The 144,179-nt window shown below is 42.7% G+C and overlaps 1 protein-coding gene across 4 annotated transcripts; it reads right to left on the bottom strand.

The window, feature by feature from the left end:
• Positions 1 to 66,320: 66,320 nt before the first annotated feature.
• On the bottom strand, positions 66,321 to 127,618 carry GPAM (glycerol-3-phosphate acyltransferase, mitochondrial). Of its 4 annotated transcripts, none has more exons than XM_019725134.2 (21): positions 127,401 to 127,618; positions 96,911 to 97,041; positions 95,634 to 95,756; positions 93,482 to 93,555; positions 90,787 to 90,900; positions 89,058 to 89,204; positions 88,373 to 88,469; positions 87,596 to 87,732; positions 84,899 to 84,998; positions 84,385 to 84,597; positions 82,321 to 82,434; positions 80,813 to 80,898; positions 79,669 to 79,784; positions 77,658 to 77,728; positions 76,377 to 76,641; positions 75,662 to 75,804; positions 74,418 to 74,495; positions 73,643 to 73,783; positions 72,086 to 72,275; positions 70,802 to 70,860; positions 66,321 to 70,119 (listed from the first exon to the last, which is right to left on the bottom strand). In XM_019725134.2, exons 2-21 carry the CDS (start codon positions 97,010 to 97,012, stop codon positions 70,003 to 70,005), a joined length of 2,487 nt encoding a protein of 828 aa, XP_019580693.2. In that variant the 5' UTR covers positions 97,013 to 97,041; positions 127,401 to 127,618; the 3' UTR covers positions 66,321 to 70,002. The 4 variants fall into 4 exon arrangements, with proteins under 4 accessions (XP_019580693.2, XP_019580694.2, XP_019580692.2 ...); XM_019725135.2 differs by lacking the exon at positions 127,401 to 127,618 and adding an exon at positions 98,902 to 99,058; XM_019725133.2 differs by lacking the exon at positions 127,401 to 127,618 and adding an exon at positions 98,506 to 99,030.
• Positions 127,619 to 144,179: the final 16,561 nt, after the last annotated feature.

Below are 144,179 nucleotides of genomic sequence, written 5' to 3'. Positions count from 1 at the left end.
GCACCCCAGCATCAGTATTCTTTCTAGTGCTCCAAACCCAGAGGTTTGGCTTCCAGGACTTTCCCTCTTGTTGGCAAATTATCTCCTTAGTACCAGAAGACAACATAAGAAACTAGATGGCAGGTCAGTTTTGACACATGTTATTTCCCTTAGGAACACCAAGCCTCTAGGATCCAGTTATCCATTAAGTGCCTGCAAAGGGTCAGGTATTTTTCTAGGCTCTGGGCTTCCAGCAGAAAAAAAAGACAAATTCCTCCCCTAATGGCATTTCTATTCTAGAAAGCAAAAACCCCTTTTTGATGGACCTAATAGAGGGGCAGGTTCATAATGTCAGGACTAAGAGCATATCTGCGATCATTTTATTTATTTAATATACACTAACTTATATAGCAATTTCTTTGTGCTGTGTGCTGTTTAGAAGCACTTCACAAATAATAGTCTGTTTAAGTAATGTAACAACCCAATGAGCTAGATGCTGTTGTTATCTCCATTTTAGAGATGAGGCGACTGAAGTGTAGAGCAGTGAAGTAACTCACCCCGAATGCACAGCTCTAAGGGGCAGAACCAGGCTTCTAACCCAGATAGTCTGGCTCCAGAAGCCATGCGCTAACTGCTTTGCTTTGCAGCCTGTAATGACTCAGGGTTGACCAGAAAGCATTCTGCAAAGCACGACTTCAAAGTAGCATCCCTGCCAATCACCACAGTTCCCATCATCAGAATTTGAACATGCAGAGCACTTTACGTCATTTGATGTGATGGGGAGTCCCTGCCATGGGTGGTATTGCCCATGCTTATGGCCAACAGTTCATCTTACTTTGCACTTGCTAAAAGTCAGGTGCTGTACCAAGGAACTCCAATTTAATACTCACAACAGCCACCCTCTGAAGTGGACTAGCGTCATCGCCATTTGAAATATGGGGAAACCAGGATTTAGGGAGCTGGGGTACAGATTGCTTGTTACCCTCTCATCCCCCCACCCAACACACACACCCCAAATCCCTTTCTTCTTTTCTAGGGGTATTTGTTTGGCTGGATACATGGCCTCCATTGCAGCACTCACGACCTGTGAATAGATTCTAGATGATGATGTGTGAGCAGAAATGATGATGCGACTTCCAGATAATAAAATAAAGCAAGTGTGCCCTTCACCCTCTCTTTCCCTCTGACTTGGCTGAAATGTGAACACAGTGGCTGACCATCTTTGACCACGCAGACAAAAACCATGCTGACCGAGGAAGAAGATGGAAGAAAGCAGTTCCTTCTCTAATGTTGTCAAGCCACAATCCCAACCCTGGACTCCCCACCCAGACTGTTATGCAGGGGACAATTCTAATGCCCACCTTATTTAAGCCACTGTACTTGGGACCTCTGGTCCCAGCAGCCTAACTTGTGTTTTCAAAATTGTGCCCAAGGTCAGTCAGCCGCAAGCAACAGAGCTAGGACTTAGACTCAGGCTGTCTCACATGTACCTTGCTGTCCCTCACAGCTATATCACACTGGATAGTTAGTTGTGCTGGCAAGGTCAAAGTTATAGTCCTGGCATGACTCATACCTCAGAGAGGAGGGGCACACAGATTGCATGACGCAGCATCTTTCATTTCTAGCCTCAGTACTCTCCCTCCTTTCTACCCTTGGCTCTCCCGTGCCCTGTCCTTACCATCTGCTGTGCTGGGAAAGGAGCAGTCCTCTAAGGCAAGCTGAGTCTAACTAGCCAGGGTTCCTGGCATCTGTAAAGGGTTAAGGGCCTCTAGTAGGCTTGATTTCAAACACCACTAAATGTGTTACAGGTTCTTCAAGAACCTGGAATTTCCCAAACTTTGGGTGAGATATTTCGCATAGATCTTCAAAGAAATTTGCAGGTTTTAATTCTGAGTTTGAACCTCACTTCTCATTAAGATGCAAACAATCTAAAATACAAAAAGCTGTATACATACAGCCACCACAACATATAATTCAAATTTTTAAAAATGATAAACAAAGACTGATAAATGAATGAGAAAACACTTGAGATATGAGTGAAGAGAACAAAGGAACATTGTGGCAGTGGCACAGAGAACCCAAAATTGTTGAGAGTGATGATTTAGTTTCAGAGAACCAACATCACCCGACATATTAAATACAAATAAAATTGTAAACTCCATAAAATTCAAATAAAATAAAATGCAGTTATTTAATGTGTAAATGTTATAGGGTTCCATAGCTCTCTAGTAGCTATAAAAGGGCTTATACAAAGTTTTATGTGTACATGTCTTGAAGTAACTTTATAATAAAAAATAATGAAGTCAGCTTTGGCCATCATCAAGTTTGAGAAATCTAATATTTCAGGTAAACCATATAACACAGCAGCTGTGATCATTCTCATCGTTGCCTTGGAAATGTCTATATCACATGACCTTGAAACATCAATAGCCTACCCTTGGAGACACTAGGCAGACATATCCTGCCTTATTGTTAAACAGACGGATTCAAGTTACTCCTGTTGGACCACACAGGGGCAGTGCCCATCTGTGGCTTTCCCAGATTTGCTCGTTTCAAGGAATTTCACATGAGCAACAACATCTTGTTTCATCCTTTTCAGTTAGGTATGAAATTGTTTCCTCTGGTAATTAACACGTGGGACAGACATAAAAGGAAATTAACCGATGACTCTAAAACATCCATTCACCGCATTAAAGCAATCTTCCTACAAGAAAGGAAGCCATTGCCATTAACTTGGGACTCATTTTTGCTGGTGCTCAGTGACTGTGTTTGAATGGATTAGGCCAATTACACAGATTCAAGAACACAATCCCACCAAGCCTACAAATCTATGGTAATCAAATTGAAGTCAGATTGTTTTCCGTGGCCCAAAACAAATAAGAAGTAGGTGGAGCAAGCACTAAAATTGATACAGAAGTGGCTAGCAGCTAAGATGAATCTGAAAGAGACATGCCGACCTCCTTCTTAGGAGAATGTCTCATGTTTACACAAACTACAACTTAACTTTCTAGATCTTCTCGATCTAACAGACACTGGCATCCTTACCGTCCTCTTCCCATCCCTCCCCAGTATCCCTACTTCCTTTCAAGGGCGGTTCCACATGGCTGGTATTGTCCATGAAAGCTGATCTCAGCAAATCTCCCCAACACTGGCATTGTCCCTCAGAGGCCCCCAGCCAACCTCACCAATCCCACCAGATTCTCCGGATTTCACTTTTCACATCCTGCCAAAGCTCTTCTTGCCCCAGTCCTCCACTAGACTGTAAATTCCGTGCAAGACTGGACTCTGTCTGGTTCAGCACTGTATACCAACGCAATAGGTGCTGGTTAAGTGTTGGCTGAGTTCTCATAGGCTGCTCCATCTTGGAACCACCTGCCAAAAGTGGGCTCTGTCTCATGTCTGCGGAGGCCCGGGAAGGCAGAGTTCCTCCTACTAGTTGTATAGGTTGGCCTTTCTTATAGAAAAGCAGCTTTAAATGATACAAAATAGGATGCTGCTATGTTTTGACTATATTATGTATTTAAGTATTTTTGTAAGCTAGACCTGGAATCTAACCACCCTTTATAACATTCATTCTATGGAAAACTAGGTTCCAAAAGATAATCAGGTATATATGTATTAGTTTCCTAGAGCTGCTGTAACAAAATACCACAAACTAAGTGGCTTTTAAAAAAATGATTCTCTCACAATTCTGGAGGCCACCTTCCCTCAAAAGGCTCTAGGGGAGAATCTTCCTTGCCTCTTCCAGTGTCTGGTGGCTCCTGGCATTCCTTGATTTGTGACAACATAACTCTAATGTCTGCCTCTGTTGTCACATAACCTTCTTCACTCTGGCTCTGAGTCCAATCTCCTTCGCCTTTCTCTTATAAAGACACGAGTGATCTAGGGCTCACCCTGATCCACTGTGACTTATCTTACCTTAGTTACACTGGCAAAACCCTTTTTCTAAATAAAGTCCCATTCACAGGTACCAAGATTTAAGATTGAATATTTTGGGGGGAGAAGGGAGAATGCAATTCAACCCACTACAGTAAAATAGTGACAGCATCTTAGTATTGTCACACTGAATATTAAATGAGCTGTTCTGGGCTAATCTGGGAATCTAAACATTGTTCATAACTGAAACTTGGAACACATTTGCCGTTAGTATAAACTTACTATCTGACTTTTAAAATATAACATGTCAAATATTTAAGGATGTATAGTAGGATATTCAGCTGATCATCATTTGTAATAGTAAAAAAAATTGAAAGAAAAAAACAAACAAACACTCAACAATATAGGCTTCATTACGTTATAGCTATACTATTGTATAGCTGTGCTATATATATTGTTATGATACATTGTATAGCTATGTTATAGCTATACTATTGATTACTATGCAACCAATAATATGATATGGTAAAGTATATTTGATATGAGAAAATGTTCATGATATTTTGCCATACAAAACCATACACATATACATATATACAGAGCGTGCGAAAAAAATGTATACGTATTTTAAGGAAAAAAAAAACGGTATTAAAATTGTAATACTCAATATATACCAATAACAAAAGATGAATACAGGTCACATTTGACTTCTTCAATTACAAGAGGTGCTCAAAGTGGTTACCATCAGCGTCACTTTAATACAGTTTTTTCCTTTCTTAAAATATGTATACATTTTTTTGGTACCTTTTGTATAAACACATAAATGTAGGGATTTTAAAACATATTTAGACAGCTAAGTATATGGCTATATAATATATGTATATAATGCCCTTAATATATTTCTGTATAGACAGTTCCCAATTGGCAAGCTGCTTTCAATTATAGTATCTATAAAGTTTTATATAAAAGTAAACTGGTTGCTTTAAAAGCAATATAAGTTCATTACAAAAAATAAGCAAAAATAGAAAAGCAAAATATTAAATTTTTGAAGTACCCATGATTTTAACTATCCACAGCAAATAGCTACAAGCCTTGCAGTGTCTATAAGTACCCAAAATGAGGAAATGGCCTGGAAAAATATACCCCAGAGCATGCGTTGGTGTGTCTACTGGTAGAGGAAGCCAGAGGACTGGAAACGGAGTAGTCACCCCAATCAGTTTTACTCAAGGACCCGGGAGGGAGGGATATTAAGTAATTTACTTTAAAGCATGATGCTTACATTGAAACAAATATAGGTTTATAATAAGAAGTGGAATGCATTTCTAAGGGAACAAATTCATTCAGTAAGAATAAAAAGTTTGACACGCACTACACTGTCTTAACACGAGTGGGAAAATTGTAGGTATTTTATAGTCTCTTCTTTGGGTTTCTTTGGGTTTGCTGATTTCTTTTGCCTGACATGAGTCAGTACCACATTTATAGAGAAAATAATAAAATAATAACTATCAAAAGTAAAATGAATGACCCTGCCTCTCCTCCTAATCCCTGTTTGCAGACTGGGACCAGCGCATGGTGAGGACAGTTGGCAGCCAGGATTCACCAGGAACCTGATCCTTGCTCTCCACAGTCCACCCGCTGTCCCCAGGCAGCATTTCTGGGACCCGTGGGTCCCCTTTCACCTGCACCAGGAATCTGGCAGGGCCGGCACAGCCTCTGAGGCCCACCTGTCCACCCAAACGCCATCAGCCTTGGCCCACAGAATCCCATCAGACTGTGTCAGGAAATACAGTAAAAAGGGGGCTGTTCACCACAAATCATATCACTGTAACTATATTTTGGCTTAGAGATTGGCCAAGCCCCTGAGAAGAGAAAGACATTTACTGAATGTGTATTATGTGTTCTATTACTTCCTCATTTCATTCTCACGACAAACGTGGTACATGTGTCCCATTGTTCAGATGGGGAAATTAAAACTCAGAGATGTTAAGAAACTTGCCCACAGTCACACAGCTAAGGAACAGGAGGGACAAGATTCACATCCAGGTCTGTTTGACTCTAGACCTAGGGTCTCTGTGCTACACCCACTGGAGAGCCTTGTGCTGGAGATGAATGTTTCCCCATCTGTCTTCTTCTTCCTCACCTGTCCTCTCTTTCCTGTTCATTCTAATAAGTGGCTTGCCCTTGCCTGTCTTCCTAAGATGTTTTTTGCCAACATCGTTTAGGCAAGTATGGTTATTGGCAAAGATTTCCTACATCTGTGAAGTAAGGAGGCAACTTCTCACCCTTCACTACTCTGATTTCAAATACAGGCTTCTAGTTTAGTCAAGACAAGACACAAGGAAGAGACACCCGTCTACAATGCATGGCCTGTAAACCTTACAAGTTCAGCCCAGGTAATCACCTCACCACTGGGGGCTTTTCTACCCAACAATGACACATTAACGGGCATTTTACTTTTCAGATCCCATTCTAGTTCAGTTCATTATTTTTCCTTTGCCTCCTGCTAGCTTCAGAATTTGCCTCCCACCCATTTAATTGCCTTAAAAAAAATGGTTCGTATTTTTATCTGCTCTGTAACTGTCCTCTGAAGATAGCAACCAATAATTGCATTCTTTCGTTAAATGAAATTTGCTGTTTAAAATAAGATTCTGATCAGACAGTTGCCTTAGAAGATGATAACATCAACAGACAATGTAATAGAAAAAATAGCGATGCTCTCATTTCTAAATGCTGTTTTATTAATAGGATTCACATCTCGAGTCCATAATATTCGCAGCTTTACTTTGCAGACTACACAACTAAAATTCTAAATTGTATTGAGGAAGGGAACAGCTCTGAAAATCAGAGTCTGCTGAAAACAGGAGACCCTCATCAGGCAGCCCGTGATCCTGGTACATGACATTTCACTTCCTTTCTTTATTTTCATTTTTTAAATGTAAGTACAGTTGGTATACAATATTATATTCACAAGGCATGGGTTTGCACTATTAGGAAAATCCCATAGGGTATTTGTTCTTCCTTGAAGGAAAAATAAAACCAATGTCTTCTTTCTAACTTGATGCATATGGAAATAACAGAAAAAAAAAAAAAAACAAGCACAAAAAAATATCTCTTGTCTAAACAGAAAGCAAGATTTTTGTTCTAGATCTTTCTTAATTTTTTTTTTTTTTTAATCAGAGGTAAAAGAAAAAAAAATACTACAAAAGGGGAGTGTAGGGAAAGGGAAAGTGGCCTGTGCTTCAAAGGTAGAGAAAGTAAATTCAGGGCTTAGGAGGAAGCGTTCATGCTGATACTGGCCCCGTCACCTGGAAATCACCTGTAATCCTCATACTCTCCCTTCCAGGTACCTTAGGAGCTGACCACTTCATGGTTAGTCCAGCATGCCTCTTTCCAGGGCTGTGCTTACAGCCACCTTGTACTGGTTCCTAGAGCCAAATGTTCAATATTTAGGAATTTGGGGAATTGGCTGACATCACATAGGTAGCTTGAAATCAGTCATGGTGAAACTATTTACTAAAGAAAGTAGCAAATGCAACAAGTCGGGACTTTTCTTCTGTCCCAGAGAGGCAGTTGTTAACACTCACCGGCACACCACATCTCTTTCTCAGTCTTCCTGTGGCCACTTGACAAGATGTCCAGGCCTGCCAAGCATCACCAAAGCACTTTTACAATGAAAGAAAAAAAGCAGCTGCTACCTTCCAGAAGCTTTCCACTAAACACCAGGGCCACACCTAAATGCTTCCTGGAGAGCTCAGACCCACCCGGCAGACTATTCCTGGGACCCAGGGTTTCCTAATTGCTCAGCTGTTGTCCTTCCCACCCTACCCTGAAGCATAAGTGTTGGCTGTCAACAGAGGCAGCATGTGCTGAGGTCCCAAAGCATCCCTCTCACCCACCCTTGAGTTTCTCGCAGGCCCCACTCCCGAGAGCCCTGGTTTCCCTGCCAAGTCCTGCTCTTCTCTGCACGCCCTGCAAAGCAGGCTCTGGCCTCCTCGGGCCACTCACCAACCCTCTCGGTCACATGAGTGTGTCCCTCAGGACACACCCAGAGGAGCAGCCCCAACTACAGAAGTGAGCAGCAGGGACCCAGCCTTGTTGTCTACCACTGTGGGCCCAATGCCTAGCACAGTCCTGGGTATTGAGCAGGTGCACAATAAATACTTGCTGAATGACAGAAGGAACTCAATGGCAAGTCTCTGCTCATCTCCTCATTGCTGGCATCAGAACACCTTGGTTGGAGACAATAATTTAAGACAATCAAGACAAGACATCAAGAAACCTGGACTCTACAGCAATTTTGACAATTAACTCGCTTGTCCCTTTGGATTTCCACCTCTTCATCTAGCAAACAGCACCTGGCATCTAGCATTTTTACACTGGCTCTACCACTTAATAGCTGACTGATCTTGGCAAATTGTTTAATCTTCCTGAGCCTCAATTTCCTCATCTTTAAATGATGATAGCACAACTTACATCCTTTTAAACTTTCATTGTGGGGTTTAAAATACACGTGAAGCATCTAGAATGTAGAATGAATATATAGAATGAGTGTGTAGCTGCCCTTTCTCTCTTCTAGGCTGAACAGTTCGTGATTCCACTAGACCCAGTCAGATATCGCTCTGTAAATAAACAGGACAGGGGCTGGCTTCAAAATGTTTCCCCAGACAGTGGCTTAGGACAGGCTGACATAGAAACTTATTTCTGTATTCTGCTTTTATTCTACTATTACCGGTGAGAACATAAGTGTCTTCCTCTATATTTAAAAAGAAATTAAACTCAAGTTCAAACTCTAGATCCCCACCTGACAGCCTCTCATATCAATTAGGATGTCTTCCGCTACAAATAACAGAAAACCCACATGGACATTGCTAAAACAATAAAGGGGTGAACTCACTCCCTAATACATTTCCAATGCTACGCCACCACAGAGGTGGGTCATTTAGCAGATAACACCACCATGGAATACCCAGGTTCTCCTGGAGACAGACTTGGGAGCAATTTCAATTCTGGTGCATGAGAATGGCTGCAGTTTCACCCATCTTGTATAGGTAACATCCAGTACAAGAAAAAGAACCATTTCTTCTGTACACATCCCTTTTGAAGAGCAAATAAATTTCCCCCAAAAGTCTCCCAGCAAAATTCCCCTAGCAAAATTCTTTTGTCTCAAAGAACAGAATGGGGTCACAATGCCCACCTTTAAACCAATAATTGTCAAGAAAATTAGACCATTATTATTGGCTTAGACCAATCCAAATGTGTCCAAGGCACTTCCAGAAGGATGGAACAAGAGGTGTTGGATAGGCAACCCATATCATCTGGTGAACCCTCCCCACTTCTCACCACCCTCACTAACAACACACACACACACACACACACACACACACACACACACACACACAGCTATAGTAAAAAAGATCCAAATCATGTGGTAATCTGACCTGGTGTTATTGTTACTAACAAAAGCAGAGGTGAAAGTGGTGTTTATTAAGCATCTACTACATGCTGACCAATATGCTAAAGCAATTTACAAACCTAATTTTCATGGAACTCTATGAGACAGGATTTATACCCATTTTATGGATGACAAAACTGAGTCATAGAGTGGCCAAAGCAGGGAGCCAGTGAATAGTAGAACTGAATCCAAATTCAGATTTGACTGACTCCAAGTATCATAATCTTGGATATCTCATGAACGAGCAACTAGAAATGACAAGTACATTTTCTTTGGACTAACTTCTAAAGAAAAGGCAAGTGCTCAACCCATAGGCTCCCTTGCCCTAGGCTCACTCTGAATCCTGCCAATATATTGAGCTATTTTTACAGCAAAGAATAAAGAGCCCTGCAAGCCACACATCACTTCTGCCCATTCTTCTCTGGTTGCTATTTTGGAGTTTTCTTCCATCCATGCCATTTTCAATGTATTCTTCTGCCTTGCTAATGATAGGAAACTTGGTGTTCCATGGTTCCATAAAACATTATCTCATCTCATTTTGCCTCTCACTGTAAAGTACTTTGTACATTGAAAGTGGCATATGAAAAAATTAATTTCATTAAATTAATGATGGGTGTCATGACTGCTCAGTTATGACTCAGATGCACTTGTAGAGGGGGTTGTATACATCAAAGCGTGTCCTTTATTTTGCCATTTTTCCTTCCACCATCCTTCCCCCCACCACCCTTCCCCAGAAAGGATGAAGTAACTCTAAATAGCATGCTTTAAAGCAATATTGCCCTCAGCAACCTGGAAAATCCCCAATGTAAAATATGACTTTTATGGCCGATCAACAAATTGCAGAGCCAATCCAGTTATCTCCACCATCTTCCTAAGAGATACAAATGTCACTGCTGAATACATCATGTTGTAATTCATGGCAGGCCATAAGATTGCCCATGTAAATAATCAGCTCTCTCCTAGTCCTCAGTATACATAAAAAAATACATGTTTTCTGAAGTTGTTAACCCTTCCAAAGTGTTCACTTCCCCTTTGCCTCAAAGTCTACTCATTCTTCCAGGTCTTTCTCAGGTGCCACCTTTTATAAAACGTCTTCTCCACTGATTTGAGCTCACAGCACACGCCTACCTCTAAATTCATTTATTCACTGGTTCACCAAATATTTATTGAGCAATGAGCTATGTTCTAGGCAGTCAAAGTACATTGTAGAAAAAGACAGGCTGGTCAGCTCCCCTCCTGGATCACATTGTATCTATATCACCCAGTTCACCCCCCAACTAATGGCTACACACACACACACACACACACACACACACACACAAAATAATTTTTAAAATTAATAATAATAATAATAATAACAATAGAATCTCTCCTGAGAAACAAGCTGCTTCTCAGCCAGTTTAACATAGTCTAAGACTTATAATACTCATTTTAGCTTCTATAAATGAAATCAATATTCCCACATTAGGTAATGTAGGTACTCCAATAAGGCTGCCCTACGTATTTGCTCTCCATTTTGGAATTCCTCCACATGACCTTCCATTTGCTCACTTGGTTAGTTCTCGGTCTCAGCTTTCCTGGATCCCCCAGTTCTCTGCTTTGGCTTCAAACTCAACTCCAACTCAGGTCAAATATCCATTGAGTACCTGCTATGCCTCAGGCATTGTGCTTCGTGTTCTATACACCGTGTTTCCCTGAAAATAAGACCTAACCAGAAAATAAGCACTAACATGATTTTTTCAGGATGACATCCCCTGAACGTAAGTCCTAATGCATCTTTTGGAGCAAAAATTAATATAAGACCCAGTCTTATTTTTAGGGAAACACAGTACACAATGCCTAGTTTTCACAACAACTTACAAAGGTGATGATGCTATCTCTGTTTTATAGAGGAGGAAATTGAGGCTCATCAAATTAAGGAACTTATCCCCAGGTCAGCCCACTCATAGATGGCAACACTGGGATTTGAACCCATGTCTGTGATGCTGGCATTCTATTATACCATGTAACTTCAATCTCTGCTACTTCATCACATGCAAAACAAGAAAAGTAATCCCCATATAACCTCCTCATAAGGTTGTTGTGATTATCAAATGAGATTGTTGACTATAAGGGGTGCTAATATCTCATCTCTCCTGCCTTCTGAGTTCTAACCAGTGGAGACCAGTGGATCAAAGCCAAACAGAGATCAGTGGATCAGCTTTGTTGACAATCATCTAATAAGGGTCTCCTAGCAAAGAGGCATCACAGAATGTTATTTGGACCCAAGGCCAACTAACATTGGGGCGGGGGGTTCTTACTAATGTCCCTCCCCAAATCTACGCTACGGGTCTGCCTGTGGCCAAGTCTGCAAATATACTCTCAGTTCACGTCAAAGGCCAGATCAGCCTTTCTCTAAAACCCAGACCCAGCAGGCTGAGAACCTGAGAGAACTGGAGATGGACCTTTTTACCTTTTCAATGCAGTGACTATGCACTTTGAGGGGAAAATGTGATCCAACAGAAACGAAGCTCCTTAGAATCAAGTGGAAAGTCATTCTCCTTTCAGGAAAGTGAATAGGGAACGGAGAAAATGTCCCCTGCAGCTTTTCCTGTCATTGGGAGGGAACCAGAAGTCTCCCTCACAATGAAGCTATGACATGGAGGGTGCCACACAAAGGTTTAAGTTGTCATTTTCATATCACCTTTTCAATGCTGTTCCTATAGTACGCTCTATACACTTTTACATTATATTGCTAGGTTAGTTATTTTTATCAGACTGAATTTCTTCATTAAAAAAATCAGTTTTAATTTAACCTGAAATACTCATGTCTAGTACTATGTATATTGCACAGTAGGCCTGAAATAAACATCTGTTCAGTCAATAAAAGAATGGATTCAATTGGTATATTGACATCAAAAATCCAGGGAATGGATGGTCTTCTGATTCCAAAGTATATTCATATTAATGCATCATTTTACATTTTTTCATCTTCTCTGTTTACCTGTCTGCTAACAGGTTAAACTAGATCCATACTGTGTCTTTTCTTTAATTTTTATAAAATTTATTGTGGTGACATTGGTTAGTGCAATTATATAAGTTGCAAGTATATAATTCTATAATACTTGTACATCAACTATATATCACATCGTGTGCTCACCACCCAAAGTCAGTTCTCCTTCCATCACCATATATTTGACCTCCTCCCCTTTCCCCTCTGGTAACCACTAAACTATTGTCTGTGTCTATGAGTTTTTGTTTGTCTTATTCATTTCTCACTTTCAGTTTTGTGTCTCACATATGAGTAAAGTCATATGGTTCTTGACTTTTTCTATCTGACTTGTTTTGCTTAGCAAGATAATCTCAAGATCTATCCATGCAAATGGCAGTATTTCATCTTTTCTTATGGCAGAGTAATAGTCCATTGTATATATGTACCACATCTTCTTTATCCAATCATCTATCAAAGGACACTTTGGTTGTTTCCATGTCTTGGCCACCACGAAAAATGCTGCAATGAACATTGGGGTAACATATATCTTTATGCATAATTGTGTCTTTAAATCATTTTTTAATTCCCTATCAATGTGATGGGTTCATGTTTCACAAAACTGGGTTCATAAATTTGCTATTTATTTAATTATGCCCTTATTCAAAAAAAGAAAAAAGAATTTAAGAGAGCACACCAAATAGTAAAATAAAAATCTATTTAAAAATAAATAAGAAAAATGAGGCAAAGCCACCAATAAATTTTTACTTTTCTTATAATAGTCTTATCAGGAGTGCTCATCTGTCTACCTTAGTGTCAAGATAGCACAGCGAACAACTTTTCAAGAAGAACATTTCACAATATATTCATAAACAGCCCAATAACTTCTCAGCATAAGCTCAATGTTGACAGAAGCTGGTAGAAAGTAAAGTAACATAATTCAGCCTTGGTAGCTATTAGCAAGTCTAGCAGACTTTGCAGGAATTCTCTGAAGACACCAGACAGAGATGTACTTAAACATAAAACAGCTTTTAGTCTGAAAGCACTTAAAAAAAAAAAAAAAAAAAAAGAGGAGGAGCCAAAGGTTAAGGCTGCAGTGGGTCGATAAAGCACTGCTCCCTTGAAGATACCCTCCTCCCTCAAGAGTCACACCCTGCTTCATATTTCCACTGTAGAACAGATGTCTTGGCAGTTATTAATGGGCTAAGAGAGTCTGTGTTCTTTCACTTACATGCCCAGAATTGGAACTCATGATGATGCTGTTTTGATCACACCCCATGGGCAATCCCAGTTGAGAAATCCAGAAACATTGGAGAAGCCAGATGAGGCATTGAACTCAAAGAGGGGCCTGAGTACATATGTACTAGTGTTTGCTATAGGTTGCTTTCATAATAAATGAAGGAGGGAGCAGAAAGAAATCAAATGTAATCTTTTCAACTTATTCCCCAAAGTTGATAGGACAAGGTATTGTTGGGGCATAGAAAAAAACAGGAAATTTTGGGAATTTGCTTGCTTATACCAGTATTCTTTGGAAAATAAGAGAAGGCAATCCAACTGTAACCAGGACAATGCAAGAAGCCCTGACTTGTGGACTGCCTTTTGAAACACTAAGTAACACATTTCTATTCAAGGGAGCAAGGCAGGTAAATTATACTGATTGTCTTCTGCTCAGGGAGCACTGCCTTATCCAGCTTCAATACTTCTTTACAACAATCAGGCAGCATCTAAAATCCATTCAACTAATTAGATCGGTGACCTTAACCAAAACAATAACCCAAGCACTGCAATGGAAAATTCATTGAACCTGGAGCGAAAAGTCCTGAGTTCTAGTTCACTTACTAATGTAGCTCTTGACAGTTCACTTAATATCTTAGAGTCTAGCTTCCTCATCTTTTAAATCAAATAAACATTTCTACCTACCTCCAAAACCATTGAGAAGGAAAAATAAGATGATGTATGACAATGGTTCTTAACTCGGCTACCTTGCCCATCAGTGGACATTTGGTAATGTCTGGAGACATTTTTGGTTGTCACAACTGCTGGGTGGAGAGGCCAGAGATGCTGCTAAACCTCCTTCAATACACAGAACAGCCCCAACCACAAAGAATTATTCAGCCCCAAAATGTCAATAAGTATCATAATTGAAAAAACCCCAATGTCTAGAACTACAAAGGCATAATGATTTTACTGATTAGGATTCCATTAAGCTGAAAGTAATAGAAGAGGATTAAATAGTAAAGGATTTGTTTTCATCACATAATAAGTAGTTAGGATGTAAGCAGGTCAAGACTCATGCAGCTGTTCAAGTGAGTCATCAAAGAGTCAAGTTATCTGTACATACCTGTTCCACTACCTTAGCACCTGGCTTTTGCCCATGTGGTTGTGAGATGGCTGTTACTGCTCAATCATTACATCCACATTCAAGACAGGAATAGGAGTCAGGGAGTTGCTTGAAAAATCAGTGCCAGTACTGGGAAATCAGCAAGGGCCTTCAGCTCATATCTCATTGGCCAGAATTGTATAACATGGCCACCCTTTGGTGCAAGGGAGTCTGCATAAGTCTTTTAGCTGGGTGAATTGCCTACTCAAACAAAATCTATTGGGAATGGAGAAAGCAAGATTAGCTATTGGTAGACAACTAAAAATGTCTGCCACAGAAATGATAATCTCCATCTTCGTCAACATAATGGAGAAGGAGGTTAATGAAGTGGTTAAAAGAGTAGAATCTGGTCAGGAAGCTATAGATTCATTATCTGTAGCCCTACAGTTCCCTCTCTGTATACTAATGAGTTGCTTAATTTCCAAGCCCTGGTTGCTACTTCTAGAAAACAGAGGTAATAAAAATGAATACATGAATGGAGCGTTTTGAGATTTAATGAATAATATAAAATGTTTTCATTCACCAAGTGTTGAGCATTGATAAATGGTATATCTTCATCATTATCATTTAAACACAGTGATTGGCCAATTCTGAAGCACCAAATCACTGTCTAGTTTCCAATTGCTCGCTGTACTTTTATCTGAGGGACCAAGTTTTGTCATCCCTCTGAACTGTGGAGACCCGGCCTGCAGGTCATAAAATAAATTTGAGTTATTGACTCAAAGAAATCAACACAAAAATGACATCATTATTAGAGGTCAGCCTTGATACTTGAGGGATATAACAGTTGGATGTATTGAATGTACTTTCTGTGTTGGCAAAAATGTCAATGCAGAAATATCGCCAGAGGAACATCAAATTATCTAATAGTTTACCTAAGTGAGGCTCTTCATTGTTAGCACTTCATTAACCGTGTCTGTTTACCAAATTATTGTCCAAAAGAGCATTTGGATTGATTAACATTTACTGTTTATTCGAACTGAAACTAACTAGAAATAATTATCAAGAATTTTACAAAACTAACCCCAAGTTGGGTCATCATTGGGAGTTTGCAAGCATCTGAAGACTCAAGTTTGTGTGCAAAGAGAGGTAATATCCCTTTGATCTTTCAAAAGCTTCCTGGCAGACCAACCTTTCCAAAATATGAGTCCCTCTTCCAAGAGCCTACAATGGCTCCCTATTGTCCATAAGATCAAGTGACAGCTCCTTTTTATGCACCCTGGTTCTACCCTATCCACTGTGAACACTCACAAGAGCTGGGGCCAAGTCACTAGAGCTCTGATTCTATTCTTTTCAGTTCCTGTGATTGTGTGTGTCCTGCATTAAGGGGTGTATCTTCCTTACTAATTCCCCAACTGACCCCCTAATAGCATTTGCCATTACGCTTCTCCCAACATGTCTTCCAGTCAAATCCCTTCCCTCTCTGTCCTCTGCGCAGCCCCACCAATTCCTGCCTCCATGTCTTTACTTCTGTAGCTGCCCCTGTCTTGAACACCCTCTCCTTTCTCGCAAACTCTCTAATTCCTCCCAATTTATGCAGGCCCAGCAATAGGATCACTTGGCTCCACAGTTAACCCCCATCATTCCATTTCCCTCTCATTAATCTCTTTCTCCTCTGACCTCTCACAGCACCAGTAGCTGCAATAGCAAATTTAGCATTTGATGACTTGCCAGCTTATAGGGCTGTCTAATTGTTTCACCACACATGTGCTGTCTGTGACTGGACTGCGAAGGCTTCAAGGCTACATCTTTGCTATTCCCAGAGGGAGGAGCATGGTCTGCATCGTAGGCACTCAAATATTTCCTCCTCCAGGGCTAATCTATGAAATCTAATCAATAAATACTTACTGCACACCTGCCGGAGGCAAAGCCCTTCCCCCTGACCATTTCAGCTCCTTGTTTACACAGAAGCATCACAGGTGAAAATCCAAGCAAGCCTGAAATTAGAAAGACTTGGCCAATATTAATGCTCATGAATATTTAGCAGGTGTTACTCATTCACTGGGTTTAGAGAGGTCTCCATTACAATTATGGAGCTCTAATGATTGCTGGCATTTAACTGTGCTCATCCAATAGTAACTAAGCTGCAGACTTTTGTGAGCTGACAAGTACAATATGGTATAGAATAATGGTTTTAAAACCAAGCCTCACACAATTCTTAGGTCCTCTCAAGGCAATTTCGAGGCTGCCTGGGGGACAAAGGGAAAACTAGCTAGTGGTTATGTGATCCCCCATCAGCAAATCAACCAGGGCAGTTCTCTTTGGAAAGCTTTATGTGTTGGGCTTTGCTTGAGAGAAAGGTCCTGTTACTAAAAAAAAATTTAAAGAAAAGAAAACCACTGTAGACAAAAGGCTGTGTGCACTCAGAAGATGAGCTATTTTCCGGGCTCAGCCAATTATTGCCTGTGGGAAACTAGACAAACTGTAATTTTTCTGAACATTCAGGTAGACGTATGGCTTACACCTAACACACTGGGTTGTTTTGAGGACTAAATGAGGCAACGTGTACGGAAGCCCAAGGCACAGAGTAAGCACTTCAAACATGTTACGGGAGAGGAAAGCCACCTCCTCATCATCTAGGGCATGGACATTCGCTGAAACACTGGACTTGGGGATCTAGACCAGGCAGGTAATAAGGGACCCCCTAAATTCAACACAGAGCAGGAGACACACTGTGGTCAGGCTCACCTAGCAACTCTTCCAGCCTCCAAGTCACCAGAAATACCCTGCCATTGTCAGACTCCATTTTATTTTCAAGGTACTCTGTCCTTTTCCGTCACTGTATATCCATAGTTATTGATTATTTGCACAATTATTTACTGTCTATCTCTCGCTAGATGATAAGTTTACATTTGTCTTTTTCTGTGCCAGATCCAAGCATCCCCTACACACCTAGCATTGAATAGCCTTGAATATGCTTTGCTGAATCAATGACTCAATCATTCAAGTCAGGACATCACCATGCTGGGCACTGGGAACCTAAGAAACAGTAAAGTTGGATTCCCTGACATTAAGGAACTCTCCAAATCCTGAGAAGGATACAGATGGATGCAGATGTTATTGTTATAATCTACCTCATCTGTAGGAATAAAATCAGATTTCTATCTATATCTGTTATGGCATCAAATGAAAAAAATTACTTGACTGATTTTCTACAAACTTGGAGAACATATTTGAGACAATCTAACTTAAAACAGAGGCTATATATATATATATATATATATATATGTATATATATATACACACACACACACTTATATTCAGCTCTGCATTTCACAGCTGAAATGGAGAAGCAGTAAAAGGACTGTTCATGAAGAAACACAAGCCATAAATATTAACATGCAGGGGAAAGAGAAATACCCTAAAGGTCTCATGGGTGGATGCCCCAAATCGAAGATAGTGATCTATAAACAAACTGCTTCTCACAAGGGCAGCTCTGTACACTAAATCATGTTGAGTCTTATCAGGAATCAGTTATTTCATGTTGGCAACTGCTTCTCAAGCAAGGCCAGATATCAGAACAAGTTACGATTTTTACTCATAGTGATAATTGAACACTACCTATCTCTAATTCTCAGAACATCCCTCCAGGTTAGGTATTATTGTGCCTATTGTACCAATGAGTTAAACCAGGCCCTGGTTGGTTAATTGTCCCAATGACAGTTCAAGAAGTAGCTCAACTGAAATTTGAGTCCCAAACTCTCTGACTCCAAAGCCCATGGTTTTAAATATCATCATCCTTGTTTCTAAGAGACAAGGAGCTAGAACCTGAGACTTCACAATTTCACCCAGACATGTCCCAAGCATTGGGGCATCACCAATGAGATCGAGAGCTAGAAGCCTAGGAGTTCAGATCTGGGCTTTGATAGTATGTGAGGCAAGACTGGCAAAGCAAACAAGCAAAAAATGCGTCTCTTGGAAAAGCACATCAGTGGTCAATCTACAGAAGTTTTGAAGGTGCTCAAGACATTTCCTACAACAAGTAGAAACTAGCTCCTCCAGGAGGAAAAGTTTGAGGGGGTTGGGGGGGGAGCATTTCTGTAGCGCCCAACCCTTGTCCTCTCCTGACCCAAAGCACCTCTCTCTCTCTCTCTCTCTCTCTCTCTCTCTCTCTCTCTCTCTCTCTCTCTCTCTCTCTCTGTCTCTCTCCATCTCCATTTCCCTCCCTCCCTTCTCCAAAAGGAACCATGATCCTGAATTGTGTGCAGATCTTTCCCTACTTTTCTTTTTAAGTTTCAGCCCTTACATTTGCCAAGAAATCTTCACTTCAATAGATCGAAGCCTTGGCAAAGTTTATGCAAAGGAAAAGTGCGTCCCAGGAAGAGGCTTAAGAAGAGTGGCTATGACAGTCATGGTTAAAATCTATATAAAATAATCACCCAGCCACATTCCAGTCACACCAAGGAGGAGGATGTGGGAGGAAAGATGGGAACTGGTGATGCTTCACTTCTTAGTAGAACTTTCTTCTAGAAAGTTCTTCTGATCTTTTATTGTCTCACATATTTCTCCTTCTAGGGAAATGCCAAGTTAGGACACCTATATCCCAGGATTATTTGTTTACATTTTATATTTGAAAGTTATTTCCATGTTTACATATTCATAATTCTTTCCCTAATAAGCAAGAAACATTTCTACAAATGTAAAATTCTTCATGTCTCCATGACTTGTAGACAAAACAGGATTCAGACATGCATTCTTTACCTCTCCTTGACACCTCACTTTCATTTTCATGATGCCTTCGATCCCACCAGTCCAGGAAATATTTGTGCCCCCAGATCCTGACTGATCCTCTATGATCTTTTGCTTTATTCATGTCCTTGGTTGCCCTACTCTCATGCTCTTACTCAAGAGCCTCAAGTTTTGTTTTTGTTTTTGTTCTGTTTTTTTTTTTTTCATTGTAGTGGACTCAAAAATCAGATAACTCCTTTCATTCTATTGAACAGATACTCCCTCTTCCCTCCTGCTCTGAAACAGTTTATAATATTTTACCTAGCAGTTTGACTAATGTAAAAATACAGCACACAGCATCGCTACACCTTTCTTTTTCCACTTTCTTCAGTCTCAGTATTTTTTCTAATTGCCACATTGCTCTCACCCACAGAATTTCATTTCATGGGTCTACATCCCTTTTGACATTCCATAATTTATCATGGTTATTTAGAGGCACTCACTCAACTTCCAAATACAGATAGAAACAAACATGTTCCATGATAAACCAATTTATACAACCAATAAATCAAAGGTACTTGTTCTCGGTGGGAAAATTTTATACTAAAGCATTTTTGTTTTTGTAAACATTTGACCAAGTGCCTTCAGCAACTAGTAGAGTCCGACACATAGTAGATGATTCCTAGATTAGAACAACACACATGCCCACACTTGTGCACAAATGTGCACCCCTTGTAATCTTTGATAATGCTGTTCATTTTTTATTCATAGCTAATAAGAAAGAAAATGAAATAGCTAAACATAATCAAGAACCTACAGTGGTTCACTCACTATGTTACGACCTTTCAATGCATCCTCTCATTTTTATCCTCACATTTTAGTAAAACTGTTTCACAGACAAAGAACTTGGGCTTGGAGAGGTTTAATAACATCTATGTGGTCAGAGAGCTAGAAGGTGAAATTCCACCGAGTCCGATTATTTGACTCCCATCTTTCCCCACTAGGAAGTAACCTCTACCAGGGAAAGAATAGTGTCTTTGGGGCTCATGGTTGTGCAAGACCATATGTTGGACTATGTGCCATTTTATTGGCCTATCATAGTGGTCAGGAAAATCTTGTTAAATGGATAAAATCAAGAAATGTTTTTGTTGTTTTTTTTTTGGTGACAACTTTGGTGATGCCCCCACTAATGCCTTTAAAATAGGGCTCATATAGTTTCAATAAGACTTAGGCAAAATGTCTCGGGAACATAGGAGGTGAATTAAAATAGTCCTGAATTAAGCTGAATGATTTGCAATGAGAACTCTTTCTCTAAGTGTACATATGATCTTACACAATTGTTTTACTCTCTCTGGGTCTTTTTCTCCGTTATAAAATGAAGGGAGAGGAGATCCTTCTGTTAAACATGGCAAACCAAACATACCTGTGCTTTGTTAAAAAAAAAAAAATCCTCTAAAATTTCAGTAAATACGTTTAAAAGAGAGTTCCATAACCCAATATGGCACAGAGAATGGGGAGAGGACAGCAACAAAATTTAGAAAGAAAAGTAAAAAAGAATCATGGTAATAAACTTGTGGACAGAAAAGAAAAAAAACAAAAACAAAAACAAAAAACCTAAAAGCTAAGCTGAAAGCAAGAGACACCAAAACTAAATAAAGCGTGTTTATTCTGTAGATGACCAGGAAAGCTCAGCAATTAGAGGCCAAAGTGCCTCCAAACACGAGGACATGGATGAGGCTGGATAGGCTGAAGGTCTAAGGAATAATTAGACTCACAAATCTCCATTCCACCCTAGTCCACACTGGCCAACAGACACCCCTATTCCATCCAGCAGAAAACTGGGAAGTCAAGTGGTTAGAACCAAAAGGACTGTACACCCAGGGACTCCAGGCACCCTGTGTGGCTGAGAGTGCCCTCCTGAAAATAGAAGCCTTAGGTCAAAGTCCATGTAGGACATGGTGACTGTCTCAACTCCCTCTGTAAGTGCTGTCAGGTCTCTACTCTCCAGGCAGAAAATTGAATTTTTTTTTTCTGGGAAAAATCAAAACCCCAAGAAAAATGACCTATGGATATTGAAACAGTAGGTAGTTCCCCCTTGAAACTGACCTCCACGGTCCCCCAAAGTGAAGGCCGCCATAGGTAGGTCCTACCAATGCACGTAACTTTCAGTCACTCTTGTCTGCTTCAATTAAAAACAAAAAGCAGAGAGCCAAGGATCCTAAAACATCTGAGAAAAGTGTCTACTATGAAAGACAGAAATCAAAATAATAAACAGAAAAAGAAGCTCTGAGAAAATAGTGTCTAAGGAACAGGAAGGAAACATCCAAAGTAAGCTATAATTAATATTCTCAGAGTGATAAGAAAAGAGAGCACAGCCATGAAACAAGAACATGATGTTATTTTTTTAAAGGAACATGCAAATATAAAAAAATGTTAGAAATTTTAAAATATGATAGCAGAAATGAAAATGTCAATGCAGTTCTAGAAAATAAAATTAATAAAATCTCCCATAAGGGAAAGCTTAAAAAGTTGGTAAATAAGAGAGTAAAGAAAAAAAAAGATTTAAAAAATCAGCATATAGATCCAGGAAAACCAACTAATAGGAGCTCCAGAAAGAGAAAGCAAGAACACAGGAAGAGAGAAAATCACCAAAAAATTAATTAAAGAAATGTTCCAGAATCAGAGGATTGAGTTCCATATAAAAAGGCCCACTCAGTACACTTCTAATAAAGAAAAATGACTCACACCACGACATATCTCTGTGATGTTTTACAACATTGTGAATAAATGTGGATTCTACGTAGTTCCAGAAAGGAAAAAAAAGCAGATTAATCATAGGCTTAAGAGTCAGAATTGAATTACTTTTCTCAATAGTGAAAATGAAGGGAATAAGAAGGGAAAAGTGTCTTTAAAATCCTGAGGAATATTATCAACTACCCAGAATTCTAAACCAAGTCAAACTATAAATCAAATGTAAGCTAGACTAATATATTTTCAGTCATACATGTTCTCAAAGGTGTATTTACCACACATCTTTTATCAGGAAACTACAAGAGAAAAATCCTCACCCAGACAAAAAAAAAAACAACAAAATTAACAAATGGTCAGTCATAGGTGTTAGGAAATGGGGGATCCAATGTACACACGTGTGTGTACATATGACTTATCAGTTGGGCTGTATATAGTCACGATAAGGTAAACACTGGATGTTGAATAATAAAAAAACATTAATTATTGAGAGACAAAGTTGAGGGGAAATCACACAGTAAGAGAGTAAAGCATTGTGTTCAATGGTAGGAAGCCAATAGTCAATATCTAACAACAAAAAATCAAAAATAACTATTTATACAGGGAACTTAGAAATATAAAAGTAAGTAGGGGTGAAACTAGTAAATAACTAACTATAGTTGCTTCTAGGAAGACGGGTCAGAGGTAGAGAGAAGCATGACATGGGCTGCCTCTTTCTGTTATAAATTATAGAAAAGGTTGGATTTACTACTCTGCCGTTTCCTGCATTTCTAATTAGGGTTTTTAAGACTACTATTTATAAAACAAGTTAAATTTGAATTCCAAATGTCTTACATGAATCCCTCTTCCTCTAATATAAACCCTCGTGCTTCATCCTTTATGGGAGGAAACTGCTCATTCGTCCACATTTATGCCCAATGCCAAGATTACACATCCCTCACATTGTTGGTGGCTGATGGGGCTCCCACGTAATCATTTACAAGTTTCGGTTTTCAGCACTCACATTTGAGCAGCTGTTGGAAGTAGGTTTGTGTCATTAAAGGAAATAAAGCAAGTGGTGGGGTGCCTTAGTGAAGGCAACCTGGAATAACTAAGAAAGTTAAACTACTGGTTAAAAAAAAAAGAAATCAAAATGTTCCTCTTCCATCTCATTCAACCCTCACTCCTCAAAGGAGCCTTGTAGAATTTCCTTGACCATCACTAAGTAGGGAGCATTTGCAGGACCCAAAGATGTTCATGTCCTGGCTAATTTTATTTCAAATGGAAAATTTTTTGTTTAATGATGGAAAACAGGAACAGATGCATCTTGAAGCTCTCAGCCCTTGGCTTTGCAAAGTTAGAAATAACCTGACTCATCATCCTAGCCGATAGTCTCTTGCCTATGACCTCCCTTGTGCCTAGTTCTTCATTCTGTCTCCCCACTGCAGGTTCACTGACCTCCAGACGAAGTCATTCATCTCCCTCGATGTCTCCCTTATCTGTTTCCACTTTACTTCCCAAGGCGGGAAACCCGTGGGAGCCCCAACATGGAAAGCAAAAACAGAGATTCTCTCCTGCCCTGAAAATGAATTCCCTTGGGGAACAGGTGGCTTAATTGGAGTACAAGGTAGGCTCTGTGGAAGGAGGAGAAGGTGATGGATGTGAGGGGTGTGCACGTATTCTCTCACCCTCGGATACTCAGCTTTCGTCTTGGTAATGAAGACACCTGCAGTAGATGGGAAAAGGTCTTACTGATGGTCCCTTTGGCAGTGATGGGACATGCTCAAATGCCAACCTCAAAGTGCAGGGGTCTAGAAAAACTGGGAGTGTGAATAGTCTCAGATAGGGAACAGGAAGCCCTCAGCACAGCCCTGGTGGCCAAGACACATACCTGCCTCCTCCACCCCCTTGCGAGCCCAAATAACAAGTGCTGCTTCAATGCATTTCAAGGAAATCCAGCCTCTGGTTTCAGCAACCCTGTGGCTTAATTTTAAGGCAAATATAACTGCTTTTAGCACAATCCTGGCTCAGATGGAGGAAAAGACACAGCATGAAAACATGTCAAGCATTGTCCCTGTTTTCTCTTCTAATGTGCATAATACAACCTTATGAGCACTCAGGCTTCCGGACAACTCATTCCTCACCCTACTCCATACCCTTATTCAGCCGCCTCCCCAAAAGATAAACTATGTGTCATCAGAATGTATTATATTAGACTCTAAAGGCTAATTAAATCACCTAGCTTCAGCACATTGTACTTTTCAAGGTTTGATGAGTTTCAAAACATTGACCTGAAGGAGGCTAAATGAATAAAAACTATTAGCATTCTTGAGAGAGTTCATCCCAATTATGCTGTGTTTCCAAGAGGACTTGTGTGGGAGATGCATTCAACATGAAGACTGAGAACCTCAGTCTTCATTGGGAACCTCAGCAAACCTTGTGGGTCCATCATTGTTTCTTAGTGAGTACACTGTGGTAAACATTCAGGTTTTAGAGACGGCTGGTACAGATGTCTGCGCTGGAGGGGGTTTCCATGCTTTTCAAAAAAGAGACAAACCTATAACCCAGAGAAAAATAAAACAAAGCCTCCTGGAGTGACACAGAGCACGAGGAGCATAACAAGGAGAGAGCAGTTTATCCTGCTGAGAGACTGGGACATGGAAGGTTGCTCTTAACATCTTAACAGCTTTGGGAAGCAGTGCTTCCAAGAGTTCAGATGTAAAAAGAGGGTACGCCAAGCAAGGGATGATGGAAGCAAAGGCTCAGGGATAAGTGAACTTGACCCACTAGGAGAAGGCAAGTTCTTTGAGGCAGGCAGTTCCATCGGGGTAAAAGAGTGAGATTAAATAACCCTAAGGTCTCAGCAGCTTTGTAATTCCATGAGGCTGGGAAGAGGGTGGATGAGTCTAGAATTAGAGAGTCTCCAAATTCAAGGTTAAGAACTGAGGTTTCTCTCTGTAGCTGATGGAGGCACCACCGAAGATTCGTGAGTGGAGCTGAGTCATGGGCTGGGCTGTTTAGAAGGCGGCAGCCGCAGAATAAGGATGAACTGGAGAGAACAGATGTTAGAGGTAGAGGCAAGGGAAAAAAAGGAAAGGATAGTGCCCAGATTTCAGCCCATAACATAAGGGACAGCAAACTCCACCCTCCATTCCTTAAAGAAAAGGGAGGTAAACAGCGTTACTAACAAGACCTGGAATGTACATTGATAAAAATCTAGCTTTTCAGCCCCCTCATTTTACAGATAAAGAAACTGGAGGTCCCATAACCTGCCCATGGCAGTGAAGGACCAGGATTCTCTTCTCAGGTTTCCAGTTCAGCCTCGAGGGGACGTGCATTCTTCAAGGGGAGGCCTTCTCACTGGTTGCCCTTCCAGGAGAACGCACGGCCATCTTTTGCTGGTCTTCACTTTCAGTCCTCTGGGTTCCTTCTCTGTCTTCTGAGATTCCCAAGCCACACATTGTATCAGTTGGGGACCTCAGTCATTAATCAAACTCAATCAAGTATGGGGAGGATTTATTAGCCTTCGTCATTGGGAATACCACTCAAAAAATGAAAGAAGATGCAAGACTCAGAACCAATCATTCAACACTGGGTATGCACTGGGTCTGTGTATCTTTTTCTTATCCCTGTTCATTTCTGCATCACCTTACATGTCAGCTTGGTCTTGCTGCTCCTAACAGGCCATTTCTATGTGATGGAAACTTGGCTGCCCGCAAACTCAACCTTGCAAAGTCAACAGACAGAAGCTTCTTTATGTTGATACATCAGTCACAGAGAAGGTCTCTAATTGATCGTACAGCGATTGATATCTTCCCACCCCTTAGATAAGTCACAGTTAAATCACAGATGCCTAGGTGTCTGTATTTAGAAACTGTTAGGTGATTCTACAGTCAGCTGCTATTAAGAAGTACTGCCTTGGGGTACAAAGTGCAGCCATTTTCTTCAACATAGAACTATGTTTGCTGTCTTCTCCCAACCTGTCTCGCTTCCTTGCACATGGGTGTCTCCATCTGCACTTCAACTGTCTATTCAGCCCCTGCAGGACCCACTGGGCAGGGCTGGCAAAGGCTCCTTTTCCAAGGCTCCATAAGCATCAAGCTTCTCGTTATTCACAGTGTTTCTGTATTAGGTATGGTTGTTAACATCGTGATCAAATCAAATGGGGAGATTTTACAGCTTTGCTGTGAAATTGTATCGGGATGTCGGCAACTCCAGCTGACGTCCTAATTAGGCAAAGTCACGTATGCCATCTGTAAGGACCGCACATACTTTACAAGGAGAGGAAATGCCAGTGCTAAGTTAGAAAAGGAGAGGCAGAACAATCAAAGGAATAAGACATTTGAACCTCGGTTCTATTCACCCACTATGTCCCTCTTCTTCACGGAAGTCCACTTAAATCCATCTGTTTGGGTTGGAACCAAATCTGTACTCAATCAGAGCCAGGTGATGTATTGAGGCTGAGGCTATGTCTCATGGGTCCCTCCAAAACAGTGCTTCTCAACCTTTTGAGTATGAGGGTCTTTTTAATAACTAAATACTTCTCGGAGCCTCCACCTAATGGTAATTATGCTTTTAACTTTGTTGGATTGAGAAAATCCACAAAAATTACTACTCGGAATTACCCTTATCAATGAATTTGTATTGTCTTTATCACATGACTTTTCAGATTCCTACCTGTGAGCTAAACATTTGTTTACTCAGCCTCATAGCAACTCTTGAGGCATAAATAGATCCAAGGGTTGACGGCAGTGACTCCAAAGCCCCAGAGGAACCACTGCCTGAGAGGCTGGGACCCCAGGACAGGGACAGTGACAAAGGGAACTCAGCACCTGTTTTGTGCCAGCCCAAGCCCTAGAACTGCTTAGCCATCACCAGGGTATCTTGTGGTATCTAGAAAAGGCCCCTTGATTACTGTCAACAATTTTCTGAATCACTCACTCTTTAAAAATAAATCTGATCTATTTGGATTAATTGCAATTCCTTGAAAAAAAGGACCAAATAAAGTAAGTTTTTGTTTTTTTGTTTGTTTGTTTGTTTGCTTTTTGGCTTTTTTTTTTTTTTTTTTTGGAATGACAGCCTCCATCTCCTTTCCGTCTTGCATGTTCTCATAGCCCCTTGTCATTCCCCAATCATAGCACTTAATCACACAATATCATATTTGTGCATTTTCAGTGGATCTTAGAATATATGACAGAGCAAGAAGACAGGAAAAATTGATTCAAGTGAGTTGTGTTCCCACATGAGGTATAGACTCTATAGTCCCCAGAGAATAGTCTCCTTCTTGTCTGGTTCTTTTGGGTGTGTCTACTACAACTGTCAAGGCTACAGGACACACAAAGGCACTTCCCATCCATTTCTTCGGTTCACCCCAGTTTCCATTTCACCATCATTTGGGCAGGATATGCCCAGCCTAGCCAGTCTTTAGTGATCCAGGAACTGGAGCTGTACCCACTGTTAGGAAGAAGTTAAAGGACTGTTCAGTCACATTTCATCCTTAAGGGTTTGGGTCCCAGAGACCTCCCATGAATTCCTAGACCTCATCAGCTTCCACCAAGCGGGGAAGACAGATCCTTGAAAAACAATGCAGATCTCATAGTTTCATGAATAGGAAAAGGCAGAATGAGTCCATACAATTGGTCCTTGCTAGGGTCCTTCCTGATATTAAAATGAAGCATTCCGTTGGGCAATCCAAAAATAGCACACAATGCAAGGAAGCATCTTCCTTTGGCAATCTACATAAAGCCTTGGATAATTTCGTAATTTCCTCATTATGTTCGATTCATGGTGCTTCAGTAAGCTTTACATGCCATTTTCAGAACACAAACTCTGAATCACCTAAGTAAATGCTCCAGACAACAAACGTGTCTTTCTTTATTTTCAAAACAAAACAAAAAAATTATAGGACTTTTCCCATTGGAAAATAAAATGTTCTCATTATATGTATTCAAAACGATAAAGATATGCTTACAGAACAAAATAAATAAAACTCAAAAATTAAATACCCATAAGTACTCGTGTTACTTTTTTTAAAAAACAGCAAAGCGAGGCAGAACTCTGTTCGGTTCCTCCAATCATGGCCTCTCTCAAAGCTTTTCAAAAGCAGACCCCTTTGTCTAAAAGAATGTCTTCCTTCCTCCAAACCCCTGACTTCAACCTCCTTCCTTGGTTCCAATTTAAGCATCATCATCATCATCATCATCTATAATTAGTTATTAATTAATGATGTTGATGACATGAGGCCATGCAATAAAATTCAGTAAAATACACTGCAATAGAACACAATACAATATAATAATTATTGGACATCATTTCCTCCAGGACAGTCCAAGGCTGGGGTAGTTCTTCCCTTGTACTCTCACAGCACCAACCACAGTACTGTTCACCCTGTAATAGTGCAATTACTTTTGATTCTTCTCTTTCTTCCACCACACTGTAACCTTTATGAGGGCAGGGGCCACTTCTACCCAATTCACTGCTGTAATAAGTGCCCAATCCATACCCACTCTCTGTCTAACCAAGGGACAACGCTACATGCTGTTCTATCAATTGCTTCGGTCCTCAACTATAGACAGTGGACATAGTTCCATGTTAAGTAAGAGAGAGCCATAGTGTCATTCTAAGTGACTGCATTCCATTGCATGGAAATCATTTCTTTAACCAGGCTTGTATTGACTGTTGCTATAACATTCTATGAGACCAGACGATCATTTCTTTCAGAACTTTGGGTAAAATAGGAGTCACTGATCTATAAGTAAGACTCTAAGAAACTCTGATATGAGGAAATTTAATGAAAGAGTTGTCTACGTCTTCCATCTGCTCCAAAGGTCTTTCATTGTTTACTCCTTGTGTCTTAGCTGCTTTTTCATGGTTGATGTTGCCAGATTCATGACCTTCGGCTAAGTGAAACAACATTGTTTTAAAACACTTCCTATCTTCTGAGTATCTGTAAACGGCTATTTAGTGATGTCAGCCTGGGGGAAAGATGCCATCCTGAGAAAAATACTTTGCCTAGAAGAAACCATAAAACAGATAACCCACTCGCTGACAAAGTAAAATTGACATTTTCTGTATATTACCAAAAGTCCTCCAGGTATTGCATGCATTCCAGCCCTAGAGATGCTACAGTCCACCTATTTCCTGCCAAATTGGATTTACAGAGCTCTCATTGTAAACCCAAGACCATGCTAGGTAGTACTAGAGAGAGAGTAACTCATACTTTTTTTCCTCTGGAGCGTTTATAGTTGCTTTTAATAACAAGATATTTATATCTAAAGCTCTGAACCCCCAAAATTCAATTCACAGCTCCACAAATGTACAAACTCACTTGTATTCACGAACAAACAAGACTCACCTTCTGGAAAAGCAGATGAGTCAATATAATGACTCTCTGAAAATAATTCAAGGACTTGGAAAATGACTAATTGTGTTGAGAAAGGGATTTTTGGGGCTACCAAACCAAGGCACGAGGAAGCTGAGCGATACTATAGAGCATCATTTTTCTCTCTAAATATGACACGTTTTGTCATGTCAGAATGCAGACACACAGCTGAGTAATGACTGGAGCTTCCGGGGCCATCAAATAGCATGGTAATGATGTCAAATATTTACCTATTTCCTCCTCCTGAGGTGCTCAGAGGCTCTTCACAATTTTTTAAAGCTGCGTATTAAAAAAAAAAAAAAAAAAAAAAAAACTGCCTGTTGCATCAGTGCCAAGTGGTGACTGATATTTCCATCTCTGTAGTAAAGATAATGAGAGTCCAACAAGATTGGAAGCAAAAACTGGACACGCAACAAACATGCACGTTTTGACCCAGTACCCTCTTCTTCCTCTGGAGTCAATTTATATTTTCTGCCTCTACTGCAGATTTATTGTCAGCTATGACGAAGACAGTGGTCATGAAATTCTCCATGTGTCCTCCAGCGCTTCCCAGACTCCCCTGGATGCAGGGCCAGCTGAGTTCTCTTCAATGGACAATGAGCAGAAGAAAAGGGTGTCACTTCTGGGTGGAGGAAGTTAAAATAAGCGCCTCTGCCTTTGCTCTCTCCCTTGTCACAGCAACTCTGGAGGCAATGTGGTGAGATGGAGGCCACACAAGATGAGGACCATGGGCGCATGGATGCAAGTCACCAGATGAAGCACTTTATCTAACTTTCATCAGACTTTATGATTGTGAAGTAAGCTTTTTTTGTGCGAAGCCACTGGGATGCTGGGGTTTACTAGCCATCATAGCATAGCCTGTCCTATCCTGCCAGATACTATCCATCAGTCATTCCTACTCTCTCATTTCTTCCTGGAAAAATCCACAATATCATCCATGGTTCACTTTCTGCTTGGTCTCATGCTCAGAGTGACTGCTTCTCTGTCCTTAAGAGTAACAACTGATGTCTCTTACCACACACTATACACAAGACACTGAGCTAAGAGCGTCACAGGCATTGCTATGAGGTAACATTATGTACTTATTCTACAGTTGAGGAAATAGGTACAGAAAAATTAAGCAATGCATCCATGATGACATCACTGATGTATCACTTAGCTATTGCAGAGTTACAAAAATCCCCCCAAAATTTAAGCTGGGCTCAACTTGCAGTTTTTTTTCTTCTTGGCTAGGTTCCTTCTGCTTCTGCTATCAACTGCAGGTTGATGTTTCTGGATGTTTCTAGGCATCTCTGTTTCTGGATGTGGGCTGGCTATAGTCCATAGCTTCCATGGGGTCACTCATACTCCAGCAGGCTAATTCTGGCCTGTCTACAGAGCAGAAGCAATGTTCTGAATGAAAGCGGAAGTAGGTAAAAACTTTTTTTCAATTACAGTTGACATTCAACATTATATCAGTTTCAGGTGTACCTACAGGGCATTATGCTAAGTGAAATAAGTCAGAGAAAGACAAATGCCATATGATCTCATTTATTATGTGGACTCTAAAGAACAAAATAAATGAACAAAATAGAAACAGACTCAGGTACAGAGAACTAACTGGTAGTTACCAGAAGGGAGGGAGGGTTGGGGGACTGGGTGTAAAAGGTGAAGGGACTAAGAAGTACAAATCGATAGTTACCAAATAGTCATGGGGATGTAAAGAACAGCATAGGGAATACAGTCAATAATATGGTACTAATTATGTGTGGTGTCAGGTGGGTACTAAACTAATTAGGGGGATCAATTCTTAAATTATATGGATGTCTGGCCGCTACAATAGCCAAGATATGGAAGCAACCTGAGTGTCCATCAATAAAGAAGATGGATAAAGAAGATGTGGTTCATCTATACAATGGAATATTACTCGGCCATAAAAAAGAATGAAATCTCACCATTTGAGGCACCGTGGATGTAACAACTGTTGAGGCCTAGCCTTGGAACTGACACACAACCACTTTCCCTGCACGCTGGTGACTGGGGCAGCTCAAGGTTAGCCCATATTCATGGGGTAGGAAAACAGACTCTACCCCTTAAAGGGAGGAGCAAAGACACATCACAAAGGGCATGGACTTGAGGAAGACTGAATCTCCCACAGCTAAAAGTGATGGAACTTGATTAGAACCTGGGCTGTATTCTAATCCACTGAATGGTTAAGTAGCTTCCCAAATACCCAGGTTCAGTGGTTCTGGTTTGAACTCCCCAAGTATTTTCCTTTCAAGTTAAACTTCCTGCGAATTAGGCAAGCATATGTTCAGAAGGGGAAATATGTAAATCTTTTCAAGCCAATCTGAATTCAAGCACCAGCAAGACCATCAACAACGCCCACAGAATTAAGTGCTGTGGTAAAATGAAGTGCTAAGAAATAAAGTGGCTCATTTACATAAAACTGCAAGAGAAATCCTGGAATGGTGAGGGATTGTGAGAATGGCGGCTTTCTCCCTGGAGAGCAGAGTTCACCCCAATGAAAGACCCTGTCTCTGGACTGATAGTTCAGGACTCACTGTAATTTCCAAGAGCGCTTTCACCTCACACTCCATCATAAAAAGACTGTGTGATGTCCTGGAACTCCCAGTACAAGCGCACTTTGGTTTCCTTCAAATTGCCTACAAACAATTACATTTGTATTGTACTCATGTCCTGTAATCCAAACCCCATTCCTCCAAATTGTCTGCAATAAGAAACATGACTAACTCCTTCTCTGTGAGAATTTTTTTTTTCTTTTGGATGAGTGCATTGACATCTTTTAAGCAGATTCTTACAGATTGAACTTGTTACACAGTCTGTAAGTGCTACATGGAAGGTGGGAAGAAATCTTCACTGTGTAAATCCAGTAGCTCCCCGAGAATAGGAGCTTTCGCCCCCACTCTGCCCCCTCCCCTCTTTGACCATCCTGAAGTTCCAGGGCAAAGCTGGACATACCCAGAGCCCCTACGCACAGCTCCACACCCGCTATCACGGCCCCAAATGGTCTAGATGCCAGTAGAATGCTCTTTGGTGGGTGCTGCCAAGACTTTTCAAAGTCTTCAAAGTGGAGGGAAATTTTGCCTGGTCCTAGATTGTCTTTCTCACATCTTCCTTTATTCCCCCCAAATAAAAACATTAAGAAAATACACAGACATGGGGGGAGGGGGAGAGAGAGAGAGAGAGAGAGAGAGAGAAATAGGCTAAAAATGAGAACCTCTTTTGGCAGCCAAAAGAATTCAAATGGATTTCAATAACAAAGGCCACAGGTGTTGTCTCTGATCTAAATATCTTTTAGGTATTTGCATATCCAAGTACTTTTTTACAGAATGTTGGCTGACCCACAGCCTTTAGGGAACCCCTAAACACATCACCCCAAACACTGACTCTTCAGCACAGAGCTGACACTTACTGACTCCCTGATGCTAATTGGGTGGCTGTTCAGGGACCGGCTGACAGCTCTGTAGGGGGTGCCTGTGGTTCAGGTCAGTGTCCCCCAAACATACGGGATCGTCAACATCACTGAGTGGCCTCTCACAAGTTCAGATTCCTGTCCTAACTCATCAGAATCTCCATGGGAGAGAGCTGGGCACCAATACTTTTAAAGGGCTCTCCTTATCATTTTGATAATTGGCCAGTGTGGAAACACATGGGGCAGCAAACCTGTGAGGAACCACACAATGACCAAAAGACAAGAAACCGACTATGACTCAGCAGGGCTCGAAGGGGCACACTTTCCTCATGCACCTACTGCTGCCCCCAGACTTCATCATGAGGATGTCGGTGGCCCACCAAGCACAGTCATGACCAATTGCCACTGTCCTGATTTTTTTTTTAATCTTAGATCCAAAATTGTCAGGGGCCCATAGAAGAAATCCCCCCAGATAGGACTCAACATTTTCAAATTCTTTTTTTTTTTTTCTTTCAGGAATTTGTCTGTGATGAACTGAGCAATGACCAAGTTCCTGCTTCCCCAGAAGTTCAAAGTATAACAGATGACTGTGATGGAGTCCCTGCCACACACACCATGGGTAGTCACGATAACTCCCGGGTCTCTCTCCTTTCTACATTGCCTAGAACAACCAAGGTTAATTTGGACCCCAGGGGACATGTGGCAGCATCTAGAGACATTTTTGTTTTGCATAACTGAGGGGGGAGGGTTATAGTGGTCTCGAGTGGACAGAGGTCAGGAATCGTGCTCAATATCTTCCAAGGCACCAGACAGACACCCCACAACAAAGAATTATCCAACCCAAAATGCCAATAGTGCCCAGGTTGAGAAACCCCAGCTTAGAACAATGTCTGCACAATATTGAGTCAGCAATTAATACAATTCATTTAGTTCTAACTGAGTGAAAATCCTTTTCTACTCTGATGGTGGAGAGGTCAGTGTGACAGGTGTAGGAACGCTGGAAACCTTTTATTCAGTCACTCAACAACTACCTTAAATTCCAACTATATGCAAGCATCATGCTGGGAAGAGGGATTTAGAGCAAAGAAGACATGGTCCCTGCCCTCATGGAGCTGACAGGGTTGTTGGAGAGATGGGCATGAAGACTCACCTACATCAGGGTGAAATCGCACTACAAACAACGTCATGAAGGGTTCAGGGTGGATTTCACCCAGTTGTGTGTGTGTCCGGGGTGTGTCACAGGCAGCTTTCTGGAGGAAACAGTGGTTGGGCTAAGATCTGCAGGATTCATAGGAGTTCACTAGGGCATGGGAGGTGAAAACAGCTTACCAGCAAAGGAAAGAACACATCCCAAGGTCATGGGAGGAAGGGGTGTGGTACATACTAGAGGCTGCGATGTGTACAAAGAAAAAGAAAGCAGCACCAGAAGAGGCTGACGTGCAATGTACAGTCCAGAGCATGAGAAACTTTCGTTTAAGGGATGTTAAGAAGGCTGGTCTTTCTCTTAATGGCAATGGGAAATCATTCACGTCTTTTAAACTGGAGCTAGGGGGTTATGAAGGATTGACATACTCGTATCACCTACTCCGTAGGCTGGCAACCCTGTTTACACATGAAAATTGCCTGGGGAAAAGTACACATCTTTAGTCCCTACCCCAGACCAAATGAATCAGAATTTCGAAGGGTAGTTCCCAGGCATGAGCAATTTTTTAAAAGGTTGAGAAACAGTGTCCTAAGCCATCACAAAAACACCAATTCACATATACATCTATAATCTATAATTTAGTCCATAGATATGTACCTGAGCATGAATAAATATTAAGTTACCCAGAGGCAGCTAGAACCTTCCATTAATGGAGGAGTGATTCCATGCTAAAGGTAGGGGTCAGTCAGTCAGATGCTTTTATTAGCAAAGGAACTCTCTCTAGAACACCAGCCTACAGTATATGCAATTCTAATTCTTGTCTTTGCAAAACAATAACTTCAGGACCTCTAAAATATATTCACTACCATGAGTTTGGAAATCTGAAAACGCCAAGGATCGACTGTGTTTAGAAGATGGAAATGCCACAGCAAAACTCAGACTTACATGACGCAGCAAAGCCATGGTCAAAATGAGCAAAATAAAAATGGAACCAAACAGCAGAGACTGTTTTGTCAAGTGGAGAGAAATTAGGTTTTTAAATAATTTCAAGGGGAATGGGAAAGGAATTAGTGTGTGAAGTTTGTACTTTCAATGTTGCCTGGAATTGCAAATCGTTTATGAAGTTATGCAAGATACCTTAACATAATATTCCCAAGCAAAGGACGTGGTCTTCATCTGTACTGCATTATGGTACAGAAGAGGCAATTAAACCAAAATGAACGTGACAGAGAGATAATTGCACATCATGTTAAAACCTCTTCTAAGCACCAACAACAGTTTTTTTAAAAGACCCAAATTTCAAACCATAAAAAGCAGGCAGAGAATTGGGAAGTGTTTCAACACAACTTATTATGCCGAGCAGCACAGATAATTCAATAAAACAAAACTAGTTCAATGTTGTCAGCTTTATGCCAGTAGATAATTCATTGGCTTCAGTTCACCACAGACACCGAGCACTGTTTACTAGAGAAACCTGGGAAACACAGTGTGTCTCAGCACAATTCATGACTGTGGCTCCCGGTGAAGGCCACTGGCAAAACAAGTGAGAAATGACCAATAATTCCTTTGGTGTTGCTTATATAAGGAAGGTAGGGGAGTGTCAAAGAAAAAGAAGGAAAGAATGCATTTGACTTCGTGGGCCAAAGTTAGGTTCATTGACTTCCAACTTCAAACACAGAAGATCAAAATAGACTGTGAATCTTTCCAGAATCTTCCATTTGAGGATGGTCTCAAATTAGTATGCTGAACTAACACTCTATGATTCCATGACATCGGATATCTAAGATTAAAAGAAACAGGACAAAGAATAGTGCCCAGGCAATGGAGATACGAAGAATTTGGAATATTTTCACCAAAAGAAAGACTGATTCTTATTTTTGCATTATAATTCTTTGTCAAATCAAAACAGTAGGAACCTTTTAGTAATCCAGTGACCTACACTCACTCATAAGCCAAACTCCTTCAGTGAAATAAATGTCACTGCCTATCACAGCCCATCTTTTCCATTCAAGTGACACACACCTGAGAGTTAAAAAGGGTCAAATCACTATTAGGATCATAGATTATGATATCATAAACGAAACAATAAAATTGTCTCCAGGCAAGAAAAAAATATGTAATAAATATTTCATAAGAATGGCTTCGTTGTCATTTTTTTTTTACCAATCAATTGATTAGTGAGTGATACACAGGCTTTTTTATTTCTATGACAAATGGTGACTTAAAGCTCCAATCAGGAAAACACCATTTAGCTATGGATTTCTGCAAGATGCACATCTGCTCTGCTTGTTTTACCTTAATAAACACTCCTCTAAACTCAAAGATAGATGCAGATGACATTTACAGAAGGTACATACTATAATTTCCAGACAATGAAGTATTTTGTCTTTTTCTGATTAAATTTACAGCTCCATCAGAAAATGAATAAATGTGGGGTCATTTTGTTTCCTTTTTATTTCCAATGAAACAGGCCAATATCCCTTATTCTTAGGAAAGTTTCTGTTATGGATAATAACGATTACCCCAGCAAACAGCCAATCAAATAACCTTTTAACAAAACAACAAGCCTATAAACTCTGCATATGGTTTTTGAACAAACAACTTCGTTGGGTAAAGGTTTGGTTTCTTTAAATGTACAATTTCATTATGTGAGATATGTTCCCATTCGTAAAAAAAAAAAAAAGAAAAAGAAAGAAAGGATGAAAGAAAGAAACTACATCTGGCACGTCAGCCTGAAAAATTGGGAATTAGGGAGCACACAGGACTCATCGTGCTATCATCTTCCTCTTTGTCCCAAGCCCCAGGTCTCTACTTAGAAGCTCCACTCTCAATCATACCATTAACAGACTGTAGCTAATTGATTTCCTGAGACCCATCCAGACACAACAGGAAGCTATGAAATCATCCCCACCTTCCTTTGCAACTTTAGATCCATTTGTTCCTTAAACAGTGACTAAATGTCTACTGTTAAGAGACTGTTATTGCCCCAGCACTGTTCTAGAAACCAAGGAAACAAAATCAACCTGTCTTCATCAGACTTGATCTTGTGGATGCACAAACATAAGTAAGGACACACTAAGGCATTACCTTCCTAGGATGAAAACTTGCTCACAATACCTTGGGGGTTGAAATCATAGGGAACATTTACTGAGGGCTTCCTATGTGCCAGGCACTTTACATGGATTATGTCATTTGATCCAGAAAAGAACTTTATGAGCAGGGTGCTGTCATCTCTACATATTGAAGAGGGAGAAACTGAGGTTTAAAGAAATTTGATCACCTGTCCTGGGTCACAGGGAAAAGAAACCGTGATACCAGCATGTGGAGTAGGATTTTCTACTTCCATACCCTCCGCTCTGGACTTCTCTGCAATATAATCCCACAAAGTGGGAGTGGTGAGTTTCATCTTCGATGGGGACTGGGAGAAGAAAGCAGGAAAGGCTTCATAGAGGAGGTGACACTTGAGCCAAGTCTAAGTGATGAGGTGTACACTGGTAGGCAGACCAGGAGAGGGCAGCATGAGCCAGAAGGGGGTGTAAACATCCTAGCCCTCAGGGAATTGCAGGGCGAGGGCTAGGGAGGTGGCAAGCAATGCGCCGGAGCCATCACCACAGTGCCAGGCAGTGTGACAACCTTGAAGTTGATCCATGTGCAGTCGGAAGCTACCCAAGGGTTTTAAGGGGGTGCATTAATGTGGTCCCACTAGCATTTTAGGATGATCTGCTGATACAGTGGAAGGTGGATCAGAAAGATACCAGGCGGAAGGCAAGAAGACCAGGTAGTAAATAATTGCATTGATATGGGGGGGGGGGGGGGGGAATCACTAACACAGCAGCACCGGGGATAGAAAGAGGATCAATTCAATGAAATACAGAGTTGTGGCAAATAGGAACGTGATTGATTAGCCCTGGGAAGAGTGAGAGAGGGAGATGGTACGGCAGCCACTCGGAATCCAGCCCAGGGCACTGAATGGTGTTATTTACTAGGTCAGAGGGTGTAGGAGACGCAGCTGGGGAGGTGGAGGGGAAAGGTAAGGAGTTCATTTTCAGATATTTTAAATACCAGGTTCCTAGGGAGCTTCTAAGAAGACGCATATCCAATAGGCTGATGAATATGGTGTCAGAGCACCATATAAGAAGCACGTATCAAAACAATAAAGGTAATAAGCAATAGAAAAGGACTGTGGTATACATCAATACCTGAAGAACACGTTGAAACTCCAGAGGCAGCGGAACGAGCATGCTCCCCTTTCACCACATGGGGGCAGCACAGAGTCCCCTCCTCTCGGATCAGTTGCTCTTCTGCTCTTTGGTTGTATTCAGTCCTTAATTGGTGGCACGGAATACAAATATCCACCTCCAAGATTGTTCCCAAGAAGGCCCTGTCTATTTGACCTTCCCTCCTTGAACAAGGAGGCAGGCTGGGATAAGCAGTTTTCCTCTCAGCAAATTAGTCCTGACCATCTGAGCCCTGTGACAGCTAAGGTGAACGACTTTCTCCTCTGTCTACACACATCCTGTTACAGAGCACTAACTTGTTCCAGAGTTCAAGTTCACAGGGGATTCATGTGGCCATTCAGTCATCAATAATTCCACATGCCCCCACATATTTATACCCTAAGGTAATTTACAGTTTATAATGGCGCCTGTATGTGATTACTTGATTAGCATCTGCCTTACATTTCTATAAGGGTCTCCGTCTGTTTGTGTCACCCTTGCATCCAACTTCACATTTAACATTCAAAAAATAATAATATTAAATGCCTACCAAGTGTCAGACACCGTGCTGGATCAAAAGCATATCCAGCTGGATGGCACCCAGCCCCTAACATCAAGTTGCTTATAGCCAACTGTGGACGGTACTGTCCCCTAGATTAGCTAAGGACATCAATTCTGACTGTGTTGAAAGAAACTCCCTCTGGTCCCCGCACCAGCCTCAGAAGTGCCCCTCTAGGTCTGGCCCTAACACTAAAGCCAAAGACAGCACAGCTCTGGGAGAGTGGAGCTCCCATAAGTCATCACGCTAGGCGAGAGCCGAGATTAATAAAACACTTTGAATTGCTCTTATACATGACAGCATTTCGATTCTTATGTGAGAGAGAAATTGGACTTTCTTTAAGAGTCTCATTTGTCCTCTTGCATTTTGAGCTGTGACATGCTTCCCCAGCTCTTCATAATCAAAAGGCACTGTCCATTTCCCACAGCAAACACAATCTCATGGAACGACACCATCACAGTGAAGAATTACATATTTGTCATGGAAATTGAGAATTTTAAACCTTTCTACTCAAAGAACTGCCATGAATTAGTATAAAGAATTAGAGACCTAACACATGACCAGAAGTTCTCTCTCTCTCTCTCTCTTTCTGCACATATGTCCATGTTATTGAAATATAATTCACATAATATACAATTTACCCATATAAAGTGTGCAACTCAATGGTCTTTGGTTTATTCATGGAGTTGTATGAGGTCGGACAATTAAGTTTGCAAAATCATCCTAGAAAGAGTGCTACATATCTCATTGCTGAATATCACTATGGTAACCTTCGAAGTGCTCCCCTTGGGAAGCTCTGCACTGATGCCAGTGCCTAGTCCATCCTTCAAAGAAATTTGGGAACTCTTTCTCTGAAATGGCTGTCTGAGCTGTCATCGTATTACCCTTGATGTCCTGAATGTCATCAAAATGTCTTCCTTTTGATATTTCCTTTATGTTTGAGTAAAGAAAGAAGTCATTGGGGACCAGATCAGGTGAGTAGGGAGGGTGTTCCAATACAGTTATTTGTTTACTGGCTAAAAACTCCTGCACAGACAGTGCCGTGTGAGCTGGTGCATTGTCGTGATGCAAGAGCCATGAATTGTTGGTGAAAAGTTTAGGTCGTCTTTTTCATGCAGCCTTTTCAGCACTTCCAAATAGTAAACTTGGTTAACTGTTTGTCCAGTTGGTACAAATGCATAATGAATAATCCCTCTGATATCAGAAAAGGTCAGCAACATCATTGCAACAAGTTTGCGCACTTGTCCGGTTTCGTACCGATGTCCTGAAGCCCACTCAATGTGTTCCCGCATGTCACCTCCATCCCTGCCTCCTGCGCGGCTCCTCTTCACTCCAGGACACACCAAAACTTCAAAAAGGCAGGAACATGGACAAAAGGAGATCACACGCCCTGGGGGGGATAGTATTCCTATGCTGCCCCCCAGGGAGCAGCACTGATGATGTAGCCTGGTCTTCTCAGTCAGGAAGGCTTAGTACAAAAAGCATCTTTTAATTTTTACTGTAATGTGTTTTCACCTACAATCACATTTCCCTTGTGTTTGGGCAGGACATGGCGAGAGACATGCATATACGTATACACGGCACGTGCATATACATACACAGACCACACATTGTGGTTTACAATGTGGTCTCTGCAATCAGATTGTCCGAGTTTAAATCCCAGGTCAACCATTCAGACACACTACGTAACACACTTTTCTCATTTGTTTAATAGCGATAACAATAGAAGCCACATCATACAGTTGTTGGGAAGATCAAAAATGACAACGCTGGCAAAACACTCAGCACAGTGCTGGGCCTAAAGCAAGTCTAGATAAACATTCACTGTTGCGATGTTGATTTTGCAACATGACAAAGGAGCCTGGTGGACACTAGAACTCAGGATGTGCAAATGGTCTCTCAGAAGTTGGGGGTAGCTGGTGGGCCTCCCTGTCCCACGAGTATATCAGTTTGGTAGTGACGTAGTGGGTCCCACCAGATGGATGCTCTAAAGGGCACCTGCCTCCCCGCCTTAGGCTGTCACCAGGATCAAAAGACATCCACCCCATGAGTTAGCCATGGCTTAATTTGGAAGGTATCTGTCCCTCACCGGTGACACGAAGCCCTTTCTTCTAGCAACCTGTTTCTGTTGGTCAAAACACGAGACTCCAGGTACCAAGTAGAAGCATTGTCTATGGCAGTGGTTCTCAGCCAGAGGTAACTTCCACCCCAGGAACAACTGATAGTATCTGGGGATATTTTTGATTATACTAATTGGGAGCGAGGGTTCTACTGGCATCTCAAGGGCAGAGGCTGGGGTACTGCTGAATATCCCACAATGCACAGGGCAGACCTCACAACTAAGAATCATCTGGACCAATGTCAATGGCACTGAGCTTACATAACTCTGGTCTCTGGCTACTTCTCTTGAAGTTTGGTTCTTGGGCTACCTGTACCAGAATTAGCCTGGGGCATGGGTTAGAAATTCACATTTTGGAGCTGAACCCCAAAACACAGACTCTCTGGGGGTCTCCACTGGTCCTCAGGAGGACCACAGTTTAACGGGAGTCCTTCCACATATGATTTGCCTTCATGGGGCCTCCTCAAACCCATGCCCTCCTCCTCTCTCGCTGTCCTCTGACCCATGCAGGGAGATTGCAGAGGATTGATAGTGGGCACTGCTTTAGGTACCGACACATCTCTCCGCCGAGTTCAAGGGTGTGCACAGAGGATTTGAGGGTGGTGAGTCAGGGGAGGAGACTGTGAAAGCCGGAAGGGACCAGTGAGATCACTCAATCTAACCTCTTCTTTTTGCAGAGGAGGAAACTGACATCATTAAGAGGGGGAAAAAATCCATGCTTGGTAAAATTCCAGAGTTGGTCACTGTTACTTTTTGTCTTATTTTATTTTCCACCTCAATCAAAATGATATATAAAGGAAGTGGGAGAAGAAAAGCTGCCTGGAAGGAGGTGGAAAGGTGAGAAGCTTGGCAGCTGGAAAGGTGAGAATGTATATTCTTTCCGACTGGGAGAGGAGATAGCAAGAAAACAGGTTTTAGGCTCCAAGCTCCCAGCCAGTAAATGGGAGCCACTGACCCCATCCTCTGTCATCTCAAAGCACCTGTTGCTCCTGCATTGTCCACAGGCCTGAGGTGACTCCAGCTGACAAGGCCATCAGCTATGAACAACTAGGAAAATATCATTGGCTATATATTCTCTATTCTTCCTCATAAAAAGGAAAAGCAAGAGTGTTATCAGCCTTGGATTGTCACATAAAAAGGCAGACATTTTTCACATTTTTTTATTTAGCAAGACCACCATCCAGGCAAAAAATTTATACAAACACACACACCCAGACACATACGTACACAGAGACATACATGCACACGTACACACATGTACACAACATATGCATACACAGAGACACAAATACATACAAATGTGCATACACATGCCAGCTTGGTAAAGACAGCGCACAAACAGAGCACGACACCTACTTTCCTCTTCCTCCAGGCCTATCTGCTCAAGGAGCTTTCAGAAATGGCATCTCTAAAGCAACCCATAAGATGTGCTGAAAATAGAAACTGCAGTCCCTGCCCTCAAGGGATTTTAAATCTGGGAAGAGGGAAAAGGCAGCCTCCAAAATAGACATATGGGCCTAGCAAATGAAGCAAAGCTGGATACGACATTTCCGGGTCAGGGTGTAAGAGGGACTACCGTTTGTTTCTGTTCACACCTCCCTGCCTCCAGCCGCCTTCCTGACCCCAGTCTGGACTTCAAAGGAATCCCAGAGCTTCCTACCCGAGGCACAGTAAGGAGACACTGACATGCTATAAATCTCAGGGAATTCTCTGCCCTGGTCTCTATACTGCTGTGCCAAATTCCTTAATGGAGAGAGGGGCCCTTCCTTGTATGCTGGAAAAATGAGAGCCAGGATTCCACTGTAATCACCCGCAGAAGGGAATATGGACTGAAATGTGTTCCGCTTAAGAGCATTCTGTGAAAGTGGACCAGGGTGATCAGGGGGTGTCACTGCCCTGTCCCTGGAAGCATCTTGGCTCCAGCAAGTTGACTGTGTTCCCAGGAGGTCATATGGTGCCAGAGCAGCAACTGGAAGGCCACGGCTTCAGACGCAAACAGAATCTGGTTTATACTCTGTCGCTGCCACTTAAGAGCTACAAAAATGTATGCACGTTATGGAAATCCATTGAAAAAGATGCCTTCTTTCTTGGTTTGCCTATGCCATATCTATTGCTTCTTCTCCTGGTAACAAAACCATAATTTTCCTTCAGACTGAAGGTAACTAACAATCCCATCCCTAGATCTGGAGGTGGGTACGTACCCCAGGAGTCAGCATATTTCATCCCCTCAGCCACAGCAATCGAATCAACATGGCCCATGACCCAAGTTAGATCAAGGAGACTCAATTCTGTAATTTGGAGTTCGGACCTCTGAGAAGGAAAAGCTCTCTTGTTACTCTCTTTGGAACTGAGAAGACGTAAACTGGAATCTGCTTGGGCTGCCACATCAAGAAAACCCGCCAACACAGCAGAAAGTAGAACTAAGGAAATGAAACGGAGTCCTGATGTTATCATTAAGACCCTAGATCCAGCTGTGCCTGAAGCCTTAGAATTTCTACGGACATGAATTAATTTCCCCCTCTTTGCCTTTGCCAGGTGGATCTGGATTCTTAACATTTGCCACCACGAGTCCTAAGTAATATCCTCTCCAGCCTCTGTTTCCTCCTATTATAATGGAGATAATAGTTTGAATCTCAGACGGTTGTGGTGATGTTTAATAGAGATAAAGCAACATGAGTAGAGTGTTGGCCTTTCATGGTGGTTCCTCTTAAGGAAAGCAACTCAACTGGATTCGGTTAGAGGTTATGGCAGAAATGGTCACACTCGCAGAACATTCCACGTGCTCCCCTATGTCTTCCAGCCCTCTTGCATTTGAGTAAGGCTATGGCCAGTGCTGACCAATGAGCTGTGACTAACACGAAAGAGCTGGTCTTTGACCTTCCATCTCTCTCATGTCACGCCACGATAACCAAGAGGCCTCATGAAGAGATGATGCTACCAGCAGATCAAAGCATCAAAGCAGCCAGAATCACTGAATTACTGCATGGTGGAGAACAGCTGCCTTGCAGAGTTACTAGACTCACATCTGCTATGTGAAGCCACTGAGTTTGAGGGAGTATTTGTTACCACAGCCATAGCCAATCCCATATTGACTAATAGAGAGGTCTTCTGAAGAAAGACGTCCACAGCTGGGCTGATGAATGTAATGAGCATGTGAGCCTGCATGAAGGGGAACCCCTACAAGGAGGTAGATGTTCCACCCCAAAACAAACTTCACCCACGTCCCAGTTTTGTACAGCAGTTGTTTATTTCATCTCCAAGGCTCTACCTCAAATTTCTGAAGTGCTGGAAGGAGGAACAGGGATTGGCCATGCTTTGCCAATGTTCTTAGGACTAAATGTGAAATGCTAGTTCCTTGCTATGACCCAGAAAACCTGTTACTCCAGGCTGCAATGCATGCCTAGACCCCTCAGTCACCACGACCCCACCCCCAGCAACCTTCCAACAATTCCTAGAACGTCCTGGTCTCATCACTTCCTCAGGGCTTGTACACATGCTGTTTCCTGTGTTGACCATGCTCTTCACATGGTTGGTGCCTTTTCATTTTCAGGTCTCCACTCTTGTGGCTCGTCCTTGGAGGGCTCTTCTTGACCTCTATACTGAAGGCAAGTCCCTTCAAAATTGTCCCCTCACATCCTACATACTTGTTTCCTCCTCCTCCGCCCCTTCCCCTATACCTTCCTCTTCCTCTTCTTGTCCATCAACATAACTAACATTGATTGGTTGTTTCCTATCTGTTGGGTGCAACTCTAAAGTTACTATCCTGTTTCCCCGAAAATAAGACCTAACTGGACAATCATATCTAATGCATCTTTTGGAGCAAAAATTAATAAAACACCCGGTCTTATATTATGTTATGTTAGATGAGACCTGGTCTTATAGTAAAATAAGACTGGGTCTTAGATTAATTTTTGCTCCAAAAGATGCCTTAGAGCTAATTGTCTGTCTAGGTCTTATTTTCGGGGAAACATAGTACATGGATTATCTCATTTAATCCCATAACCTTATGTGCCAATCTGGAATCTTGATTTCACACAATAGAAATCAAGCCTGTTTAAGCAGAAAATACATTTATTGAAAGGGTATGGGGTAGCTCACAAAATCATCGGGACACCTGCAACCAAGCAAGACTGGATGTCCAGAATCCCAGCTAGGGCCTGGCTAAGAACAACTGCCACCCCTGCTGGACATGGGTCACCATCATTGTCACCACCACCCCTGGACCTCTCACCCTGGATACACTACTTCTACCTAAGTCAGCTCTAACTGTTCTTGGATCTTTGAGGCATTTCCTTGCTCAAATCAAAGTCAGGCAGAAGCATCCAATTTTCTAAGCTAAAGCTAAGGCCCTTCCCAGGCTTCCCAGGGGCAGGATATCATCTGGACACATCAGCTTCCATGACTGGCAGTAAAGCTGCCCTAGTGAGATATACAGTGAGTGTATCTGCAAGCACAAGAAGAAACTTCTGACGCTGTCCAGCTCTAAAAGTGGTAAGTGCCCACATCCTCTGAAGCAGACAGAACATTCAAGTTGCAATTATTAAAAATCCTTGCCAATACCAATGCCATCCCACTAAAAAAAAAAAAAAAAAAATGTTGACAAATATTTAAAGCTATCCATTTGATGTGAGGCCAAATTATGAGCCTGACGGGGGCACCCACACATTTCAGTCTCATTCTGCTGATGAGGATGGCAGAGAAGTTTCCCAAATGGATGCCTGCAGCCCGAGTTTCTCACGTCTTTGTGGTTTCTGACCACACAGCCAGACAGCATAGCCTTCCAAGTCTTGCCACACAAAGTGTGATCCTGGAACCAGCAGCATCATCTGGGAGCTGGTTAGACACGCAGACTCTCAGGTCCCACTGCCGCCCTACTCAATCAGAATTTGCAATTTAGCAAAATCCCCAGTGATTCTTGCACACGGGAAAGTTTGTTCTTGCATGCTGATTCTCAAACTTGCCAGCACATTGGACTCACATGAGCAATCGTTACAAACTATTGATGCCCCATCCCATGCCCATAGGTTCTGCTATATTGTGGTCTGGGCATCAAACTTGTTCAAAGCTCCCCCAGATAACTCTAATGAAAAGTCAAGGTCAAGAACTTAGAAAGATGCAACTAACTCTAATCCAGAACACCCTTGGAATGAAAAGATATTCCTAGGAAAACCATGTCAACCCAAGGAGTCATTTCTCACCATCTCCCTCCTAACAGGACCCATGAAAGGTCCATTCCCTGAAAAGTAATTTTAAAAACCGAAAGGCACTGATTGGTCAGTGCCACTCAGAGCTACTCTCTCTAGATCTTGCTGGTTTAATTTCTTTTCCTGAAGCATTCAAGTTCAAAAGAACAGTGAAAGAGACCCCAGCCGTCATAGGGTCTAATGCTCTCATTTTATGGATGAGGAAACTGAGGCACAGAGAGAGGACCTGAGATCTCAAGCATAACCGAGGACCTGAATTCCAACCTTCCGACTACCCGGCAGCCCCTTTCCACCACACACACTGCCTCTCCAGTGAAGACGAGGGAAGGATATTTGATGAGTCCATGGTCAAAAGTTCATCACCAAAATGTTTATTAGGAATAATGAGGTTTCAAGCCTCAAAGCCAATCCAGTGTCAGTGGCTCCCATGAAAGCCATTTCTTTCCCTTTGTTCTCATCTAATTATGGGTAGGTACAGTAATTGGAAACAGGCTATATCCGATGGGCAGGGTTTCAGGAAATAGAAACCTCTAATACAATTTTCCCTAGGAAGAGTCCGTTTCCACCATCACGTGCAGCTGGGACTCTCTCAAGGCTTGCCCTGGGGAAAAGGAAAACAGAGTACATTCCAGAAGGAGTGGGGAAAACAGGCTAGAAAGACAAGATCACTGAGGTCTGGGAGAGTAATGGTCCCACCAGGAAAGCTGCATGCTGGACTGCGGCGCTGTGGGGACTCTTGTTCTGTTCCAGTCCTCCAGGGGCTGCTACTATGTCAAGAGTTATGTAAGCCACTCATCGGTGTGGTTGGTTGTGGTCTGGAAGTTACACTTACTGAGTAGGTACTAGGTACTACGTAAGTGCCAGGTACTGAACTAAGCACTCTGTTTATATTACCCCATTTAATCGTTGCTTCCATTCAATGAGGCAGGTACCCCCCTTTGGCAGAGGAGGAAACTGAGGCTTGAAGTGGTTTGAGTCACTTGTCCATAGTCCCACAAATAGGAGTGAAGCCAGGACTGGGGTCCATGCCCATCAGAGCCCAGAGCTCTCGCATCCACTCTGCTCCACTGTCTATCCCCTGCAGTTTGCAACAGCCTCAATTCCAGGTGGGGACCAGCCCGATCCTTACAGGTAGAGTTAAGCAGGAACCCCAGGCTCCATCAGAGCAGAAGGGCAGATGCTGGCCCGAGCAATGTAGATTTTGGAAAGAAGAAAATGACACACAGAGAATGAAAGGGAACAGATGCGCCTCTTGAATGCTGTCGGAGTGCCAGCCACGTGAGTTCAGCTGCCCCAGGAGTTGCCAACCCAGGCATCTGCCGCAGTGCGTGCTCGTTGCAATGGGACCGTAGAGCCACCGCCACCATTTGCGCCATCTGGCCTTCCAGGGGCAGAGATCCCACCACTGTTTGCAGCTGTGTGTAAGCCGAACAGGTCTCCTGTGGATATCATTTAACAAGTTCATGGCTCAGTGTTTCCCAAGATGGATTAGTTGAAGCCCCATGTTCGGGTGCCAGAGTTTGTGCAAAGCCAGCTGCAGGTGGTTTCTCATGGTTGCCATCAATGTTGTTAACAGGACCTGATCTCATTTTCCCATCTGCTGCGCAGCAGCTGGGCTACTGCCGGCTGGGGGCTGATTTTTCATTACTCATTCTCTCTCTCTCTCTCTCTCTCTCTCTCTCTCTCTCTCTCTCTCTCTCTCTCTCTCTCTCTCTGTCACTACCTCTCAGCATTTTTATTCCAAGTCAACTTTCTAATCAGTTCAAAACCTCATACCCCATTTTGTCCCCGTTTTCAAGCCCAACCCTGAATTTGCATCAACCAGAGGTGTGAAAATTCTCTTTTCTGTCTCCTTACAGGAGTGGAAGAAAATCAGCTAGTTCGGGCTCACCCTCCTTTCTCCCTGAGGTCGCACAGAAGGTTCAGGAAGGCCACTGCAATGCTGAGGTTTGGTGGGGGGAGAGAGAAGGAAAGGGTATCTGACATGGATGTCATCCCCACCCCAGCCCCTGTGGCCCCTGTGGGTCTCATGACCTCTCGAGAATCACCGACTGCTCCTTTTTCATTTTAGGTTGAGGATAGACTGAGGGTATCCAGGGTGTTCTTTATCAAGACTCGTTAAGAAGCCATTCTCCCCTGAGGTTCTGCTGCCTCCCTGGCAAACAGACACACGTCTCCTCTGCCCTCAGCTCCCACAGACACATCTGGCAGTGTTGCTACTTCTCCAGAGCTCAGCCTGGAGAGCTGGAAGCCAAATCCCTCATGGGGTCTCTTCATGTCTACACCTTCCTGCATCTCCTCCAAGGCACCTCCCTACCTGCAGCCCCAAGAGTCTTTTTCTGGTCAGAGATAGGGATGGAAAGAATGCCTTGCTCTCATATGTCTTATTTGCTTCTAAATAGTTTTCCTCTGGTGTGAGTCCTTTCTGTTCCCCAAAGGGTCCAGGACAAAACCCAGGACAAGAGTTCCTTTTTTCTCCTTTCTGCTATGACAGGGAGGGATAGAGAGAAAGACAGGACTCCCACTGAAGAATGGAAGGGAGGGCAAAGAAGGAAAAAGAAATAACCCTTAGTTAGTAGTTTCGAAATACGATCCTACTACAGGTTAAGAGACAGGCTCAGAGACGTGTGGCATCTTACCCAAAGACACAGAGTAAATGCTTATGAAAAGCACTTGCACCAGAAATGAACATCAAGAACATGTGATATGGGAGAGAATCCAGACACCTTTAGTCCAGTGGGTCTGGCTATGAATCAGAATCCCCTGGTGTCGCACAGGAAAACTGACTTTAGCAAGAACTCCTGGAAATAAAGTAGTTAATTCTGTACTCTATGGCCCAGACAGAACATGCCTAGTTAGTTAGTTAGTTAGTTAGTTAGTTAGTTAGTTAGTTAGTTAGTTAGTTATTGCCTCTCCTCCATTCTGTCTACTCCTGGCCAGGGAGAAGTTTTATCTATTTTTTACTATTTGCAACTAATTAATTCCCAAAACGTATCTCTGAGGTCAATAGGGTTGAGAGAGAGCTAGAAGAGCCTGTGCACAGGTGTGACTGCCGTGAGCAAAAAGTGACATAAACACGCAGTCAGCACTCCTGTGTCCGTGTGTTTGGGGCAAGAAGTTAATGGGAATCCAAAATGCCTCATCTGACCAGTAATGATTTCCTCAGACCCACGCATGCAGGCCCTGCCTGTGGGCTGTACAAGGAGTTGGAATTTTATTCCAAATGCAACGGAAAGCGATTGACAGTTTTAAGTAGAGAACTGCTATGATTTGAGAGACTTTCATCTTAAAAGCATTGCCCCTTTTAAAGCTGCTGTCTGAAGCAAGGACCAGTAAAAAGGCTTTTTCAGGAGCCAGGTGGTGGTGGGCCTGCACTGAGGTGGTGGCCATGACGATGGAGAGCTGAGGGGCATTCAGACGCATTACAGAGCCAAAGCGCAGGCTCTCGCAGATGGATTGCATGTGGAGGGGAGAAAAGGAAAGAGTCAAGGATTGCCAGGTTTCTCACCTGAGCAGGTGGGTGGGGATGGGCTCCAGGGTCCTCTTAGCTCTGAGATGCCACATTTATGTAAATGAGGTAGACTACGATGACACAGTGGGTGGAGTAAGTCACAAAGGATCATCTCAATTGCAGGTGCTCATGCCATCCCTGGCTGTTCACTGCCTCAGCCATCTTAGGTAGGCACCAACTGTGTGCCCAGCACAAAGCCAGGATTTTAGGTCCCATCTGGATGGGGGAGGGGCAGTCGAATGAGCAGTCAGGACAGTGAATGAGGTCCCAGGCCTCCTCTGTGCCCATGCAGCTCTGTGCTCCCACTACCCCCATCCATCTCAGGTCCCCAGACACTAAAGAATGAAAAGGGCAGTGAAGGCAGAGGCTGCAAAAGGACAGGACTGACCTATCAGCATAGGCTATGTTGGTAGAAAAGCTGGGAAGTTTTGAAAAGTTTAACTTGAAATAAAATAGAAGTGTCACCTTTATTATCTTTACGTAATAGCTGGGGCAGATCAAGTGATACAAATGCCAGCCAGCCACAGAGCACGACCGGGTTCTCTGCTTGGTTTTACTCAGAGGAAAAGCCTCGGGACAGCCCAGCGAGGTCCGGATTCCATCCCATGCTGTCCCCAAGAGGATGCCTGCAGTGGAACCTAAGCAAGTCACATGCCCTGATGCGGCCTCATTGGACCTGTCTGCAAACTTGGATTTGGGGCAGGCGCTCCCCAAGGCCCTGGCATCCTGCCTGTGCATAAATCTCCTCTGTTGGGTGATGTAATTCACCATAGTCACTGGCCCAAAGGGTCTGTGGCTCGTGTAAATGCCAATCACCTGCCCTCTGTCTGGGACCCATAAGTCACCACACAGAGAGACGAAAGGTCTTTTCTGCTCAAACGCAGGGCACTCATCACCAGCAAGCAGAGCCAAATTCTGTCCATTTGGCAGAGGAGTCTGGCACATGGTGACAGCATGTGTCACCCCCGAGTTTACAATGAAATACAGAGAGATCTGGTACTGACCCTCTGTCATCAATCTGCCCTACCCCAGGGATGGTCTTTGGGTCATTTTTGATCTCCCCCAAACTCACAGGCTTCCCCTCCTCTCCACGCCCCACTTACCCTGATTTGACCCTCTGTACAGCCTCAGCCCAGGACATATTTTCACTCATATGTGCTGGGCTCCTAGCAAATATTTATGAAGCAACTACAAGGTGTCTTCAGACGCAGTACTAAGAGCTGGGGATACAGGACAAACAAGACAGACACATGGGCCCACCAGGAGCCCACCGTCTGGTAAGGCAACAGCATCAGAGCCTCTTTAAACTTGTAGTAAGTACTATGACGGAAGTTAAAAACAGAGTGACAAGGGAGAGAGTGACAGGAGGGCCTAGTTTTGATTAGAGCAGGGTCAAGTGTGGAGGGCTGTTACGGGAAGTTCCCTTTGGAAGCAACACGGGAGATGAGGCCTTGGGATGGTCAGGAGGGCAGGTCGGAGGTGAGGATGGAGAGGGCACAGGCTGGGATGGCAGAAGGGAGGGGGCCAGACTATGCCGCGCCTGGCGGGACATGCTAATGGTTTGGGATTTAATTCTAAGCACAATTTTGAATGCCATTTATTACGGGCCTGTATTAGTGTCCTAGGATGGCCACAAACTGAGGGCTTTCAAAACAATACAAACATATTCTCTCACAGGGTAAAATCTGTGATGAGGTGTTGGCAGGGCCGGGCTCCCTCTGAAGGCTCCAGGGAAGAACACGTCCATGCTTCCTCCTAGCTCCTGGCAGGCCTCACTTTGCCTTGGCTTCTGCGCCTCCTCCCTGCCCGCCATGTGCCTCTGTCTCCACGTGGCGTGCTTCTCTCTGTGTGTTTCTGTGTGTCCTCTCCTCTTATAAGGACACCTCCTGTGTTTCCAGGGCTTCTGAGGGGACCACTGGCTGGGCGTTTGGCTGAGCTGTTGTCACCGCAGTTTTCATGTCAGTCTGCTCCATCAGCCCACCAGACCTTCGAGGCAGAGGCAGAGATCACACCTAACTTCTCAGATTTGGCAGAGAGCTGGCATTGAACAATGGAAGGGAGCTGGAGGAGAGTGCTGGGTCCTCAGGAAAGAGCTTAAGTCAAAACATGGGCAACAGAAGGAGGCAGCAAGAGGAAACTGGGATGCAGACATCAAAAAGAATTCTGTCCGCACTGTGGAAGGCTTCTTTGAGGCAGCATCCAGGGGACAGGGTTTGAGAAGGTGACACTTTCTATTAGCTCTTTGCCTACTCTTCGGCAAGTAGCCTGGACGCAGTGTTGTAACCTTGAGAGGAGCTGGTGGCCATTGGAGAGCAGTGGCTTCTGGGAATTGGTCGAAGGGGAAAGAGAATAGCCCATAGGCATATATGCATATGTGTGTGTACACATGGGCGTGCACACACACATACACACACACACCCGTTCCCCAGCAGGCTGCGTTTTTATTTTGTGCTTTAAGAATACTGGCTCTACAAAACTGAATCAGATCAAGCCTCCAGATCCAAGTTCCAGCTGACAGGAAGTTGCAGGGGACAGAGGAACGTGTCACATAGGAGGACCCTGAGGGTGCCAGAGCAAGCGCCTGGGGTGGGAAACCACAGAAGAACTGACCAGAGTTCTTAAACAAATACATTGCAAGGTGAAAAAAAGAGGGGGAGAAAAACTACAGCTCAAAAGAAACTTAAAAGACTAACCACTTGCAATGTGTGGCTCTTACTTGGATCCTGACTCGAATAAACCAACTGATAAAAAAAAACAACTGAGGCACTTGAACATTGAACACTGACTCGAATGATAGCTGGTATGTTCGGGTGTGATAATGGTATTGTGATTTTTCAAAAAGAGTCATTATCCTTTAGAGCCGCCTGCTGAAATATCCCTGGACGAGATGCTACAATGCCAGGGGCTTGCTTTGAAATCATCCAGAGACGGGGAGTGGAAAGGATAGAGATGAAACAGAATTGGCCCTGAGTTGGCAATTGTTGAAGCTGGATGGTGGGAGCATGGGGCTTTGTTACACTAGTCTCTCCACTTCTGTACGTGTTCGAAATTTTCCATGATGAACAGGAATTAAAAAAAAAAAAGACCTCTGGCCAGCAGACTCCTAGCTCTGCCAGACCAGCTGGGGCCCTCTGGCCCAGCGGGCTTCTGGCTGTTCCCCAGCCACAGTCTCCTCTGAGTAGGATTCCTGCCTCACAGGGACTGGTGTCTAGTAAGGGCACCGTCACTTATGTCAGTTATTTCTGTTATTTGTTTGTTTGTTAGTGTTTACTGTCTGTTTCTTTTGGGACATTCTCAACAGGGCACTGAATTACTGGATTATCCTCCAATAAGGGCTCACTTCCTCTAAGAAGTCTTGTTCGACCCCCCACTCAGCCAAAGTGAGTCCCTCCTCTGAGTCACCTCGACACTCTGCAAGGGCTCACTACCCTTATGGCATAACAGCCTCTTGTCTGCACCCCCCATTAGACTATGAACTACCCTCAACACTCAGCAAAGATTATTTGACCAACTGAATAAACGAACTCTGGGCTGCCAACCCTGCAGTGTCCCATTTTGCAGAAAGAATCCTGAAAATCGGGGTGCAGAATTCTGCCTTCTCAGCCTTGCTCTGTCTCTGCTGTGTGACCCTGGGCAAGAATCTCAACCTCTCTGAGACTTTTCCTCCTCTATAAATCCACACTTCAGCCACACTGCAACACAGAATGGATGGAAATCTGGCTGTTGCCCACAGCCTCCTGGTTTCTGATGAACCTGCATTTACAACACAACCCGTCTATCCATCCTTGCCTTCAGAGGCATTAATTGCCACCTCCAACCCACCAGTCTCCCCCTCCATGAGACTCCCTCATGTTCCACACAGGCTCTGCATGAGTTCTCAGGCTCTGGACAATTTCCATCACTAAGGCTTTTGTGATGATGGAGATCATCCACAAGTAACATTTAAAACCATATATATTGGGCCGGCCCGGTGGCTCAGGTGGTTGGAGCGCCATGCTCCTAAGGTCACCAGTTAGATTCCCACATGGGCCAGTGAGCAGAGAGCGCTCTACAGCTAAGATTGTGAACAACAGCTCTCCCTGGAGCTTGGTTGCTGCGGGCTGCTGAGTGCTGCTACGGGCCACCATGTACCGCCATGATCGGCCAGTGCGAGTGTCCGGCAGCCATTGTGAATGGCCAACTGACAACCAGCAATCGACTGCCTCAGCCCGGGGGAGCGCAAGGCTCATAACACCAGCGTGGGCCAGGGAGCTGTGTCCTACACAACTAGACTGAGAAACAACGGCTTGAACAACGGCTTCAACCAGAGTGGGGGGCGGGTGAAGGAGGAGGGTGAGGAGGGAGGCCAGCAGGAGGGAGGCTGAAGAAGGGAGGAAAAAATAAATAAAACGAAATGTATTAACACTCAGACAAGCCCCTTATACAACAAACCGAATGTGAGATTATTTCATACAAAAATGGCTGCTGCTGACCAGCAAACAAGCAGTGGCCTCGGGGACAGAATGGCAGCTGAAACTGCTGAGAGGAGAAAATGCAGCAACATGCGCTTATACCCTTGTCACTGAGGCGGAAAAGCCACACCAGGACTGCACTGAGCCCCGTGCCCAGGTTGGTAGTGTTCAGAGATGCTGGTAGCATTCAAAGATTCAAACTAACCGAAACCATGCAGACAGAACTCCCTGTGCCTGCAGCTGTGGGGGCCTCTATGGACCCTGGGGACACACAGGCCCCCCACAGCCCAGATGGCAGGTCTCCCTGGCTGCTCCAGAGAGCTTGGCCCCAAAGCTGAAGGTCAGGGCAGACTGAGGAAAACCTTCACCATTGGTTCCCTGGCCTGGAGAAGCCTAGAGCAGTAGAAGCCGGGAGCAGAACTGGCAGCGTGGGCTGGTTTCCTGGTCCTGGAGCAGTGGCAGGCCCAGGTGGCCATTGGGCCAAACCTTCTGCCTGTCCAAAGCCTCCTCCATGCTTCCAAGAGCAGCTCACTGCCCTCCTCCTCCTCCCCCCTTCCTCTTCCTCCTGCTGGCCTCCCTCCTCGCCCTCCTCCCTCACGCGGTATCCCCAGATTGAGCCCGGTCTACACCGCCTTCTCACCCACTCATTGTTTCCCAGGGCACCACCACCACCCTATCTGCAGCTCAGCGAGAGCCGATACCCAGTAGGCACACAGGTCCAGTGGATGTCGAGTGGATATGATGAGCTCCCGTGAGTGCAGGATCCCGCTAGGCCCCGAAGGGCAGAGGGACAGGGACAAATATGCCACAGACAGATTCTCTTTCCCAGGAAACTCACCGTCTAGGGAGGAGGCCGTAGGTACACACAGGCTCCTCTGCAGGCGACCGGACTACACACACTGGGGCCAGCTCAGGGAGACCCTCTGATGTTCATTCATCCCAGCAGCCCAAAGCCCCTAGGCCCCCTCCCCCCTCCCCAGGGTCACGCCTGCAGTGGCGGCGCCAGAGCTGATCTGTGAGATGCCCAAGAAAACAGCTGCCACATTTGAGGAGGGGGTCCAGGATGTGTGAGGCAGCAGTTAAAGCAGTTCCTGAGATACCCCAAATCTCTCCCACTATCAGCTCCTTTGAAACCGGCACCAGCAAATCCAGGCCGCCCAGGAGGGTGCAGGCGCCCTCTAGCGGGTGGAAGGGTCTTTGGTCTTAGTCTCCACGTGGAGCCTTCAGCTTTAGGACCTTCGTCTCCCGGAGCCCCGGGTGGACTGTTAGTCCCCAGAGAGGCGCTGCCCCTCCTAAGCGTTTCCCCATTTCCCCCTAGATCCCAGACACAGTTATATGTTCTCCCTACCGCTCTTCCCAGCTTGCTCTGTGGATCTCAGCTTTACTGAGGCGCAAATTTTACACTGTGAACAAGACTGTGGTAGCCTTATCAGAAGGAAGTCAGTTTACAGCTGGCAAAGCCTTTGTTAGGCGTGACGTTCACTATGATTCAGGCTTACAGGGGGCATTTCTGGGCGCCCACTCTCCCCTCCTGTGAGGCAAGCTGAACTATAGGACTCCTGAAACTATCAGCACCCCACTTTTCAGAGGTGAAGAAGTACACAGGTAGACCACAAAGGGCAGTAAGAGGGACCCAGCGCTGACTGCTTCAGCAGTAGCAGTGAGGGCCAAGTGGGCCTCGAGTCCCCAGGGCACAGAGCAAAGGACAAAGGTGGTGGCCTGCCCTGGCCTTACCGCCCTCGGCAGCCACTGCAAGGATTCCTAAGGGCTCCTCAGACAGCAGGTGGCGGCAGGAGGCTGCTTCAGTATCTCTGGCACCATATTTCCTACAGCATCAAATCTTTATGCTCGTTTTGCCAAAGGGAGCCGCCCAGGAAATCCTTTTTAAGGACACAACAATTAACCAAGCACAGTCCCTGCCCTCAAGGAGTTTTGAGTCCGTTAAGCAAATGAAAAATCAATTGTCACGCCACACTGTCCCTCCTGTGCCCACAGCACTGGCTGCTCAATCACGGCACTCAGACTGCACGAGGACTTGAGCCCCACCCCCACAGCACTCCAGGAGACAGTGACCCCACTCCCACCCCACCCCGAGCCATTGGAGTTGGTAGTCAACTTGAGACTTTGCGGTAGAGAAGGCCTGCCCATCAATCTCTATGACATACGTAAATCCACCCACTGCCCCACCCCCTCAACCTTGCTCCAGACACCACCCTTTCTCTCTGCACTGCGGTTCCTTTTCTTCCCCTCCCCAGAGCACGGTGCACAGATCAGCAACAACACCCTTTAAAAGGCTGAGACCTTGACGAGGTCCCTTCCATGGCTCCCTGCCTTGTGCACTGACACCCGCTCAGCTCCGTCTCTGCGTTGCAGGCTCCTTTCAGCTTCTCTACCGTCCAGTCTCTCCCCTGTCGAAAGTCAATTCTCATGCTGTTCCCTCTGCTGGAACAACCCCTTCCCAGGCACCCACTCGCCGAGCGGGCTCTTCTCAGCCTAAGGCTCTCCGCTTAAATGTGATCTTGTTCGGAGAAGCCTCCCCCAGCCCACACGCCTCAGTCGCCCTCTCCCACGCTCCCCACTGGTTTCAGTCACTGCGCTCATGGCAGTTAGTCTGTTGATGCTCCTGTTTGCTCCGTTTAGACCCATCTCACCAACCAGCATGTGAGCTGCATGAGCAGCAGGACGTCATTTGTCACTGTGTCTCCAGCACACACCATTGTATCTGCTGCGTACAGTCGGTGCTCAGTGAATACTGGAATGAATGAATGACCTGATCCAGGGTCATGAGAGAGACGAAATGAGAGTTCATAAAACAGAACAACCACTTCCAGATGACTCAAGGCCAAAACATAATACGATTTGGACATGCGGAGGTGGGGACAGAGACTGAGAAGCAAAGGCTCAGAGGAGGGAGAGGAGGGTGCATCTGAGGAAACCTGGGCTGGTCCGGTCTGACTGTAGTGAAGAGTGAGGACAGATAAAGAAGGTGTCTCAGGGGCCTCCGGGTGCAACTAACAGAGGAGCAGGAAGACTGGTGGAAGGCGGACGGCAGGCAGAGGTGAGTGGGGGACTGGAGAGGAGTTAATACCGTCATCCCAGAGAGGGTGACAGGGTGGCCAGAGCCTGGATCAGCGCAAGTGCGATGGGCAGGACAAGGCCACAGAAATGAGACCCGGACAGAGGCAGAACTGCCCTCTCAATTCACATCCTTGTTCCAGCAGGACCGCAGACAAGAAATGGAGACCACGACGATGGAGACAGGAGACCCGGGGGCTTCACTGCTGCTCCTGGTATCCCATCCTCCCCACTTTTGTCTCTTCTCTTCCCTTTCCCACACTTGGAGGATCCAACCTGAGGTCTCATTTGTCAGCGAGAGGCCCCATTGCTAAGGAGCACCCCAAGGCCCTCCTAGGAAGCACACATTGCAGTCCTCTGGTCTGAGCGTGGTCACTTTTTTCAGCCTTGGGTCTAGGAGCCCTAGATGGAGTTCTAGCGCCACCTCGTGGGAAAAGCTGGAATGCGCGGCGTGGCCACACCCTGCAGGTGGGGCCGGATTGAAGCAAACTCGCCTGGGCAACTTCCTGACCTCAGGTAGGCTGAGCAGGGTGGGGAAGCACAAAGCGCTAATCCTGAACACGGCTGCCCCTGTCTACACGGTGGCTAGCATAACGTCGGTCAGAGTATTTCAGAAACCCAGGCCGAGGGACCAAGCGGGCAGGTGGGGGCATAAAAAGCAGAGCATCCTGCAAAAGTTTTCTGAGTCACCAGAAAGGGGCAAACCTTAACAGAGCTAACATTTATAAAGCACTTACTATGTGCCAAGCTCAGTGCTAAATCTTTCCTGAACATTCATTATTTCACTGTATACCCTATTAGGTGGTAGAGATGGTTAATCAAGAAAGAGAGGCACAAGATCGCTTAGCTCGCGAGTGCCAAGCTGGGATTTGAGCCCAGGCTGCCTCAGCCAGATTCTAGGCACTGAATCACAAAGCAACAAACAGCTCGGTTGCAGTCATGTCACAAAGACAGTTAACCCAGGAGCCCCTGACTCCTGCATAGGACCCTACCTGTTTAAAACTCTCGTGTGTTGACAGTTTGGGGCTCTGTACCCAAAGAAAACTGCATAAATTGACTTACCCCTGACTTGTGGGCATGGCCTTCCTTTCATCATCCAGAATCCCAGTCATGGGATTGGCATATCCATCACGCTCAAAGTCAGCCCTCTCTCCTCCTCTTATAACAGGTGTGGCCTCTTCATCTTGGATTGGGCAGATTTAGCTCCTGAGACGGATACGTGGGGCCTGGGAGGCAGGCTTTAAATGGTGGGGGTAATCATAAAGCCCCAAATCCTAGGACATCACCCCCTTTCTCCCTCCACCTTCAGTCCTATTTCCCCCAAATTGGTGACGATGGGGACTTAACACACTTAGACCATGAAATCCAAGAACTCAGAAAGAAGCTCACAGCCAAGGAAACCCCCGGGTCCAGTGCAAAGAGCAGGGGTTTGAGCACCAGGCTGACCATGCTTTCCTTAAGAAACTTGAGGCATTTCCCAAGCCTTTCACACCTCCGCTCCCTCCTCTGTGAAATGGGGAGTGGCTGGTTGTGCCTGCAACGCTGTTAGCTCAGCGGCTAGCAATATGTGCGACTTTATTCTCCTCTGAGTCAGCAAATTGCCCGTCTGCAGACTCAAATCGCCTCCCCTCCATTTTAAACAAAGACATGCATTTCGAAACATTGCTCTCTATTTTGATATTAAAAAAACAAACAAAAAAAATACATGAAACAATAAAACTATGTGCGCCTAATGTTTCAATGACCGCCTGACCCTTAACCTTGGTGGGAGGGGACAACAAGGCAGGGGAAACCATAGCAAACTTAAAGGCCCACGCCCCATCTAAATGGCCTGTTCGTTTTTTTACACTTTTTTTAATTGTTTTTTTTTTTTTATTAGTTTCAGGTGTACAAAACAATGTAATAGTTAGACATTTATCATTTATATCCCTCACACAGTGATAACCCCCTCCCCCATCCATTACCCCTCTGACATCGCACACAGCCATTACATTTCCACTGTCTCTATTCCTAATGCTGTACTTCGCTTCTTGTAAATATATATAAACTTGTAGTTGACATTCGTTATTGTTCAGCTTCAGCTCAATCCATTTTTCCTTGTGGAATGCAGACTCAGTGCTGCCAGATCTTCTAATGGTTTTAACAAAAGCTAGAATTTTACTAGCACTGTAGATTTTAGAAACACCTTCTGACATCTTAAGCGCTGACTTCACTTCTTTGATCATTCAAAGTTACCAAAGGAGGCAGGTCTGTGGGCAGAGTTAAGCTAACGGATCACCAGTGTGCACAGCTCTGGCACATGAGCCCTTGATAGTTTAGTCAAATTTAATAATCAGGTGAAATTTTGAAGGGAGTCCACAAGCTGCTTCTCACCCCTCCCTCCAGATCCAGTGAAAGGCCGGCTCTGCCTTGCATCCTCTCTGTCACCACCAGGAGCTTCCACAGCAAGTCCTGCCTTTGCCTCCACCAACTGCAATCTAATTAGGTGGCTTTTCTGGGATAAACTCCTGAGTCCCCTAGGAGACAGCGAGCTGCCCCAGGACGATCACCATGCTTTGCCCTTTGTCTCCTCTCCCCTGCCTCCCCGCAGCCTCTGTCAGGTGCTGACTGATAACAGGAACACTCCCTGAACTTCTACCATCCTGAATTCTAATCTCTCAAGCCATCCTGTTCCTCTTTCTCACTGGCAACCAGCAAAGGAGACAAGGTTTTCCAATCATTCCTCATCACCATCTTTACACGTGGATCACAAACTGGGAATTAGAAATGCCAGGTTCTCTCTCTCTCTCTCTCTCTCTCTCTCTCTCTCTCTCTCTCTCTCTCTCTCTCATTGTTCGGCCACTTGGTACGACAGTGCCTTGGTAAGTCTAACTTAACAGTCTGTGACATCACTTGGTAGTTCAGTGAGTAGTCAAGAAGGCTGTTTAGTGTGGGTTCCATGGAAAGCAGCTCCTAAGACAAGAATTTGGCTACAAGTCATGGGTGTGTGAAATGATCCCAGGAAGCAATGGTAAGGGATGAGCAAAGGGAGCCGTAGAAGGGGACAATCCAAGGAAAGGGTGAACGGGTGGTCTTAGTTTACTATAACATAAGACCGGTCTCAATCTAACATATATAAGACCAGGTCTTATATTAATTTTTGCTCCAAAAGACGCATGAGAGCTGATTGTTCGACTAGGCCTTATTTTCAGGGAAACATGGTTGTTCCAATGAGGGCAAAGAAATGAGGTTGTTTATCTTCCAGTTTCCACCTCTCACTGGTTCAAGGTCATTCCTGGGGCGTTATCTCCCCAGCACTTCTGGCACGCTCTGTAGACCCCACCTGCTCCCAAGTCAGAGAACGCCCTCAGCAGGGAGGTCCAGGCAGACAAGCGGTGCAGGCACATCCTCGGGTGACCCCAGGGGGGAAAGGGGATATAAGCAGGATCTTACAGTATCTTCTGCAAGAACTCTGCCCCAGGAAAACCCAGTACTGTGACAGAAACCTGTCTTTACACGTAGAGAATAAATTACACTTTCAAAGCACCGCCCACTGGCTCAGTTCAGGTTTCCCAACAGTCCTGTGATAGACACGGGGTCCTTATTCTTTGCCATAATTTACAAATGGGGGAAATGAAGTGTTTGCCCAAAGTTATATAAGTTCATGAACTTCGTATTACCAAAGACCTTGCCCCAGGGGCTTACTTTCATTAACAAAGCATGTCCTCCTTTAAAAGTATTTTATACTTTTCAAAGTTGATTTCCGTACATCTTCTCAGGCATTCGTCCGTGCACTGGTGTGGTCGGCTTTGCTGCAGTGACCCCATGCTCCGTGTCTGCCACTTTCTGGCCCCTCACAGTGCCGTGATGCCCAAATGCCCCTTCTGACAATTCCGCCTCTTTCAACCTCTACATTTCACCTTTTTTTTTTTTTTAATGTGAAATTATTTTCTGGGCACTAACAAGATTTTATTAATAAAAATCAAATTAAAACAGCAACCATGGACACACCATTTAAGCTGACCCTCCCGGTTCAATAGATTCGAGAAACACAATGAATCTTCATGGAGAATGACCTCAAGGCAAGGTTGTTGCCAATAAACATAAGTTTTTATCCTGATCAAAGATAATGGCTGGGTTCCAGTGCCCATTTTAGACATACTTTCCAAATTAATCTGCTTGCTCTGAGGTTGCACAGAGAGGAAACTTCTGTGAGGAAACGTTGATGAGGCTGGAAGATGCCAACAGAACAGATTCTGTAACAATTCCCCAGCCAGACATGGAACAAACTTTCTCTACAAAATGACTTGAAGTTCAGAGCCTTGAAGCAGAATGTAGCTGTGGCCCCGTTAATACCTTACGGTTCCAGGCTTATGATTTAGAAGTGCTTTATTCCGTGCCTTGGAGGGGATGGGATCCCTCCTGACCCCAGTGGGAGGGGCCTGGACCACAGCCCGGGTGTGGGAAGACCGGGAACAAGGTGGTGTCTCTCTTCCCTCTGCACAAGAGGCAGACTTTCCAACCCAGTGAATACAATAGGAGAATTCAAAGCAAGCCTGACTGAAGCCTGCCTTGTGCTCAAACCGCCTCCCAAATAAATGCCATCTGCAGATTCTGTTTCAGGGTTATTTGTTCTCTCTTCCAGACACAAACCCACCGGGGACGCTGAGTGCCTCCACTGAGCATTTGTGAAACAGAGTGTTGGAGATCAAGTCTAAAAGCCAGCCCTACAGCTTGCCAGCAATGTGACCTTGAGTAATTGCTTAACTTCAGGTTTCTCTGAGGGTCTTTAGGACCACCGCCAAGTGGTTAGCACAGGGCCTGGCACATACAATAATAAAAATATTATCATATTGCTGGGTCTTAAGTGGGCCCTCAGACATGCAAAGAGAGAAGGAAGCCAGCAGTAGCCCGCTGCAGATGGGTAGGCGGCAGTCTGAATAAGCAAGGGGCTTGACCTGGGCAGCCACAAGCTGAGCTGATCTTCACACGCACCTGCCAGAACTTTAAAAGTTTATATAGAGGCCTTAACTGGGTTCAGTCACTACACAGTCCAGATAGATGGTCTCAGCAACACCTTACTCTCTCAATGCTGTGTTGTTGGAACAGCTGCTAGTGCAGGAATAGTAGCCGGGATGAACGACTACATTGCAAGGACAGGGAGGGGGGAGGTACTTCCCGTTGCAGGATCCAGCTCTCCAGTCAACCGGTAGTTTCGTCCTTTCCATGACTTCCTTCAACACATATGCTGATCACTTCTGAGTTTTGGCTCTGTACTTGATATGCAATAAATTGTAGCAAATTCTAGCCACCTTCAACCTCAGAGGCTCTCCTGCTCAACCCTGTGCAAAGAGCACAGTCTAAGAGGAATTCTGTGAAATCCTTTGAGCTTGTAATAGTGCCTCAACGCCCATGGTTGCCCTCTATATTCTATGGGGACAGCCTCACAATGGATTCTTAAAGAACAAAATAGGTGGAATTAAGGGAAAGAATCCTTACATTCTTCTGCCCCTGTCCTGCCGAGACATACTGCTTTCTGCCCTATTCCCCCATGCCTCTGTCAATTGTCCCAGGAAGAAGGCAGAGTGTGCAAACCGCAGGAAGAAGTGTGTCACCATGGTCAGCAGCAAGTTTGACCTCTGCCTTGGCAGAAGTCTTCAGCAAATGACTTCACCCTGAGCCTGTTTCATCATTGGTAGGACGGGGCTAACAGCAGCTACCCCATAGGACTGAGATGAGGCCTATAAAGTGCTTAGCACAGTGCCTGACTCTATACGCACAAATACACTCATACATCCCAGGTGTGAGTATGTCTCGCACGTCGCTTTTGCTGGAGCCAATTCACTTCCTTCCAGTTTCACATCACTGTGTAATTTTCCACATCAAATGTATGGATTATCTCTACCTCACTGGCTGAGAGCTTTACCTTTCTGCTTACTTGTTCACATTGCATTTGGCTGGTGGTCATGGGACTGAAAAGCAAAGGATCACATTTCTGTTCTAGACTATTATCAACTTCCTGTGCAAGCACGGGTGATTTTCTCTTCTGCACAACCTGAGGACAGAATACTAGGTGTCTCCTAATTTTCCTTTCAATTTTCTGTCCTGAATAGGAAACAGAGAAAACCGAATACTGCACAGTTGCAACTCTTTCGAGCTTACAAAATACATTCATTCCACCTAATTTCTCTTCAAAAACCCATGGTGAGGCTGTCCCCACACAGTACAAAGGACAGCCATGTGCACTGCGGTGATGGGACTAGCTCAGACTTCCTAAACACACACAAGACAGCCGGACTCAATCCTAGGTTTACTGCGCCCCAACCCTATGCTCTATCTGTTTTATTCCTTTTATTAAAAATAATAAAAACTGGTTTGAAAGGCTATATAAAACCCACAGAACAAATCTTGGGCAAGCCTTCCTTTTCATAGATCAAGGACTGAGATGCCTCCAGATGACAAGTGACACCATGCAGGAGCTGTGGTATCATCTACGGAGATGTCTCATCAATGACAAGGCTCAAGACTACCTTTCCCAACGTAGAAGCATCTCAACATGCATAGAGGGCCCAAGCACCATTATCTTAAAGACCACTTCGGTCAAGTTACCTTGATGGCTTTAATACTTCTCTGAGAGGAAGCCATTTTGGAAAGGGTGTTTATTACCCTCCCCGCTCCCTTGTTTTCCTGAATACACTGCGCAGAACTGTGAAACTCCAATTTTTGCCAAGGCAATGTGTCTAGAGCAGGGGTTCTCAAACTTTATATGCACTAGAATCGCTAGGGGCTTATTAAAACAGATTGCTGGGCACTGAGGTGAGGCCCAAAGTATTTGCTTTTCCAACAAGTTCCCAGATAGCGCTGAAGCTGCTGGGCTGGCAATCACACTTGAGAGCCACTGGCTACAGGTAGTAGCCATGTTCAATCCCTCCCTGAAGTCTTGTTCTCCTTTCTTTTTATGAGGTGAAGGGAGACAGGTGGCTCTCTTCCCCACCACGCACACCCAGAATCCTACAAATAGAAGTGGGGATGGGTTGCTCGCCATCTCAACAGAGAAATAATGAAGCATGTGAATTTAGCCTCAAACCATCCACAAGTAATAGAAGTGAGCTTTGTGGGATACTGAAAGGCTAAGACAGATTACATGGGGAATCTGAGGGTTTCTCTGTCTTCTCCTAAATGGTTCAAGAAGCAGCACTTAGATATTTATAAAACTTTTTTACAAGTAAATTTGAAGATGGTGAAAGTTTTCAGGTGATAAACACCTGAATATATGAATTAGCTTCTTGGTCAACTCCAGCAAGACACTCCCTGTCCCTAGCAGCTTCATTCCTCCCTGAACACAGTGACCATATAACCTATGATCCAAACTTAGACTCTTCTGAGAGTCCAAGGGGGCGTTATTAATTATGAAGGGACGGTTGCAGGCGAACAAGAGTCTAGGTATAGGATCACCCCACCAACAAAGACCCCAGAAAGAAGCAAGGAGAAAGGTTATCTGCATTGCTCTTGCCTTATGCAGCCACCTCACGTCTACAAAATTCTGTATCTTAGCTTCGTAAGTTGAGGACTTTCAGCAGGCCTTTGAGGGTGTGTCTGTCTGTATGAGGTCTTTTCCTTCTAATTGTCAACCAACCTGCAATATAAAGTGACAAGATGTGTTCCCATGAGGCTGGGCATTGACTTTGCTCCCTCGTTTATTCCAATCCCTTTCATGTCACAAGTAGCTTTTACACTAGTATCAAGCCACTGACAGCGGCAACGCTGGCTTGTTTTGCTATATGCTTTCCTTAATATGGATATGGCAATGAACCTGACATCCAAGGCTGCCTCAGATGCCCATTGCCCCACGGTCCTCATCAAAGCCTTGCTTCAAGATTTCATCCGGGCTTAACTCAGAGGACCAAGGTCAGCCTTCTCCCCACAATGCGGTGCCTCCGGCTCCAGGAAGGAGTACCTGGAAAAGGTCCTTTCATTACCTTCTTTTACCTCGGTCAGAACACATGAACTGGCAGCCGACAAGACAGAAATGGCCCAGAGAGGCAGTTTATACGATCCATAGTTTGTTGTCCCAACATGTGAAAATTGGGTGTTTTCATATAAAAAAAAATCATTATTTCAGACAAAAATGGACATTTTTGTGTTTCAATCAGAGGATCCGACACGAGGCCTGCCCGTGTGTAAAGGAAGGGAGGCAAGCAAGAGTTGGAGAAGAATGGAGTCATGAAGGACAGAAGAGGAGCCAGGTCGGCTGCGGGAACTAAAGGTGCTACAGCAGCATCTCAAGTGAGGCCAGGCCGTGGTGCCGACGTCACGGACGTTGTGGCCGACAGGTAAGAAAATACCTCCGTTTTTGTCAAGCCAGTATGTTAGGATTTTACTAGATACACATGGAGAAGACAGACTGCAAATGTTAAAAAAAGGAATGAATAGGACTAAAATTAGGGAGCACAGGACTAAGCATTAAGAGAGTAGGCTTCAAAATCAATACCCACTTGAAGAGAGAGAGTCTATAAAAGTTTGAATTTTGCTGTGGTGAGGTTAGGTCATGTGGGGGCAGCAAGAGAGCTGCTCAAGCAAAAGAAAGGACGAACGGCATAGTCATGGCAGCAACATCCCGGAGAAAACCAGAGGGGTTAGAGCAGAGAACCGATGGCCGGTCTTGGGTGCCAGGTTCACAGCCAGGGCATGCACACAAAGGGCACGGGCGGCATCGCCAGGCACGTGTTTACAACCCTTTCCAGAGAGCACGCCCTTGTGAGAAAGCTGCATTGGGACGCTTTTGAAGGACACAGAAAATAGTGCTCTCATCATATACTTGTCTTACTTCTCAACAAAGTAAACGAATATTTTTTGAGCAATTATTATGAACTAGTAGGAAAAACCCAACACTTCAGTACATATTTTTATAAACTTAAATATATAAAAATACAACAGGAGCTCCAAGTTTGAAGGGGCCCAAAGAATATGACTAATGTTAATATGTACTAAGAAGAACAATAGCTAAGATAGAGATATCTACATTTCCAAATTCTTGAGCAAATTTGAAGAGCTCTGCATCAATAATAAAATCATGCACTGCAGGTTCATAAATTTATGTAAGACAATTTCTTATATGCATTTTAATAATGTTCTATGGAAAGTCAAGCACGCACAATTATTTGTATAATGAATTATGTAGGGAACTTTTAACTACGAATGCAAGACATCAAAAACAGATTCATTTTTTGGTTTATTAAAACAAAACTACACTTCTGTGCTTCTTACAATACATTAACAGGCATAAAAATCAATCAGTGTGTCCAAATAAGTGTCACTCACAAAATCACACAGTGTTATTTCACAGTACTTTGTACTAATTCTTCTTACAACAATTTAATGTTTCTTTGTACAACGGGCAAATAGTTTAACACCTTCCATCAAGACATTTCAGAGCTTTAGGTGTTTAGAAATCAAATCAAGTCTCTTTCAAATGCAATCATTAGTTTGTATTAAACTAAAATGCCAAATGCCAAGTCTCAAGTTTCCAAAAAAAGTGTTTTAAAAAACAGACTTACATCCCAATTAAGTCTTACAATCTTCAATGATCAGTCCTGTCATTTCTAAACACTAGAACTATCTGTGGATAAAAATCTACATTCAATTGTGCCAACTTTTTCTTCTAGGTTGGAATTAAAATCTTAATTATTTACCCCAGTTAATCTTTGTGTTAATTTTGCTACTTTCAGTGAAAAACCCAGGATCGTTGACAGCTGATCTTCCCATCAATGGAAAGAACTCTGACCACCTATATTAGTTTTCTGTGCTTAATGTCTCCTGGGGAGAAAATATACATCCATTGAATATAACATTTGATTGTACAAAATGCATACAAATTCTGCCTCAGTGCCATCTGTTATTTTGTCCCCTTAAAGAACTACCTAGTGTTTCCCAAAATCTACTTTATGGGATACTACTATGAGAGGTTCATAGATGTGCCAAAGGGGAAAAGGTCCCCGGGTCACATGTTTGGAAACGGCGTTAGTACTGAACCCTCACTGACTTAAAGTGCACTGTGAGTTTCTAGGAAAGAGGATCCACGTCAAATTTACTTCACCAGCAACACTTCTCCTACAAAACACCTATGAACATCTCACAGAGCACTCCGATTACGTGGAGAACTATGGGAAATGCTTTTCCCCTTCAAGTGACTGCAAATCCCGCCTCTGAGCTTGGATTCATTGCAATCCCCCAAGTATTTTCTCCACTCACGCCCATGACTTCAAGAGACTTAATAGAGCTGAGAAGGAAGACTCACAGAACTTTCTCCATTACTAGTTCTACACATGTCACACTAGGTCTTTTTTCCCTTTGTTTTTCTTAAAATTTAAAAGAGCAAAAATCCCTTCCCCTCTTCTGAATTATTTCGGACATTCTCATTTTGAAAGAGTGCAGTTTCATATTGCTTATTATTGGGTTTTTTGTTTGTTTTTTTAACTTGACTCCCAGTCTTCCCCGGGAGGGCCTGCACTTCAGTTTTAGAGAAATGCAATAAACTGTAATAAATTATTTACAAGCACCTAGTTTGTTTAATCTTACATGGAAGCCATTCGCTTTTGGAAAACAATGAGAATAAATCTTTAAGCAAAACAGTGCTATCTGGAAGCTTTATTGTGATGACGTATGTTGTTTTCAGCAACGAGGCACTAAGAAAGAGTTGTGTTAGAATGAACTCAAGGGTCAGCTTGTCTGGATGAGCATAACTTTGGTTGAGATTTTTTTTCCTTATAAAAGGTTTTCAAAGCACCAGTTAATTACAAAAAGCATGCATATTTATTCTCACAGTGAGTTAAGTGGCCAGAGAGCTCATGAACCATACATTGCATTTCTCAAAGCATCTGATTAGATTTCTAGAAAACAAACCAACGGAAAGGAAAATAAAGCCAGCGCAGCCACTGCTCCCTGCTCAGGCTGGCAAAGCAGCAGCTCAGAAGTCGTGAGCCGGGCAGCAGTACCCACTAGGACGTCAGCTTGACCTTGACGTTCCAGATCACTACACAGAGCTGGAGTAATCCTTGGTCTTTCATTTAGAGGATGCACAAAAGAGACTAGTGAAATGTCTGCTGGCCTAGATAAGGAACAACAAGGGGAAAATGAGCCTCCCAAACACAGAGCTGCAGCCAGAAGAAGCAAAGTTCTTCCACCCAAGTTAGTAAAAAGGAGCGCTCCAAGGTGAGGGTCCCACTCAACCTCAACACTCCAACATAGACAATGGCTTAATGGTGCATGAGTTCCTAGGAAGAATGGGGAACTTGAGGAGTGGGAGATCACAACTGCACAGCATCACTGCTCTGAGTTTCCCACGAGATGTTTCATGCAATGTGAAATATCAATCAGTAGCCTTCCCTCTCTGAACACACAGAGTATTCATGAGATACTATTAGTGTTTAAAATCCAAGCTTATGAAAGTACAAACTTAATTCTCAGTACTTTTATATTAAATTCAAGGAGTATTGCAATATTCATCAGGAAAAATTCCTCACTCCATAATATCATGGAGAGAAGGAACAATGAGCTGTTAGAAAAATGTTTTAATATTACATGATCTGTAAGAAATCACAATGATCACAATTAACTAACACGTATGCTCTCTGCTCACAAAAAGGCACCTACCCATTATGGACAGACAAGTTTTCATAATTATTTGCTGCTACATAGCATCAGGGTTTAGGTATATCACCCATGAAATTTGTAAAGAACCATGTTTTTCCCTCAAAGCTAAATATCCATAAATGCCTCCGATCATTTACCAATCAGTAGGGCCACCACAGGTATTGCACAGGTTGTACACTGCACAACTCAAGTGGGTACCAGTCACCTGGACTAGGTGCAGTGCACAACCTGGACGCAGTACACAACACCCTGGGGTCAGAAGCCTGCAGCCAGAGCACTTTCTGCTAATAGTCTAAGGCCAAGCGAACCAAGCTAGGACAGTGGTTATTTGGTTGGTGGAGCTCTAAGAAACAGCTGTACCTGTGAAAGGCAGGTACCATACAAGGGGTGGGAAGAGGTACAGACATAAAACAGAAGTTGTTCTTAAGTACTTGCTGGTCATTTAAAACTCAATGGCACTTTTTTGTATGAGCAAACTGTTTCAAAGTCGGTTTTCTGGCCAAGTTTAGCTTGAATTCTGCCAGCCAAATTTACTTCCTGGTGTTAGCTGTTTGATCCCATTATCTCTATTCCTGACCTAAACTAATGTTGTGTTTTCATGTAGCGCTTAACACGCTGTCTAAGTCTGACTTGAAAGGACAGCACAGTGATACCTGGCTGTGATGCACCAGCCCATTCTTTTGTAAAGCACTTTGGGATGAAAGGTGTTCCCATTTAAAAGTTAGCTACTATTGACAAAGATAAAACTGGAAAAAAAAAAACAAATAAAAAACACAGCAAATGGATAACTCAATTACTTTTACAGGAAGCATTAACTGTTAATCAGAAAACATACCAATAAATTCCCCGACTGCACTAAGTACACTAGACAAGATTCAGTTCTGGAATACAACTAATGACATTTCTGTGTCCTTCACAGTAATTAGTCCTTAACAGTTATACTTAAAAGGTAAATCTTTAATAAACTCGAAAATAATTTTTTGAGATTTCATTTTGTAATCTATTGATTAGGCAATGCAAATGGAGGCTGAGGTCCCCCCACAGGGTTCTCTGTAGGCTGCTGTGTCATCTCAGAGTCGGGATGGTCACAGATCCATGGAGGGGAGAAGGCACTTGTCTTCCAGGAGGTCACATCAGGACAGGTCTGGCCTGACCACACAACAGCACCTTCAACTCTCGAGCCCGAGGATGGCCCCCGAGGGACCCGTCCCGTGCCCTTCACTTGCCAGAGGTGCCACACATCACCTACAGCACCACAAAACTCAGAATATATTCTAGGAGTTTTTGCCGGTTGCACTGAGGTAGGAAAGTGCTGCTGAGCTCTAAAACAGACACTCGCTTTTGTTTGGTCTCTTTGAAAACCTAGAGAGAAAGTTTAGATTAAATTAAACACAAACAAGAAAGAAAGGGACATTTCTGTCACCAACCCTGACCTGTGTCCTAGACCCCAAGAAGCAGTAAGGCATATAAAACCATAGCATGGCTTTAAGTACATATCCATGTGGGTTTCTGCGTGCAGCATGGAGAAGTTATGGGTGCAGGTGTGGGGTTTCTCAGGTGGAGTTCAACCAGTATACTACACATTAAAATTTATGTTAGCGTAAAGTTACAAATAGTCCCGTACAAAGACCACTAGTACCTCCATGGAAGTCATGTCCCACATGATACATGAACGTAAAGTGTACCTGAGGATACTTCTAACAATATCGGTAAAAAAACAAGAAAATAACTGAAAATCATATGGCATAATTAACATCCCTGCCAAACTGTAGCAGCAACTTGAAACACATTGACACCTATTATATATAAACAGTTTTGGAATGAAGATGAATACCAGGAAAATTCTGGAACATTCAAGTAAATCTATTCAGATGGGCCTCACCTTCAACATGCCCCACCCACCCCCAGAAATGTGATCACGATTAATCCAGCAGAAACTGCTTCTCTCAGGGTCCACCCCAACACAAAGGTGGCTCAGGTAGACTAGATCTAAACAGAAAGAGAACAGAAGTGAACGTTTATACCACAAGTAGTAGACACTTACCCCAATATCCTTAAACATTTTCACAGCGTTCTTCACAAGACAGTATGTGGCACTCTCAGCTGCAGAGAAAGAATAAGACCCTGTCAAGTGTTTAGACCCAGCAAAGCCCCAATATCCCCAGTAAGGGAGTGTGGACACTGAGAAGAGAATTAGAGCACGTCAGCAGACTGGGGTCGAGCTCCATTTCTGGTGACCCGTGAGGTGTGAAATGATTTGCTGTTTCTTTAAACCTACTTTGTTATCTTTTATGAAAAAAGAAAAAAAAAGGAAGAGAAGGAGAAAGGGATAAGGAGAGAGCTAGAAAGCGGGTTGGGGGAAGGGGGAGAATACTTAAAACATCCATCTTGAAAGGTTTTCGTGTGAATCAAATGAGAGCGTGTGTAAAAATTTTTTTAAACCACAGAGTAAAGCACACAAGATTTCTACAGCAGTGGAACCAGAAAGAGCACAAGTCTAGAGGCCAGAAAAGAAGAGTTCTAAACTCAGGTTTGTCCAATAACTAGCTGTGTGACCTGGGACAGTTTCCTCATCTATAGAGTGAGATGACGTTACCTCTAGGCATCGATCTAGAGCCGATCTGTGTATATCTCTAGAGGGAGGTCATCGCTAGATCCCTTACGTATGTCAAAATTATTGATTCAAAGTAGTTTCAGACCTAAACCATAGCTGTATAAAATGTTACTCCCGCCCCAATCACACTCTTACACGTAAAGAACAGATAACACCAAGTGCCAGCCAAGATGTGGAGGGGCTGAAACTGACGCTGCAGGTGGGAATGGACCACTTAGGAACCACTTGGCAGTGCCTACCGAAGCCGCATGTGCCATGCCCTGTGACTGGGCAATTCTCTAATAGGTGTACACCCAACATGATGAGTACATGTGTTCACCCAAAGACATAGTCAAAGTGTTCATAGCAGCATTATTCTTAGGAGCTCTGAACTGCAAACAACCCAAATATCCATCAACAGCAGGACAAATAAACAAAATGCGGTAAATATTTATACAATGGATGACTACCAAGCAGCAAGGATAAACAAACAACTACATACAACGTGCATGATTCTCACAAATCATGAAAAATGAAAAAGGCCAAATATAAGAGTATTTAGCTGTATCACTCAATTTATGTAACATACGAACACAGGTAATAGTAGGAATCTACAGAGTGAGAGGTGGTCAGGATAATTTTGCAATTTTCTCCCCCCGGATTTTCTACAATTAGCAGATTCCTGCAACTGGAAGAGTCATAGCTTTTCAAAGCCAAACTAGTGAGATTACATACCATACACTGCAACACTTCTTTCTGTCCTGCTTATTAGGTATTTGTGCAGCTTCTGCAGGTATTCCGGCTCCGGAACAGGGCCACTGAAGTTGTGAACGAAGATGGCAGCAGAGCTATAGGCCTCCAGCAAAGGGCCCAGGAGCCTCTGCAAGAAGGTGATGAACTGCTGGTGCTCCTTGGATTGGCTCACCTGGGAGAGCAAGAGCGGGAGGCAAAGTCACGGAGAAGGGCCAGAAGAAACAACATGCTGACAGAGGAACTTCCTCGGGGAAACAGGAACTTGAGAAGATGGCCTCCCACTGACTGTCACTACACAGGAGCAGCCTACGGCTCTGTGTGCACGGAATCTCTGTTGAAAACTCTTGTTGGTTTTAAAATGCATTCTTTACTGTAATCACTTGTATAGTATTTGAGGTTTGCGTTCATTGAGCAGCTGCCTAAAAGAAACTGCTGTACTAGAATGGCATAATTAGGACATGTTGTCATCACTGAAAACAGCTGCTCCCAAGGTTAGACCCTCCAGGGTTTGAAGGCTGGCTCAAAGCACTCAAGTGTGCAAAAAAGTCACATGGCAAGACCACCAATCATCTCAGCCCTTCCCAGTCCCCACTTCCTGCCACCCCACATGTCCTTCCGCCCACAGTCCGGCAGAGTAGGGAGTGATGGTGGTAGTGATGGAGTGCTTTGTGGCAGGGGCTCTCACTGTACCCACTCAAAACACACATATTCAGATAAGCCCCTGTGGACAGTGGAAGAAAGATCACTGCCCCATCTCAAAACCAGTAATACCCAAAATAGAAAAACTTCGAAGTGTCATTTGGAATCTCCAGAAGCTATACCTCCTGACTGTGTGTGTGTGTGTGTGTGTGTGTGTGTAAACTAGGCGTGTTATCCCACTGCAGAGAAAGTAATCCACTTAGTGCATTCAGAAAAGATGGGTCATTATTACTAACATAAAATTACAAATTAGACAAAACTGATTTTTCTAAATCAGGGACATTCGAACTTCTAAAAACCTAAATTTTCCCCTGTACTAGGATTTGTTGTCATTGAAGGCAAAGAATTCTCAATGTATGAAATTTGGGGAGGGATGACAAGACTGAGAACGACTCAAAAAGAGCAACCAGGCCAATGACAGCTCAATATTAATTTCTCTGCCATAGCTCGTGTGCTACTGCCTTGCTTTGGTGATGACTGAACAAAAATACTGCCCCTTTAGGCGTGAGTGCAGGTGTGGGCAAACAGATTTGTAGCTGTGCATTCTGATGAGGGTCACACAAGGTGTCACCCTGAACACTCACTTTCCTCAAGCCTCAGACTCTTGTTTCCTGTTCCATTCATTTACACTCAGCCTGAACAATTTAAGGTGCCAAATTCTGCTCAGACAGTGTGTCTTTATTCACGAGGTAGAAAGCACCACAGCTGGTTTGTGGGTGCTGCAGATATGACTACGTCACCAGAGAACCAGCTTAGCAGAACCTCGTTAACCTCATCTCGGTGGCAACATAAACCTCCACTCATCACTGTAACGTCCACCGGAATTCTTCACCAAAGTACCTTCAGGTAGCAATCTCGCTGCTCCTCACCAAAATCACTGTCTTCGTCTTCTTCATCACTTCTCCAAGACAAAGGTTCAGGAAGCTTCTTGTCCCACTGCTGCTCAGCAAGACCAGGACTAATGTCTTCCTGATCATCTTGCTGTGCCAAGGAGACGACCAACAGTAAACAAATGTGCACAGGCACACAGACACCTGCCAGCTGGACCCCAGCCAGGGTACTTTTCTTTCCTTCCCTTCCCCACTCTTCTCTGTCTAGCCATTTACAATGTCAATCCACTTCCTTTTCCAAACTCAAAATCACTCAGGAGACAGCAGGGAAGGAAAGAAAAGGGTGAGAGGAGAAGAGCTACCAGACACATCAAATAAAAATATCTTCCGTCAACTCCCCTAAATTGGTATCTGCTTTCCCAGGCCATACCCTCTATACCAAAATCTACCAAATTTAAAACAAAATCTCTGAAGTGAGAAGTGCACGTGTGCAAGCTACAAGCACACTGAGAGGTGAAACATCTCATCTTAGACGGCCTCCTTCCAGGTGCCATGGAATTAAGTCCAGCTATGTTGTAGAGAACACCTGTTACACGAAAGGAACCTGAATATTAAACAATCCCAAAAGATGTTTACTCTCCCCACTCTGATTTTTCTCTTCTCTTCATTTGGACTTGACTATATATCAAATGTAATTATTTGGTTAAAACAATTGGCAGAAAACATAAGGAAATGAAGAGCAAGAAACTAAACAAAGGCAAATAAAGGAAATCGATTCCTCTTACCTCTGCCACTATGAGAATGCCATACTGGATAAACCTTCCTACAGTTTCATGGCAAATTTGGTAGAATGTCTGGCAGGGCTGAAAAGACAAGACATTTAAAAGTCAATGTCACTATTCTACAACTCTTTTTTAACAAACAGAAAACACGGTACACGGTAGCTACCAAATACCTCCATAATATCACCCACCTCACTCCACTGGGCACGTCCTACAATTTCCAGTGCCCACCCTCCTGATAAGTATGCATAGTCATGGGCACAGCCACAGAAGAGACCTTGATGACCTGAGTGGCAGAACCACTGCAAAGGGTGCTCCTGAGCTCGGTCATCCCCTCAGTGGAGCAAGGCCTCGGAAGGGCTGCCTGTCAGGCCCCACCACCTGTTTCTTTCTCTCTATAAGACAATTTCTCCGCAAAAGCTATTGTATAGTAAATATTGTACATAAAAGTGGTGAATGAGGAAACACAATATTCAAATAACTCAATAAAGACCCAGGAAAAGGAAAAGGGCAATCTTGGGAGCCTTACCTACCCTATCCCCTCCCACTCTGAACCCCAAGATTCATGCAAAACAGATTCCCCAACAGAGCCACCAACATACCATCTACAAAGAGCTCCATGGAGGAGGGCTGTGCTCACAATACATGTGCTCATAAATGTTCTGGGACACAGTCATGTAAGTGGAAGAGAATACTAGACTTTAAATATGAATTTGATTCATTGATGATTTTGAGACTAAAACATCTTTCTACTGCTTTATATGCCTCATTATAAATGTCTACAAATACTTAAATATGACATAAATGCTCATTAGTACTGCTGGACCTTAGTTTCCCTGTTTACAAAGTAAGAAAGGTTGAGCAGATGATTTTTAAGACCATTTCTGATCCTTATCTTCTGTGGTTCTATCATCCATGCGTTGGCGTGTCAATGATTTACAAACTTCTGACCCAGTGCCTTATGTGCAATAAGAGTTCCATAACCTTGGATCTGACTCACGGAGAACATTGAGCAATCTGTCCTAGCACACCTCTTAGTTGCATGAAGGATTCACTGGAGCAGTGACTCTGACAGCAAACCCAGAGAGTAAGCAACATATTGGTTTGGGGGTCACTGAGACCTAGGAGCAGAATGTAAAGCTTCAACAATGGACCAAAAACTCTCTAAGAGAAAAACAAAGGTGGTTTATTTTCGTAACAATGCTCAAGTAAAAGAGAACAGGCAACACCAAAGAGTTGTTACTTACGAGAGAGATGGTACCTTCATTGGAGAGTAGATAGCACAGGCTAGCAGCCTTTCGCACCAGCTGCTCCTGGCTGATCAAGTTGGGGGACACGCCAGCAGGCCCCCCAGCACCCCTCTTGTTCAGAACTGCATAAAGGCTGCAGGCTGAGGAAATAAAAGCACCAATGAAGTTGGCAGCCTCAGAACGCCAATAAAAACATCCACTGGCTCAGATAACTTGGGTTACCTTAACAGATTGTTAATACATCAAAAATAATTATGTGCATTCACTGGAGATTTAAGTGAACCCCTCAGGATTCACTTCTCATGAGGCCATGTGATCCCAGCTCCATCAAACACCTTCCTCAGGGGCTACAGTGCCCTCTGCTCCTTCTCCTGTTCCCTCTTGATCACAAATGAGCCCCCTGCACTCACTTCACTGCCATGTGTACGTCTCGTCTCACTTAGATTTTCAGCTCCTGGATAGCAACAGTTCACCTTCCTCCTTAGTCATAAGTGTAATACTGTGCATACAGTAACTCAGTAACTACTTGTTGAATTACTGATATAAAAATAAGCTATAAATAATGATACAGCAGATTATATTTCTATTTGAAAACTAAATATGTAGCAACACATTCCCTTAAACAATGGCCTGTCATCCAAACTGAAGTAGATACCACTATATGTTTTAGGCCCCTTTATTTTCTATGGAAGTATTTCAGGCCCCAACATACCTATGATGGCCTCCAAGATAAAAACATGGAGTACCCCGTTGCTGTAGAAGTTAAGTTCAAAGACTGATGGGACAGTTGTGCTGGGAGTAATAAAAAACTCGTCATTCCTGCTGGTGTGGGTGATTGTGACGCAATTTCCCAGCAGCTGTATGGCATGCATGACTACATCTTCTGAATTTCCCGAGAAACCCAGGTCAAAATCGCGAGCCAGGACTTCCTCCTTCATCGCAAAGAAGTCCTCCACCAATGTAGAGAGATCAATTCCCTAGAGAAAGACAGAAATGGTCTTGTGACAATGGAAAACTTACTTCCCAAAGGCCCAGAGGCCAGTCCAAGGACTTTTTTTTCCCCCCTGGCTTTCCTGCAGCTCCCTGTCAGCACATAAAGAAAAAGGGGCAGAACGCCAATGCAGAGAAAGTGAAAAAAATGGTTAAAAAGCTGGTCCCCCGGGAATGTCAAGATACTGATATTCCACATCCAGAGAAGACTCTAGCTTTAACACGTGATATGAGCATGTAAGATCACAAAGGGAAGAAGCCACCATCTTAAACTAAGAAGCATTTATTTTTGGCAAGAATTTCTCTCATATAATATTTATCTGACAAATATTTAGTGGCACCGTTTGGTGTTGAGAAGATGGCTGTGAGTGAGACAGACGTGGCATCTCCCATCATAGCACTTAGACAAGTGCATTGTGGGAAGGTGGAATGTGGTCCTAAATACAAGTCAAATAGCTTAGAAACCATTAGCTATCAGAATATATATTGCGGGGCCGACCCGATGGCTCAGTTGGTTAGAGCATGAGCTCTGAACAACAGGGTTGCCAGTTCGATTCCCACATGGGCCAGTGAGCTGCGCCCTCCACAACTAGATTGAAGGACAACGACTTCGAGCCGATGGGCGCTGGAGAAACACACTGTTCCCCAATAAAATAAAATAAAATTTAAAAAAAAAGGAAAAGAATTGATGGTAGAAAGTTCTTTAAAAAAAAAGAATACATATTGCATGTCAATGAAATACGTCTTATTTATGTTAAGTATATTAGTCAAAGAATGCCTTACTATTTTTATATATTAAAGTCTCTGAGGTATTTTTTTTCACGTAGATATCTTCTTCCATTATGTTTGTAAGCACCTATGCTCAGTGTGTTTAGCTTATATTACTGTTTATGTCACAGTACTAGCCAGGAGTGGGCCAAATCTCTCAGTGAGTAAGTATCGAACCAGCTGACAAAGCATTTTCATGCTTACTATTTAACTCCAGGTGACACTGCAGACATACCTGCCTGTGCCTGTAGAGGAGCAGGCAGGCCACGATGTGTGTTGACATAATGGCACAGGATTTACTAGCAGCTGAAAGGCAAACACAAAGCTTTAGTTGTACATTTTGAAAATATAGCTGAAACTTTTAAAGTACCTAAATCTTAAATAGGACTACTTAAAACTATAAAAGTCCTCTACGTTTCCCATAACTGTGATTTACCAAAGGGAAGTCACAACATTATACCACGTTCTGGGCCAGTGGAACCTCATTAGAGATCACTATTCATCATATAACAGAATTCATTCTACGACAGGTCCACCTTCAATCCGGGCCAATGGAATTTAGTTACTGAATGACCAAGAGACACCTTTCTGGAACAACCAAGACCTACAGTCTGAGCCTGTTCTACACGCTCTACAGGGTGTCCCATTGTGTTTCTTCACTTGTTCCTGTTGGCACTGCACTGTCACTGCACATTCTATGCTCCTCCCACAGCTATTCCCCAGTTAAAACAAAGCCACAGAGGGTAGGAAGGAGTGGATTCCAAGTCAGAAAATCTGGGCTCAAAAGCTAACTTCTACATGGACTAATTTCATGACTTGGAGGAAATTACTTCAATTCCCAGGCCTCAGCTTCCTCACTGGTAAAATGAGAACACCGCCTATGGTAGTGTATTGGCCTGTGTGAAAATGAAATGGATTAGCCTGCCACAGGACCCATAGTAATGGTACTCAATATATTTGTATTTCCTCTTTTCAACTGGGCCCAGAGGTAGGTCAGATGTAAAAAGGAAGGGGACAGAAATACATTTGAGAATGACTACAGTCCATAAACCAGTACTCTGAATTTGTAGAAAATTATAATCATATAAATAAAACATGAGAACATCTATGAAATAATCTGGAATAAAGGCACCATGTGAGTTTTCTGAGATGATAGTGAATTCATGAATACTTCATTCACAGGTGATGTTGTCTCCAGTGTTTAAAAAACAAAACAGTACCAAGTACCATATATGTAGTCACTAAAAAGAAAATGTATAGAGTCTTTTAAAAACATGAATAAGTATTTGTGTTACCAATGGAAAACAGCATGATATAACACTGTAAAAATTATTTTTAAGACTAGACAGCAATGCTCCTGGTTACTTGGGTAGTGGGTTTTATCTCTATTTTCCAACTTTTCAACATCAAGGATGTATTATTTTTAGCATCCAGAAGTGAAGCATGAACGAGAGATACAATCAGATGTGCTGAAGAAAGAACGTTCTGGCCCAGAGGAAAGCAGGAGTAGAAGCAGCTGGAGTGGAAAGAGTGAGAAGAGGTGAGGAAACGCCACACAACAGTGTCAGCAGGAAGTGCTGAGACCTGACTGGGGAGGGGGCACAGGGAATGGCGAGGTGATCCCAGCGGGCTGTGCACCAAGGGTCTCCGCTGCTGCCATGGCATGATGAAGGGGCCTCCACAACAACACAACACTGCAATCTGGAGCTTAAGGACGGCTAATGCTGCCCTCAACTCACTCGGCTCTGGGTCACGCCCACTGAAATTACGTATCCCTCCCCTTACCCCTGAGACGAGCATAAGCTCTAGTGCAGAACCATTAGCTAATATGTACTGCCCACAGCTAAAACAAAGCTTTACATATAATAATGGCCATGGCGTCAGAGGGGAAAGGAACATGCAACTATAAACCTAAATGCTGTACCATAAGTTAGTTCAAGGAAACAAATTCATGAGCAAAAGAGGCAACAAATCACTTTAGCAATACTATTTTTTTCAAAGAGTAAGAACTGTCACATGAGCATCTACTGATTATCAGGCACTGTGTGAAATGTTTTCCTCAATTACCTCAGACCCCCACAGCCTCACCTTCTTGCTAAAAACTGACTTATCACCACCTGTGTATCAGGTGATATAATAGAACCAGAAGAGGGGCAGGACTACAGCAGATTCCAAAACCTGTATGGTTGGCATGACACCATGCCAAACCTGAATTGTGAAGCTAGAAAGTTTGCTGTTCTACTTACTGAAGAGAATGTGCTCAGCCAGATTTGCAATCAGTCTTCTTCGGAAGGACTCATCTGTTACATTTGTGGACTCATTAGTGGACGTGTCTGTACCTTCATCAGCAGCATCATTGGGTCTGAAAAGTTTTTTTTTTAAAAATTAGACTTCTACAACCCCACTCTTTTACAAAGCAAACTACCATGTTTCCTCGAAAATAAGACCTAGCCAGACCATCAGCTCTAAAGCATCTTTTGGAGCAAAAATTAATATAAGACCCGGTCTTATTTTAATATAAGACCAGGTATAATAGGATAGGATATGATATGATATGATATGATATAATATACCAGGCATAATATAATATAATCCTGGGTATAATATAATATAATACTGGGTCTAATATTATATAATATAAGACCCGGTCTTACATTAATTTTTGCTCCAAAAGACGCATTAGAGCTGATGGACCGGCTAGGTCTTATTTTCGGGGAAACGTGGTATATGGGCCTAAGGTATAAATGTATTAGATACTTTATATAACTACATATTCTAAATTTAAACCACAAATAGATTATTTCTATTGGTTGTTTTCCTCCATAATACACTTTATTATGTTTAATATACTCTCCTGGCCAAAATGTGAAAATGTGTTATTTAGTTATAACTAAATAGTCTGTTGGTACATCACTTCCAAAACCCACTGGCCAAAAAAATGCATAAAGCAAGATACCTCATTTTAAAACATTCATGAAAATATGACACTTGAACCCATTAAAGAGGGACTTACTATTCAATTTGCTAAGTTACAATTCGAATTCTGAACAATTCACACAGAAAAACTCTTTTATACATTACATTTATGTACAATATGCATAACCCAAGCTACTATCAAGAATAATTCAGTTCAAACATTCAAAAGCATAAATCAAATAAGAACTCCTAAATGATTCACAAAATCAAAGAGAATTTGTAATTCAAATAATCAAAAACCTCTGAAACTATGAAAACACATCACTTCAAGACCAAGAGAAAAGTTACTCGTGTGAGAAAGTGAAAACAAGAACATGCACGTTCTTCTTAAAGTGAACCTATTTATCTATGCAATATACGAAACAGTAGATATTCGGTCGTTTCACTAGTATAAGAAAGTTCCCCAGATCTTACCGTGAAGGAAGTATAGCTGGTAACAGTGCTTGCTCCAGAGAAAGGGGAGCAGACACAGGCTTCTGACTTTGACTTTCTAAATATTCCTAGGAAAAAAAAACAGAAAACAATCATTTACTCCTATTGTCTCACTTACATAAACATATATAAAATATACTTGATCTTCAAAAAGGGAAAAGGGAGTTGTTTTATAAAATGAGCCAGGCTACAGAGCATGAGAAGTGCTTTGTATACCTAGTCTAGCTTCAGAAGTCTGCAATGACTCATAGAATATTGTCAGGCATGAAATCTAAGAACTGAAAATGCAAAGAACAGGACAATGCTTTAGCAAAATCATATAAAAATTAAAGAAAAATATTTAACTTTTGTCACACCTTCACGAAATTATTTGACATTCCCAATATTATTATTAGTGACAATTGACATCACCATGCTTTTTAAAGGAAATGTGACAACCTGAGGGTCACATAGTATTCAAAAGAATCTCAATCCAACAGCAAACCATAACAAGATAGAGAAGCTGTCCAATATTTTGAGGGTATTTTTTGTTTTGTTTTTTAAGAAAGAAATGACAAGGTTCCTAAAAGTTGAAAGCACTTATGACCAGAAAGCATCTAGCACAGCAGTTAGAATCTTTTAAAGCAAAACCAAGAAATGGAACAGAAGGAGAAGCAGGACCTCTAATCCGTATCCGTAGGTTCCTGACGCCCTTGCCCATCCTTCTTTTTCTCCTTTACCAATTCAAAAATCTTAAGGATTTAAAACTGCCAAGACATCAGGGTCCCACCAGTCCCCGGCTTCTCCAGGAGGACGTCACTGGCTGCTGGAATTTATGGGTCCTGGATTCCACTCAGTAGGCCAGAGCATCATCCTAGGTTGTCATTTTTTTTTTCTGTTTCGGGTATGCCCAGTTTTATTTCATTCTTCCACTCCCCGCAGGCCCCGCCCCTGCAGTACACCAAAGCCATGCCTCTCCCACTGTCCCACTTCCTGCCCCAATCTCCGGCCTGTCCTATTCTCCCAGGTCCCCACAGCTTCCGGGCACCTAACCCTGTACCCTGAACTGCCATGACTTTGGGAAGCATGCTTAAGCACTTTCTGCCAGCTTTTCCAGGGGCCGACCTCTCCCTCCCTAGGTTGTCAAGTTTACCCAGCTCTTAGGGGTCATGTTTGGAAAAAACTCCCCTAAAGGCAATTTTAATACGTAAGACAAAATACCAATATATAGGATAAAGCAACATGAAAAATCTCATGAACTGAAAAGGAGCAATAAATGTTGAACCTGCTATCTCCCAAAGTTAGACATTTATTGTCCTTTTTTAACAGGCATACCTTGGTAGGACAAATCCAGGAAATGCCATTCTTGACATAGTCCTCATTTTACGAGACAGGAAACTGAGGCCCCAGTCACATGGAGAGAAGCAGACAGAGACAGGACTGGAGCCCAGATCTTCTGACACTGAGCTACACCAGCACTTTAATACAGCTTCATTCCAACAGACACTCACCTTTAAGGAAAATGGTTGTGCAAAGTCCACTCTGACACACCCATAGTTTTTTCGTAACATCCTGATAACGCCTCTAGCTACGCTCCAAAGGCTCTCATTCTTCTTAGGTTTTCCCTAAATTACAATTTTGAAAGAATAACACGGTAAGAAATAAAGCTGATACATGAAAACATTTTGTTATCCAAAGAATAAAGTTTTTTTGTTAGTTTTCGGTTCTTATGGAAACTAGAGGTTTGCATTGAAAAAGACAATGATGAGTGAAGAAGGAAAGTAAATATTCATGGACCTGTCAGAAAATGTTTAGCTTTCAAAGATTCTAACAGAGGTAATCATGTCCTCGGGAGAGATAATTTGGTCAATGAAAAACAGAACCTTCAACACTAATTCACTTAGTACCCTGTTTACATCATTCACAAAAATACAAATGAAAACTAATGAAGAATAAACATGACAAAACAGGCTGAAAAACTGGTCTGCAGTTCTTGGATAAAAACAAGATGTCAAAGAGGCCTTACCTGGGGTCCAATGATCACCAGAGTCCAAATATCTAACATTAGGCAACTGAATGTCCAATCCAGCCCCACAGGGGCCTTTAAGCTGATTATTCATTTAGTAAGCATGGACTGAATATGTAACACACATAAGGCATGACAATGGCCATATAATGGACACAAGACTCACATGTGACAGTGACAATCAGGGCAAGTGGGGCACACCTTTAGGGCAGACACATACAACACAAGGAGGAGTCTCCTAAGGGACATACAGGTAAGAATCCAGGCCATCACTTAATTTTTAAAGCTTCTAATGTGTTTTGGGCAGGAGGCTTAAAGCGAGTAATTAATCCAAGACTTCCACACTAAATAAGAACAAAAATGAATTCCTCTGGAAATCTTATAATACTGGTAGAAATTGTAAGTCAGTAAAAGCATTTTGGAAAACTGTATTTACTAAAGCTGACCCAACAATTCCACTCTTAGGTATATCCAACAGAATGCGTACATTTGGTCATTAACAGAAATATACCCGAATGATCATAGTCAAGAACTAGAAACCAAACTGTTTCTCAACATTAGAATAAATTGTGGTATCTTCATATATTGGAATACAATGCAGCTGTGAGAATGAACAAATTCTAACTAAATGCAACAACATGGGTGAATCTCACAGACACCTAACTGAGCAAAGGAAACTAGAAGCAAAAGGACCACACACGACATAATTCCATGTATGCAGAGTTGAAAAATAGGCAAAACTACTCTGTTCTGTCAGAGTGAAGAGAAAGGGTACACAATGATGAGAGTGGCACATGGTAGGTTCCTAGGGTCATGATTAAATTGTTCCTTGATCTGGGTGCTGGTTACATGTGTGTAATTCAAACTACATGCCTATGAGATGTGCATTCTTCTATAACTATTATACTTACTTCAATAAAGAGCTTACAAAAGATATTACTGCCACTTCTCAAATTAATTTATAGTTGCTTTGTCAACATGATCCCACCAGTTCTTCAGGCTTAACTTAAAATCTGCACATAAACAGTAAGCCCTGGGGAGAATAAACCACACAACTGCCCTCTCCCCACAGTAGAGATGGCAATTCAGTGCCAAGGGTTTTTTCATTTCCCAATCCTAGGACCAAGGCCGACACTGATAAATCTAATCATGTCACTTCCTCCAGAAGCACCCATGAGCACCACCAATCAGGCAGACATAGGAAATCATAGCTACTCACCATGCCCACCCTACCATGTTTCCTACAACGCTTTAAAATTAGGGAGTACAAAAAATATCCCTCACTATACAGTCCGCAATATTGTAATAACGATGTATGGGCCCAGTTGGGTACTAGACTTACCAGGGGGTAAATTATATAAATGTCTAACCGCTATGCTGTACACCTGAAATTAATATAAAATAATATCCAATGTCAACTGTAATTGAAAAATAAAAGAAAAAAACGAACGAGTAAAAACAAATATATATTCCTAATTAATTTCCAAATCGCTTGTCCAGAAGCAGAAGACTTGAAAGTGAAGCAGACCTGCGGGTGGGGTCCTCTTACCAGCTGTTCGCCATTGTAGTGACCTTCGATGATGCGGTCATAGGAGATTCCCACAGGTATGATCAAGATGTCTGGGATGGTGTTGGTAGACAGAGTATCGACCACAACCGACAGAAGTCCCGCCCGAGCACAGGAGGTTTTCCCACTCCTGGAGCGTGTGCCCTCCAGAAAAATCTCCAAGAACTGCTGCTGTCGAAGTAGTTCAACTATATGCTGGGATACAAGGAGACAGTAAAACATCAATTCAAGAGCACCCAACTTAGAAAAAGCTCAGCAATTTTTTTTTTTTAAAAGCCCCCAAGCCTATAACTTCGCTACAGACAAAGTATTTTACTCACCTAAATCATAACAAGACAGCTATATTTGGGAGATGACAAAAAACTGTCATCAAACCCATACCAAAGCAATGATCACTCAAATAATTACTCAGACAACAGTGTTTTAAAAACCTCTTTGTCCTTCTACGGTGACAAGTGCCATCAGGGCTCTAAGGATAATGAGAGACAACACTCACCCCATGGAGCAGAGCTCGGTAGAGGATGTCCTTCCGTCCGTCTGGAGTTTCGTCCAGCCTCCGTCGTATGAAAAAGCCTCCGAGCTTATGGATCAGGGTACTATAAATTCAGGAATGCATTAATCAGTTATAAAGACAAGCGTAAAAAGAATACTCAAATGCCAAGTCACTTCAAAACATTTGCCATGTGAATACAAACCACAAGTGCTGTTAGAGCTGCTGACAGTGAGAGTGTGGACATTTTCCCATTTTCCATATTATTGACGTTGCACTCATTTACATTACTCATGAGCTGTTGCAGCAGCACCTCATATTCTGAAGTTCTATTACATCTATTCCAAAAGCAGTCTGCATGATACATTTCCCTGCAAAGGCGATGCTACAGATTTAAAACCCTTTCCAGGGTCTCAAGACACTGATGGTTAGACATCCCGAAATTTGCCTACGGCACATTTACTGCAAAATGATGTGATGTTACAAAAGCTCCTTTGGAGAAATTTTCTCAAATAAGTATTGCTCAGAGAGTGTCTCTGTGAGACATGGATAATCTTATCAGACTGAAACCAAGCATAACCATCTGTCCAAAACATGAAACAAGCATTTGCTGCAGGTGCCTACACATAAGGATAAAACAATTCTTTTCACAACCCCAGGGCTCTTTCTACAACATTGATGGATTTTGATATGAACTTGAAATTGTCTAATACTTAAGTCACCCTTTCCAAACTCAGAGTCTCCTCCTATTCTTTTCAAACAGAGTGATATTAATATAAATATAAGCAATATATATTTTCAGTAGCTTCTATCGTCAGTATAAAGAGGCAACAGTTAAGATGTCCCCAGAGTTTAATATTACTCTTTGAGAGTAAAACTCTGCAGAATATGTTCATAATGAATGAGACGAACCACCCACAAAAGTAACCCACCCTGAAAAGTGGTTTGTGAATGTGTAGACTGGCATGTAACCAAAAAAAAAAAAAAAAGCTGCAAATAAACAGGCCAGGTTGTGTACAGTCTGTTATGTCTGAAGGAATGGGGAAGCTAAGCAACGACTGGCATGGATTCATGAAAAGGACGGTTGCGTTATGAGACAGGATCAATGTTTATCAAGCACTTCCAACAGGTCCAAGTGAGAACGTAGAGGCAATGAGTACATGAGTTTTTCTGATTACAAAAGAGGCTTCTCTGGAGCCCATGCTTTGCTCTAAGTCTATGCCTACCATCAGCTTTCTGACGACTTTCTAACTCAGCTTCCCAGGTTCTGTGATACTGGGAAGAGGTACCCAGAAGAGTAAACAAAGGTATTCTCATCCTGGAAAAGCGCACCTGCCCTAGAGCGTCATATCACACTGTTTGTCTATATTCCCCAGTAGATTATGAGCTATGAAGGCAAGGTCACTCTAGTCGAGAGCAGAGCTGGGTAAGCATCAGCTGACTGCAGGAATAAATGGCTTCTTTTCAGTCATTCACAGGAGCCTGGTTAGCCAAAGGACTGCACCAAGCGATGAGAAAGCAGCTCCTGGGCCTGTGAGGCTGAGGCTCAGACTTCACAGCACGCAAAGGAAGTGACTGCCCCTTTGTGAGCTGCTACCTGCACAGCCTGCCAGCCTCTGCCCTTCCAGTCACTCTAAATTCATCCTCCTCTTACTCTACTACTGAGCTGACCTTAGAGGTGCTTTATGCTTTGAAGTTTGAAACTGCAATTTCCCCAGCCGACTAAACGTAGTCCTCCCCAATTCCCCACTGGTGATCTACCCAGTTCCTGGTGGTAAACACCGGACTCTTCCTCCTTCCTCTCCGCCTCTCCCCCTCTGTTGAGCCCCACAGCTGGGCTACCGTTTGGTCTTGTAAATCCAACTTACAATGCAGTTTTCAAATCTATGCCCTCCTCTTCCAAGAGCACTACTATGCTTTTAATTTAAGCCTTCGTTATCTTTTGCCTGAACTATTGCAGTGGAGCCAGAATCGTTTTAACTCCCTGTCCTCCAGAATGACTTTTCCAAATGCAAATCTGACCATGTCATTCCTCAAGTACAGGATACATTCTGAAGTCTTGGCTTAGGAAGTGTTGTGATCGAGCTCTCACTACCTATGCAGTCACCACCTCCAGCCTCAAGCCCTTCCCAGTGCATCCGACAGTCTAACCCACTGAATCGTCTGCCGTTTCCCAACCAAACCATGCTTTCAATCTGTCTTTTCACATACTGTTGCCTTTGCATGGAGTGCACTGCATTCTCCTGAACACCTCTAAAATACACACCTTCTAGTTGTACTGTAATTGTTACAGGTTTCTAGCTCTTCTAAATCAGGAGAGCAAAGTGAACAAGCATGGTTCTTTTTACTTATCTTTAGACCCTATCGCCCCACCCCCACCTCCCTACTGCCAAGCCTGACACAGTAATTTGCTATCTTGTCTTTCTAACTGCCTTTTATCCATTTGGTAAGTATTGCCCATCAAGTTGAGGTATTCACAGTTCACCAAGTATCCCATATAAGATACAGAAAGGAGGGTGACAGTCTTATTGCTTTTTTGTACTTTTCAAATTTTCCACAAGAAACATGCATTACTTTTATAGTAGAAGTAAAAAGGCTAACATCCTCTTTACAATAACACTTGTCAAAAGGTATAATGAAAAAAGAAAAAGTTCCAAATATAATCTTTTTCATGCCTCCCACTTCCAAATAAGCTGATTTTACCTGAAGATGGGGATGTTGAGATTATTGCCTGACGCGATGTATGGTGCTTTGATGTTATGGCAGAAGAGAATGAAAGTGAGCAGCAGATAGTCAATGTGTGATCTATGAACCGGCAGAAATAAAAGCGGCAAGTTCGTCTAGGAAAAGGAAACACGCCCAATTGAAAATTCAAACGCCAAGTTCCATCACACTTTGCAACTCCATTTGGTGAGTCACTCGAACATTGGCTAATCAGTGATTCATTCTTTAAAAACATTTTAAAGTAATATGAACTTCTCTCAGTTTAATATTTATCTAGCTGAAAACAACTACCACCACAGAAAATAACCAGGGAAGGGGAAGAGTAATCAAGAGCTCACGTTGAGCCCAAGTATCTCCCGAGAGGCAGCCCTGATTATGTACGCAGAACAGGAAGTTTTGGAGTCAAGCCTGGTTTGGTTGGACATCCGGAGCAAGTCACTTATTAGCCATGACTTGGAAACACGTCTTACTCTATCTGAGCCTTGATTTCCTCATTTATAAAATCGGGATTGTTCTGGCTGATTTTCAGTTGTCACAAGGTAACTCACTAAAGGAATCCTGCGTGCTGCTGGGGGGGTCCTCCTCGACCCCACCGGCCCTCCCCACACAGGACTCTGCAGTCATCTCACACGGGGAAATCTCCCAATGGGATGGAATAGTATACACAATAGTATACACGAGAACATTCCCAAAAGAACTCTAAGTTCACTCTCCAAACGTGGGGAGAAAGGAATGACAGGGTCGCATATTTCTTGCCTCAGTTGCAGCTTTGACCATCTCAAGTTGACCCTTGTGGATCTGAATGTTCCAAAAGAAGCTGTTGAACAGTTTTAGGAGCACCCAGCCAGTCAGTCTGAAAGTAAAAAAAAAAAAAAAGGAAATATGTATACATGTAAATACACACACATATATATTTGACCATTGTCTACTTATATTTCTGAACCAACAACCTAGCAATGCGTGTGCATATGTATGTGTATGTCCCTGAACTGTGGAATTCAATGGCTAACTTTACATATATACTTCTTACAGAAGTACTCATTTACTACGGACCAAAATCTTACGTTTCACTCTAATAGTACACTTTACACTTTAGAAGCAAAAGACCAAGCGAACGTTTAGGTGAGCAGAACGACAGAAAACCACTCCCTTTAAGACACGGGTGTGAAACCCGGCTCACAACTAGTCCAGACAGCAAATATCAGCAGTAACCCAATAGCTGCTGTCAATTAACAGAGATGAAGGTGGCTTAAGGCTACCACGGTGCTACTCCCCATGGAAGCTGAACATAAAGACTATAAAGTGGAATTGGTTTTAACATCAGAATATGTTACGACATCTTTGGACCAAAAGCACTGTGCTAGGAAAGTCCAATGGTTCTGTCCTGTTTGCTCAAAACAGGATGGTGCTGGGGAAAAACTCTTTGCCTCGCCTTTAATACCTGATCATTGCTGGTGAGACGGTGGCAACCATTTCTTGAAGGATCCTTTTGGCTTTCTTTCTCACTTTACTGATGGCTTTCGCTTGCTGCTGAGCAGAACCATCAGGGTTTAATTCAGCAGCCACTTCTGCAATTGCCTCTTGTACTCTGATTTGAAAATGGAAAAACAGACGATGTAACTGGTTCTGTGCCATATTCTGTATTCAGCATTTTCTAAAGCATAGCTATAAATCACAAAATAAAATGTACTTTCTCTCTCATATGTGATAACATGAGAGAATAAACTCAACTGAGAGGTGCTTTCTTTGGTTGTCCATTAAATATAAAGGATATCGTACCCCTAAAGCAATGAACCCCTGAGGACTCTGGGAGGCTGACTAAGGAATTTAATTCAAACTCACTGTGTAACAACTATATGAATTTGAAATGTTCCAGTTATGCTGTGAGGCACACAAAGCTGCACTTTAGCAGAGGAGAGAAAAGGAAAGATTATAATTTAGGCACATAATTCAGAGGTATCCAAAGCCCACTGCCAAAGTAAAGTCTGATTTTCCTTTCGAAGACCGAGTTATTCACTTATATTGTAACTCTATTAGAACCATATATAAAACTCCCTGAGAGGGATGAAACGGGGACATAAATATTTACAAGTGTTTTCAAATCAATCCAGTTATTTAAAAAAGGCAGAGCTCAAGATTACAACAGTGCAGAACGGTAAGCGGGGAGGTGAAAGGGAAGATTCAATCCAGTTTTGTTAAGTCTTCCATGCGACTTAGGGAAAAACGCAGGAGGTTAAACATCCTCAAATCACTTCTAACATTCTAGTTACTAGTCAAAGTATCTGGATAGAATGAAACATACTTGAAGGTTTTTTTACCTGCAAAATAGAATATATAATAATCCAAGGAAGTTTAAAATAACTGTGTTTTCTCCTACTGATTTTAGAGTGGTATATGGCAAAACTCCACACAGCCCCGTAATTAATACAAAAAGACCAATCCCACAGGACACCGATGCAGCCTAAATCTATTCTTTGAATAGCATTTATTTCCATCTGGCCAGGAATGTTTTCACAAGTAATTGACATGATATTACACTTCCATTATCAACTATTCATTCATTCATTCAGTAAGTATTTACTGAGTTCCTATTATGTGCCACCACTGTTCAGGCCTTAACAATGACACAACAGGGCCGGCGTTTCTAAGCATCTTTTAATCCACCCCAATCTCTGGCTCCCCAAATTTAGGTAGGTGTCGAACATGGGCTACACCAAGGAGTTGGAACAGAGACCAACCTTCACCCAAACTCCCGTATGCTAATGCCTAAACTTCAAAATGACTCAATAAGTGTTACAGTAATTATTTGACAGAGATAATCAAACTTGCTTATCTTTTGGCTATAAAATAGAAGATGTAATGTCCCAAACATTCATCTTACAGAATATTTGTGCCATCTCTGACTCCAACTTGCCTGTCATGTATTAGAAAACCGTTCATTTGTTCCCCATAAAACGAGACTTTTATTCCCACAGGGCACTTCACCAAAACCCTATGTTCTCCTGCCTTTCCCTGGCTTCCCCTGGAGCTTAACCTTCAACTTGGAAATGCAAATGCCCCTGGAGAAAGAGTCCCAGAGAAACTCTGGTTAATAAAGGAGCTCACTTCCTCACTCCATGCCCACCACCCATCCCTGCCTCTCCCCTTTACAACAGTATTCCCACCCTTACCTACTGCTGTTCAGCACATTTTCAGTCACATGGGTGGCAAACATGCCTTTATGGACATCTCGTTCTTGAATAAAAAGCACATAAGAAAGACGGCGTGCAAGCCATCCTCGGTGCCTGCAATGAGAAAATCATTTAGCAGAGAAGTACTCCAGGAATACCTAGAACAAGTTGGTTCAATTGTACAGTGGTTTCCTTCCTGTGAACACAAGGCCTCATTTCATCTATTCCTGACATTGGGGTTTTCCTATAGCAAACTCTCCTTAGTTCAGGATGCTATGCAGACAATTTCATTCCTAATTTCTTTCATGTACTCTCAGCTAAAATTTAAACTTGGAATTTGTGTATTAATGCTTGAATAGTGTTACTCTGCCAATAATAACTCAAATATAAAACCAAAAGAAATAAAAACATCTTTATTAATACCATAAAAAGACACATACATGTTGAATGCTATATACAGAGGGTGCCAAAAAAAATTGTATACACATTTTAAGAAAGGAAAACTGTATTAAAATTGTAATAATATATACCGATAACAAAAGATGAATACAAGTCACATTTGACTTCTGCAATTACAAGAGGTGCTCAAAATGGTTCCCATCAGTGTCCAGACACTTCTGATTACAGCGAACTACTGCTTGAACAACGTTGACCAAAGTGTCCACTTTGTATATATTTTTTGGCACCCCTGGTATGTATGTGTATATATACATATAAAAGCTATATAGCTTATAAGCTATGGCTATGGGCTATAAAAGATAATTTGGAAGTCTTTCCTACCATAAAGGGCTAATATTTTTTTTCTTTTTTTTGGTTATAGTAATTATTCTAAGGTTATACTCTGGGCTCAAGAAGCCAGAAGCTCTTACTCTTTTTTTTTTTTTTTTTAAATACATTCAACGTACCTACCGGATAGGACATATTCCTATTAGTCACAATGACTATGTGTTATTTGAACGGGGTGGGGGGGTGGGGACAGGGAATCTCAGAATAAGAATACTACAAACTTTCATTATGCATTGATTGGAACCCATTTGTAATGATTATATAATGCCTTATTATCATTTCCTCCATAATGATATGCATAGGAACAGTAGAAGATTTCAAACATAAATTCACTAATTCTGAAAATATCCCAAAAGCCCTCGATGGAGCAAAAGTAATTTGAGGAAGCACTGTGTGAATCACATGTTCCCTCATCTCTCCTGCCTGACGTTCTCTTTTACTGCCTCCTTTCCTTTGTCTCAGTTCTCTGAAAAATTGGCCCACTATGTTAAGTGTTTAATTCCAAACACTTCCTTCAATGAAAATTTTCAGAATTATTACTGAAATGTACAAAATTCAAACTTTCTATGAAATCCCTTTCCAGTTGACTGAAAGCTGTGTGTGTGTGTGCATGTGTGTGTGTGTGTGTGTGTGAGAGAGAGAGAGAGAGAGAGAGAGAGAGAGAGAGAGAGAATGTTTAGGCTTTGCTTCATTAACACACAGAAGAGCTAAAGAGCTGACTCAACTGCGCAGGCAGCTTATTACAGTGAATAGTTTCATAGTGCTTCATCAATACAGCATATGCTTTATTTTTTTCTTAACTACCTCCAACTGAGGACAACAAATGGACCCTTTGGCTTTATAAATGGAATGTCTACTTACATAAAGAAGAGACCCTAGGAGATCTCTTTTCTTAGGATCTTAATCAGAAAAAAATAAAATAAAATAATGGACCAGCGTCTCTCCTTTAAACTTAAGAGGGTGAGCAGGGAAGGAGGGAGAAATGGGAAAGGGTAGCTTGGGAATGCGAAAAAATAGTCCCTTGACTTCAGTTCTATTTAAAAAAAAAAAAAGTTAACTGACACTCGTATACATGCAGGTATTGTGCTCATTTATGATCTCATCATCAAAATATGAGAAGGATCATCAGAAGGACTTAATTTGTAGGTATTTGACTTCTTGAATCAATTTTTCATAGAAATTCAAGTATTTCTCATCACCTGAACTTACTGCTTACCTACTCCAGGTATTTACTCTTAGAATTATCAGAACTGGATATCATTTTTGGCTGCCTTTTCTCTTATGTCTCAAAGACATTCACACAACCTTCCAAGCCTCCTTCCTTATCTGCAGCCTAGATTCTCAAAAAAAAACAAAACAAAAAAAACAACAAAGCCTCTTTTCTCTCACTCTGATACCTAATAATAGCCTATCCCCATATGCCTGGAATTGGGAAGTAAGAATTCTAAGAAAGGTCTTAAGCTAATAATAAATCAAAGAACATTTATTCAGTACAGAAAAAGATGTTCTAAAATTCTATAGATTAGGCACATTTCACTCAGTTGTACTTTTTAAAATCTAAAAGTCGTAACTGATCATAGGGCATTCAAACACCTCTCCTCAGAAAAATCTTCATCACAATTTGGAGCACTTCGAATGCAAAATCAATGTGTGCATAAGTTAGAGAAAGCTCTAAGTAACACCTACACTCTCAAGAAAATATTTACTATATAATTAAATACAGCAGCGGTCAGAGTAACAGGTCTCTCAGGTGGCTGTACTGTTTCCAATTTTTAGACAAAGCCTCTTGTGTCAGAAGCTCATAGTCTATGAACTCTCAAAAACATAGTGAGATTCATCTTAAAGTACATTAATTAATTACTCTGGAGTTTTTCTTTTGAGGTTAGAAGTATAAGAAATTTCTTTTTACCTTGTGTGAGTTTCATTGATGTAAATAACATTCCGCAAACCCAAAGACGGGATACTGGGGTTGAAAAATTTATCCTACATAAGACAAAATAAGCACAGACATAAATATACAACCAGCTTGCTGGTGAAGTGTTCGCATTACTAGTACTCAACACACAACTTCTAAAATTCAAGCATAAAGTTAGGCATTGCTTCAAAAATCGAAGTGATGAAGAAAATTTATGTTTTATTAAAAAGTACTTTTTGGCCTTTCAGGTTACAAACTCAAAATTAATCCTTAATACCTTGCAAAGAAAATAGCTTCTCTGCTTTTCCTGCCCCAAAAGAACTGAAGCCCTGATGGCTTTAGTCATTGACAGAAACACTGGAGCTTTCAGAGTTCCCAAAATACACAAATATTATACTAAGTACCATGTAGTTATGGTTAGATTACTAAATCTCTCAATAATCCCGACACATAAGAATTACTGTCGCCATTTTATAGACAGGAAAATTGAGGCTGGCAGAAGTTTAGGATTCAATCCCAGATCTTGTTCCAAAGAGTATGGTCTTTCAGTCCCCTGAAATGACTGTTGCACTTAATGAGAGAATGTATGGTTAAAGCTCATCCTCTTTACAGGTAACCTTGAAAGATAATCCAGAAATAACTCTACTGAATAGAAAAAGTCTGTAACTTTATCAATGTGGACAAAAGGTACACTTTCACAAATAAATGCTGAAAAAGCAGAAGGTACCCCAACAAAAGATGTAAAAATACTTAATTTGAAATCTCTTTAGAGAAGAGGAAAATACGATTTCAGAAAAAAGGTAGCAAATATCAAAAAATCACCATAGAATATTGTCAAACAAAAACTATTTTAAATAAACATGCCATGGAAAAATTTTAAGATCAAGTTTGGCTCCATCAGGTACTATATTTAAGCAAAAATTATTCTTTGTTATATTACTCACCTATCCCCCCCCACTCCAAACCATTGCCACTACCAAATAATTGCCTATACTCTATTTTGACTTAAGAACAGATTAGAGTTAAGATATTGTTTTGGTCTTTTAAGCATTCAAAATTAGATGAGACGCCAGATCTAAAAAGAAAAGCCACATGATCTTCTATTTAAATCTTTATTTCTATTGGCCTATTAATCTGAACTGGCTTTATTTCTGGACTAGAAGTTTCCATAATCCTTCAGAGCTATCAAATTCATGCAACATGGCACTTGTGATGTAAAAGGAACAATATTATTTCAAGACATTCACATAAACTGCTTGGGTCCCACACAAATCTCTCCCAGGTTAGTAAATCCCTTTATACCAGACTTAGAATTCTATTTCCTGCCAAGCCAATCCTTGGCAGTAGAAAATTCACACAACGCAGTTGGTTATTCACACAGGTTATAAGCAATCTCAATAAATGACAGGCACTTAAATGGCAGAATTTTTATGTCTTGATAGGTGGCCCAGCCCAGAGAGAGCTTAACATCCAGGTATACCTTTAATAGCTAACTCTCCTGCTTTAGAACACAGCCACCTTAGACTAACAGTACCGTGCTAACTCATCCCTCTGGCAAACGCTGCAGCAGAAGCATACCTCTTATGCAATGAACTCTCCTCAAATACAGACTCCAACACCGTAATGTGGAAGATTTTGCATGGCGTGTGTTTTTTTCACCAAAATACAAACAAGCACATACACACTCTTTTTTAAATCTTCACCTAACCTTTTGGTGGCCATTCTTCACTATCACAGAGTCAAAAGACACCCTTCCCCCATCACCCCTGAAATAGAAATTTAGCAAGAGTAGAGCAAACCACAGTGCTGACGTTCAACATCAAGAAGTTACATGCAAGTTCCCACCAACTTCTTTGGAAGAGTTAACTGAAAGTGAGATCTACTCTCCCCCCCAAAGTCACACTAAAATTACTAAAAATCCAAAATCTTGCCTAGCATCAGCTATTGGACCAACATTTACTGAATAACTGAAGGGAAATAAAAATTTAGTCAGCATCTTTATTTGGATTATTTGGTTTATAAACATGGCTCTAAATTCTAAAAATGAATCAAGTCTACTAAGGCTACTCAATACCAAAGTCACACAAAGTTGGGAATCTGTGTCACATATTTCACGTGTTTCAGGTCAACAAGCAGTAATTCTTACCCAGCTCTGGGGAGTACAGGAATAACAACATCTTCCCACAAATGGCCTTTTTCGGCTCATTAGGCTTTCCTTCCATTTTAAGGTTGCAGATCTGAAGACAGTAGGTCTGAAACCACACTCACCCTAATAAATATTAAGGAAAAAATGGTTACGGAGTGGAAGAGAATTATACTTGTCCATGTGATCTCTAAAACTAAGATATTTCAGATAGAAGGGAAACTGATGACATATTTTTCTTTTGGTAGTATTATGTTTTTCTGAGTGATATTCATTCACGGTACTCCCTCCATGATCAACACCAGGAACATGAGCAAAAGCTGAGCACCTAAGAATAGCAATAGCTGGCAATGACTACTGCACACTCAAAGCAGCAGTCAAGGTTTAAAAACAAAGTTGCAAAAGGTCAAACAGCCTCTGACTGGAGCAGGATGAATAGCATCAGACTACTATGCCAACAGTTCATTTTACTCCCTCTGAAATCACACGCTCCCACAAAAGAGCTACCAAGGCCTTACATAGTAAGCAAGTTTATACAATACAGCTTAAAATATTTTATTTTAAATGAAAAACAAGGCACACTTACATAACATTCCTTCACCCTAACAAGAGAGTTTAAAGGATGGAACATGAAATTGTAGCTGTACTATACAATTAGGGTCAAACTCTGCTGTTCTATTCTAAACATTTTTCTCTCAAATGTGGGTTCTTCAGTTACTCAAATCCCACTGATATAACATTCTCGAAAATAAACAACAAAAAAACACTCCATCATCATTTCTATATAAAATAGTGTTAAAGAAATATCTTAAACATTCCATGTTACCCTGAAATAGGGAATACAAGATAATGCATGCCCTTTGGATTGGGTCATACTAAAATTTATTTCCTGTTTTTAATTTTTTAAATAAACTTTATTTCCATCACAAAATTTATAATTAGATATAAGTAGGGAAAACAGATTTTAAAAATTTTAATTTATAATTACACCACCCAAAACAACTACTAGGTTTTTTTCTATGCAAAAGTATTTGGCTTTTTAACACAGCTACTGTACTTAAATTTCTTACCAATATTTTCTTCCCAGTCAACATGATACCATTAGAATTTTTAAACATTAGGCTTCATAAACATACCTTCTAACAGCTGGAGGCCGTTTCTGCAGCTATTATATTACCCTCTACTTGATATTAAGTTGGCGCCAACATTTCCACCTTTGTAAACAATATTGAAATGAACATCTTTAAGTCGAACGTTTTGAATTTGTATCTTAAACTTACCCATTCCTCGTTCGCATGCTTACATTGGCCAACACTGTATTCTGATGAATTTGGCAGATAAGAAACATCTATCGTGCCAAGGGTCAGTGCAGATTCGTCCATGTCACAAAGCGTAACTCCCAAATCATGTACTGTAAAATATATATACCATTTAAGTTAATGAGGACTCCAGAGAGTAAATACCAGAACTCAAAATTCTGACTTCTACATGATCTATATAATAGGATGTCAAATGAACTTCCACCATGTTCAAAGTACAAAAACAGACTTTGGTATGTTTATCTGAACTCAGGCAGCCTTGATTTATTTAAAAAAAAAAAAAATCAACCTTTGTATCTTTAGACTTCCTAAACAAAATAGCTATGAATTTGCAAGGGTAAATAAGAGCTTATTTCAGGTACAAGACCAAGAATTATTTCATTTGTGTTAATATTCGGTTGGTGCAAAAGTAATTGCGATTTAAAAGGTTAAAAATAATTGCAAAAAACCGCAATTACTTTTGCACCAACCTAATAACTGAATAGTTCCTGGGAGGACAAAGGCATGTGTTTATTTAATTAAATATAAGTTACATGTATGCACACAGTAGATCTTTTTTTTTAATTATGCGCTGGAAAGTTTTGGTCATACATAATACGCAATGTAAAATGGGTGCTGGTAATGAGAGAACCTCGGAAGCTTCACACCTAAATTGAATTAAGCTCTTAATTTTCTTGTGCTGCCTTAAATGAAATTATATTTGCCCTTTTAGTACACTTACAAAACTCTAAAACAAAACCACTCTATTTAAAATATCTGTTTTATAAGTTTTCATCCTTGTCAACATGCCTTTTCCTACCCTCAGGGAAAGTGTTCACTAACAGTGAACTGCTACAGAAAATTAGTAGACATTAACCTAAACTATAAAAACTTTCTAACATAATTCTGAAATTATTTCGAAATAGCTTTTGGCTATTTGTCACCGGGCCTTAAATTTTTCCTTTAAAACCTTGACACGTCAATCCCAGGTTAACAGTGTTCCTTGGAGGACACACTCTGATTTCCGTACGATCGCCACATGGCTTTGCTGCGGTAACTGTTACGCTCAGCATTAACTCCACGTCCTTAACAATGTAACGTAAGTAACAATCTAACACAACAGGCGAGAGGAGAGAACAGGAAAGCACCGCACCTGGCACGAAAGCGCTTCGGTATTGTAACACTAGCTCTCAGTTTCAGGCGCAGAAAGTAGCTACAACCGGGGGAGCCGGTTGCCGCCTGAGAAAATGAAGACGCGGCGGCCCCAGTGATCAGGAGAGCAGGGGAGGGAGAGAGTCTGGTGCCAGTAAGAAGTCCACGCTACGCTCCTCCCTGCCCACAGCCTTCATCCAAGGTCGCGAAGTTTACAAAAAAATAACCCGGGGGTGCCAGACCACAGGCGGAGGGGACCAACTGTGGGTTCTGAAAGGGACAGAGGCAGGGAGGCCAGCTCTGAAGCCGAACCTACCCGACTTCAAACACCGCTGCTTCCCATCTGTCGGACTTTGGACAAGTTGGTTAACTTCTATGCCTTGGTTTCGCCGTCTGGAAAATGGGCATATTACGCTAGCTCTTACCTCCTCGGGTTCTGGGAGGACCGGAAAATACACACAAAGCGCCTAGCACAGTGCAGTGTCTGACACACAGGGAGCGCTCAGTGCAGTCAGTGGTCATCTGTCACCGGACGGTCCCCGTCACCAGCCCCGCTCAGAGCACGCCTGCGGTCTCCACGCCAAAGCCAGTGCCCCCACGGCCCGCTCAGGCGCGGAGGGTACTGAGTCCGGAGCGGAAACCCGGCCTGACCCTGGTCCCTCGGGGAGAGAGAGCCCACGCCTGACCCCCACCTCGGCACGAGCCGGAACCCATTTCTCAGGGGGAACCTCGGCACTCGGGGGCGGGGACCAGGGGGGCACAGACCGCCCCGGAAACTTGCAGGAGTCGCGCGGGCTCCGGCGCAGAGGGCGGCCACGCACCTGTCCCGGCCTCCGGGGCGGAGCAGCCTCCCGCAGCCGCCTCCCGCCCGGGCGGCTCGCACCGCAGCGCAGCCGGCTTCGGGGGCTGAGCTGCCGGCGGCACGTCCAGGCTCCGCCGGTGCTGCTGCAGCGTCGCGCCCTGATGACGCGACGGGCGCCTGGCAGTGACGCTGCGGCCACGAGTCCGCCCGCGCCAGGCAGCACGTGGCTGTGCGCTCTGTGTGTGCATCTCAGGGCAGAGTGTGTGTACACACGTGTGTGTCTCCGTGGCCGAGCAGGGCCCAAACGAATGGTTGTTCTGCCTCGGGGCTGAGGAGACAGAGAGAGAGAAAGGGAGGGAGGGAAAGAGAAGGAGGGAGGGAGGGAGAGGGAGCACCTAAGTCTGCGCTGTGTCATCTGTCACCAGGGACTTGGTCTCCACCAGGCTCTGGTGGGAGTGTGCGCTGTGGGGTGTCTGGGTTTCTGTGTATGTGTGTGGTCTTTTTTACGAGATTTGGAAGACTAGAATTTATTAGGGATGCGGAAAGTGGGGATTGGGAATGGTCCTGTTCCGTAATTTCCATAACAGTGGCTGAGTGCCTTTTCCTTGAAGAAAATGAGGAACCCAAAAGGAAATAAGGTTTCCAAAAGTCGAAGTCCACATTTGCCTACTTTTAACCCTTCAGACAAAGTATCACTGGGCACAAACAGGTTTTTTTCACAATATTTGTCCTGCTGTAGACAAGGCCAGTGGTTATCCAGAGCATTAGCCATTTGGAAGATAAAAGATAACCTTCTACATTGCACTTAAGCAGCATTAAGTGTGGACTAGCAGCTGAGAATACAAAGATGATTAAGATAGAGTCCCTGCCCTCACACCTCTGCCACCAGTCCTCATCTCTGCACACATTAACCCTCATCCTCTCTTCCAAACACATTTGTCTCCATGGCTACCCATCAAAAGCCATCCTTAGCTCCCCACAGTCCAAATGCCTGAGCCTGGCACTTGAGGCATCCACAGATAAACCTCCACTCTTCCCACTGTGCTCCAGCAGGAGCCCTTACTTCAACCTCTCCTGTTGTCCCGAGCCACACCATGGACACTCAAACTCGTAGCTGGACCATGCCACTCTCCCCTAAATCCTATCGCTCCTTCCTGAACTAAACCCCCAAGCCTTCCCTAACCTCTTCCAGCCCTCAATAATCATACCCTCCTGTGAAATCTCACAGATTGATTGTGGTACCACACCTAGGATCTTTATAAATTGTGTCATTCTTCCACAAGATAATGAACTCATCATCAATGTCAGTGACTTGCCTCAGTCTCTGAGGTAGTCCTGTAGTGCTTTGTTATATTAAACACTCAAATTAATACCTGTTGAAGCTGAGGAACAAGAAGAAAAACAAGAATTTCTTCTCTTGAACTTTCTACTCTTGTTTATAAAACCATCCCAAAACACAGGTGTGGCCCCCTTTTAAAACAATCCAAAACAGTAGGAGTGGTTATTCTGTTAAATTTTTTTTAAAGCTTCTTGAAGTTAAAGACACTGTTTTTATCAAGCCTACAGACACCTTACCTCCAAGCAGACACCTAAATACTCAAGGATTACGTTGACTAGAATAAGAAATTCTAATCCCAAAACATGACATTTTATGGACAGATTACTGGTCCCTGACCAAAAAAAAGAAAAAGAAAAAATGGGGTGGGGGTAGAAAAAAGAGGAAAGCCTTGTGGTTTGAATCACTGGTAAAGAGAAAGTAAGGAGAAATGAAGCAGAGAAAACATCACAGGACTTAAAAGGTAAACCAGGGGGAAAACTAGATTGTCATACATCAAGTTCCTTTGTAGGCAACTCTTTTGTAACACCCATTGCACAAGAGTTACTGTACTTGCAGGAGATGTACATTGCACATCTTCAGGTTACTTCATGAGAATTATTTTGGGAACAAGTGACACCCTTAGCAATCTGTTTTATCAACAGTACCACAATTACTTAAAGTAATCCAGTCTAGGCAGCCAAAATGGAGGAACAAGGACTGAATTTTCTCTCCTGCTACAACTGAAATAAACAACCAGACCAGGCAAGATGAATGAAACAGGCAGCAGTGCAGGACACTTGTCCATAAGGGGAGAAAACAAATGAGGTCAGCACTATGATTGGTTCAGCTTACTGTCCAGAGAGAGTGGCCAGGCTGCTGTAAAAAGCGGGGGAATCCGGGAAGAACTAGGCAGACCCCCTTGAGCTGAGGAGATAGAACTGAGAGACCTGAAAGGCCAAAGCAGCTGAAGCTGGGAGTAGAGTACCAGAGAAAGGAGAGAGATACAGAGAAAGAGGGAGCTCTGGACACCTGCAGAAGTGCTTGCTCCAGTCTTCAGCTGAGTAGGATGTGAGTGTAAGTAAAGTACCCAAGGCCAGGGAAAGAACCACACATACAAAGCTTGTATAGGACAGGGAATTTATCCTGTTGGCACAAGCCAGAGTGGAAAGTACTGGACAGAGTGGAAGTACAGAATGATCATACAAGACCAGGAATAGGGCCTGATCCAGGCAACCAGATTGCAAAGCCTCATAATTCATAACTCAAAAGGTCCTGCTTCAGGAGTGGTATACAATTAACCCTAGAGTAGATGCTGCTTGGTTCTACCTAACAAATCTTAAAGCTAGCCCCAAAAGGATCAAACTGTTTTCAAGAACAAAGTGTCACGAAACAAAACACAAGGAAATCCAAAATATCCAGCACCCAACAAGGTGAAATTCACAATGTCTGACATCCAATCAAAAATTATCAGGCATGCAAAAAAAGAAGCAGGGAATGAACGACCCCTAATGAGGAGAAAAATCAATCAATTGAAAGAGAAATGATAGAATTAGTAAACAAGGACATTAAGAAAACAATTATAATTATATTTTATGTGTCCAAGAAAGTAAAAATTGAGCATATTAAGTAGCGATGTGGAAAATCTTTAAAAAGAGATTATAAAAGCCATCATCTGAGATTTTTTTAACACACACAAACTCCACTTGTATGTGACTAACAACAGATTAAATATTACTGAAAAAAAAAGATTTAAAAACTTGAACATATTGCAGTAGAAAAAATCCAAAATGAAACACAGAGGGAATAGAAAGAATGAAAATAAAAATAAACAGAGTATCAGTGAGCTTAATATATATGCAATCGAAGTCCCTGAAGGAAAGGAGAAATATGAAGAGGGGTCAGGCAGGACCAAAAAAAATATTTCAAGAAATAATGGCTGAAAACTTTCCAAATTTTATAAAACTTATAAACTCACAAATTCAAGAATCTCAATAAACTCTACCTAGAAACATGAAGAAACCTACACCAAAAAATATCACAATTAAATTCCTTAAAACTAGTGATAATGTGAAAATCTTAAAAGCAGTCAGAGGGAGAAAAGAAAAAAAGACACATCGCTGTGCAAAGGAACAAAGATGAGAACGACAGCCTACTTCTCGTCAGAAACTTGCCAACAAGAAGACAGGGAAGTGGCATCTTTAAAGTACTGAAAAAAAAAACTGTCAATCTGAATTCTTTCCCCAAATATACATATTTCAAAAACCAAACAAAATAATGACATGTTCTGACATAAAATAAAATAAAAACTAAAAGAATTCATCACCAGCAGACACTTACTATAAGAAATATTAAAAGAAAATCCTTCAGGTAGAAAGAAAATACAATCAAATGGAAATGTGGACATACACAAAGGAATTAACATCTCAAAAAATCATAAGTAGGTAAATAAAGGTTTCCTATCTTAAAAATCCCTTTTAAAAAATGATTGCTTCATGCAAAAATAAAAACATTATTTTGTGGGGTTTATAATATATGTAGAAATAAAATATATGACAACAGCACAATGTCCAGAAAGGGGAAAGTACTCTGTTGTAATCTTCTTATGCCAAGCATAAAATGGTGTAATGTACTGGAAGGTAAACTGATAAGTCAAGATGTATACTCTGACTCCTAAAGCAGCTACCGTAAAAGCAAAACAAACAGTTATTGCTAACAGAAAAACAAAGAAAATAAAGTGGAATTATTTTTAAAAACACTCAGTGAATCTAAAAAGAAGGCAGTAAATGAGGACAAAGGAAAAAAAGAATAGATAAGATAAAGAAAAAACACATAGCAAGATGGTAGATTTAAATCCAAACAGGTAAGTAATCACCCCAACTAAAGGCAGATTATCAGACTAGAGAAAAAATCATGAACCAACTACATGCCACTTATAAGAAGATCACTTTAAAGATAAAGACAAATAAAAGTCAAAGACTGAAAAACACTGTACCAGGCTAAAGCTCATCAAAAGAAATACAGGTGGTGATATTACTATCAGACAAAGTATATTTCAATACAACAATATTACCAGAAATAAAGAGGAGCATTTCATAACGATAGAGGTCAATCTTAGAGGAAAATCAATTCTAAACATTTGTGTATCTAATACAGAACTTCCATATATATGAAGCCAAAATTAACAGTATTACAAGGAGCAATAGAAAAATCCACGATTATAAACAGCAATTTCCACACCCCCAGCTCAATAACTGACAGAGTAGGTAGACAGAGAATCAGCAAATGTCTACAAGGCTTGTAAACTACCATCAACAAAACTGGCCTAATGGACATTAAGAACACTACAGCATACACTCTGCACACTGTCTTATAAGAATGCTACACCCAACAACAGGAGAATGGGTTTCTTTTCAAGTGCGCACAGAACATTTTCCAAGACAGACCATATTCTGGGCCATAACACAGGTCTCAGTAGATTTATAAGAATTCAAATCATATGAAATATATAATCTGACCACAACAGAATTAGAAATCAATAACTTACAGGTGTCTGGGAAATCCCAAAATATTTAGAAACTAACACGCTTCTAAAAATACCACAGTTTAAAGGAGAAATAAAAATGGAAATTAGAAAGTACTTTGAATGGAAGGATAATGAAAACACATGTCATAAATTGAGGGATATAGCTAAAGCTGTACTTAGTGAGAAATGTGTAACACATATATTAGAAAAGAAGAAAGTCCTCAAATCATCGATCTCAGCTTCAACCTTAAGAAAGAAGAGCAAATTAAACCCAAAGTAGGCAAAACAAAAATAAGAAGTAATAAAGGACAGAAATTAATGACACAGAAAACAGAAAAATAATAGACAAAAATCATTGAAACTGAAAGCTGATTCTCTGAAAAGAACAGTAAAATTGATAAACTTCTAACCAGATCAATAAGATTTAAAAAAGAGAGAAGACACACATTACCCATAACGGGGATGCAAAAAGTGACATCACTACAAGTTCTGCATATGTAGTAATCCAGTCTTTCCATTGCCGAAACTACTTGCCTTTTTTTATTCAGGGTGGTTTTTCAAGATGGCAGAGTCCCCACCTTCATAAGGGGTGTCTGATTAGATCTGATAAAAAGCTGTTCTCACCGACTATACCAGGCTGTCCTCATCTGGCACTTGTGAAAGTGATGTATATCTATCTGCATTTTGTTCTATTTGGTCCATTTTCCACTTTTCAGTCTTTCAAGGTATTTTTACATTTTTTCTGCCACCCTACATACCTGCTAACATCTTAACATGACTCATTCCCATGATGATCCTTCAAGATGCTCTGATCTTCAGTTTACAGATAAGAAACATGAGGCTCAGAGATATTAAGTAAGTTGCCATTAAGTAAGGTAGAAAGTAGCAGAGCAGGGATTTGAACCTGGGCCTTTCTCTTCCTAAAACCTCTTTTCTGGCTAATAACTCACACTGCCTCCTTACTCGTCCCTGTTCAACAGGCTTCCCTCCAGACTGACCCAGTTTCGTTGATCAAAACTTACCTGGATACACTTCTACACACCCACCCACGCACAGAAGAATTTCTCGGCAAGCATATTACTCATAGGAGAAACATTGTCAACTGAATTGCTGAAATGCAATGATCAACTATGACAAGCCCTGATCTCAAATAGGACAATTATTCTATCAAAAACTTTTAAAGGAAATAAAGTAAGTTTGGCCGGAATTATTCCGATTGAATCCATGCTGTTTTCATCGTCTACTTCCCTCCAGATTCCTTTTGTTCATTCATCTATTCAGTAAATACATATAGAACACCTACTGCGTGATAATGAAGCCAGCATAGTACCTCCCTCTCTTAGAGTTTACAGTCTCACAGACTCACACAACTCCTGTTTAATAATTGTTTGCTCCAGTCTGTTGACCCTCCTTTACTTTATCTCAATATTCCTGTTGCTGGCTCTATTTCCTTATTAGCTTGTTTTCTTTCCCAAGTAATAATCTTATAGCTCTATTTGTTATGCCTTTCTAATAAACCTCATCCCAACATGAATCAAAGCATCTACTCTGTCCTAATATTGGAAAGGCAGAGCTTGGGTGAATTAATAAACTTAATAATTAGGTAACAGTAATTAGGTCATAAAGACTTAATAAGGGTAGATTCCTGCCTTAAGTTCATCACTGACTTGATTCTCCCTACTGTCAAACATTTGCAGAGGGGAAGAGGGGGAGAAACCAGAAAAACAGGGTTTTTGGACAATCTTGAGGTTAGACTTCTCTTAAAAAAACAAACAAAAAACAGGTGACTTTTGCTTTGTTCTCACAACAAAAACTTCCTTTTGGCCTTCAAAGATTATAAATAAGTTGGTAAAACATGCATTAATAACCACAAATTGATGTAGCATGACTTGAAATTAGTGTTTTGGTCTTATCCTCACCAGTTCTTCTGTATTAAATTCACCAATTTAAGTAGCTGCCATATCTAAGATGGGTTCCTCCCACTGACTGACTTCTTTAAAATAATAACAACAACAATAATAGTAATAATTGTTCGCAAAAAGTTTCAAAACTCATCATCAAGTTCATCAACATATAGCTTCTAGAATTCACTTAGCTGATTTGGGGCAGGCACTGAGACCTGCCTGTCCCATATCTATTCCCACCCACTTCTGGCTATCAGGTGCCTGGTTTTGTTTAGGGTGTTCTTTTGCCAGCTCTGGAAAAAAGAATGAATCAAATATCTAAGCTAATTATGGTCATCTTGTTCTCTAATATTCTAACTGTTCCTGCATCCAAAATGGTCAGTATGACCTAACTCTAGGCCATCAGACCCAAGAGAAAGCCAAACAAGGATTTCTGGAGAAGTTTTTCCTTCCCAGTAAAAGGAAGCAGACACAGCTGTCCTGGCTTCTTTTCACTTTTTTTTTTTTCTTCTATGTGTTCTGTAACTTAATTTCCAAGCCCAACACCACCAGTCATACAACGCTGGATTTCGTTCAATCACTGTGTTTAAGCCACTCTAATCTTGTTTTCTGTTATTCCCAGGCAAACACATTTAATTTTGAGCACAGTTCTGGCCTCTAGAGTAACATAAACATATTGGGGGGAAAAGAGCGAGAGTTGAGAAATCGTCCCTGCCAGTGTGTCATGCTGGGGGATTGGAGGTGGAAGTGACCTTAGAGCTTACATATAGGAAGTACCTTAGGCAAGAAGAGAATGGAATCCCTCTGACTCACTTTTACCACATTTGTGGCAGAACAAGGACTCCAGCTTGACTGAAAACTACTCTATCAATAGATTAAGCTAGAAATCTCAGATAATCCCAGCAGGAGACAGTCAGGCTTCTGGGGGGATCCTGTGGGAGGGGCTACGTGACAAGGCTCCACCCCCTTACTCCTCAGCCCCACTCCACCAAGGAAGGCCAGCAGGAGCTAGGAAGGGTTCCAGGCTTCCAGCCACTGGTTCTAGAGGACAACTGGGGCACTGGGGCGGATATCTGGTAGAGCTGGGTCGTTAGGAAATCAGCTTAAGTCAATATATTTTATTTTTACAATTGTTAATTCATTCTTAAGAAATAAAGGATGTTTGTAGGGTGTTTTGTTTTTGTTTTTGTTTGTTTTTGTTTTGTTTTGTTTTGCCACTTCTCCCAGGAGTACAGCCAGGGCTGTGGTTTAAGTGCTGAGGTTGCCTTAGCCCTTGAGGGAGGCTGAGTAATTGCAGTTCATAGCCTTTTGGTTACTGAAAGCAGACAGAGAGAAAGAGACAGAGAGAGAAACTGTTGACTGAGGTTGGTTGCCAAGAAGACAAAACCTACACAGGCCTCCATTTTTTGTGTGAACACCAGCTGGACTGTGCAAGAAGAGGTTGCCTGAGAAGGGGGTAGAGGCCAGAACAGCCCAGGCACCAAGAAGGGGCTACAGGTGAGGGTTCTGATCCTGGGTCTGACTTGAGAGTCCTCCCATGCAGACCCTTGGAGGTGGCAAGTCTTCAGAAGGAGTGGGGAGAAGGGACACTGTGAAGAGTCTAGAATCTTGGGAGCCTCCGTGAACATCCCACTGGCTGAGCGTGTTGTGGAGGGAATGGGGCTCCATAAGCCATGCAGGGCCTGGACAAGGAGCGATGATGAAGGAGACCAGCCTGAACCGAGTCAGGGCCTCTGCTTTCAGGCTTCCTGCACAGCATAAGTGCCAGGATAACGGAGAGGAGGGGAACCCCAAAAATGATCACCATTGGACTTCTAGGGACCCTTGACATGAGCCGTTTAGAGAGATTAATTGAACATCCATTCAGTCAGAACACATTGATTGACAGCCCATTTTGCGCCAAGCATCTTTGCTAGGCACTAAGAATACACAGAGGAAGATATCACTCATAGATCCTGCACTTGTGGAATGAACAGTCTCATGGCCTGTGGCGTGTTGGGAGGGAGACAGTAGGGAAAAAGTAACAGACAAGTAAACACAGACAAATAAAATGAAATCGCAGCACATTGTGGAAAGTACAATGAAGATCCAAAGAGCATGTGTCACAGAGAATAACAGCGGTGACCAGCATTAGATAAGGTGAGCAGGGAGGACCTCACTAAGTGGGGAGCAGCTACCCTGAGGCTGGGGTGTGAGAAGCACCTGCCACGGAAAAAGCCCAGAAAAGACCTTTCTAAGAAGAGGAAACGATACCTGCCAAAGCCCTGAAGGAGACCAGAGCTTGGCAGAGAGAACCGAGCAGTGTGGGCTGGCGAGGAAGAAGGGGGAACGTGGCAGAGAGAGGGGTTGGGAAGCCAGAGGGGCCAGATAGAGCAGGGCTTTTGAAACCATAGTAAGAAGTTTATCAAATTAAAAATAAAATTGTGACATGGAGGAAAAAAATGTCATGGAGGAATTCACATGCCCTTCACCCTACAAGTATTAGAGAAGGATGAATGAAAACAGAAACCCAGGTCTGTGGAGTTAGTGGGGAGGCGGAATGGGCAGTGATTCGGGAGCTGAGGTAGGCAGGGGCCTGCCTGGGACAAATTGGCAGCAGAGAATCTCAGTAAGAGGAAATAAGCCATTTTGTAAACTACCGTTTATTGAGCACATATTATATGCCCAGCGCTGTTCTAAATACTGCATAGACATTATCTCAAGCAATCCTCTCTGTATCAGCACTGGCACAATCTGGAAAACACAGTCCATGCCAGACAGCTGCTAGTGGGACTTTAATACTGAGACCTACTTAGAAAGGTCTTGGAAGAGCTGAAAGGACGAAAGGGGATGGTGACGCAGCCCAGAGATTAGCAACAAGAAAAGATCACTACCCTCCCTAGAGCGGGAGTGACAAATTATGTTGTGAACAGAGCCAGGAGCCAGAGCCACCTAGGTGACAGCTGGGACCAAGCAGAGAGGGGCTTTTTAAAACTGTCACTGCTGGAGATGTCACCTGAAGAAGAAGGAGATAGCCTCCTTAGCTTTTTCCATCTTTCTGCCCTCCCATCACCTGCCAGCCCCTTTGAGTGGCTGAAGCAAACAGCAAGACAGCCTAAAGAATGAGTTAGGCCTCCCCCGCTCCCATCTCAAGACATAGAGTAGAATAGGAAAGGATGGGAGTGGATCTGAGGGTGAACAGACAAAAGAGGGGCCCGTCCTCCCAATAGCCCCATGAACTAGGGACTATTATTATCCCATTTTTCATACGGGAAACCTGAGGCATGGGGAGAGGCACTGGTAGGGGAGAGGGAGAACCCAAACTTGAATTCAGATTTTTCTGACTCTAGAGTCCAAATATTTTTCAGCCAGTTTAAGTGAAAGCCTGGTAGTTAGGACTGGGCCACCATTTCCTGGGTATGAAAAGCAAATCTTAATGTTAAACCCCACTCTATAAAGATACTCCTATTGGTTGGCTTCAAAACTGAGCTGCTCATGGGGACACCGGTGGATAATCCTGAGTCCTAGCAGAATATCTGAGGGCTCTGCAAGGGGTCTGGAGCCAAACAACCTGGGTTCTAATTTTGTTCTGTCACATTCTAGCTGTGTGACCCTGGGCAAATTATTTAACCTCTCTGAGCCCTAATTGTCTCATTTTTAAAGAGGATGTTCTAATGTCCACTTACTTATTGCTTTATTTTGAGGTGAAATGGAATAATGTATACAAAATAATTAGCACACTGCCTGCAACATGTTAAGATTTACTAAATGGTAGCTCTTATTATATTGTTCTTAGTCTCTTCTTGCAGCGACTCTGGGGACAAAAGAGAGATCCTACACCTTTGAGCTTGAATCCTGGTCAAGGATTTGTCCTAACATCTTTGGAACTCATACGAACCCTTAAAGTTGCTTTGCTCTGGGAAGAGTGTCTCTGCATCAGTCAGATGGGCTATAATACAGTAACAAATGTCACTTTGTCTTAAAATAATAAAGTTTTTTTCTTGCCTGTGGTGCATGTAAAATGCAGGTTATTCTAGGATCTCTGCTCATAAAGCTCACTGAGAGAGGTTCCATCATATCCTGTCTTTCTTCCTTGCTGAGGCTGGGAACAGATAGTAGGAAGCCATGGACTGGCTCCTAACCCGTACATCATCTCCACTCCCATTTCATTAGCTAAAGCGTCAAATGAAGCAAATGGGTGAAGAAGTATAATCTTGTCATGTGCCCCAACAAGATAACTAAGCATTTATGAACAACCCTCAATGACTACCAGAACCTCAGTGAACCTTCTGGTTGAGCTAGATAAAGCAAAGGTCCCAATCTGGAACGAAGAGATTTAGTTGCTTCTAATGATGCCCTACGTGGCATCATTAAAGTTGGTTGTGCCCAGAGTTGCATGTCTGAAGACAACATATCTTTTAGGGAAAACTTTTATTCCTAAATATTGCTTAAGACCACTTCCCTGAAAATCACTGTTGGTTCTTGGAAGATGTCCAAGATGGTTTATGGAGCTGTGATGCTGGCTGGAAACAAAGCACCTTGTCTTCTGGAAGAGGGAGCCTAACGTAGGCTAGATTGTGCAAGCCCAGACTTACCCAGAGCATTTCCACTGTTGTATAACCTGATGTCAGATTGTTGGGTTCTGGTGGCTTGTTGAGCAAGTTTAAGCTCTAGGTGTAAGGCACGAGGCCCTGTCTTGGCTTTCACAAGCCCATGCCCTCCTGCATTTCTTTCCACCTACCTGGATGTTTTCCTCTTGACATCTTTTGCTGGCTCAAGGTTCCTTTCATTCTTGCTCCATGCTCTCTCCTTAGTAGACCAGGCCCTAGGAGTAATTCTTAACTTCTTCCCACTTCCAATCCAACACCAACTTCTAGCAATGTTACCTTCTAAGTAGCTTTAAACCCATTATCCTTTTAACTCTCTCTCTGCCTGAACTGTCCTAATCCAGGCCGCCACCATCTTCCCTAGGAAGTATTAACCGTTTACTACCTGGACTCTTCATGTTTGCTGCCCACCCATCACCCTCCCAAGCATCCTACATATTGGCCAGAATGAACATTTGAAAATGCAACACTGACTATGTCAAACACCCCTGTTTCTCTGCCTGATCCCCACTCCGATTGATTAAAATCCTTTCAATTATTCCTTACCATTTTTAGGACAAAGACTAACATCTTTAACACGGCCTCTAATGCCGGGCACAGTCCGTCCTGGCTGACTTCACTGCCCTCATTTCCTCCCACTTGCCCTTTCTCTCTCCGACTTTGGCCACCCTGGCTTTCTTTCAGTTCCTCACGGAAGACAGACTCTACTCTTCCCTTACACTAAATGCTTCTTCTGCTGGCAGTGGTCTCTCACCCAATCCTCTCTTTCTTTCCAGTCATGCTTCATAATTAAATCTCACCTCCTCATAAAAACCTTTACTGCCCCTCAGCCTAAGTCAGGCCCCTTGTCACATGTTTCTCCCTCGTGGGACTTATCACAGTTATAATTAAACACTTAATTATAGAATTATCATTAACTAGCTATTAATACCTCTATCACTTAAATGACATTCTTGACTTCTCCTATTCCCTTCCTGTGTTCCTAACATCAAACAGTGCTTTGCACAAAACAGATGCCCCAGATCTATTTGTTGAATGTCTAAATACAAGACATGATTAGTTAACCATTTAATAAAGGAGAGTGTGTAAATGGCTGTCACAACTATCAACAGTCCTGGACAAGATTAGCTTTAGGAATAGAAGTATTCAAGAAGGAACACATGAATCAGAGTTTTGGGGGGCTCAGGACTCTACAGGTCTTGGGGAAGCCATGTAGCTAAGCTTGACAGAGAGATAAAAAGCAGGTTTTCCATTCCTCCCCCAGGCCACTCCCTGGGCCAGAGTAGAGGGAGTGACATAACTACGAGGGAGAATAGGGGCCAAGGTCTCCAGTGGTGACCAGCAACGCAGGGTGTGGTGGCCCACCATGGGACAGAATGCCACAACTAAAAACAAGGCAAAGAAAGCAGAGACGGGGATGCAAACACACACATGTCCAACACATTTGAAAGAAGGAATTTGAAAACACTTGAAAGGGAAAGCTAGACATGGCTGGAGACTGACTTACTTTTATTTTCTCTCCCTCAGAATGGGTCTTTGTCAAAAAAAAAAAAAAAATGTTTCATGAAGAGGACAAGAGAAGCGGAAGTACTTTGCATTTAGGTTATTCTTTTTCTAATGAGTTTTAAGTTAGCTAGAACCTTATTAAGTCTAATTGGAAGGAAGATCAATGTAAGTTCAATTCAGACTTGTTTTTAGAACACTTTTAAAGAAATTTAATTTTATTGCTTTTGGGGACATAGAAGCTCCACAGTTTTCTCTTGGAAAATGGACTGTCTCAGATGTTCTAAACATACTCCTTGTAACCATCTTTAGCTTTAATTTACAGATTTCCTAAAAGAAGAGGTTTCCAAAGTAAAGAGTGTTATCAGCCCAGTTTCCACTTATCTAAATTCCCTGTTGTAAAGCAAAACCCAAATAAGCATAATCCAATTAACTGTGGCTTTAACCAAATCTGGAATTTATTATAATGATGGTCTCCAATATGAAAGCAAGACATTGGATAATAGGCTTTCCATCACCCAGGATCACAGGGTATAATCCCTTCATTGAGCCGTATTTTTTTATACAGCTGATTGGGTGGGTCTTTGAGCCAGACCTTTCACTCAGGGTGACTTACGTGTATACGTCACTTATTCCTATTGCATATCCAATTCTACTTAGATGGCAAAATATTTTCCCCCGTTCTTAAATTATTTTAGTTACTTTTTCCAGAGGCTTTCAGTTCTAGTCCAGGGTTCCTACTTCACCCCCATAAATCACTGGAACACTTATGTAAATTTAACACATGTACATGTATTATAGAATTCCTAGTAACCACTATAGATATGGATGGGATTAAATGAACTTTTAATATCCTCAATATTGGTTTCTCTCTGTATTATTCATAAGTGATGTTTTTAGAGGATAGTCCGTCTAAATTTCTAGGTCACCTGCTCATTAATTATTGAACAAATATAATCTAGGCAAAGGGTGAATTATACCTTGTTTCCCCGAAAATAAGACCTAGACAGACCACCAGCTCTAATACGTCTTTTGGAGCAAAAATTTATATAAGCCCCAGTCTTATTTTACTATAATATAAGACCAGGTCTTATCTAGCATAATGTAATATAAGACTGGGTCTTGTATTCATTTTTGCTCCAAAAGACGCATTAGAGCTGGTGGTCCGGCTAGGTCTAATTTTCTGGGAAACATGGTGTCTAAAAATCCCATCAATTGATTGAATCCTGGACTTACTGAAATTCTAATCTTCCAGAAATAAGATTTAGTTAATTTTAAACTCTACAGGGTTATGGCACGCCTTATAAACACAGAGTTATTTTTTTAGTGGTGATAATTTTTATAACAATAAAATCATCTACTTGGTCAGTAACCCCATTTTATAAACCATAGTATCTCTTAGCCAAATTCTAATTAAGCAGAGGAGTCAGCTGGCTCTCCTCTACATGTGACCTGCCGTCTGTTCTTATTTACAAAACCAGAAGTGACACATATAGTGAGCCTGTTATTAATTAGGCCACCATGTCGTAATCATGGCCAGTCAGACACATCTAAAATGGTAATTATTCTGAACCATTAATTACAACTTGACAAACTACATTATCCAGAACTGTGAAGGGTCTCGGGATGTTGAATGTAAACTCAATCAATGGTTTTTCCTCTCTGTGCTTCCTCTTCCTCACCTGTAAAACAAGGCTAGTAATAATACCTACTTCATAAGGTTGTTGTGAGGATTAAGAGTTCAAATACGCAAGGCACTGGGACCATACTTGGCACATGGTGGGCAAATAAGAGTTAGTGGCCAAATGTAGGTATAAACGTTCCCAGGAAAATGTCTAGTCCTCAAAAAAGAAGGCTTACCTTTGATTCCGGTATCAATCCCACTTGCTTTCACAGGTCATAATCCATAAATGTGTTATTATAGAATCACAGGCTTCCCCAGAGCCAACTATAACAAGTTTTCCTTTTCTAGTTATAAGTTTGCATAGTTTTCTTTTGATAACTATACAGATGGTCCCGACTTACAATGATTCAACTTACAATTTTTTGACTGTACGATGGTGTGAAAGCAATATGCATATAGTAGAAACCATACTTCAAATTTTGAATGTTAATCTTTTCCCTAGCAATATATGTGATATGAATGATACTCTCTCACGATGCTGGGCAGTAGCAGTGAGCCCCACCTTCTAGTCAGTCAGGAGATCACAAGGATAGACAGCCAACACTGTCCAGTGCTCTGTGTTGCCAGCATTTTTTTGGATGTTGTATTCTGAACACATTTAAGGTAAGCTAGGCTACACTATGAAGTTCAGTAGGTGAGGTGTATCAAATGCAATTTTGACTTATGATAGGTTTGTCAGAATGTAACCCCATCATTTATCGAGGAGCAACTGTACTTGGATTTAGTCAGTAAAATCTTTATAGCAGTAACTCCTAACTTTTTGGATTCAGGGAACAGTGTGAGAATCTCATGAAACTCGAGACTCTCTCCCGAGAAAAAAATGTACGTACGTGTAAAAGTTTACATTCAATTTCAGAAGGTTCATAACACCCTCTGAGGTCATTCATGGACCTTAGATTAAGAATCAGTGTTTGAAAGCATGATTTGGAAGGTAGCCCAATTTGGATCTTGTTCTTTTAACAATGTCTAAAGCAAGATGAGACAGAAACACACATTCACACGTTCTAAACGAGGTATTAATTACAATTAGCCAGCAAGGTACTTTCCAATAAAGGGTTTTAATAATGATGACGGAGGAGGAAAATGAAGAGAACAAGAGGAGGAGGGGGAGGAGTCATTCAAAATGGATAAAGGTAGGTAAACGAAAGGTATACTTTTACCTTTGAGTGAGCCAAGTATGCAGCAATGCTTTGAAACTGGGAAGTGCTGTATAGCTGTTATTATTAGCAACTCTGGAGACAGTTTGAGTAACTGATGATATCTACAGCTTTCTTTTAAACCTCAAACAGGTAAAATATTATCACTGGGGCTCTTCACGCCTGTTCAAGGATTCGAACACAAAAGAAATGCTAATGATGGGAACTGAGCTGTGAATTCTGAGTGACCCGAGGGACAAAAATGATTATCTGGTGGTCTTATGTTGCTGGACATTTATTAGAGTGTTTTAAGATTACATTAACTGATTTTCACCTTAAGTGCTCCACCTGGAGAAGCAATAGAGGCTCCTGATAAGGAATGATATCAGAGAAGTAATGGCATTGGCCAGAAGATCTTTCGGGTGAGTCGGGGTACTGTAAGGAGAAAAGTCCAAGTGAGGTGGCCGTGTCCAGCCGGGGCAGTGTGATGAGCGTGCCGCAACCAAAGCTGTCATCTCACTAGGGCACAGTAGGCCCCCACTCATTTCCTGTTTCCAACAGTACCCAATGCCAGAGACCAAAGAGGAAGAATAATATATGTACAACACAGGTCATAGAGAAAGGCCAAGGACCCAGTTACATTTCTGCCCCATTATGGTCTCACATATCACCCCTTCCTCTAAAAGCCAAACACCTTCTCAGGGGGCTGCAAGTGTCGACATGCTTTTACCCATGCCGACCTCTGCTCCCTCGTCCTCTCCCATCTCCCGTCCCTCACTCTGCCCCCGTCTCCACGGCCATCTCTCTGATCTTAGACCATCCCAAGCGCATCCCTGGCACAGGATGTGTAGTTCTTGTTCCCTCTGCCAGGCACATTCTTTCTCTAAACATTTGCATGGCTGATTCATTCTTATGCTCCAGTCTTAATGCAGTTGTCAACTTTCTGTCCCCTGCCTTGTCATTTTTTTCTGTATCATCCTATTTTATTCATAGCACTTATCATTACCTGAAAAGAATCTACTCATTTGTTTTCTTCATATTGTCCATCTTCCCCATTAGAACGTGAGCTTCATGGGAGCAGGGACCTTCTACAGTTTGACCCCAGGCTTAGCACAGAAAATGCACCTGATACACATTTATTGGATGAAGCAATGAATGATCATCATAATAGCTACCATGTATGAAACACTTACTCTGTTCCTCCAGGCAGAGGGCTGCAGGTTTTTATAAATACTATCTCACTGAATTCTCACAGTGACCCTCCAATGTAGGTATTTATCTATTACCCCATGGTACAGAGTAGGTGGCAGAGGGATTATACAGCTTTTCCAAAGTCAAAGCTATAGCTTGTAAGCTAGCAAGTGACCAAGACCTAATGAGGTATGTTGGATTCCACCACTCATGCTCTAAATCAGGAGTCAGCACACTCTTTCTGTAAAGGGCTAGATGGTAAATATTTAAGGCTTTGCAGGCCATAGGGTCTCTGTTAGAAATATTCAACTCGCTTGTACTAGGAAAGCAACCATAACCAATACATAAATAAATGGATGTGGTTGTGTGCCGATAAAACTTTATTTACAAAACAAGTGATGAGCAGGATTTGGCCCAGGGGCCGTAATTTGCAGATCTCTCCTTTACATCATTATGCTATATACGATGTTATAAGGGGTTTAAAAAAAAAGAAGAAGAAGAAGAAGAAAGGGAGTAAAAGAAAAGCATTAAAATGTGTGTTCAGTGCATGGTGAGCCCTCTTCAAATAAGAAAGACAGAAGGTGCATAAACTAGGTGAAAAAAGGCAAAATCGGCAATAGGGTTCTGGTAGGAATTATGACTCTGCTGATTCAGCTTCGCGATTGAATGGTAACCATCACTTAAGATGACAGAGTTTAATTCAAATAAGGTATTCCATTTTAAACAAGGTCCCATTCATATTGTAATTATACATGATTTCACATGCCAACACCCGAACAGATCCACACAAAGTCCCATCCCGTGCAGGCCCAGAACAGTCCGCAAAGGACAAGGTACTCCAGGTCACTTGGACCATTCAACCTCTTCCTCTCTCCACCTGTGAGCCTAAAACGTGCAGTCTTTACTTCTCTAGCAACTGTATGAGTTATTGACAAGAGGTGGAAGACAAGATATGAATCCCAGGTCTGAGCCAGAGGGACAAACCTCTTGCCGCCTCACTGGGACGTGAACCTTATTGGTGTTCACTGTGTCATCACTCAGAAGATCTGCCGAGACCGCATATCAGCACTAAAACAAAAGATCAACTCACCAGTCCCTTGGGTCTGGGGTGGGAGGCAAAGTCTGAACTTTAGAAAGTGGGAGACAAGGGACAAAGGGGATGGTTTCTATAAAAAAAAAACAAAACACTTGTCTGTGCATAAGTGACAGGCTTGTGAGCTGGAGCCTTGAGGAATGAGGGGTCAGCGCTCTTTTTCTCTCCTAGGTGATTAGAAATACGTTAGACAAAACATTTATTTCTCTCATACCTTGAGGAAAGATTCCCTCTGTAAATAGCACGTGGCTTGTAAACAAAAAGGTGCATTTTTCTCATTTGTATGTAGTTTTCTAAACATAGGCTTTAAATGTTTGAGCAGGTGACAAAGATTCTAACTTCAGTCAGGCTCCTCACCCTTCTCCTAGGCCCATCTATGCACTTGGACTATGCATTTGTAAAGTCCAGTTTTAACAAGAGCCCTGCTAAGTCAGTTTAGCCAGAAGTCCCACCTTTGATATTTAATCAGGGTCCTCATCCTCCCCCCTCTCCCAGGTAATGTCTGATCCCCGTGGTCTGTCTTCAGCAAAGAATCCTGTTGAGTCAGTTCAGCCCAAATCCCACTGACCCTTGATGTTTCTTTCCTCTTAGTAATTTTCCATCCACTGACCCCCCTCTCTGCTCCTTGGCCATAAATTCCCACTGGCATATGCTCTATTAAGATTGAGCCCAATCTCTCTCCCCCACTGTAAAATCCCATGGCGGTGGTCCCTATACCTATCTCAAAAATCCTATATATAGTCTGCCTTACCATATTTAATAAGCATTGCTGAAGTTTTTGTTGTTTTATTCTCCAACATGGAAAGCAGCCCCAGCATGGTAGAGCCAGCATCTGAAGGGGCATCTAGAGATGGAAGATCTGCCCCAGCGCCACCATTAACCAGCAGGGATGTCCTGGGTACCCCTTCCCCTCGCTTCCCCTTTCTGAGCCTGTTTTCTTATCAGTAACAGAATGAGTCAATCTCATACCTTTTCATCCACCCAAACATTGATCTCTTTGTTGTCTATTTAATATTTGCTATATTTATTATTGTCTATAGCTACTATTTTACATGATTCATAGTATTAATAAAAATGGATTTATACTGAGCATTTAGTATCTACCAGGATTGTGCCATATGCTTTCCATGTGTTCTATTATTTAATTCTCACAATCTCCCTATCAGGAGGCACCCCTGTGATCACAGACTTTGCATACAGCTGAGGTTCAGGGAGGTGACATAAATCTCCCAGAGTCAAGCAGACTAAGCGGCAGAGCTGGGATTTGAGCCTGAAACTCTTTCTTTCTTTCTTTCTTTCTTTCTTTCTTTCTTTCTTTCTTTCTTTCTTTCTTTCTTTCTTTCTTTCTTTCTTTCTTTTCTTCCTTCCCTTCTTTCTCTTTCTTTCTTTTTCAGAACTACACTGTCTTCATGTGCTCTGTAGCCCCTGGTCCATGTCTGACCCAAGAGGAAAATGCCTTGCCCTGAACTCCATGGTGCCTTTCACCACGTCAGGCTACCAAATACCGAGACATTTTCCCTGGAGGAGATGGTGCAGGAGCTGCCATGGACGTCCAATGCATGGCCTTTGCCCTTGAGAACCCAGGAGAGATGACCAAACCCATGGCCCACTCAGTGCCCCTGGAGGAGCAGTGCAGAGGTGAGGGTTCACACACGTAGGCGTCCTCTCATCTTGGATTCCTTCTTGTCATTTTTGTGTGCAAGCAAACATGAAACAATGATGTCTGCAAACCTCTGGTTATTGGAGAATCTTTTTCTTTGCTAGGGAGGGACAATCCCTTTAAGGACAGACCAAGTCAACAATCTGGTGATAACAAGAGATGTGGGGGCTCTTCAGGAAACAGAGATTTTTAAGAAAACATCAGTATTGGCCTGACCAGGGAAGAGGCTGGGGACACTGAGTGGGGTAAGAGTAGATTCTTAGAGATAGCAGAGCAAGGCTGGTAAAGTTAATGTTTGTGCAGATCTTTGGAGTGGAGGAAGAGAGAGGGGGAATGAGTTTAACTATTGAATGTCTACTATGACCGAGGTGCTTTGACACACACTGAGAGCATTAGGTCCTGCTAACAGTATGTAAAAGTTGACGTTTTTACAGACGAGGCTAGTAAAAATCTAAACAGGAATGTTACCTTTATTTCACTCTAGCTCAATGCCTGTGTAGACACCAACCTAGCTCTAATTCCGTGAAGTAGATGGCATTTTCTCAATGGAATTTCTAAGAAATATTTAGACCGTTAAACTTAATACAGTGTCTAGCACACAGTAGGAGCTCAATAAAATAGGATGAATTAACAACTATTAATGTGGTTTCTCAAACTGAGGTTGATATCATCTGATCCAATAGTTTCCAACTGGGGGTGATTGTGCTCTTTTGGGGACATTGGAAATGTCTGGAGATATTTTTGATTGTCATAAAAGAAGAGAGGAATACGGTGGCATCTAGTGGGTTAGGCCAGGATGCTGCTAAACATCCTCCAGTGCACAGGACAGTGTCACAACAAAATGATCTCACCCATAATGTCAATAGTTCTGAGGTTGAGAAATTCCTATATAGTCCAACATGAGGCAACCATGACCCAGAGAGATAAAGAGACTTGCCCAGGCCCATACAACTGGTTGATGGCAAAGCCATGATGAGAAATATCCCTGGAAGCTTTCTACAATGTTCTTGCCAGACCTCAAGCTGCTGACCAGCCAGAGGGCTGCCTCCACGAGAGGAATGGGTTCAGTGGGAAATGCTGTGTTGGCCTAAGAGCCCAGACAAACCAAACACAATTAGATAAAGTCAAGCAGATGGAGCCTGCTGTTCCGCAGTCTGGATCATCTTCTCTATAAGCAGCCAGGGGAGGTTCCAGAGAACGAGGAGACCAAGCCCAGGAACAGAGTGCTCACCTAGAGGCCTTTGATGCCCACCAGCTTCACTGACCTCCCGCTCCTTCCTTTTCTCAGGGTTGCGAATCAGCACACAATTATCAAGTCAAAGGAAGAATTTTCCTTTAATAATTAAATATGAAGTTAAAAATATTAATGATTATGTGATCATATTAAGTCAAGGTAGAAATGGCCAGCAACTGATTCTCTCCAACACGTTTTAGTCATTTCCATCATCATTGTCACTAATGACAACCTTTGGGCTTCCTAAGTGCCAAGAGATGTGTTGGGTCCCCGGGGACAGATGGGCAGGAGAAGACGGTGTCCATCGATATCACACACAAGGCCAACCCTTGACCTAAAGAAGCACTCAGTCCACACATGAAAGTCTCCTTTGCAATTGTCATCACAGCGCAAAGCCAACACTGCGAAATCGATAAAACAAAATCCTCCTTACAGCTAAATATCTAAGCCTAGCACAACTTACTTATTTTAAAAAACTTTCAGCACAGAAACATTCAACTAGAGCCCAAGAATTTGGACTTTACGACTTGTGTTGTTGGGATTTGGCTCACCTGATGGGCATTTTTTTCTATCCATTAGTGAGCGGGACCATATCTAAAATGACAAGATAACCAGATGCAATATGGGACTTCATTGAACTATAGCAGATCCTTTGACCCCCCCCAAATCCCCTAACTTAAGCAGACAGATGGAGGGCCCAAAAAAGTCTATCCCAAACAAGAGGACTGGCATCTTTTCCAGCAGTCTCTAAGGTGCATCTAAGTAGAAGCTGGAGATCTGGGTTAACACAACTCTGAAGATTGACTTTTATCTTGAAATTTCAATGAAAAATTAAACATCCTGATAACACTGGGTACTAATGGCTTTTATTTCCATTGCAACTTCTTTCTGAGACGGATAATTCCCCTTTAGATTTTCATGAGTTTGGCCCAGAAATCAGATACTCAAGGCATTAAACATACAGGAGCCTGGGACGCCAAGAAAACAGTAGTGTCTATTTAAGGATTTGGCTGCCACGGTCAGCTAAGTGTCTTGGGGAAGTGAGTGGAATTTGAATATATCAGCTCTACCACTCTGCTGCAGACTGGGAAACCAGACACCAAGAAAGACACCCCAGGGGCTCCCACTTGGTCTGGACATGGGTGTTAACCTCATGACAAGCAACTTGTTGGGCAATGCTTCCCATACTCTGAGCTATCACACTGCAGTAAACTAAGGGATGCTAACTTTTTAATTCTGCCCAGCCATGATATTGAATGTAAAGTAAACATTAATTGACTATCTAAAAACACCATCAGTAGATAAAAGAGTGTTTGAACATTTCAACAAGCAGGAAGGATAGACTCTCAGAACAAAGAGAAGTTCCTCAGACTGAATACAGATAACTGTATTAAAGACTTGCTACTTTTGACTATGCTGTTGCAAATGGTAAGATTTCATTCTTTTTTGTGGCTGAGTAATAATCCATTGTACATATGTACCACAATTTCCTCATCCAATTGTCTATTGAGGGGCATTTTGGTTGTTTCCGTATCTTTGCTATTATATAAATGTCTATCCACTATGCTGTACACCTGAAACTAATATAAAATTTTATTGAATGTCAACTATAGTTTAAAAAATAGTCACGGGATATAAAGTACAGCCTAGGGGATGTAGTCAATATATTGTAATAACTATGTACAATATCAGATAGGTAATAGACTTATTGGGGTTATCACTTTGTGGGGTATATATCTAATCACTATGTTGCTTTGTACACCTGAAACAAACAAACAAACAAAAAGACTTGCTACTTTGTCCTTACTTCTTACATTACCCTAGACTGGAAAAAATGTCATAGACCAGCACTTTTCTCCAGTCAGGAAGGTGAGTGCTGTGAGTAACCACTGGAGTCTCCTGGAAAAGAGTTGGGACTGAGACCCAGAAGGTATTCCAGGGCAAGGACAGGGATGGGTGAGGGGGTGGAACAATGGAGAACAGGAACTGCCCTGAGAATAAGCCACTCTGCTCTATGGTGGCGCTTTCCACGCTCTAATGCTCCACTGAATTGCTTGTTTAATTACCCGTCTCTTCCACTGGGCTTTGAGTTCCTTGAGAGTAGCGACTACCTTGTTGCCCTGAGTCACGGAGCTAATTAGATGTGGGGCAGTGGTGGTGGCGTAGGAAGCAGACAGTTGAAGGAATGATGGCAAAGCCAGGGACACACAGTGCTGCTTCACGGACCCATAACATCTGAGGAAGAGAGGGCACCTTTTCTATTATCCGATTGTGTGTGCCATTTCTGACTGGTGCTGTGGAAGGGGTCCCACCCCCATCCTACCTGGCAGGCTCACCCTAAGCATCATCCCACTAGACAATTAAAATGTGCCCAAAGGAGAGTATGATTGGGGTCAGGACTACTGCTGCCCCAAGCAGGTGCCAGGGGACTATTGAGCAAAAGCTCAGCTCCTTTCCCAGGGTCCCTGTGGCCGTCTGGGCAGGAGCAGGGATGGGGTGGGGGGCCAGCCAACCTCCGGCCTGCCAGTGGTTTGATCCCCCTGGTTTTCTCACAGCCAAGTTGAAGAAGAGCTCTCAATCCCAAGTTTTTCAGTTTTCCCAGGCCCTCGTTCCTCATAGTCACTTTCTGGAATTGACTCAGAGAAAACATCATCCACACTGTTAGCAGCAGCCGCCAGGGTTAAGCTCCATAGCAACTACCCCTTTCCCGTAGAGAAAGCCCAGCCCACAGGGAAATAGATATTGCTTTCCTTCAAGACTCATTTTGGGTGGTTTTTCAGCCAACTTGACTTCTGGCAGGATGTTGAAGCCCAATGCACAGAGCCAGCCTCAGCTAAACTTTCCACCCGCCCAATGGGTGGAGGCCAAATGCAAAGCTCACTAAGCAAGTGCACGAGGCAGGGGTAGGACAGGCGGGGAGAGGGCTCCTGCCCCCAACCCCCACCGCTTAAGAGCCCAAGAGTGATGATGGGGCCTTTCCATTCATTATACGTCTGAAATGCAACTCCCACTTGGCTCCTCCCACATTGGCGGGATTAGCAAGGCACTGGTTCTAGGAACTGAATGCTGAACGGTGAGGGTGGGTTTCCCATTGCAAATATCCTGCCATTTTCCTCTTATGACCTTTTGGGGAGCATTTGCTTTGGGTTCCAACTTGCTGTTCAAAATCTCTTTGGAAATGCTCTTGGTCTAGTGTATTGTTTATTGCATGGCGTCTCTGTTCCTTTGTCAACATCCAATCCTCTATGACTCCACCAAACAGGTTTTCAAACCCTGCATACCAGGGAAGACAGTTGTGTGCCTCGAAGTAATCCTACTGCCTGTCTTCGCACCACAATTGCTCCCTTCAGGTATCACTGGTTAAAGCACTGATGTCCCAGGGAGGTTCTGCTAAGCACTGTGGCCAGCAAACAATAGGTGGGGATTGGCTAACAGACAGCTGAAGGCAAGAGCGCACCCAGGGAAGGAAGAGGAGATGGAGAGACGATGAATATGCCTCTGGAGGTCCAGGGGACAGGGTCACCCACAGGGGAAGATGGGAGAGAATTAAAGATGCTGACATCACCATTCTCTCGTGTCAGTCATTGTCTTTCATCATTCTCTGAAAGCTTAGCCTTGTCATTGCCTCCCAGAATTCCTGGCTTTGTCTGGGGAAAATGCTAACCAGCTTCACAAGAGCTGTCACTAAAGACCTGGCCAGAGAGCTCACAAAAGACACTGTGTATGGTGAGTAAGGAACATGGTGCTCCTGGGGTGGGGACAAATGGGCGAGGAGGAGGGCAGCCGAGGGAGACAATGGGTCCATCACAAATCCTCAGCTCCTTGCTCCCCTCCCACCGGCCTGTGCTTCAAATTTCACAAACGATGACTGCCCCAGGTTGTTTAGCCATCCGGGCTGGACTTGTAGGAAGAAGGGGAGAAGGACACACAGAGCCTATTTTCTGTCCAAGGACCCTGGAAAGGGACCTAGAGATTTTTATCTGGGAGGAATGACCCCAGGGGAGTGAGGACGCTGGCCTCCAGCTGAAGAATAGGAAGGAGGTGCCAAGAGAAAGGGGATTCTCGGAGACAGAATTGGCCAATTCTTTCTCTTGACATCTTTGACGTTGCACCCAGCCTGTCTCCAGCAGCCGAGACAGCTGGGGAAGAAGAGCAACGGAGAGGGAGTCAGGAGGCCCTTGTTTAATCTGGCTCTATCTTGTTGCCAAGAGAATCCTAAGTGCCAGAGCTGGCATCTCAGTCCTAGGAATCATTCAGTCCACCCCTTCACTTTATACTCACAGACTCTGAGTCCCCGGGAGTGGTGTACGCTTGGCCTGGGTCACACGTATGGAGCACCTACTGCGTTCTGCTCAAGGCGGCATGTTAGGTGCTCACAAGCGGTGGGTTCCTCAGAGAGGCCTTTCTTGACTAGCTCCCCACCCCCATCTAAATTAGGTCCTTTGTTCTTTTTCTCATCACAGATGAGAATGACCTTTTTATTTGTGTGATTTTTAAAAATGCCTATTGCTCTCCACCCCCATTCAACTATAACTTGCACGAGGGCAGGGAGATTTGTCTGCCTCATTCTTTGCTATATCCCAGTGCCTGGCACACAGTAAGCACATGCTGAGATTTAGTAAACTCAGAATCTCTATTCTCAAAGTAATCCTGTAGGAGAAGTTTTGTGGCCATTTTAGAGATGAGGAAACTGGCACTTAGACAATTTAAATCACAAGTAGAAAAGGCAAAATTCAGCAAAGGATCTGAATGACTCTCCCCCATGTTGTATTACTGTTCTAATGAAGATTATCAGACTTGGGAGATTCCCTTAAGCTGGGGGCCTTGGTTTAGGCTTTTCTGGCTATGATGTTCTAGGAAAAGATACCCCAAGACCACCCACTGAGAGAGGAGGAGAAGGCCTGAGGGCAGCTGAGAGCTGGGGTCCTCCAGCAGGTGCCCAGTCTTGTCAAGCCAGGTGCTAGAACTGGGTCCAGACAGGGAGGATGAAGCTGAGGACCGCACATTAGTGAGGAAACCCCCACTCGGCAACTGGGGAGACAGACAGCAAAAGAGGGATATCTGCCTAGAAGGAATATTAGATAGGACCAATCACCAAGAGGCAGTGAGTACAAAGCTAAGGGTCTGTGAAAGCCCTGATATGTGGGAAGGGCAGGCTCTGAGCCTAGACACCTCAACAATTGAGTCTCAGCTCGCACACTTACCAGTTGGGCAGGTTAGTTATGTTCTCTAAGCCTTAGTTTGTTCCTCTAAAGCACGATGATGCTAACCCCACTACCTCACTAGGAGGATAAATGAGATGCCAGGGAAAGCCCTTAGCAAGGGCCTGGTCTACTGTGAGCTTCCAGCCAATGTTAGTCTCCTCAAGGACTTCCTTTAAGGCTGAACCAAGTTCTTGATTTGTTGCCCCCTTTCGGTCTTTAGGTGGGAAACCTGGCAACAAAGGTAGACAAGAGACTGATGGAGAAAGCAGGTCCTGGTAGAGAGGATGGAGCTCAGAACCGAAAGCATCTCCGGCCAGTGAATGTGCCTGCTTAAGTCCGTTGTCAAAGTCTTTCTCACAACCTGCAGTGCGGTGCGTGTGCCATAGGCTCAGCCGAGTGAACGGGTCCCACAGACCAGGTGGGAGAGCTGCCATATTCTGACCATTAGCCTGATATCATTCATTTGTTTTTCATTCAGCACCAAAGAGGCATGGCAGCATAGGAGTGAAGGCCCGGGCTCTGAAGTCCACCAGCTATTGTGTTGTCTCTTAACGTACAGTTTTCTCAGCTGTTAAATGGGTTGTCACTCACCTCACAGCCTTGTTGTGAGGATTGAGTGAATAATAACTGTGAAGCACATAGAACAGTACCTTGCAGGTAGAAGTCACTCTATCAATGTTAGCTGTTATCACCAGTAATAGTCTGCTGATCACCAGACATTGCTAGGCTCTGGGGGCCTGGCTGGGAGCAAGGTCTCTGCCCAGACAGAGCTGCAAGTCTAGTGGAGGCAATGGAGCTGGAAACAAGGATAATACAACAATATGATCAGTGACCTAATAAGGTGAATTCCAGGGATCCCTCACCTCGTACCAGAGAAAGTGGCTTTACTCAGAGCCCTGCCCAATCTGTTGACTTGGCCAGACCAGGGAGCAGCGTACAGTGGAGCGTGCTCCAGGCAGAAAGGACAACATGCAATACGGTCAACCATGGTAAGAGTGTCCACAGGGCAGGACAGAGATGGAGAGTGATGAGAGAAGAGGCCGGAAAGACAAGCAGGACCCAGACCATTCATTCAGATGATGGTAAAGGGAGGGGTGAAGGGATACAGAGCAGAGAAGAATCGGGTCCAGGAGGTATAACTCCCCGCACGGGGCTTGTCCCCCACATCTTGACTTTTCCCTTAAAATTATGACAGGGAAGCAAGATTCAATTTAATGAAGTTCTCAGAGCAAGTACTCTGACTAGTCTCAGCTAAATCCAGTGGGGCCTCAGCAGAGAAAACTCCCTGGGGAACCACAAAGTAGTCAGCAGGAAGAAGAATCCTCTTCCCTGAGGAGAAGCTCTGTGAGACAAAGCCTTGATAACATCTCCCCACCCACCCCCACCCCCCAGCTAACAAAGCAGGAACCACAAACACTTGAGGATTAAGACAGCAAGAATGGAAACATTCGAGAATTAAGACAGCCACCAAAACTAGAGAAAGAAAATGCAACCGGCATAGTTATTTCTTAACCTAAATGCATAGGGGGGAAAAATCGGTTTTAGAAAAACTTATTTTTAAAAAATCAACTTTAAGAAAACTTAGTTTTAAAATAAATTTAAGAATTCCAAATTTATATTGGCATTACATGGAAAAGAACACCACAAAAGTATTATTTTCCACTTAGTGCCAAAATAAAATTATTGTTTTCCTTGGTTTTGCATCACCTCCTCCCCTCCTCGGCCACCTCCAGCCAAAGCTCACAATTAGAGAGGACGAAGGCCACCCTTTCATCTGTCTCTCATCTAAATTCCTGGTGGTCAAATTCCTGCTGGTGCCACAAGGAGTCGAACTTTCATCCAGAGCAAGAAAGTCCTCCGACATAAAGCTCTGTCTGCCCAACTCAAGCTCAGAAAACACCAGAGTTGGGAGTTTGATGGGAATGAAAATGGACAACACACACCAAACCCAGATCTCAGAGCGGGACACAAACTCTCAGACATGAGGTGCTCGGCCTTACTCCTCTTTCTCTGTAGCCAACATCTCAAAGATTGCTACCACCAAGCAGAGCCGTTGAAAGCCATGTGCCGTTGGCAAATCAGACTTGATGTTTCAAGCGAAAGCAATTTGATTTCTCATAAAGTGTCCAAGCCCTTTTGAGGACTTTGGGGTTCTGAGCCAGAGGGAAAGGTGACAAGGAAGCCAAGAGAGGAGCTAGATCGCAGGAAGGATTTCATGGGTAGCAAAACATGCAGACATGAATGGCACAGCATAATCTGAGCTCATGCCTTGCTCCAGTGGAAAACAACTCATGTCTTGGCTTGGCCTTTCCGCAGAATTCCAAGATTCTGAATTCTCTTTTCTTCTCCTTCCTTCCTCCACTTTCTCCGCCTCTCTGCTTTTCACTTTGCTGTCCCAGCCACCCCCCACGTTATCCCCATTTCTAATGTCATGACATTCTAAGAAATTAGTTTCCCCCAAAATAAATTTTTTTTTTAATACCTGTATCCTTGACTCTGTGGTGTCTGAGGAAGTATTTCCAACCACTTGATGAACAAAGCTGATCAAGACTCTGGAGAAGACAGTCCCAGCCTTCGTGGGAGTGAATAAAACGTTCCAGTGGGTTCCTGTTTGTGTGGCCAGAGTCTGAAGGACTTTGGGTGCTCGGCAGTAACCCCAGAAAAATTCCCCAGGCAGCAGCAAACTCTCCCAGCACAGTTTTGAAACACCCTAGGAGGAGGAAGCCTCTTTAATCAAATAATAACCAGCTAGAGATAAGGCCTGCTAGGCTGAGCTCGGCCAGCCAATCACATGCTTCCTTCCAACTGCAAGGACAAACAGACCCAGGCTTCTGGAGTGAGTTTCAGGGCTTGTTATAATTTAATGATGCTGCGATGGTGTCTTCTTAGCTGTGCCTGATGGGGAGTTTCTAACAGGGGAGTGGAGCTCTGAGCTCAGGAACCTCCTTCTCAGGGGAGGTGCCTGGCCCAGGGGCTGTAGCTGAGTATCCTGAGTGATCACATGGGGCACCCAGCTCCTAGCCTGGATGCTTCCACATTGTCCAGAGTTCTTGCTGCTGCCACCAGGAAACCAGGCCTGAGCAGAGCTGAGCAGAACTGGGTCACCAGGGGGTGAGCACATTTGACACCAGATATGCAACTCATTGACTGTGTCCAAGAAGAGGTTCTGGAGACCCTAGTCTTGCTCTCACATATTGGAGCTGCTCAACACGCATTTCCTATGGGTCGTTAATCAGCAGTGACTTGGAGCTTCTCTGTTTGTCATCCTTTCTAGCCACCCTCCCCTTCCAATGTTATCAGTGCTCTGTTAGGCCACAGAGGGTCATAAAGAGGGTGGGTTCTGGGGACTCTACAGGTCTGGCAGTGAATAATGGCCCTACGTATTTCCAGCTTTGTGACTTTGAACATGTCACTTAGCCCCTTCCTTGCCAAGTTGCTGCAATGATTAAATGGGAGAACTCTGCCAGGTCCCTATAAGGTTCTTATAGGCCCTAAGGAGATGTAAATAAACCCTTAAATGCATCGATATATTATAGCTCAATGCTTAAAGGAAATTGAGGGGATACCCTTGGTTATGTGAATAATAACCTAGCCATCGGTAGAATCAATTTTAGGACATTTCATTACCCCAAAAAGTAATCCCTTCTCATTAGTAGTCATTCCCCATTCCCCATCATCCCCACATCCCCCAGCTCTAGGCAATCAACAATCTTCTCTGTGTCTCCCATGAGTTTGCCAAATCTGGACATCTCATATAAATGAAGTCATATAATATGTGGTCTTTGTGAGTGGCTTCTTTCACTTAGGATGTTTTCAAGTTTCACTTCATTTCTCTTTATTGCTAAGTAATATTCCATTGTATGAATATACTCCAATTTGTTCATCCATTGTTGGACATTTGGATCATTTCCATTTTTTGCTATTATAAATAATGCTGCTACGGACATTTGTGTACAAGTGTCCACTCCCTTTTATCCAGATTCACAACCCCATAGCAGGGAAACAAGAAGGAAACAAAGCAGATGAGAAAACTAGCCTCTGAAGGGCTTCTCTCCACCAGAAGTTAGAATATCCTAGTAGTAGCTAAGTACGGTGTTCGCAGACTTCCATAATTCATAAAGCACCATCACACATTCACTCCCATGTAATCCTCCCATGACCCTAGGCATGAAGGATGCATTATTTTTACTGCCATTTTAAAGATGAGATCACAAGGAATAAGAAAGTTTGCGTAACTTGCCAAAAGTCACTCAACCGAGAATTGAAGCCAGAATTATGAAGCCTTGTGTTCTTTCTATTCCAGCTCCTCACACACAAAAAAAAGCTCTTTATTCTTCTCTTACATACTCAGCCTTGGCTTCTAGAATGTGTAGTTCAAGGAGAGAAAAGAATCGAGAAATAAAAGAGCTTCATCATTATTTATGGAGACAATGGCCATGAGAGCAACACATAGTTGTTATTGCCTGTGTTTAAAAAATGTATATGCAAGGCTCAGAAAGATTAAATACCTTATCGAAAGGAATAGAGCTAGTAAAGCAACCATTGATGATTTAAAGGCAGATACTATGTGATTCCCAAACACAGGCTAGATCAGCTTGCTTTCTTCCTAATCTCTAACCAAGAGCAGTAGAGATCTTGGTTGTTCAGAGGGCAGTAACTTTGGAGGGGAGACTGCAGGTAAAGGTAGGTCTGGATGAAGGAGACACCATGTGCAGCAGGGTTTGTGGAAGAAGATTAAGGAACGTGAAAGTCTAAAGAGGCAGAGAAAAGATGACCACGAAGAGAAGAAGAGCAGGAAAGAAAACAGAACGTGGGGAGAGTTCCAGTGAACGGATGGCCAAGGTCCCAGTTTGTCCTGTGGCCAGGAATGTTTCATCCAAGTCCTTGAGGTTACTTGATAAACAATAGCAACAGATGTTCTGGGTGGAATGGTGTGGAAAAAACATCAGCCAGCGTGGTACAAGTGTGGTGACAGAGCTAGGAAGTCCATCCAGCTTCTCATCACCTGTCTAGCCCCCACCAACGAGCACAGCCTGGTGGAGCAGCACCGAGAAGGATCCTCCTAGAAGTAGGAGGGCAAAGCTCTCCATAGGGAGAGACGAGGCCGAGCCGGCCAGGTGAGCAAAGGTGATGCACACAGCCACAGCTCACCTCTGAGATGCAGAGTCCAGTGCAAAGTGCTTCTCACCTGGGAGGAGGCATCACAGGATGAGCAGCAGGGGCATGGGAGGACCGGAAGTCTGGAATCTGCCAGGCCTCTCTTGGCTCCTGGATCTTGACTCACTGTACCGATAGCATGCCAGCTTCATTCATGTGGTTTCGTTGGGCCCATGATTTGTAGAATTCAATGCACACCAGGCAAACCACTGTCCAAAGAGTTGGTTAGAAAAAGCTCTCTAAGAACTGCCAAGCTAGTTCCAGGTCCCTCGGATCGCTGAGCTATCTATAAGATCCACTTCTGGAAAATGAAAGGGTAGGTCAGACCTGCTCCCACTTCAGAGCACCAAGAGTGTTGGGAACAGGAAGCAGAGTAAGGCAAGTACCTATCGGTAGGTGCAGCTTCGTGAAAAGAAATAATATCTATTGGCACCTCCCACAGGCCAAGTGCTGGATAGATTTGCTGTCCCCATCATATTTTCTCTTTGATTTGGGCTTGATCTGCACTGCCCCCAGGACAGTGCACGCGCACACGCACACACACACACACACACACACACACAACACACACATCAATTGTGTAGGAAGACTGTCTAATATATGGCAAATTCAAAGGCATCTTAGCTGGACTTGTCGGGGGATCATTTTGTAAAGGATATGGACGTCTATCCACTGTGCTGTACACCTGAAACTAATGTAGTATTGAATGTCAACTGTAATTAAAAAATAAAAATTAAAAAGAAATAAAAGAAACATTTTCAAAAAGCATCTTAGCACCAGCAGGTAATGTAAATGAGAAAAATGACTTCGGTGTAATTAATAGGGACTAGTAGGGGCTGACGTCAAACGAAGGGCCTAGAGCCCCTCTAGGATACAACCTCCAGCCAAATATTGCTGTGGGAAAACATATGCTCAGTGTTGTCGGATCTTGTTATCTTCAGGAAAGACTGGAAATATAGATTTTAATGTGAAATCACCAACATTTTTTTTAAAATTGGCAACTATTCAAAGAAATTAAGTATTCTTCAGGCCAAAACATCCACACAGATTTGCAAGATAAATTCACTCTATGGTCTGCCATTTTTTGTTCCCTAAGGTGGACAAAATATACACATACATACATGTAATTACAAACTCTTGCATGGTGACCAACGATTCTAAATACTTGTATACTACAAGGGCCAGTCCTCCAAGTGGCTTGTGGGTTGCTCTGTCTTGTTCCCCGAGTCTGGAAACATTGAAGTGGGGTCAGAGGACCCCTGTATCAGAAGTCTCTAGGTACTTCATAAACACACAGATTTCCAGGCAACTCCCCACACGCCCTAGGGTCAGAACCCAGAATCTGCATTTTAACAGGATCCCCAAGTAATTCTGAAAGGCAAGGTAAGACCGTACATCTTCTCCCTCCTTTCTCCTTAGAAAGAGCTTCTCTCCTGCAATTCATTCTAAAGATGATTTTCTTGTTGGGACAAGCAAGCTTGAATAAAGTATGAGTAAATAAATGTAAGTCTTTTTATGCCTGCTGAATTCCTGCAGTCAAAACAAAGGGAGAAGAATTTATGCAAATACACAGTCAAATGGATCTTACTGTCACAAAATAGTGACTATAATAAGAATGGAAATTTTTTTTGTTAACTTTTTTTTATTAGTTTCAGGTGTAGAAAACAATGTAATAGTTAAACATTTATCATTTATATCCCTCACACAATGATAACCCCCTCCCCCTACCTACTACCCCTCTGACATCACATACAGCAATTACATTTCCACTGCCTCTATTCCTAATGCTGTACTCCATTTCTTGTAAATATATATATAAACTTGTAGTTGACATTCATTATTGTTCAGCTTCAGTTTCAGGTGTACAGTGCAGTGATCAGGCATCTACATCATCCCTGAGGTGGTCTCCCTAATGAGACAAGTATCCATCGGATGCCCTACATAATCTTTACAACATTAAGAATTGAAATTTTGAAAAGGGGAAATCTGGACCAGAGAATACAGGAAACTGATGGCTATGACATAATAAGATGTAATAAGAAGCATGTATTTGGTCTCTTCCCACCTTTCCTGGCACTCTTATAACCCTTGGAATCGCTGAAGTGCTGTGTCTTTTGTATGCTAATGAGATAACTAGTGCTTGGGTGGGGCTGGTTGCCATTGGAACAAACCAGGGGATTGGAAGGTTGGAACTTTCAGCTGGACCCTCTACCCCCAGAGTTAATCCCTAATGGCCAGTGATTGAATCAATCATGCCTAAGTAATGAAGCCTCCATAAATGACCGTGACCAAAAGGACTTGGAGAGCTTACTGGTTTTGAACACATGGAGGGGCTGGGAGGGTGATGCTCCCAGAGAGGACATGGGAGCTTGGGGCCCTTTCCCCGTACCTTGTGCTATGCATCCCTTCCATCTGTTTGTTCTTGGGTTGTATCCTTTATAATAAACCAGTAATCTAGTGAGTAAATGGTTTTCCTGAGTTCTTTGAGCCTCTCTAGCAGATTATCAAACTTAAGGAGGGGGTCATGGGCACCCCCAGTCTATAGCTGGTCAGAAGTACCAGAGGTCTGGACTTGCAATTGGCCTCTCAAGTGAGGGGCAGTCTTGTGGGACTTGGGCCCTTCACCTATTTGACCTGATGCTAACTCCAGTGTTAGGACAGAATTGAATTGCAGGACACTGACCTAGTGTTGTAGAATTGGTTGGTGTAGAAAACACACACACACACACACACACACACACACACACACATCACACTCAATGCTTTAGTGACTGAAGCATTGAGAGTAGAGAGAAAATAAGAGTTTCCTTTTAGTGGCCTTCATATGATCGAAGAATATTCGTACTTGTGAGCACTTTCTATGACTGGCTTAAATAATTATGGAGTTATTTCTTCTCACATAACAGGGAGTCTAGAAGTAGGCAATTACTGGCATTGGATTAGTTGCCCAAAAACTTTCTGAATTTCTGTCCTTAGTATGATGACTTTCTGTCCTCAGATGTGTTGCCTTTATAGTCAAGACAAGCTAGGTTTGCTGCAGTAATAACCCAAATCTGAGAGGTTTAAAGAAAGATCCCATACATGCCACTTATCCATCACAGATTTGGAAGAGAACTCTGCTCATTAATAGTTACTCAGAGACCTAGACTGATGCAGGCTCCAGCTTGTCACATGTTCCCACAGTTACTGAGGCAGGGAGAAAAATTTGTGAATGATGCACAAAAAAGGATGTGACTTTTGCTCATAATAGATACACAAAGTTTTGAGCTAAAGTAGATCACATGACCAAGCCGGTTTTCAAAGGGGGTGGAAAAAGGGTGGGAAAAGACAATTCTACTACAAGCACATGCTCTCAAGAAGGACCGTTGGAAGCATTTGGCAACTAGTCCTAATGATTACTACATTGCCTCATGCTTGCAAGATGGCTGCCACCCTTTCACACAGCACATCCACATTCAAGAAAAACAAAGGAAGGGGGGAAAGGAGTAAATAGAGTCAGTGTCAGGCTTCTGTCTTTTTTATCAGCAAAAGCAACCACGGCCACCACCACCGCCTGCAGATTTCTGCTTATATCTCATTAGCCGTAAGTCTATGGCATGACCCCCCCCCCCCCATAGCTGGAGAGGAGGCTGGCCACAACGAGTGCCTCACTTTTCCAGCCTCAGTATGGAGGTGGGCAAGGAAGAGAAGTGGTGAGTTATGGTGTAGGGAAGGTATCTGCCACACCTCTCCCTATCCCCTTCCCATGCCCTTGAAATCTTATGAAATGATCATCTTAAGCAATGGCAGAGGATGTGTGGGTGTGAAATGGGGCTACTTGTCGGTGTGTGAGATTCTGGCCCCAGCCCCAGCTGCCCTGAGTCACAGCCCACCTGTCAGTTTCCCCTGGAGCCCAGCCTGGACCAATTAACTGTCCATGAACAGCCTAAATATTTCCTGTACCATCTGGGGGCATTCCTAAGGGTCTTGGAACCTGACACTCAGGCTTGAGGTTCTCAAAAACTGAATTTTCAAAACGTGAGAGGAGACCAGAGGATTCTGGGACTTTCGGCTAAGCCTGGAGGCAGCAAAAGACAAACACCGTTCCACATCTGGGTGGATCCAGCTGCTTTCCAAAGTCCTTTCGTATTTACTTTCTCTGTAGACAAACCTTCCAGGGCCACCAATCATCAACTCTATTTTACAGAAAGGGGTTAAAACTCCAAAAATCTGGCTCAGATATGGTGCTTTCCTGTGCCACTGTGAGCTGTGTGACCTTGAGCTGGTCGTTTAAGCACTCCCCTTACTTCTTTATCTTTAAACCAGAGATGAGAAAAGTGTCTGCTGCATAGGGTTACTCTGAGTATTGACTAAGATATACAAATTCTTAGAACAGAGCACGGCATGTGCTAAGCTTACATTAAATGTTAGCAGTATATCCTCTCAGACTCAGCACCCACCAGGGATGCCTGGCAAGTCTCTTACCCACTGAGCTGCAAGTCCTGACTCCCTTCTTCTCAAGGAATCCATCTGGAGGTATGGTCCAAACAACTCCTTATGAAGGTTTTTGTTCCCACCAAGGAGTGTATACTATGATTTTAGCCTCTTCTCATTTCAATAATCAATCAAATGGTCCTGCCTTTAATATGAACTTTTCATGCCTCCTGTTTGTCCTTGTACTGAGAACAGGTCCCTGAAACCAGAGTCTGGAGCTAGATGACCTGTCTTCAAATCCCAGCTCTGCCAATTACAGGCTGTGTGACCATGGTCACATTACTCGACCTCTGAGCCTCAGCTTTATCATCTGTAAAATGGGGATAATAATATTGCTCATAGAGTTACTGTGAGAATCAAATGAATTAACATACATAAAGTTCTTAAAATAGCTCCTGGCATATCTTAAGGGCTATATCAGTATTATCATCATGACAGTTTTTTAATACAGGATTTTGAATGTTAACTCTGGTAAAATACACATAGCATAAAATTTGCCAGAATAATCATTTTCATGTGTATAATTCCACGGCATTAAGTATATTCACATCATTGTGCTAGCATCACCACCATTCATCCGCAGAATATTTTTTATCTTGCAAAACTGAAATTCTGTACCCATTAAACAACAGCTCCTCATTCCTCTGCCCCTAGCCCCTGGCAACCATCATTTTACTTCCTGTCTCTCTGAGTTTGATCACTCTAGGTACCTCATATAAGTGAAATCATGCAGTACTTATCCTTTTGTAACTGGTTTATTTCACTTAATGTCTTTAAGGGTTCACCCATGTCGTAGCATGTGCTAGAATTTCCTTCCTTTTTAAGGCTGAACAATAGTGTATGCATCTATCACATTTTGTTTATCCATTTATCCATCCGCCTTTCAGCTACTATGAGTAGTGCTGCTGTGAACATGAGTGTATACATATCTCTTTGAGTCCTGGCTTTCATTTCTTGTGGGTATATACCCAGAAGCAGAATTGCTAGATCATATAGTAATTCTGTTTTTAATTTTTTGAGGAAATGCCGAACTGTTTTCCACAGCAGCTGCACCATTTTACGTTCCCACCAACAGTATTTAAGGGTTCCATTTTCTCTGCATTCTCACCAACATCTGTTATTTTCTTTTTCTTTTTTAAATATAGTAGCCATCCTAATAGGTGATAGATGGTATCTCACTGTGGGTTTGATTTGCATTTCCGTAACAATTGGTGATGTTAGACACCCTTTCATGTGTTTACTGGCCATTTGTATATCTTCTTTGGAGAAACGTCTATTCAAACATTTTGCCTATCTTTAAATCCAGCTGTTTGTTTGTTGTTGTTGAGTTTTCATCATGATTCTTAAGCACTGACCCCTGTATATTATTTGAAGCCTGACCATATTCAGAAAAGAACAATTGCTTATTTTCCAAATGGCTTATAAGAGAAAAACCAACTTCTTAAAATTGCAGTCAGAAAATTAAAGGAAAGGCCAAGCTATTGAATTCAAGTGCCTCTTCTTCTTCAGATTTGTGTAAACCCTGAGAGACCAGGGTATTAGCATGAACTAGCGCTTGCCACCAGGAACAGAAAAACCTCTTGTTGATTAATAGATGTCCAGGAAATTTTATTTGAATGGTTAATACTCTGAGGGAATTAACACAGACTTGGAGACATAAGATCATCAGTGATAATATGAACTGATAAGACTGACAACATTCAACTCAAAAAGCCAATAATTGGAACTTACAAAAGCCACCACCATCTCCAAAAGTTCATTAAAAGGATGCAAAATTCGTGTGAGTGCAAGACACATTTTGTATGTTTGTGTGATGTTTATGTCTAGATGTGTGTAAGAAAAAAGGAATATATGTGCGAGCATTAAAAAAAATTCAGGTAATAGTAATTTATTTCTATTAGAAAGAAAAAGAATTGATCAATTAGAGAATTGGGATTCTGTTTAGTCCTTTGTTATCTACGCTAATTATTTAAGTGTTTCTATCTTGATATAGATGCTGAACATATGAAAATGTCACTTCATTTTATGGCAGGAAACCAAGTTCACCAAATATCATCTCCCAGGCAAAGTGTTCTGTGAAAGCAGAAAGCACACACAGCTAATACATTTCTTAGTTTTTCTAATTAGATCGAAAAGAAATCATGCTTTGGAGTCCTTTCCTTTTCCTCCACAGTGCCCAGCACAGATCATATGCATTATTATTGTAACAATGATTGTGGCTAGCTCCTGGGCTAAGCACTTTATGTAAAATGTAGCTAATAACCTTGCAGAATAGATATCATTATGTCCATTTTATAGGTAAGAAAACTGAGGCTCAGGAAGCTCAAATGCGTGACAGTAGTAATGTGGATATATTTTCAAAGAAAAATAGCATCGTTATCCTTCAGAGATACATAGAGTAAAATTACATAATGTCGAGGATTTCAAAATCTCCAACATGATATAAATCATACAAGAGGTGGGAAGTGAATGAGGCTAAACGTTTATCAAAATTTGCTGTGAGTTGATAGTTATTGAAACAAGGTCCATTCATGGTGATTCATGGTCCATTCAAGGAGTATATTCATGGTCCATTATATAATTCATTATTCTCTTTTTTCTATAATTTTTTTCTATGTTTTCATAATGAATGGGAAGGGAAGACTTTCTTCCTACAACTGCATCATGCATTACAGAGCTGAACAAATATATGATAGGTAAACAAATGGCTTTACCCATTGTTTGGGCAGCACCGTGAAGATTAGCAGGTTCTAGTCAGGGGTTTCCCACCCGAACATACACATACTTCTACAGATTTGTTTAAATGATTCATCAGAATATAAAGCCCCTCGATATCATAAGCTTGTCTGTGGCCAGAGACCCACATAATCACTACCTGGCATAGAGCCTAGTACTTGGTAGGTACTCAGTGAATGCCCAACGGGTGGAGAGAACCCGTGGGTGTGGGGAAGGCTGAAATGACGCAGAACACCCAGCACTTACACCTACCATAATGCCTAATGGGAACATCCCAAGCGTTCCTCCAGCGACCCCTCTTTGAACCTCCAGCTCACATTGTTCCTGGCAATCTCAGACTGTCCATCTCTCTCCTTTTATTACTGCCTTTGCCACTAGTTAATGCACATTTGCTTGTTCAGGTGTGTATGTTTGGTCTTCCCACCTCGATCATGAGCTCCGTGGGGATGGGAACGACATTCCTCAGATGTCTGTAGCCTCCAGGCCTGGCACAGAGCCTGGTACAGCGTGTGCAGGCAAACAGTGCTTGTCACGGCAGCCACACAGGTGCACTTCTCAGCTTCCCCTTCAAGAGAACCTGTTGCAAGAGCGCAGGTGACTGTCAGCATCTAGGTCTGACCCCTTTGGATCTACCACACTTTCCCATGAAGGCTACACTTCCTCCAGGCTGCTTCTGGCCACTGGCTGGGTATGATGAGGGCACAAGTGTCATCAGCCCAGCACAGGCATTCTCAGAGCTGCACTGCGGTCTGAGGCTCTTCCTACCCAAGCCTTCCTTCTCTCTCTCTCTCCTTTCACAGGGCTCAGGCTTGCAGCAGGGTCCAAGGCCTGCCTACCTCTGCACCCTCCCCCATTAGCCTTCAAAAGTACTTCCCCCAATACATCTTTTGCACGTGCACTCCTGCTTTAGCACCTGTTTCTTGGAGAACCCGAACTGTTGAACAGTTGAAGTGCCTGATCTCCGCTAATAACCAGGGACTTCCGTGTTCCCTTTCTTGCACATAAAAAAAAAAAAATTCTATTGACCACTCAGGTTACAGCTGAAGATTTGGTATAAAATTCTATTCTCGAATCATTTAAATAAATTCTGCACCAAACTAGGATGTTCTGTTCCATGCTGAAGCCACAAGTTGTCATGGAATGATCGGGGCCCTTGGGGACCTATAATTATACTTGGCATTGTGACCTGGAGTGAAGCGTTTTCCCTCATGGTGCCTCGTTTCCTTTATTCTTAAACTGAGGTGACTAAGATCTTCCTCATGTTGAAATAAATTTCTAGGCCCAAGATGGAGATGGTCCTGCTCGGGTGCCATATCAGCAAACCAAATTTCAGATACTGTCATTTCCTTGTAATGCTCAGCCAATCCCCAAGCATCCCTGCCCTGAAGAAGCCAAGTTCCCTTACAAATATTAAACAGGTGAGACTTTGTCATTTGTATCAACCAACCCTTTTAGAATCTGATGATAGCCATGAACCTTCTCCACAGGAAATGCGTTTATACTGTGGTCACCCCAAGTTTTCCAGCCTCCAGGACCATCCCTTCATTTATATCCAAAGAACAATTGCAGACTAGTTAATAGCATAATCACTTCTGCAGAATGCAAATAATTCTCTGTGTCATTAAGCAGAACACTTAACAGCTCAGTTTGAAGGATGTCCCTTATGTGACTTCTGTTTGAGGCCTTGCTGGTGATCCCACACAAGCGGCAACCTCGCAGCGACCCCACAAGGGGTTTCCCAGGGGTCCCTCCCAGAACAGGTGGGTGCTGCCCCAGAACAAATTTCAGCTTCCAGTTTAGAATGCAGAATGTGCTATATTTTCACAACATGGCACTCTCCAAAATCTCTTGCTACTCACAGGTACAAATGATCCATGATTTCAAAATCCCAGAGGAAAGCCCAATGGAGAATCAGCTCCTCTAGTCACCCACCTGAGTGCCCCTGGCTTCTGGAGAAAAGATTCCTGAGGGCGGAGACCGCTTTGTCAAATCCTGGAAAGCCAGGGCCTGAGCTTCAAAGCTTCAGGACACTAAGCCACCTGGCCCAGGTGTCACTGCACACCTTTCCACTCCACAATTCTACCCTCCCAGCCAGCCAGCCTAATTTCACTAACAGGATATCTATGTGGGTAAGGAAAAAGAATGTTCTATGGAGCAGTGGATCACGAGTGAGAGAATCCCAAGTAGGATGTCCTGGCACCGTGATCTCTTACAGAACAGGACATGGTTCCCTTTTCATAAGTGAATCCTCTCTGAACTCTGCATATACAATAACAACTCCCTCCCCACGTGGAAGAATGCCTGCCTCCATAAATATTTAAATAGTTAAATATATTTCATGAATAAATAAAGGATTCATAAGTGGCCATATTTTTGGAGCCTGGCTCAGACTCCACTTCCTCTGATTGCTGAGAATTATACGATTTTTCTTGTAACACTGACTTATATTTTCAACAAGTTTGTATTGAACACCTACTATGTGTCAGATCCCATACTAGGACCTGGATTTACAGGAGAAACTAAGGAAAGTCTTTCCCTTCAAATAGCTTGCCATGTAGTTTAGCACATACAAAGCACCCAGTTTGGGTTTCCAGTTGCTTCCTTATAATATTTTTCTCCCCAAAGAGCAAAGGAATGCTGAAGAAGGAAGCAGGCTGACATTGCCTGAGCACCTCGTACATCCCCACCTCGTGACATGTGCCCTTGTGCAACCAAGTTGATCTTTTCCCCTCAAAAGAGGGTCATCAATGAGCAGAGGCTAGGAGGAGACAGAGAAGGGTCTTGCAGAGTGCAGAAGTCAGAATCCAGAGGTTGAAGGGAAGTGAGGAGCCTTTTCCCAATGGAAATGTAAAAGGAAGCTTACAGGAGATGTAGAAAAGGATCACCAGGCTTGGAGTCAAAAAGCTGGCTTGTACCCTGAACCCCTGTGACTTTGGGCACACCATTTTCCTTCTCTTGGATGTTTCAATATCAGAAAAGGCAACTGGTGGCCTAAATGACCTTCAAATCTGTTTATGTGCAAACGTCAATGATCCTTTCTAACTCACACAGCATCTTCCTCTTTACTTCCTGTGGACCCTCCTCTTATAGACAATGACTTACACTGTTTCCATAAATGTGATCTTTGCATAAAGGAACTTTAACTTCTTAAAGAAAATTAGTTTGAAAAATGAGGGGGTTATAACGGAGCTCAGTGGTTTCTCTATTCTATTCTTTCCAACTAGCGCTAGAGCGCTCTCTCCTGTTCTACCCTCCCTGCTGGCACCTCTCCATCCTGGAGCCCTACCATTGGCAGTCCTGGTTCTTCTCTTGCTCAAGTGACTCATCTGACTGACTGTGAGGCCAAAGCCCAGTCACCTCCTGTAGTCACCAAAGGCTTTGGCTCCTAGCCCTCCGGCCTCCCGCAAGGCAGAAGACAGCAAGACTATCCTCTCAAGTGACTTTTTCCTAATCATGTTGCTCCCCACGGCTGAAGAAGATGGATTGAACCAGGCAAATGAATACATGAGCTAACGACACTCATTGAGTAACTGGATCTCATCCTACTGCTGCAGGCAGACAGGCAGAAGTCAAGTTTCCCACCCCCACTCCTAAGCATTTCCCAATTGCACACCAAGGAGAACTGCCTGGCAAGTAGTGGCTTTTGGAACTATTAAACAGCCCGGATCAATTTGTTCCAAAGGCTCATTGGGCAACCACACCGCCCTCTTCCTTTTTGTCTTCCTGGCCATGAGGCTCCCTATTGACCACCACCTGTTCAGACAGGCAAGAACACCAGCCCCTCAATTAGAAAGGTCTAGGATGCACCAAGAATAGTTCAGCTAATTGACCATATCCCATTTGCAATCACGATAAGATGACATGAACAGAATCACAGACTCCTCACTAATCATCTCCAGGTCTTTCCAAACATAACCTTTCTTTCAAAAGTGTTATTTTACCACTGGACTGAGATATGTTGCTAGTAACAATAATTAAGTGATGGATGATGGGCAGCTGAAAATATTCCTTAAGCCAAACAGTATAACAATGTCATTTTGACCACTCTGCAGAGCGTTTTAAAAAACAAACATCGTTTTGTGCTTGTGGGTTCTGTAAAGATGTCTATATCAATAGTCTCAGAAATTCTTAAACATTCTATAACCAAGAAATCAGAGAGTTAAAATCATACAATCAAATCACTAATATTTATTATCTATCATTCACAAAGCAGTGTGTGCTATGGGTAAATACACAGAAATATAAAGCTCAGCCCTGGATTTAGGGATGGTGAGTTGATCACTGAAGTGGGGTTTGAGGACAGAACAGTTATAAACCTACATAAAAATAATTGAGTGGAAATAGTCAGCTGTTATAAACTCTCACTGAAATTAATATCCGAAAATAGTACCTTGCAGGATTGGCTATATTATTGTAAATATGGCCCCACCAAGTTCTGATATGAGAGTTAGTAATTTTACATGGGGCATGAAGAGATAAAGGACAGACACGAATAATGCTAGATTTTATAAAATATCATGCATCTTGAATCAGTTTGGAAAGCATTCAGCTGCAAGTGACAGAAAGCTCGCAAATAGTGGTTTAAACAAGTGTAAGACATATCTTTCCCACTCAGTATGAATTCTGAGGCTAGACAGCTCAGCTGGAAAAGTTATGGAAATCATCAACAGTTTCTACTATTTTTTCTGGTATACTGTCCTCTGCTTGTGGATTTTGTCCTCATGTTTTTGAAATGGCTACTGTACTCCAGGCATCATATCCACACCCCAAGAAGAAAAAAAAGGGAAGTGTAAACATGAAAAGTCTTCCTTTTTTTAGTTATTGTATTTTTATTTGGAAAGAGAAGCTATCCTCAAGAATCTGCTTTCATCTCATTGGCCAGAACAAACCACATGGCTACCTGGCTGCAAGGGAAGTTGGGTATGTTTTGCTTTCCAGGCTCCATAGTAGAGAAAGACAAGAGAAAAGGTGATCTAAATAGATTTCACTGAACCAACAGGATCTGACATGTACATATTATATAACAATTTTGTAATATATGAAATGTACTTGATTTTAAATGATCATAAAAGAGACTGTTTCCCTGTCCTCACTGAATATACAATATGACCTTATTTTTACCTTATATAAAAAGGTTTTTAAATATAATTATATTTTACAAATGTCTTTTTAAAGAATAATTAGATATACATTTTATAGTGATTATCTCTGGTGAAATTACAGATATTTTTCATGTCTCTATGCTGTTATTTTGTCTATTTCATTTTATTTTCTAGTTTTCCATAAGTGTATTATTTTGTAATAAGAACACAAACATTTTTTTAAATAAGAAAATTTCATGATTGTTTATGATATATCGTCAAATGAAAAAGCAGTATACAGGACATGTTCCCAATTTTCATAAATACATGAGAGAAGCAAATAATATACATATGAGAGAAATAAAAGCCTAAAGAGTTGCCTGAAGTACTAGGAATATAGATTGTTTTAATTTCTTCCTTCTTCTATGTGGTATTTTCTGAATTGATCATAGTAAAGAGTATTAGAAACAAACAGCAATCATGGGTTAAGCAGCTGTCCGCCTGGACCTGGAGAAAGGCAGCTTTTGAGCATAAACTGAACAACAGGCTTTGAGAATGAAAATTGCAGCAGTGAAAAAAAAAGCATTCTACTGAGGAACAGGCCGTGATTGTTAAGACCAAAAAGGATACAGGAAAATGCTTCCGTAACTCCCTATTCCTTTCCCCCAAAGCTGAGAAACATTAAACCCCCTTAACATTCTTCAGGGGATTCTCCAGACTGAAGCTCCCAGCCCCACAGAGCGGTATTTGTTCCTTTCTGGTGAGTCAGCTGTGAAATGTGGCTCATTATTTGTCTGGCAAATATGGCCCCTGGAAGGGGCCCTTTCATGGTTTTCTTTCTTTCCAGGAGGCTGGAGAAGCTGCAGAGCAGAAAGCCAGTTGATGGCTTCTTTGCCTTTCAGGTGGCCCAGTCCACGTACAATCTAGCAGCCGTTTCCTTTTTCTTGTTTTTTGTTTGTGGGTTTTTTTTTCTTTCCTGTAAACACTCTGCTTTCTCCTAGAAAACAAGAGGCCATCTACAATTCTGAATTTGCAGAGCCAGAGGCTACTTCCAAAGGCCTGTGAAATTAACAATCCTGTAAAAGAGTTCTCCTACTGGATCATTCTCAAAAAAAAGAGCCCATTTCTTAGTCATTCATTCATTCACACACTCATCCATTCGTTCAGCAACAGTGCCTGCTCTGGGGATACAGTGAGAACAACAGACTAAATGTGGTCTTCAGGGAGCTTATATGTTGGGGGCATGGGGTGGGTAGTCAGAAAAAAAGAAAAAGAAAACACATCAATAAATACTTTCAGAAAGTGGGCACATGGTATAAAAAATATACAGCAGGGTAAGCTTCTAGAGAGTCACAAAGGAAAGGGTCTTTCAGGAGGTAACATTTGAATTGAGCCTTAAATGATGGGAAGCAGGGAGCTGTGAGAAGCTCAGGCATGGTGTAGACAGCCAACAGCAGGAGAGGAGATCAGAGCCCTAAAAGCATGGGGTCTTCGGGGCTGTAGGGAAGAGGACAAGCGGCCGTCGGCGGGGTACTGGGACCCAGAGCAAAGGGTGCAAGCAGCCATCCAGCCGTCAACAACTATTTTCCTGCCCTGCTGAATGGGAACATAGAGGATTCGAATAAAAGCTTCTTATTTTCTAGGAACGTCCTGTTCAGGCCAGGAGACCGAGACAATGCCTAACACAATTGTGGAAGAATTCGGGCTAAGCTGTGTGGCTCTGATTCTACATGAAGGCATTTGGAGCAGGCGAGATCAGTGCAAGCAGAAGCAGTCAGAGGATTTAATGGGGAAGAGTGGGCCAGACCTAGAAG

Source organism: Rhinolophus sinicus, linkage group LG07 (assembly GCF_036562045.2).
Source record: "Rhinolophus sinicus isolate RSC01 linkage group LG07, ASM3656204v1, whole genome shotgun sequence".
NCBI lineage: Eukaryota > Metazoa > Chordata > Mammalia > Chiroptera > Rhinolophidae > Rhinolophus > Rhinolophus sinicus.
This window is presented reverse-complemented; position numbering and strand designations above follow the sequence as displayed.

Coding starts and splice junctions, on each gene's coding strand:
- GPAM (XM_019725133.2), bottom strand. CDS start 98,602: ATGACCACTGACTGCACTGAGCGCTCCCTGTGTGTCAGACACTGCACT. Junction 95,757..96,910: donor AGCATGCGAACGAGGAATGG/GTAAGTTTAAGA, acceptor AATATTTATTAG/GGTGAGTGTGGTTTCAGACC. Junction 87,733..88,372: donor TGGTCAAAGCTGCAACTGAG/GCAAGAAATATG, acceptor TCCTTTTCCTAG/ACGAACTTGCCGCTTTTATT.